The following is a 144,179-nucleotide window of genomic DNA, read 5'->3' on the forward strand; positions in this document are numbered from 1 at the left end:
CTTCCGGAGCAACAATTGTAACTCCCAGCCGAATAACATCAGGGTCACCAGATTTGTTGTACCTTCTGAACCACAGTGTGTCTCCAACCCGTATACAATGGACAAATGACCACAGAAGTTGCATGCAATAATACTAGTCCAATATACATACAAATTTAATATTAGTCAATCACACACCCATACAGGTTGGACTCTAAACTAACACACATGAAAGACCAGCTTAACTTCCAGGTGACTGGCATGTGCAGAGCAGATATGCCCTCGTCTGGAATCCATCGTCTGGCAGTGCTGGATGTCTGTTGCTGGTCGTCACTATCCCCGGTTCTGGCCCCTCTGTGGATGGTGTGGATGGTCCCCTCCTTGGCTGGTGCAGGTATCACCATTGTTGTCCTCGGTGGTTGAGTGAGCGGGAGGTGGGCTGTGCAGCACATTTTATCCCTTGCAGGTTTTGCGCAGTTTTGGGCAGTCCCAGAATGATGTCCAATAGATTGATCAGGCTCGATCACCCTGATCGATCCCAAGCAATTGGTGATGGACACCTCGAATGCGGGGTGGGTCCCAGTCGGCCAGGGCCGTTAGTGTCCGAGGCACGTAGGCCTTCCCAAATAAGGAAATCGACGCCACCACGTCTGTCACATGTTCTTACTCTTTACCTGGAGCCCATTGTCCCTGGTTATCCTTTCAACGGCCTTTGCCCTGTGTTGGTTTCTGCAAGGTCTGGACTGCAGCCCTTATATATTTGCAATCTGCAGCCTGTCTGTGTCTCTGTGTTGACCAATTTCCCATCGATCTGTGCCGGCAACCATTTTGGATGCCCACACCCCTCATCCTCACCCCTACCCCCCTCACCCCCAGACTGTTATCCGCCGGTGCCCCCGGTCCTGGCACCCCTCCCTGCTGCCAGGATCACAGTTGGGTGGCATTGCCGTCACTGGGGGTTACCGTGGGTGTGCCCTGGGTGGTCCCCCAGTGCGTGGCTGCTGGTTAGGCAGGGTGTTCAGTGCGCGGGGGGGGGGGGGGGGGGGGGGGGGGGGTAGGGGGGTAGGCGCACTCATATGGCTGGTGCCACTGTGTAGAACTAGGGGCCAGGGTGGCTGGTCAGTCAGTGGGTGTTCAGCAAGATGGCCGTCGGTCCCAGTCCCGTGGGGGGGGGGGGCTGCTCGGCCTGTCCCCCCCAGCAGCCCGCAGTCACTCCGCGCCATTTGCTTCCACCGCTCTCTCGCTCAGCAGCCAGGATGACAGATTCATGATTTGTAAGAGCATAAGTGAACCACACCGTCAGGAAATCAGCCCTTCAGTGACACTGAATCGCGGAGGCCCCGGAGCATCGGGCGTCAGGCCCGCCAATGATATGGCCACCGTACTTTCAGCCTGCGCAGCGAGTGCCACATTTATGTCATTTTGGGGGTATCAGGGCATCCCGATAATCCCGCGGGGAGGAAACACCCTCTCATGACTTACCTGTCCAGGCTCCTCAAAGAATTTGTTTCAATAAAATCACCTCTCTTTCTTCAAAACTCCAATTTCATCCTTTTTTGTTCTTTATTCTTTTATGGGATGTGGGCATTGTTGGCAAGGATAGCTTTTGTTCCCCATCATTAATTGCCCTTGAACTGAGCGACTTGCCGGACCATTTCAGAGGGCAATGAAGTGTAAACCTCGTTGACGTACTAGGCCAGGCCAGGTAAAGATGGCAGATTTCCTTGCCGAAATGACATTTAATGCACCAGATAGGTTCAATCAAACAACCGACAGTGGTTTCATGGTCACCATTAGTCGAGGCTAGCTTTTGATTCCAGATTTATTAAATAAATTTTAATTCCACCAGCTCTGGTGAGATTTGAACCCATGCCCCCAGAGCACTGGCTTGGATTTCTGGACTGTTAACCTAGTGAAATTACCGCAATGCCACTGTTTTGTACTCACCCAGTCACCAGCATCATACAACAAGCCCCACCCCAAAGCCCAGCCATTGTATTTCTCTCCCTTGTTTGCAGTGTGACCATCTTAAATAACAGGGCTGGGATTTTACAGGATGGCAGTTACCCCGACTGTCATAATATGCATTCATGCACATAATGAGGTAAAGACAGGCAGTGACAAACACCCAGGTTAGCCAATCAACACACAGGACAGAACACAACCAATCACCAGACAGAACACTAGAGGGGGCTTCCTACTATAAAACACATGAGGCATCAGCACTCCGCCTCTTTCCACTGGCTACAATTGTAGTGACAATCAGGGTGTATATATCATTTAGCACCTTCTACACGTGGCTCAGAGCCAGTCTGGTCTAGTTAGTTAGAGTTAGCACACTTAGAGTAGTAGAGTGTCAACCCACAGCAAGCTGTGTGTGTTGTTACAGAAGTTCAATAAATCGTATTGAACCAACGTCTAAGTTTGGCGCCTGCTTTCCAGGACAACTGCATCCAGTTGCAGGCCGTGTTACCCAGGGTGAAGAACACGACATGATACCAGGAGTCTACTTCACCTAAGTAATTTACCTTGAATAATTCAGTGACGACCAGCAAGTGCCTTCCAGCGGCATGGAGAAGATCCAGGCCCCTCCACAGCTACGGATCTCCGGCAATCTCGGCGCCAACTGGCGGGTCTTCAACAGACGTTCAGTCTCTACATTGAGGCCTCAGGCCTCGAGGATGCGTCCGATGCCAGAAATATCGCGCTGCTCCTATCGACTGCAGGGGACCGAGCCATCCAAATCTTCAATTCGCTCACTTTTGCTGACGGTGAGCACAAGACCAAATTCAAGACCATTTTAGCCAAATTCGACAGTCACTGTGAAGTCGAAACGAACGAGAGCTTTGAGCGCTATGTCTTCCAGCAACACCTTCAGGGTAAGGATGAACCTTTCCAATCCTTTCTAACTCATCTCCGTATATTAGCGCAGTCCTGCAACTATGGTGACACCACAGATTCCCTCATCAGGGATCAGATCGTGTTTGGGGTCCACTCTTGTTATGGGAGCGGCGTTTTCAGAACCCCAAAATGTATCATGGAGTTCAACCAACCTCTCCCTTTAATGTATTGTTGCTTTTGAAGCGCACGGCTTGATCTCCAGGTGTGGCATTACAATTATGGACACGTGGGTTTTTAAACATAAAACAATGTTTATTCCATGAATTCAACTTAACCTTCTTAAATAAACACTGGATCCCTTAACACCCCTTACTTCAAAGATAACTCCAAAAATAATACAACTCTAAATAATCCCTCAAAATGTTCCTTCAAACCTCCAAAAGACTTAACACCTTGAAACAGAAACACATCAGGTTAAAGACATTACTATTTTGAGTTTAAATCACCCAAATGATTCAGAGATAGTCTTTCCTGGCAGAGATCACCGCAGATCCAGCTCACTGCAAACACCGACACACCCAAGCTCTTTTCCTCAAAACTGGCTTTTCCTTTCAAACAGCTCTCAGAAAACCAGCCAGGCACTTTTCAGCTACTCTCTCTCAAACTGAAACCAAACACTGCAAAATGGCTGAACTAAAAACCCAGCTCCACCCGCATTCTGACATCACTTCAGTAATATGAGCTGCTCTATTTCTTATAGGTACATTGCTTAAACATCCATTTCTTAAACGTACTCTCACATGACACTCTGAAGTCCTGCTGGAGCAGCTCTTAAAAATAAAAAACATGACCGTGCCAGTCGCAATTGAGATGTGTAAAGCGCATGAACAGGCAAAAAGTCGCTACTCCTGTCTTAAATCGGCAGAACAGGACCAACTTGCCTCACACAACGCAGAGAGGCCATCGCCCGGATGCGGCTCCTTAGTATCGATGAAGGCGGCCATTTCACGTGCTTTTCCCGGGGCCCCACACATGCGCACCACGGACGGGAGAACGAAGCGGCCGAAGACCACACTGCGCAGATGCGAACGGCGTCTGACCGCATGACATGCCCGAACTGTGGCACTGTCCACTTAAAGTGGCAATGCACTGCAAGAGGTAGGTGATGTTTAAATTGTGGGAAGCTTGGACATTATGCAACCTTATGCAGGTCTGCACCACCAGTCGTGGGCCAGCGATCCCAGTTCCAACGCAAACACATTCGAAGTGTGCAGCAAGGGCTGCTGGATTCTGATCCTGGTAGCACCACGGATCCAGAGGACGACTGCCTGGAGTCCCAATATCATGTGGGCATCATTACTACGTGTGACAAGTCCTCCTCAAATTCAGCAACACGCCTACCTATCCTCAACGTGGATTCTGCGGACGGGTGGCGTGCTGTTGTACACGTTAACCAATGCAGCGTCCGGTTCAAGCTGGACACTGGTGCTTCAGCCAATCTCATATCTCAAGCAAATCAAAAAGCAACCAAAAATCATTCCGCCGGCCTGCCAGCTTCTTGATTATAATGGCAATGCCATTACGGTGTGAGGGTCTTGTCACCTGCATGTCTCCAACAAGACCATTAATGCCACACTGCGATTTGAAATTGTCAAGCTTGACAAGGCTTCCCTGCTTGGTGGCCATGCAGCAAGTTACTCAATCTCGTGCAGTGCGTACATGCCATGTCCTCTGCCAATTTTCAGGCTGACATTGACAAAATCCTGTCACAATACCCGGATGTATTCAGTGGAATGGGTACGCGGCCGTACTGCTACAAAATCTTACTCAGGCCTGACGCCACGCCTGTGTTCCATGCTCCACGCCGGATGCCGGCCCCTCTGAAGGACCGTTTAAAGGTGCAGCTGCAGGAGCTCCAAGACCAGGGTATAATCTCTAAAGTGACGGAACCAATTGACTGGGTCAGCTTGATGGTCTATGTGAAGAAGCCATCAGGAGAGTTGCGCATATGTATAGATCCCAAGGATATTATCCGGAACATAATGCGGGAACACTACCCGATCCTGAAGCAGAAGGAACTAACCAGTGAGATGGCACACGCCAAATTCTTCAAGAAGCTAGATGCATCGCGTGGTTTCTGGCAGATACAACTGGATGAATCCAGCAGGAAGCTCTGCACGTTTAATACACCTTTCGGAAGGTACTGTTACAACCGCATGCCGTTCGGTATTGTTTCAGCCTCTGAAATCTTTCACAGGATCATGGAACAGATGCTGGAGGGCATGGAGGGTGTGCGGGTCTATGTTGATGACGTAATCATATGGTCCACATCCCCAGAGGAACACATATCTCGTCTCAAACAAGTCTTTCGACGCATCCATGCAAACGGCTTCAAGCTGAACAAGGCAAAGTGCTCCTTTGGCATGTCATCAATCAAGTTTTTGGGCGATCAACTATCCCAGCAGGGTTTGCAACCAGACTCGGACAAAGTCAAGGCCATCAACACCATGAAGACCCCGGAAGACAAAAAGGCGGTACTACGTTTCCTCGGTATGAGGAAGTTCATTCCCAACCTCGCATCACACGCCACGGCTCTCAGGCATCTGGTGAAGAAGTCAACTGCCTTCCAGTGGCTACCCAGACATCTAGCAGAGTGGCTCGAGTTAAAGGCAAAGCTCACCACTGCTCCGGTACTAGCGTTCTTTGACCCGGAGCGGGAGACAAAAATATCCACTGACGCCAGCCAGGACGGCATTGGTGCGGTGCTCCTCCAGAACGATGACTCCTCATCCTGGGCTCCAATGGCCTATGTGTCAAGGGCCATGACTCCCACTGCGTAACGGTATGCTCAAATAGAAAGAGTGCCTGGGCCTCCTAACCGACATTGTAAAGTTCCATGACTACGTCTACGGTCCACCAACCTTCACAGTAGAGACCGACCACAGACCTTTAGTCCATGTCATTCAAAAGACTTGAATGACATGACGCCCAGGCTTCAGCGCATTCTCCTTCAACTTTTGAGTTGGTCTACACACCGGATAAGGAGCTAATCATTGCGGATGCCCTGTCGCGCGCCATCACCTCGCCCTGTGAACAGGTCGACTTCATCCGCCAAATTGAGGCACAGGTGCACCTGTGTGCCAGCAACTTCCCGGCCTCAGACGAAAGAGTGGTCAACATTCGAGAGAGACTGCCAAGGACCCTCTTCTGCAGCGAGTCATGCATCACCTTGCAAATGGTTGACAGAAAGGGCAATGCCCTCAGTTCTTTAATGTTAAGGATGACCTGACAGTCGTCGAGGGGATCCTCCTCAAGCTAGATTGTATTGTTATTTCTCACAGCCACCAGACTTCCGGTGTGGACCATGGAGTAAGTGGTCACACACAAGGCAGCTCCTGCCCAAGGTTACAGAAAAGAGCTCTTTTTAATCAATACGGGGTAGAATTTTGATAAAATGATGTAGGTGAATGTTGGAGGAGTACTTTCCCCCAGGAATGGTATGTCTCTTGGTTACCAGACCCGGCAGAAACAGTGAGGGATTTGGCTGGAGCTGCAGTAAAGACAAAAGCCTCTTCCAGCATGCAGGCGGGGGAAGGGCAAGCTTAAAGGCTTCAAACGGATTTGATGGCCTTTATTAAAGCTGAATTCCAGCAGCAGAGGGAACAACTGCGAAAAGATCTCGCCAAGGCCATTGAAGAAGCAGTGACGAGACTTCCGGTGGCGGCCATGGACGAGTAGATTGCGCATTCGGCAGCTCCCGTCTGGAATGGACTCTTTGACCTTTTTTCAGGAGTTTTCACGGACTTTTTAGGGCAGATTGCTGAAGCGAACATTATGTGGTAAACCACTGTTGCACCTATATTAGGTGATGTACGGTAGGATCTGCCTGGACCGGGGGGGGGGGGGGGGGGTAACCCCTACCCCTACCCCTGCCCCTGCCGACTAGCCATTGCCCTTTTTTGGCCAACCTAGAGCCCGTGCCATTCGCTTCCTCGACCGCCCCCACAGGGAGCTGCTGCCCCCGACCCTCAATTGGTACTCCAAAATTGATACCTCCTCTGTCAGCAAAGCAGCATCCCCCCCTCCCCTCCCCCCCCCCAACAGCCCCATGACCCAAAACCCCCCGCCAAGCACCAGCTGAGCACTTGCTCACCCCCCACTACGCTCCCGAGAGTCAGCTGACCCATCCTGACCCTGGCAGCTCCCGCCCCTGGCGCCGATCAGACTGTCGCCTCATTGTCCGGACCCTTCTCCCCACATGAATAAACCAATTAAACTACGTCTCCAGCCCCAGTGGGGTTTGAATGGGCCGGTCAAAAGAGCGCACGTGTTCACGCATCTAAAGGGGTTAAAGGCAGATGTAGCAATGCTTCAGGAGACACATTTAAAGCTTACAGATCACACGAGATTGAGAAAGGGATGGGTAGGTCAAGTGTTCCATTCAGGGCTGGATTCGAAGACCAGGGAGATAGCAATTCTGATCAGTAAGGGTGTGGCATTCAAGGCTGGGAGAATTGTGGCAGATAAGGGGGGGGGGGCAGGTATATAATGGTGAGTGGAAAGTGGGAGGGGGTCCAGGTGGTGTTTGTGAATGTCTACACTCTGAATTGGGATGATGTGGAATTTATGAGACGCATGCTAGGCAAAATCCCGGACTTAGAGTCACCCAACCTGATCATGGGCGGAGACTTTAACACAGTCATCGACCCCGAGCTGGACCGTTCGAAGTCCAGGACAGGAAAGCGACCGGCAGTGCCTAAGGAACTGAAGGGTTTTATGCAGCAGAGGGGGGGGGGGGGGGGGGGGGGGTGGATCCCTGGAGGTTCGCGCGGCTGAGAGCGAAGGAGTTCTCTTTTTTCTCCCACGCTCATAAAGTTTACTCCCGCATAGACTTCATTGTCTTGAGCAGGGCGTTAATCCCAAAGGTGGTGGGGACAGAATACTCAGCAATCACAGTCTCGGACCATGTCCCACACTGGGTGGACCTGCGGCTTAGTGAGGAGAGAGGGTAGCGCCCACTCTGGAGACTGGATGTGGGGCTGCTGGCGTACGAAGAGGTTTGCGGGCGGATTAGCAGGAACATCCAGGATTACCTGGAAACAAACGATATGGGTGAGGTAGGAGCGGCAACGGTCCGGGAGGCTCTGAAGGCAGTTGGCAGAGGGGAACTCATCTCAATTCGATCCCATAGGGAAAAGAGAGAAAGAGCGGAGAGGGAGAGACTGGGAGAGGAGATTGTCTGAGTGGACAGGAGATACGCGGAGGCCCCCGAGGCGGGGCTACTGAGGCAGCGGCGGAGTCTGCAGGCGGAGTTTGAACTGCTCACCACAGGGAAAGCGGTAGCACAGCTGAGGAAGGCAATAAGAAATTTTCAGAAATATTGAGCCCACTCCTGATGAGGACCTTCAACGAGGCGAGAGAGAAAGGAACCCTCCCCCCAACAATGTCACAGGCCTTGATCTCACTCATTCTTAAACAAGGGAAGGACCCGGAACATTGTGGGTAACATAGGCCGATTTCACTTTTAAATGTGGATGCCAAATTGCTAGCTACAATTTTGGCCACAAGAATTGAGGATTGCTTCCCATGGGTGATAGAGGAAGACCAGACCAGGTTTGTTAAAGGCAGACAACTCAATACCAATGTCCGGAGACTTTTGAATATTATTGTGATGCCCTCAGAGGGAGGGGAGGCGGAGGTGGTAACAGTGATGGACGCAGAGAAAGCCTTTGACCGGGTGGAATGGGAGTACCTGTGGTGAACGCTGGGGAGGTTCGGGTTTGGTGAGGGCTTTATTGGCTGGGTGAAATTGCTGTATCAGGTGCCTGTAGCAAGTGTATGTACAAACCGGCTGAGTCGGGTACTTTGATCTTCACCGGGGAACGAGGCAGGGGTGTCCCCTCTCCCCGTTACTATTTGCCCTAGCTATAGAACCACTAGCTATGGCGCTGAGAGCCTTGAGGAACTGGCGGGGACTGGTTCGGGGGGTGGGGGGGGAGGTGGGGGGGGGGGGGGTGGAACATTGGGTCTCGCTATACATGGATGATTTGCTCCTGTACATTTCGGATCCTGTAGAGGGGATGGTGGAGGTTCTGCGGATCCTGAGGGATTTTGGTAGTTTTTCAGGGAACAAACTGAACATGGGAAAGAGCGAGTTGTTTGTGATCCAGGCCAAGGGGCAGGAGGAGAGACTGAAAGAGCAGACTGTGAAAATGATCGTCCTCCCCAGATTTTTGTTTGTCTTTCAGTGCCTCCCCAACTTCATCCCTGAGGCCTTTTTTAAGCGGGTGAGTAGGATCATTACGGGCTTTGTGTGGGCGAATAAGACCCCGCGAGTAAGGAGATCGCTGTTGGAGCGCAGTCCGGAGGGGGGTGGGTTGGTGCTGCCGAACTTTCGCAACTACTACTGGGCGGCCAATATAGCTATGATTAGGAAGTGGGCGATGGGGGAGGGGGTGGCTTGGGAGCAGCTGGAGGCGGTGTCATGTAGAGGTACTAGTCTGGGAGCTTTGATAACGGCTCCTTTGCCGTTCTTGCCGACCCGTTACTCCACAAGTCCGTTGGTGGTGGCGACACTGCGGATCTGGGGACAGTGGAGGAGGTACAAGGGGGTGGAGGGAGCGTCGGGCTGGACCCCGATATGCAACAACCACAGGTTTTTCCCGGGTAGGATGGATGGTGGGTTCCAGAGCTGACAGAGGGCAGGCATCAGAAGGATGGGAGATCTGTTCATAGACGGAAGCTTTCCCAGTTTGAAGGTGCGAGAGGACAAATTTAATCTGCTGCCAGGAAACGCCTTTAAATATCTGCAAGTACGAGCCTTCCTGAAAAAACAGGTAGTGGCCTTTCCGCCGCTGCCGCAGCTGAGCATACAGGACAGGGTGGTCTCCGGCACCTGGGTGGGGGAGAGGAAGGTGTCGGATATCTACCAAGAACTACAGGAGGCGGAGGAAACCCCGGTGGAAGAGCTCAAGGGCAAGTGGGAGGAGGAGCTAGGTGAGGAGTTGGAAGCGGGTCTGTGGGCAGAGGTCCTGGGCAGGGTTAATTCCCCCTCATCATTGCCAGGCTCAGTCTAATTCAATTTAAGGTGGTCCACTGGGCACACATGACGGCAGCGAGAATGAGCAAGTTTTTTGCGGTAGAAGACAGTTGTATGAGGTGCAAGGGCAGCCCTGCAAACCATGTCCACATGTTTTGGGCATGCCCGGAGATTAGAGAGTTCTGGCAAGGGTTCGCGAGGGTGTGGTTGTCACCACTGATGTATATATTGTATATAGAGGATGTCGATGTAGGTGCTTTTTGGTAAGGGCCTGTACTACTGGTACGGCGGTAGTTCCCTGCCTGCTGGCTCCGCCCAGTAGGCGGAGTATAAATATGTGTGATCCCCATACAGCTGCCATTTCGCCAGCTGCTGTAGGAGGCCACACATCGTAGTGTAATAAAGCCTCGATTGCATCCAACTCTTTGTGTAATTGGTCGTGCATCAGAGGGCAATGTCCAAGGTGCTTAGCAGATGGGTGGTGTCGAGTCCAGAGATAGCGATCTTTGGAGTGCCAGAAGACCCGGGGGTTCAGGGGGCGAAATCGCCCGACGTCTTGGCTTTGCCTCCCTAGTAGCCCGGAGATGGATTTTATTAATGTGGCGGGACCCGAAGCCCCGAGTGTAGAGACTTGGGTTACCGACATGGCTGGGTTTCCCAGCCTCGAGAAAATAAAGTTTGCCTTAAGAGGGTCTACGCTAGGATTCTCTCGGAGGTGGCAGCCGTTCGTCGACTTTCTCGGGGAAAATTAAAATGTCAGCAGCAGTAGCAATCCGTAGGGGTGGGGGGTGGGGGAGGTGAGTGCTTCATTGGGATGGTGTGGGAAGACTGGGTCACATGGGGTAATGTCTATTTAATTGTTATTGTATATTCTCTTTTTACACTATGTTAATATTCACTCTAGTTTGTTTTGTTATTATTGTTACTATTGTTTTATTATGAAGAATTCTGCAAAACCTTAATTAAAAATTCCTTGTAGCCTCCAGAGTTTTAGTGCTCAAACAGATCCATGAGGGACACCTCGGTGTCGGGAAATGCAGGCACAGGGCCCGGCAGGCTGTCTATTGGCCTGGAATCAACAAAGACATATCCAACATGGTCCTCAATTGTGCAACCTGCCAGCGTTTCCAGCCTGCTCAGCCCAAAGAAACACTCCAACAACACAAGATCGTGACCTCTCCGTGGTCTAAGGTGGGACTCGATCTTTTTCACGCCGATGGGCATGACTATGAGCTCATCATCGATTACTTCTTGAGTTACCCGGAAGTGGTGAGACTGTCCGACCTCACATCCAGGACTGTCAACAAGGCCTGCAAGGAGACATTTGCCAGGCATGGTATTCCGCTCACAGTCATGAGCGACAACGGTCCCTACTTCCACAGCCAAGAGTGGTCCAACTTCGCAAAGCTGTACCAGTTCAAGCACATCACCTCTAGCCCGCATTACCCGCAATCTAACTGGAAGGTCGAAAAAGGGTCCATTTCGTGAAGCAACTGCTCTGCAAGGCTGCGGACTCGGCTTCTGATTTTAACCTTGCGCTACTGGCGTACAGGGCAACCCCTCTATCCACTGGTATAGCTCCAGCACAACTTCTTATGAATCGAGACCTGCGGATGACTGTTCCGGCCATTCATTTACCAGACCTGGATCACCTCCCAGTGCTGCAAAAAGGTGCAACTCAGAAACTGGCAAAAGCTGACATACGATGCTCATGCTACTAATTTGCCTGTGCTCTCTCCGGAAGATGCTGTTCGCATCACGTTACCTGATGGAGGCTGGTCAGCTCCAGCTGTCGTTGTTCGACAGGCTGCTTCCAGGTCGTTTGTGGTTCGCATGGCTGATGGCTCCATTATCAGACACAACAGAAGGGCACTACGCAAACTTACCTGCCCACCACTGAATCTCACTTTACCAGCTGTCGTTATGCCTTCTCCGGAAACCTCGCTCCACGAGGCCACCAATCTGGCTGCCATCCTGTCCCCACCTGACAAGGCGCCGTCGTTCCCACCTCCACGGCGATCGACAAGGATTCGCGCCAGCCCCAGAGATTGGACTTGTAGATATTTCTTTTGTACATATTATTCTGTATCTGCACGCTAGACACCTTCCATGTACATATGCATTCACTCGCCATTCGCTGTAAATAGTTATATCTGTATATATGTTGTATATGCTCTGAGCAACCGACAATTTTTTTTTAAAAAGGGGGAATGTCATAATATGCACTCATGCACATAATGAGGTAAAGACAGGCAGTGACAGACACCCAGGTTGGCCAATCAACACACAGGACATAACACAACCAATCACCAGACAGAGCACTAGAGGAGGGCTTCCCACTATGAAACACACGAGGCATCAGCACTCCGCCTCTTTCCACTGGGGACAACTGTAGTGCCAGTCAGGGTGTATATATCATTTAGCACCTTCTACATGTGGCTCAGAGCCAGTCTGGTCTAGTTAGTTAGAGTTAGCACACTTAGAGTAGTAGAGTGTCAACCCATAGCAAGCTGTGTGCATTGTTACAGAAGTTCAATAAATCGTATTGAACCAACATCTAAGTTTGGTGTCCGCTTTCCAGTACAATTGCATACAGTTGCAGTCCGTGTTACCCCAGGGTGAATAACACGACACCGACCACTGACCCGTAAGCTGGGCGCAATCTTTCATCGTGGAAGCCCGGGATGCAATTCACACTCATCAAGCCATTAATTGTCCATAGTTGGGCCTTCCATCCCTTAAGACCAACCTCCAAGTGCTGCCAGCCAATTGGAAGGCTAACAGCTCTGCAGTCCCAACAGCACCACCAGGAGCGATGGCAACTGTTGTTATTGCAGCCAACCAGGAGCAGACACAGGGAGAAGGGCCCAGAATGGAGGCACGACGGGCTTGCTGGCATCAATCAAGCTGGCTCGGGAGAGGGTTCAGACAGACTTTCAACGAGGGTGGCCCTTACTGCCAGTGATTCATTTGTGGGGCATAAGGGCCCAATCAGGATGGTACCTCTTAAGCCCACAGGTAGTCCGCCAGTTCACCTGGCAGGCTCCCCAGTGTAGCGAAGTACTCACCTGCCACTGTGAAAGTACCAGTAGCAGTGGGAAGAGACCCTTAACTGGCCATTTAAGGAACCTCAATTAGCCTAGGGGCAGAATCTTCCCCCTTACTGGGAAAATAATTCCAAAGGTGATGGATAGGCAATGGACATGCCACCCCCAACATTTCTCCAGGACTCCATAAAATCCACACCTCAGTCCAAACCTGGGACCAACATAGTGGGGATTGGCAGGATTTTTAATAATCCTTCACTCTGATGAAATTAGTGAACCAAGGCACCAGAAACAGAAGGTGAATACAAATCCACATCATGGTTATTCTTTGTTTAGCATTATTTTAATTTTTGGGTTATCAAATTGTTCCATCAACATGTTTTCATAATCTCACTTATCGGATTTACAAATGACTGTGATCTTTATTTATTCTGTTCAGCAATCCTTCACCATGGGCTCAATTGTTGTCTGTTGGGAACATCAAGCAATCTGAGACACAAAGAGCCACTGTTAGTAAATAACTCCAGTCCCCCATTTCCTGCCCGTGCAACAGAATATTCCGTTCGTTACAGTCATGTGCCCAGGTTTGTTTTCTCAGCGTTAAAAAAAAAGAGTCAGTTTCAGTGAAATGCGAGATGGATAATCTGCAACGAAATTGGGATTGCTGGAACGTGCACCTTGATTATTGTCCAGGCGAATATAGAAAACCCTACACTTGATATGATGGACTCGCATCAACTCTTTCATGATAAATCATTAACATGACTAATACAGAAACCTTAATGAAAACTTTGATTGCGTTTCTGACTGTTTGAGATATGTGCACATTAGGAAACATGGAACTAAACTGAAACGTAATGAGTAAACTAACTTTATATCACAGTTTTCAGCAAAACAAGTCTGAAAAGTATTACAAAAGAAATCACATCAGAATTTCCCATTTCAAATCAGTTACAACAAATCTGAATTGGCTTTCACAATATTTTATTTATTTTATTGCTATTTCAATCTCTTCACTCGGGCTTTTAGGTGCCCAACAGAATTGTTCGTTTTGCTTTCTTCACATTTTCACTCCTCTTCAGCATCTATATTGTTTCCTGTGGTGATATGCATCACTGTAAATACACAAGGGGTTAATGTAAATACACGTAGACTAGATAGATACTAGAGGGAGCACCAGAGACATAACACATAGACACTCAACCAATAGGCCAGTAAGGTAGGACACGACCAATGGGCAATCACAACACACACAGAGGTGACACTACCACAGGAGGGCATTACACCAACCCATATAAAAGGACACAGCACACATAATCTTCCTCTTTCCAGTGGAGACACCCAGTGTGTACACAGGGTTGATTTGAAACACTTCACACCCACCACGTGGATTGTAGCAGACTGGTTCATCAGTCTGAGTAGTTTTAGCAGGATTAACAGGAGAGTCGAATCCAAGTAGGAGAATGGTTAACAGTTTAATAAATGTGTTAAAGCTATCTCCAAGTTTGAACCTTCCTTTTTCAGAGTGCACATCAAGGAAGCAGCTTATGCTACGTCAAGAGCATAACAAAACATGGTACCCAGAAGTGACTTTTAAATCCATATAGTTACAACTCAGCAAACAGTGACAACCAGCAACAGCAGCCAGGCAAGATGATGTTCGGGATTCCGGTTCCACAGCAGCTCAGGTAACAAGGCAATCTCAGTGAAAACTGTCGTTGGTTCAGGCAGAGATTCGAGATCTACCTGATAGCGTCCGACCTACATGGTGTGGTGGTTGCAGAGAAAATAAAGCTTCTACTTACCATTGCAGGTCCAGAAGCAGCTGAAATCTTCCCAGACCTTCAAATACTCAAAGGGGCAAAACAAGAGCGACTTCCAGGCAGTCCTGGCTAAATTCCAAAAATTCTGCGAAGAACATGCAAGAAAAAACAGTAAAAGAGGCGCCAAAACTCACCACGAGGCGAAGGTAGACTTTCCATTGAAGGAATCTGTAATTTTGAATTGCAGCCATCTTGGTAAAGGTGCCACACATGCGCAGTTGCATGAGAAGCGCACAGAACGGGAAGGTTCGTTTGCGCATGCGCGAGAAGCCGCACATGCGCAATCGTTTCCTACGACCTACGTCACACGCTTCATGACATCAGAGGCCCCGGACCACGCCCACCTAAAGGGGAAATCTCCCAAAACTTGAAAAACAATTTAAAGCCGTAAAACCTGATTCTTTCACCTGGAACGACAGCACAATGCCTGAAATTTGACCAGTAGCTGAAAGTAACCTCCGCAGAACCCTGCAACAAGCAGTTAGCACCGCCCAAAATAGATGATACAGTCCTTGAAGACAATGACTCAGACCTTGAATTCTTCTTTGGACATTGCGAGCCCAATGCCTGCTCTGACACAAAATGTGATGATATGGTCTTGGAAGACAACGACTCAGACGAAGACTTGACTTTGGGAGGTGGCTACCCCAGTACCAAATCCGAACCGCAACTAGACGTGTTGTACATTGAAGACCCCAACAACGAGTTCTTCGGATTGGGGAATCTTCAGCCCAGCATATATGACATCCCGACTCGTGAGTGTAGGATTATGCTGCGGCCTGACGCCAAGAGACATAGAGCGGTACAAGCCACAGAGAGCGGCCTGCTGCCACAGAGACAGTGGTCCACGCACCGCGAAGAGTCTCTGACTCCACACAGAGAGTGGTCCACGCACCACGAAGTGTCCCAGCCTCCACACAGAAAGCGATGAAAGACTCCACAGCGAGACAACTGCACGTCTCCACACAGAAAGTGACTCCAGTGACACAAGCCTCCACAGTGAGCTCGTGGACAGACTCCATGATAGAAGCAATGCAAGACTCCAGAGCGCAGTCCTTGCATAAACAAGAAGTGACTCGAGTGACACAAGCCTCCACAGTGAGCTCGTGGACAGCCTCCACGATAGAAGCAACGCAAGACTCCAAAGTGCAGTCCTTGCTTGAACAAGACCATGAGGGTCTAGCAACCTCCTCTGAGCAACCAGCAGCAGACGATGCAAGTATGCCACGCTCAAGTGAACAACAGAAAGACTATGACAGTCTGCCATGCTCAAGTGCACAGCAAGAAGACTATGACAGTCTGCCACGCTCCAGTGAACAATAAAGCGACTATGACAGTCCACTCACATTGTTTGAGCCATCAGGAGAAGACTCTGACAGTCTACCCAGCTCAAGTGAACGACGAAAAGCTACTGAGGCTCTACCCACCGTATGTGTGACAAGTGACAAATGCATCCCACTTGCCATACAAGATGAGCAATGTGACAGACCTCAGCAAGTGTGTACAGAGGCACTCGACAATCCCAGTGAGACTACTGGTGACTCCGGTGACGCCACGTTAATTCAAACCTCAATCGCTTGAGTCTCTCCACAAGCAAATGCATTCCTGAACGTTTTGACTCCGGACGTGGAGCATCAAGAAACCTCAGAAGATGCAAGTGAACCTGAAATGTATTCAGACGGGGAGCATTGACAAGCCAAAACTGACTCAGGTGAAACAGACCAGACTCCAGACGGGGAGAATTGACAAGCCAAAGCTAATTCAGTAAGCCGGACATGACCCCAGACGGGGAGCACCACGGTCTCAGTGACGGCACGCTCAAGGAAACAGAAGATGCCACAAAGCACGCTGACACGAGTAACTGTGTGAAGGACCCGTATTATCCACAGAGTGTGGTCCTTGAGCGCAGCAAACACAACAAAAGAACCACCAACACAATAACACAACCTATGAAAACCATATCAAAGACAACGACACAAAGCGTACCAAAGGCAACAATGTCGACAACAAGCGCGACAACAACATCAACACTGGAACTATGACTGGTACGACATGGTACAACTCTGCCCATAAGGGACACTGTTACTGCTCAGCTCAGTACAATGACATACCATGGCAGGACGATGCATTTTTCCAATTCACGTTTGCTACACTACCAACAGGCAACCCAGCATTCAGCACAGATGCCATCAAGCATTGCTACCATAAGCATCGGAAAAAAAAAGAAACAGACTCCAAATCAGTCAATGAAGTGATTTGAACACTTGAACACCCCCTGCTGACCAAACACCAGGAGAATGAGGGCGTTCACAAGGGAATGACAACGTCACCATTAAATTCATGAACTATTGGACGCATGCATATGATTTGGACTTATTGTTTAATGGTCACTGTTATCATAACTTGTACATAGCATCACTTATCTACCTGTTTTTGTTCAATTTTCTTTAACACTGTACAGAAAATATGTAACACGAACAAAGGGGGATGTGGTGATATGCATCACTGTAAGTACACAAGGGGTTAATGTAAATACATGTAGACTAGATAGACACTAGAGGGAGCACCAGAGACATGACACACAGACATTCAACCAATAGGTCAGTAAGATAGTACACGACCAATGGGCATTCACAACACACACAGAGATGACACTACCACAGGGGGGCATTACACCAACCCATATATAAGGACACAGCACACATGATCTTCCTCTTTCCAGTGGAGACACTCAGTGTGTACACAGGGTTGATTGAAACACAACACACCCAGCACGTGGATTGTAGCAGACTGGTTCATCAGTCTGAGTAGCTATAGTAGGATTAACAGGAGAGTCGAATCCAAGTAGGAGAACTGTTAACAGTTTAATAAATGTGTTAAAGCTATCTGCAAGTCTGAACCTTCCTTTGTCAGAGTGCACATCAAGGAAGCAGCTTATGCTACGTCAAGAGCATAACAAAACATTTCCCAGTCCCCTGCAAACTACTTTGAGATATAATTCTGTGCATCAATGGGCCGTATGCAAGTAGCTCTATTTACAATATTCCTGCCTCAGTAATAAATGCGAAATACATCTTCGTTACATTCATTTAGAAAAGTTATTAAACTCAGGAATTTCAGCGAGTTCAATTAATTTGCAATTTTGAAGTTACAAAATGACCAAACCATCATAGGTTAATGATATCTGTGTGGGAGTCAGATCGATAGTTTTCAGTTCAATGACGGCTGGGATTCTCCCCTAACCGGCGGGGTGGGGGGGTCCCGGCATGATGGAGTGGCGTCAACCACTCGGGCGTCGGGCCACCCCAGAGGTGCGGAAGTCTCCTCATCTTTAGGGGCCAAGCCCTCACCTTGAGGGGCTAGGCCCACGCTGGAGTGGTTGTCGCTCCGCCGGCTGGCGTGGACGGCCTTTGGCACCACGCAGCCGGGGCTGAAGGGACTTCGCTGGCCGGCGTAAGTCTGCACATGCGCCGGAACATCAGTGGCTGCTGACGTCATCCCCGCGCATGTGCAGGGGAGGGGGTCACTTCCATGGTGAAGACCATGGCGAAGGCGGAAGGAAAAGAGTGCCCCCACGACACAGGCCCACCCAGTCTAGCCGAAAATCTCCGTCCTCACCTCCAGCTGGGATTCTCCCGTGCTGCCGAAATTGAATGGAGTTTTGGCTGGAAAATCAAATTCTCTGTCCTCACTTTTAGCGGGTCAGCGACGGACGAGGGGCTGGATTCTCTGGTTTACGAGCTATGTCCTGACGCCTGCGTGGGAACAGTGACATTTTACGACCGCAAAAGTGGCACAAAACGGCCACTGATCCTCCATTTGTTGGGGGGCTAGCAGGCAGGCAGCATAGAGCACCCGACTCTAGCTGCTGATACGGCCAGAGAATTACCGCGGCCGCGCCTGCACCTGCAGCGGCAGCCTGCACCTACAGCGGCCACACCGTGCAACATGGCAGCAGCAGCGCGAGGACCTGGAATGCCAAATAGTGTCCCCCCCTTTGGCCAGGCTTGCGACCCCCGGACCACCCCACAACAGTGCCCCCAGCCCCTGCCAAAGTCACCCCTGCCCGCAGATCAGCTCTTTCCTAACTGAGACTGAGTCCTCAGCTGCCGCGTCGACTTCCTGACAAATAATAGCATGAGAGATTCATGGCGTCGGGAACTCGGCCAATTGGGCGCGGGGCATCAGGGCATGGGCCTCAGGTAACATCCTGAGGCCGTCAATATGGCATGTGGCGTACCCCTATACCAGGCGGAGGGAGTGAAGCATCATGAACGCGGCATCGCCCCCGACTCCACCGCCAACGTTGTTTTTCTGGCCGACCGCCGAGCGAGATTTTGCCAACCGGAGAATCCTGCCTGAGATCAGGGGATCCTGCCCGTTTCCATACATTTCTTGGGCTAAATTCTCCCTTTCTGGCCTCCAGCAGTGAGAATTGTAATTGGGCAGAGAATAGTGAACAATGGAAAAACCGCAATTTGTGTCCGGTGCCGATTCCGTCGCTCTGGTCCCTCACTGGCGCCGTTAGCGATGTTTGCAGCTCCACGCCGGTGGGCCCCTGCAAAACTGTCATTTGCATGGATTTGAAAATCATTAGCGGGTTGGTTGCTTCATGCTCCACCCCTCCACGATGCTCCGCCCCTCTTCGGCAGACATCTCACGGGCATGAATTGATGCAAGTATTTACGCATTTGTTGATGCATTTCAGCCCTTCTAAACCATTATACGTCACATGCGATGCATCGGCAAACAGGATTGAGGCAGGCCTGTCTCATTGCATGAGCGATGGCCATGAACATTCAATCGTCTTTGCCTCATGAATGTTGGCTGCGGCTGAGAGAAAGTACGCTCAAATCAAAGAAGAGGGTCTGGCGGTTGTATTAGGTGTAACGAGGTTTCATAAGTACAACTATGGCCCCCAATTCTTTTTTGTCACAGATTGCAAGCCATTGCTGGGCCTCTTCCATGAAGACAAAGCAATCCCACCAATTGTTTCAGCAAGGATTCAGTGCTGGGCCTTGTTATTGGCTGATTATAAATACTCTTTTGAACACTGCCCAGAGACCCAGATTGTACATGCTGATGCATTGAGTCATCTTCCACTGCAGGCTAAATCCAGAACCCCCCCCCCGACGGTGAACAAAGTGGCAGCTGTCCTGAATTTCATGGACTCCTTGCCAGTCATTGCAGCATTTATTCGTAACTGAAAGCAAACAGAACCGATCCTTGCCAAGGTGCGGTACCTGGTGCTGTCTGGTGGCCATCATCGACAGCTACCAGGGGAGTAGAAGCTTTTTCCTCAAAGCTCTCGGAGCTGACCGCATAAGCTTGTATCCTCCTGTGGGGCACCAGAGTTGTCCCAGCGAAGAGTCAGGCAATTGTGTTGAAGGTCCTTCACAACGAGCACCTTGGAGTGCCCAAAATGAAGCTGCAGCGAGATGTTACATCTGGTGGCCGGATTTGGGCACAGATATCAAGACGTTGGCCCAACAGTGCTCCATGTCAAGAGCATCAGAAACTCCCGCAGCAGCACCCCTGCGCCCTTGTGTGTGGCTGGGGTGCCCTTGGGCTTGCGTACACACCGTTTCTGCTGGCCTATTCCTGGGCTCGATGTTTCTCGTCCTGGTGGACCCCCACTCCAAAGGCTGGAGGGCCACACGATGGCGACGATCACCTCCCAGGCGACCATCAAGTGATTGAGCATTTTCTTTCCACCCATGGGACCACCAAGGTGTTCGTAATGGATAATGGGGCCTCTTTTACAAGCAAAGTATTTGCCGCTTTTGTGAAAATTAATGGGGTTCGTTATGTCCACACTGCCCCATACCATCCAGCATCGAATTATTTGACAGAGAGGACTATGCAGTTAAACGGGTGCTAAAGGAACAGACTTTCAGCTGGATGGACACCAGGCTGGCATGATTTATATTCTCATACAAGACCATACCGCACGCAGTAACTGGTGCAGCCCCCGCTGAGATTATAATGGGTCGTAGGCTTCGTACCTGACTGAGTTTGATTCTCCCGGACATCGGTGTGAAGATGCACAGCAACAAAGATTTGCAAGGGCGTTGCCCAGTTCAATGTCGACCTCTCTGATATTTCATTCGTAACTTCAATGATGGTGCTCGCTAGCTCTCTGGGATTGTCGTCCATCAAACAGAACCAGTTTCTTACCAAATTCGGGTCTGGGGGCAACTGATTAGGTGGCATTTGAATCACATTCGCTCATGGCAGTTTCTCTCTCGTGCGGTCTTTCGGAAGAAACCTGTTCTGGATCCTCTGACTCCATTGGCAAACCAGCCTGCTGTGTTGCCTCCAGTATCTCTGATGTTTTATCTTCAGATTCTGAAATGGAGATGCAGACGTCAGGTCTCAGACGCCGTTTGAACAGTTCAGCCATCTCCTGCCGATCTTCCACTGTGGCGTTCCTGCTGCAGACTACGTTCACTGGCAAGGTGAACTGATCCAGCGCATTAGGTACATGATGCTTTTCTGGAACAGGAGAGCGTCTGATGACCTCCATCTACTCTTCCACATCGGTTGTTTCGGACTTTGGGGGGGGGGGGGGGGGGGGGGGTGCAGGAATGTAATATCCCGCATGGGACTTACGGGATGGGAATGATTATCTTTCCCATGGCCCTCACGGAATATGAACTCTCCCTTACTGAGGGGCGGGAGAACTCTATTAACTATTGTAAAAAGGTCGGCCAGCAAGGAACAGACAGAAGGATCTACCGGGTTGTGTACATATTGTTATTGTAAATAAACCTGGTTCTTCATTTTACTCGGTGTGGACTCCCCTTGTCCTTAATAAACTGAGGAAAGTAGAATTATCGAATAGGAAGGGGAAAGAAGAAAAGAAGCTTGTGGTGGATGAGGGCACTTCTGGCCATGCACCACCTTTGCTTGGATGAGAGAATGGAAGTGGGTGGGGGGGGGGGGGGGAGGGAGTGAATGGGCAAGTGCCAGTGGCGCAAGGAGATGGTGAGGATAATGAGCAAGAGAGATTATTCAAAGGAGAAGAAATAGGGAGGTTGTGGTAGAAGGAGGAACAGAAAATAGAAAGGTGGATGCATAAGGACCAGGATTGAAGGCAAAGTGTGAGCGAAACATAAATAAATGGGGAAAAAATTGAAAATGGAGTTGCTGAGGGCCACAATTTCCCCACAGTCCTGAATACAAGACATGCTAAATAATATTAAATATCTTAATTGTATACCTACCATTATTTCATAATAAAGATCTACATTTGAACTAACCACTACCAGACAAATAAGTTTACAGGGACATCGGTTGAAAAGGTAATTGGAATTATTAGCAAAAGTCTTACTCTACAGGTAAGATACTTTATCCCTAATAAATTACACTTTCATTTTATAAAGTTTTTTTTATGGTTCTGCATATATTTAGCGGTGCATTCCTGATCTGTGAAGTAACCAACCATATATTTCTTTCCTGAAAAAATAATGTGATATAACCTTGAACCCAGCAACATTACACCTATCATTATTGTCCCACAAAACAAATGAAACTTTTGGTTTGTGAAAAACAAATTTGGCTTTGATAGTCCATCTTATTATTGTCATGAACATAAGATGGGTCTTCAGACATAAATGGCAGTAAAGAAAAAAACTCATTCAAATTTTAGTTCAGTATTTTCGGAATGTAGGAACAGTCATAGACGTCATCGTAATTTTAAAATTATGCCCTCTTGATTTTGATTCTTCCAGCAGAGAAAATAGTTTCTTTGTCTCTACCTTTGTGAATCCCTGTATTATTTTAAACGGCTCAATCAAATTAACCTTCAATCGTCTGAACTCAAGGGAGTAGAAAGCAAAGTTATGCAACCTGCCCAAAGATTTTAACCGTTTAAGTCATGGTATCATTGATAAATCAGTGCTCCAGTTCCTCCGTGGCCAATAGATTTTTCCTGTACAAACTACCACAGATGCTGGAATTCAAAACTTAAAAAAAAAACAGAAAATGGTCATTGACATGAGATGCTGGGGTAAATCTGGACCCACCTGCCATGGGCAGGATGGACAATTTCACGGGTCATTGGAGGGTCCATTGGTCTTGCGCAGGTGTTTCAGGTCCCAAGGGGATGGGACCAAAAAATACCACCTATCGACTCTATTTCTCTCTTAATAATATGTCCAGCATTTTCTGCTTTAATAGCTTTCCTGAGGGTCAGTGCGTAACTCATGTTTAGCTCAATTTATTAAGCCTGTTTATTCGTGGCTACACTGTATTCAAAACGTTCAAAGCATAATCTGGGCTTCTTTCTCATGAGCCATTGTACCAAGTGAAATAAGATCAAGGTTGCTCACTACATGGCAAGTTTGACCTTAAGATCAAAAGCAGTCAGCTTAAGATATGTATTCAATTCACAATTATTATTTTGTCCATTAGATTTTTGGGGTTAGTTATAAGTTTTTATGTCTAATTTAATGCAATGCAATATTCAAAGAATGGCAATAAAGCATCTGTGAGAATCCGAGTTGCCTGGATTGGAATATGTGGTCATTTTCAAAGTGCGCAATGGTAATAAGGGCACTTACCTGGTGGAAGTGCACACTGGAAATTTGGGGATGTGCTGTTCATAACTTTCTATATAGGATTACAAAGTATCTTCAAACCAGAAACAGGCCACTTTCACCAGCTTGCCATCTCATAACTCAGAGTTGTTTCCATCCTTCACCATTGAACTTGATTAGCATAACCCCTCTGTTCTCTTCTCCCTCACGTGCTTATCAACTTCCCCTTAAATACATCTATACTATTTCTCTGACTATTCCCTGTGTTAGTGAATGCCCTATTCTCACCACACTCTGGATAAAGAGGTTTCTTGCAAACTCCCTGTTTGATTTCTTGGCAACTATGCTGAATTGATGGGCCCTAGTTTGTTCTTCTCCACAAGTGGAAACACTCTCTCTAATGTTAATTTAAAGGCTTCTATTAGTCAGGACTCAGCCTTCCCTTTTCAAGTGAAAAGAGACCCAACATGTTCACCCTTTCTTGATAGATATAACTTCACATTTTTGCATTATCCTTGTAAATCACATGTGCGTGCTCTTCCAGTTCTATTTTCCTTTCATAATATGAAAACAAAACTGTGCACAGCACTCCAAATAGGGTCCAATCCATGCGCAGAGCTTAGCACCTGTGCACTGATGAGCGGGCACACATGTTCAATGCAGCCGCATTTTGTTTATATGGTCGCAGCCTTTTTAAAGGCCGCTCGCAGCCGGCATTGTTAAAAGCCGGTTGCAAAACGTTCGGGGATAATGATGTCATTGGTTGCTTTCTGAACTTTGATGCTGATGAAGTGGAAGTCTCTTATTCCAAGGATGGTCAGGATCTGGGTGTCGCATTTAAGATTGGGAAAAGACAGTCTCGCTGACAGAGCCTTATTTCCACATGTTCTGCGCCACAACTGTGCTCTGGAGCTTAACTTTGGACAGATGGAGACTCCATACTTTCCGACACCGGAAGGCTTCGCCTTCATCCAACAGGTTCCATTGGAGGAGCGTGTACGAGGGCCAAAGGGACCCAAACCAAAGGAGAATGTGAGGTTTTGATGATGGTTGGCTTGCCTGGGCATGGCAAATCAGTTTGGACAAACAATATCATAGATATAATGAAAGTTGTGAGTTTCAAGCGTCAGAAGACTGACGGGGGTAAATTAACTACATTGATTCAGCAAGCTACACAATGTTTGAGCAAGTTTATTGAGATTGCGGCTCGCAAGAAGTGCAACTACATTCTCGATCAGACATGTGTGTGTAGCTGCACAGAGAAGTAAGATGTGCCTGTTCGCAGGCTTCCGGCGTGAAGTGGCTGTCATTTGCCCATCAGATGAAGAATACAAGGAGTGTTCAAAGAAGAAAGCAGGGGACGAGGGATAGGATGTCCCAGAGCATGCTGTTCTGGAAATGAAAGGTACCTTCACACTGCCTGAGTCAGGTGACTTTCTGAATGAGCTGCAAAAGGAAGATACTCAGAAATTGCTCGAGAAATGCAAGGAGGAAAGTAAAACCGCCCTACCACCAGAGAAAAGACCCAATACCAGCTCTGGGAAGAGAGCTATGAATCGGGATCGAAGTGGTCAACCGGGTGGAATGAACCAGTACAATAGAGGTGGCCAGAGGAGGAGGGCGAGGTGGATATCAGAACTGCGGCAATTACCGAGGGGGTTCAAACCGTGGACAATAGAATAGAAGAGGAAATCAACAGAGTCGTGGCTATGCTCACAATCAGCGTTTCACTCCGATGGTAGACTACAACAGGGGTGGTTTTGTCGAAAGACCCTCTTACAGTGGCAGAGGAGGTGCCTACAACCACATGGGGGCAGCAGACAACCATAGGGGTCCTGGCAGCAACCGAGGAGGCTATTGACAAAATTTCAGAGGCCGGGGAAATCGTGGCTTTAACCAAGGCGACAGAAATGAAAATTTCCTCCAAGGTCAGGGCTTCAAACAGAACTGGAGCCGTCAGCAGCAGGCGCGATTCAACAGTGCTGGAGTCAGTACAGCAATCAGTTTAACAAAGACTACTACTTCATCTGCAGTGAGTGATCCAACAATGGTTTCACCGCAGCTGTAACTTCAACCAAGAGATGTCAACTTTTTAAATCTTGATTTTTAAAAATTCCAAAACAAAGTGTCTGCAGGTCGTATTTGGAACCTTTATCAATTAATTGATTTTTAAGTGTCTTTTTTTATACATTTTTAATTGTAATGTTTAGGTGAAATGGGGGGCGAAATTCTCCGCGGACCGTCGTGACGCCGAATTCCGGCGAGCAAAAGTGGTGCAGATTACTCCGGCGTCGGGGCCTTCCTTTAGGCCGCTAATCTCTGTTCCCGGAGGGCCAGCATCGGACCGACGCGATACGCGTCATTTTAATGCGCTGCAGAAGTGGCACGTTGAGAGAGAGAGGACGGGTACCGGCGTGGGGAGAGGAGGAGGAAGGAAGGTGGGGGGGGGGGGGGGGGGGGGTTGGAGGAGGAAGGAAGGTGGGGGGGGGGGGGAGGAGGAGGAAGGAAGGTGGGGGGTGAGGAGGAGGAAGGAAGGTGGGGGTGAGGAGGAGGAAGGAAGGTGGGGGGGGAGGAGGAAGGAAGGGGGGAGGAGGAGGAAGGAAGGTGGAGGAGGAGGAGGAAGGAAGGTGGGGGGAGGAGGAAGGAAGGGGGAGGAGGAAGGGGGGGAGGAGGAAGGAAGGGGGAGGAGGAAGGAAGGGGGGAGGAGGAAGGAAGGGGGCGGAGGAGGAAGGAAGGGGGGAGGAAGGAAGGGGGGGAGGAGGAAGGAAGGGGGAGGAGGAAGAAGGGGGGGAGGAGGAAGGAAGGGGGGAGGAGGAAGGAAGGAAGGGGGTGAGGAGGAAGGAAGGGGGGAGGAGGAAGGAAGGGGGAAGAGGAAGGAAGGGGGTGAGGAGGAAGGAAGGGGGGAGGAGGAAGGAAGGGGGTGGGAGGAGGAAGGAAGGGGGGGAGGAGGAAGGAAGGGGGGAGAAGGAAGGAAGGGGGGAGAAGTAAGGGGGAGAGGAGGAAGGAAGGGGGGAGGAGGAGAGAGGGGGGTGCGTGGGTACCGGCCTTCAGAGGGAGGGTGGGTGTGTGTGGGTACCGGCCTTCAGAGGGAGGGGGGTGTGGGTACCGGCCTTCAGAGGGAGGGGGGGTGTGGGTACCGGCCTTCAGAGGGAGGGGGATGGGGGTGTGGGTACCGGCCTTCAGAGGGAGGGGGGTGTGGGTACCGGCTTTCAGAGGGAGGGGGAGGGGGGGTGTGGGTACCGGCGTTGAGAGGGGGGGGGTGTGTGTATCGGCATTGAGAGGAGAGGGGGGGGGGACCCTGCGTTGAGAGGAGAGGGAGGGGACCCTGCGCTGAGAGGAGGGGGGGGAGGGACCCGGCGTTGAGAGGAGAGGGCGGGGGACCCTGCGTTGAGAGGAGAGGGGGGGGACCCGGCATTGAGAGGAGAGGGGGGGGGACCCTGCGTTGAGAGGAGAGGGGGGGACCTGGTGTTGAGAGGAGAGGGGGGGGACCCTGCGTTGAGAGGAGAGGGGGAGGACCCGGCATTGAGAGGAGAGGGGGGGGGCCCTGCGTTGAGAGGAGAGGGGGGGGACCCGGCATTGAGAGGAGAGGGAGGGGACCCTGCGTTGAGAGGAGAGGGGTGGGGGACCCGGCGTTCAGAGGAGAGGGGGGTGGACCCGTCGTTGGGTAGGGGGACCCGTCATTGGGGGGGGGGACCCGGCGTTGAGAGGGGGGGGACCCGGTTTGAGAGGGGGGGGACCCGGCGTTGAGAGGGTGAGGGGTTGCGGCGATGACGGGGGGGTTGAGGGTGGGGTATTGCGGCAATAAGGGGGGGTTGTGGGGGGGGTTGCAGCGTTGCGAGGGGGGGTTGCGGCGTTGAGGGTGGGGGGTTGCGGTGATGAGGGGGGGTTGAGGGGGGGGTTGCGGCGTTGCGAGGGGGGGTTGTGGCGTTGAGGGTGGGGGGTTGCGGCGTTGCGAGAGATGGGGGCGGTGTTGGAGGGGGGTAGGGGTGGTGGGGAAGGGGGTAGGGGTGGTGAGGGGGGTAGGGGCGTTGGAGGGGGTAGGGGTGGTTAGGGGGGTAGGGGTGGTGATGGGGGTAGGGGTGTTGGAGGGAGGTAGGGGTGGTGGGGTAGGGGGCAGCGGCGTGCAGAGGTGGGGCGACGGTGCGTTGGCCCCGGGCATCCGTCGCCCCCCCCTCTGCACGCCGCTGCCCCTAAACCCCCCCCACCACCCCTACCCCCTCCAACTCCCCTAACCCACCACCGCACCTACCCCCTGCCCACCAACCCTACCCCCCTCCCCACCACCCCAACCCCCCTCCCCACCACCCCTACCCCCCTCCAACACCGCAACCCCCCCTCCAACGCCGCAACCCCCCCTCCAACGCCGCAACCCCCCCAATGCTGCAACCCCTCCGCCAATGCCGCAACCCCCCCCAATGCCACAACCCCCCCTCCAACGCCGCAACCTCCCCTCCAACGCCGCAACCCCCCCCAACGCCGCAACCCCCCCTCCCCTCCGCACTCGCCCTCGGACACTGAACGGCGTCAACCATCATCAATGGTTGACGCCGTTTTAAAGCTACTCTGTTTTTCGCCAATGTGACCCGTGGCCACGTCAGCGGGACTTCAGCCCATCCGGGCCGGAGATTTGATGAAAGAAAAATATAATGAAATCCCGCCGGCGCCAGCTGTTTTCAGAGGCTGCCGGCGGGATTTGCACAACGCCGGTTTTTGGCCGGTCGGAGAATAAAAAACCCGGCGGGAGCGGGATTAACGCCGCTGCCGGCCGATTCTCCAACCCTGCGTGGGGTCGGAGAATTTCGCCCGGGGTGAACCTCCAATTTCTGGAGGATAAAAACATTTTCAGTTTCTGCTTTTTTTTCCTGTAAAATTTTATCAAATAAAAACGCCCCCCTGACCTTGTAAAAAACAGAAGCCAGCTGCTGCGGCTGTTGCCCGCGAATTTGTGCAATCGGAGACGCAGAAGACTTTTTAAAAAATTCTATGTAATCTTCCTGCCTGAAGGGAGGCAGAGAGCAGGTCACGCCCCCCGAATATTGACATCACATGCTTTGGGTGCGATTGAGATTCCTCCATTTTGTCAGCATCAAACAAGTTAAGAGAAAATGTTAGGTTGCAGAGGTCAGCCGGCGTGGGCCGCGAAGGTTGGCCGGCGTGGGTCGCGAAGGTTGGCTGGCATGGGTCGCAAAGGCTGGCCGGCGTGGGTCGCGGTCGGCCGGCGTGGGTCGCGAAGGACGGCTGGGTTGGGTCCCGAAGGTTGGCCGGTTTGTAAAAATGGGTCCCTGGAAAAAAAGTGCCTCTGCCAGTTCTTTTCAAAGATGACAATGGAATCTGTCCAACTCAAGCCCAATTGGAGTTTGAATAGCTTATTTAATATTTCTCCTCTATTTTAAAGACAGCTCTGAGTGACTCTACTCCCATCCCGACATTCCCTCTTTTTACTGGTGTCTGTAGAATGTTATACTATTTTATGTTTCTTGATAATTTAATTTCATAGTTCCTCTTTACCTTCCGAATTGTTTTTTGACTTCTGTCCTAATCTCTTCATGAACTACATGGTTTATGTTTTCCCCTTCTGTCCATATGCTTCACAGAATAAATTCTAGAATCCCTAAAGTGCAGAAGCAAACTATTTTGCCCATTGAGTTTGCACCGACCCTTCAAAGAAATATCCGACCTCAGCCCACACCCCCTCCCTATCCCTGTAACATCACTTAATCTTTTGGGCATTAAGGAGCAATTTAGCCTGGCCAATCAACCTAACGTACACATCTTTGGTCTGTGGAAAGGAACCAGAGCACCCGGAGGAAATTGACACAGACACGGGAAGCAAGTACAAACTCCACACAGACAGTCATCCAAAACCAGAATTGAACCATGGAGCTAAGAGGCAGCAGTGCTAACCATTGTGCCACCGTGCCACCATGGTACATGCCTTTTCCTTTATCTTCAATCTTTCCCTTATTTCTGGTCATGATTAATTCTTGTCATCCTGACTTTGTCTTCTCTGTGGCACCTGGATCAAATCCAATTCATACCGAAGTTAAGAAAGTCTCATCATTATTGACTGCAGTTGTGTTACATGAGAAAAGACGTTTGGATACTCTCAATGTACTTTCTAGTGATTGAAAACTCATCATGCAAAACTATCAATTGCTTAGCATAAAGTAAAACTCAATTGGCAATTTCATTTAGGCAGAGGATAATAATGAAGAGTGAAACACATTTCGTTCTCAAGACACTTTGTGCATTGAAGTACATTGAATGATACTTATTTCAGATAGAGGAAGAGGACAGCAGTTGATGAAGAGTCTTCAGGCAGGAAAATTTGCCAAGTATGGAAGAATGTTTCTTTACGTCGACCACATTGCAGTTTATAGGGCTGGATTTTACAGGGTGGGTCATACTGTTCATCCCTCTGGAAGAAAAGTCAATCTGACCGGCTTTAGAAAAGGTGGCCTCACAGAGATAACAACCTGCTTTTGGTCACAAGCTGAGGGTCAGACTTCTGCTCCTCAGTGGAAAGAACTTGCCCAAGAGAACTGTCAGCAAATTTGATTGGTTGGGACCTCTATCAGCCCAAGCAGCGGCAGGACTCAGTTGGACACCAGATTCAGGTAAACCCTGGGCCTTTTGGGTGGAGAGGGATCAGGACATTAGTGCAGGGGCGAGGGGCTGGGGGTGTGGATCTTAGAGACCAGACGATGAGGGACAAAAGGGAGGGGGGGTAATAATCTTAGAGAGGTTCCCCTAATCCACACAGGGCACCCCATCCATAATCTGTACCTCTTTTCTTCCCACCTTTTCATCAACTTGGCTGAAAAACAGCCTTCCCACTCTCACCTGCTTTCCACTCTCGCCTGCCTTCCACTGCCCAACATATTGTAATAGTAGAGGCGGACTGGAGACCTTAAATGGGCAATAATTAGCCACTTAAAGCTCCAACATACCTAAAGGAGGGCAGGATAGTGGACTAGCCACCCTACATAGTTACATAACCGTCCCCCACCCACACACATACACAACTCACTGTAAAATCCAGCCTAATCTTCATTCCTGTTTGCAGCTGAAGTCATCAGATATTCTTCTGGTTTTACCAGGTATTTTTAACTGGTAAGATAATAAATATGATGCAAGAAAAATCAGTCTTAGATAAATTGCCAAGTTACTTCCATCAACACTCATAGCATTCACGACGTCAAAATGACTTTCTGCTTTGGATAAGGATTTTAATCAATCATCAAAATATTTATTTACTGTTATAAGTACTTTTAAATTACTTTCTTTGACCAATGTTTTACGCAAGTAAGAAATTTTAATAATATCGAACATTCTATCATAATAGCCTTCTGTTTTGATTAATGAGTGCAATTTTAATGAGTGGTAATGTAGGTGCTATAGTCTTTATGTTTACTCCATATTATATGGCATTCTTGAAATTGTGAGATGTCAGTTTAATTTTTATGATAGTCCTCTTAACTGCCTTCCATTTCCCAAAGGCACTGACTTTTAATGAACATGCATACATAATAATAATCTTTATTAGTGTCACAAGTAGGCTTACATTAACACTGCAATGAAGTTACTGTGAAAAGCCCCTAGTCGCCACATCCCGGCGCCTGTTCGGGTACACGGAGGGAGAATTCAGAAGGTCCAATTCACCTGACAAGCACGTCTTTCGGGACTGGTGGGAGGAAACCGGAGCATCCAGAGGAAACCCACGCAGACACGGCGTGAACATGCAGACTACGCACAGCCAGTGACCCAAACTGAGGAACTCAGTGAGTTGTCTCAGGAGACCAGACAGGCTCACCAGAATTATTCATGTGAGGCCCAAGATTTCAAGCAAACTTTAGTTCACCAATTTCTGGCCCAAAAATAAACCAAACCAAATTTATCTCCTAATCTCGCTATCGCCAATGGCGTGGGAGACAAACCTCGGTGCCCCATACCATGCACACATTATACAAGAAATCTAACACAGTGTGACAAAAAAAGATGTGTTTTAGTTAAGAATCAAATACATCAAGAAAAAGCTTGGATATTATTTTACCTTCAGCAATTATTCTGAGCTCACGGATGCATATCCATGGATTTATTTAAATCATGAATCCACCTACACTATTTAAATAATAATAATAATCTTCATTGTCACAAGTAAGCTCACATTAACACTGCAATGAAGTTACTGTGAGAAGCCCCTAGTCGCCACATTCCGGCACCTGTTCGGGTACACAGAGGGACAATTCAGAATGTCCAATTCACCGAACAAGTCCAGCTTTCTGGACCTGTACAAGTCCCAAATTTTTCAGTACTAGGGCTGCAGTGAGAAAACTGGCACAGATCCAGATAATTGGTCACCTTGACCAAACCAGGAGTTGGTGGGGGAGGCAAGAAACAAATTGTAGATAGTTTCAGTGACGGTATTGGTGGAGCAACAGCCAAGTTCAAATAAATTATGCCGTAATACATTCAGGCCAAAATCTCTTGCGATATTTATCTTACTGTGTATGTATCATTCCAAAGGTGCAAACTTCTCGGAAGCACTGTGACTCCATTTAATAAACCACATCAATGTGTCCTGCTTATACAGGCAGTCCTCAACTTTACGATGTTAGAATTACGACAAAAGACACTTATGACCGTTTCGGCTTTACAACACTGTGTCCGACTTTACGATGCCAAGCCAGTGAACAGTTGGTCTTTGCCAAGTGCCATGTTCCTTATGTTCTGCCTTTCACAACCTCAGAAAGAACAAATTGATTGTCAAATATAGAAGATCTCACAAATTTTAACATGACAAAAGCCCAGTTTAAAACTTCCTCATTATAAATTGCTTCTTTTCTTCAAAACTACATAACATCAAATAAGTGGCAATTCATTGAAAACGGAGTTTAGAATCCTGACAGTGCAGACGGGGGTCATTCAGCCCATCAAGTATGCACCGACCCTCTGAAAGAGCACCCTATTTATGTCCACTCCACTATCCTAGCCCCGCAACCCCACCTAACCTGCATATCTTTGGACAGTGGGAGCACTGAGTGGAGTTTGCACAGTCATTCAAGGCCAGAATTGAACCCAGGTCCCTAGCGCCATGAGGCAGCAGTGCCACTGTGCCACCATGCCGTGGGGAAACCAATCCTCATTTATGACAGTGTTCCTATGGGAAAATCGATTCCAAGTCATGATGTTTCGAATTAACATGGTTTCCAGTAAGTCCGAGAACTGCTTTTAAACTGATTGTGGATGGAAGGGCAATAATGTGGCATTACTTTTATTTTGGGGCCAAACTAGTGCTTTTAAAGGTAAGTTGACAGTAATAGTCCTTCTATCTAAATGATTTAGGCTCAGGCAACATTAAAACATTGATGACTCTTACTGAATCTCAGGTTCAAGAAGTCCAAGCACAGTTAAGATTTAAAAATTAAAGGTCGACATGAGCATTTACGTGCTTCCACTTACCATTGTGTGGTACTTCTGAGACACCACTCCCACACTTGCCTTTCTTTTCTTTTCCAATTGCATAAACATAGTTCACGGGTTGTACACAATACAATGGATTCCTCTGTAACACAAGCAAGTCATATTGACAGACTGGAGAAATAACTTGTCCTTTTCAATTTTCTTTCCCTTCCCCTCTCGAAGTGCTTATTCATGGTGGGTATACAAGTAATCCTTACTCACCTGCTCATTCCACATGTGTAAGCCTAAACAACAAATACAGGTTATTCAAAAATGCAGAGCAGTATTCGCAAGGTTGATCCTGTCCTTACTTTTAGGCATAAGTATTGCCAACTAAGATTACTAGATATAAAATAGGATTTATAATTAGTAAAGTTTCACTTGCCATTTCAAAACTGTAACTTATCTTCAGTGCTGTTTTTAATAACTATTATCAGACCTCTCAGGGTATCGCTCAGGATTAGTCAGAAGGTTCATTGTCTTATAATAACAGCCCTGTTTATGATTTGTAAGGGTTACATTAAGGCCAGTAATTTACAATGACTGAAATAAATTCAAAGTCAATTATTGTTAAATGGCTATTACTGGTCCATTGAAAGCTGAGTCCATTATTCAATAAAAACTGTAGGTGAATGGCTTTCATAGAATCATAGAATTTACAGTGCAGAAGGAGGCCATTCGGCCCATCGAGTTTGCAATGGCCCTTACAGAGAGCACCCTACTCAAGCCCACGTCTCTACCCTATCGCCGTAACTCAGTAACCCCATTTAACCTTTTTTGGAGACGCGGGGCTGGTTTAGCACAGGGCTAAATCGCTGGCTTTGAAAGCAGACCAACGCAGGCCAGCAGCACAGTTCAATTCCCGTACCAGCCTCCCCGAACAGGCGCCAGAATGTGGCGACTCGGGGCTTTTCACAGTAACTTCATTTGAAGCCTACTTGTGACAATAAGCGATTTTCATTCATTTCTAAGGGCAATTATTGCATGGTCAATCCACCTAACCCGCACATCTTTGGCTGTGGGAGGAAACTGGAGCACCCAGAGGAAACCCACGCAGACATGGAAAGAATGTGCAAACTCCACACAGACAGTGACCCAAGCCGAGAATCGAACCTGGGACCCTGGAGCTGTGAAGCGACTGCTCTAACCACTATGCTACCGTGCTGCCATCAGACTTTATCTCTGATAACCTCGCAATACTCAGGGATAAGATTGCCTTTGTACAGGGCAGAGGTGTGGACATCTGCCTCATCAGCCTGGACCAAGAAAGGATCTTTGACAGAATATTGCAAACCGGCATGTGGAATTGCTCTCCAGATTGTGGATTGGGGAAGGACTCCACAATTGGATCCAACTACTCAACACAAACATGAGTGCAGTTTCAATCAATGGGCAGGATTCAGAAAGCGTTCTAATTAAATCTGGAGACAGCAAGGACTGCCGTCTTTCAAGTCCTGTTCATTTGCAGCATTGAACTATTTTCTGAGGACATCAGGAAGGATTCGGGCATAAGGGGAGTGATGACCCCAGGCAGTGGAGGCACTCAGTTCAAAGTTTCCATCGACATTGACAATGCCAACGTCTTCTACTCGGACCCGCTGTTGGTGCGCAGATTGATGAACATCTGGGACCAGTTTGAACTGACCTTGGGAGCCAAGGTCAATCGTGGCAAGAGCGTGTCCATGTTTTTTGGGACCTGAACTCACTGACCCTTTGTCCCATTCACCATCAGGTCCGACTGCCTGAAGATGCTGGGGCTATGGTTCGGAGGGGCCAGGGCATGTATTAGAAGCTGGAAGGAGAGGATAGCTATTGTCAAACAAAAGCATGAGATTGACACACCACCATTTCAGACAAGAACCTGGTCATCAGGTGTGAGTCAATCTCGGTTTTGCTGTACGCCCTGTACTCTGCATTGTTCCAATCATCCAAGCCATCTTCCACTTTATCTGGAGGTCAAAATGGACCTTGAGATAGAAGGGGGCTGGGGGGGGGGGGGGGGGGGGACGTGCCCAAATCACCTCTTCCTGATGGCCACCTATGTGTGTGCGTGGACCCTTGATATGCAAACACCAAGTCTTACTACGTACTGAGGTGCTACCTATCCCTGGTGTTGCAAAGGATGGGTCTGGCTGTGCTGTGTAGAATGCTCCAGGTAGTTAGATCGTGCTGTACCATCTATCCTTCATAGAAATGTTCATGCAGGACTTCCGGTTGCGGCTATGACTAGCTAAGCCGCACATTTGGAAGCTCCTGCAACAAAGGTGTTTTTGGGCCAATTGGAGGGCCCCAACGGCGCTGAAAAAACGAATCCCGGTGGGGGAAGGTCCCCTGAGGAGAACTAGACCGATTTTATGGTCGGTACCCGGAGTGGAGCGGCAAGAAAAACGGCAGCAGCTCCCCAAAAAAAGCGGGGGAAGAAAATCAAAATGGCGGCCGGCGGTGCATCGGAGGAGTGGAAGAAATGGGCGGAGGAGCAGCAGGCCGCTCTCCTCCGTTTTTTCACGGAGATGAAAGTGGAACTTTTAGAGTCCATGAACGCGACGGCCACCAGGTTGGTGGGAGCCCAGGCGATCCAAGAGGCGTCGATTAAAGATCTGCAGCAGGAGATGACCGCGAGGGAGGAGGAGGCCACAGTCATCGGGGCAAAGGTGGAGGTGCACGAGGCACTCCACATGAAGTGGCAGAGCCGCTTCGAGGAGCTGGACACTCGGATGAGGAGGAAAAATTTGAGGATCCTGGGCCTGGAAGAAGGCCTGGAGGGGTCGGATCTCCCGGGATATGTGGCGGAGATGTTGAGCTCCCTGATGGGGGAAGGGGCCGGTCCGGCGCCCCTGGAATTGGAAGAGGCATACCGGGTCATGGCCAGGAGGCCTAGGGCAAACGAGCCCCCGAGGGCGGTGCTGGTGCGGTTCCAGCGGCTAAGTGATCGAGAGAAAGTCCTGAGGTGGGCAAAAAGGGAGAAAAGCAGCAAGTGGCAGAACTCGACGGTAAGGGTGTACCAGGACTGGAGTGCGGAGGTGGCAAAGCGGCGGGCCCGGTACAACCGGACAAAGGCGGTGCTACACGCGAAAAAGATCAAATTTGGAATGCTGCAACCGGCGCGCTTGTGGGTCACCTACAAGGACCAACATCATTATTTTGAGTCCCCAGAGGAGGCCTGGACCTTTGTACAAGAGGAAAAGTTGGACACGAACTAAAACCTGGGAGCACCGGCGGTCGTGGCCGCCTGGGGACTCTTGATTGAGCAAGTGGCCCTTTTCTTTTTCAGGCCAGGTCGGAACTGGGTAACAGTTTCGTGGATTGTTTGGGGTGTTTTTTCTCGAACGGTTGACTTTTCTGAATATTTTGAAGGTTTCGAGTTGTTGGGTGTTTCTGTATATTTGTACTGTTGAAATCTCTATTGTGGGTCGTTGGCTTCTTATGGGGTGTTTTTTCCCGTTTCCAATTTCCCTTAGTTATTTACCCCTCTTACCCTTTTTCTTTGGGTGCTTGGGGGGGTTTTTTTGTTCTTTTTTTCTTTTCGGGTTATGGTTATCTGCGGTTATTTATACTGTTTGATGGAGGGTGATGGTTGGGCACACTGTTAGTTGATAGTTAGTTAATTATTTTGTTATTTAAGTATGTAGTTAAGTATTTATGTATTTAGTTGCCATTGGGTATTTATATCGTTAAGTTGGGGAGACGGGACGGGGGGGAGCGGGTTGATTATGCGGGTCTTTCTCGGGGGTTTTAAGGGGATCTTTCACGGGCGCAGATGGGGTGAACCGGGAGGAGTCGGAATGTGGCAGGAGCAGCCGGGTCAGCGGAGACCAGCTGACTCTCGGGAGTACGATGTGGGGTACATCGCGGCTAGGAGGGGTCCTAGCCAGGGGGGGGGGGGGAAGGGGTGGGGGGGGCTGGGGGGGGACACCGGGTTGCTGCTGGAAAGACCAGGGACGAGAAGGGGAGAGCCGGGGGGGGTGGGGGGGGGCCATCGCTATGGGAAGCGGGTCAGAAAAGAAGGGATGACCTGGGGCGAGCAAGGGACAAGACATGGCTAATCGACAGGGAGTAGGGACGGGTCGCTCTGCGACCCGATTGATCACGTGGAACGTAAGGGGGCTGAATGGGCCGGTCAAAAGATCAAGGGTCTTCTCACACCTGAAGGGACTGAAGGCTGATGTAGCAATGCTGCAGGAGACTCATTTGAGGGTAGCAGATCAGGTCCGCCTGAGAAGGGGGTGGGTGGGACAGGTGTTCCACTCAGGCTTGGATATCAAGAACCGGGGGGTGGCGATTTTGGTGGGAAAGAGGGTGTCGTTTGTGGCGGCAGAGGTGGTGGCAGACAAGGAGGGCAGGTACGTGATGGTGAGGGGTAGGCTGCAGGGAGAGAATGTGGTACTGGTAAATGTGTATGCCCCGAACTGGGACGACGCGGGTTTTATGAGGCGCCTGCTGGGCCTCATCCCGGGACTGGAGGCAGGGGGCCTGATCATGGGAGGGGACTTTAATACGGTGTTAGACCCTGGGCTGGATAGATCGAGTTCCAGGACGAATAGGAGGCCGGCAGCGGCAGAGGTGTTAAGGGGGTTCATGGAGCAGATGGGAGGGGTAGACCCATGGAGATTTGGTAGGCCTAGGGCGAGGGAGTATTCTTTTTTCTCCCACGTCCACAGAGTGTACTCTAGGATCGATTTTTTCGTATTGAACAGGGGGCTGATACCGAGAGTGCAGGACACGGAGTACTCGGCCATTGCGATATCGGACCATGCACCACATTGGGTGGACGTGGACATGGGGGAGGCGCGGGACCAACGCCCGTTGTGGCGCCTGGATGTAGGGCTGTTGGCGGACGAAGAGGTGTGCAGAAGGGTGAGAACGGGCATTGAGAACTATCTGGGTACGAATGACACAGGTGAGGTGCAGGTGGGGACGGTCTGGGAGGCCTTGAAAGCAGTGATTAGAGGAGAGCTGATCTCCATAAGGGCACACAGAGAGAGGAAGGAGAGGCAGGAAAGGGAGAGGCTGGTGGGGGAGCTCCTAGAAGTAGATAGGAAATATGCGGCGGCACCAGAGGAGGGGCTATTAAGGGAGCGGCGTAGCTTGCAGGCCAGGTTCGACCTACTGACCACTAGGAAGGCGGAAATGCAGTGGAGAAGGGCGCAGGGTGCGGCGTATGAGTACGGGGAAAAGGCGAGCAGGATGCTGGCACACCAGCTTCGTAAGCGAGATGCAGCCAGAGAGATTGGGGGAGTGAGAGAGAGGGGTGGGGATGTAGTGCAGAAGGGGCAAGAGGTGAATAGGGTCTTTAGGGACTTCTATAGGGAATTGTATAGGTCTGAACCGCCGAAGAGGAGAGGGGGAATGAAGAACTTTCTCGACAAATTGGGGTTCCCAAAGGTACAGGAGGAGCTGGTGGAAGGGTTGGGGGCGCCGATAGAGCTGCAGGAGCTAATTAAAGGGATAGGCCAGATGCAGGCGGGGAAGGCGCCGGGGCCGGATGGGTTCCCGGTGGAGTTTTACAGGAAATTTGTGGACTTGGTGGGTCCAGTGCTGGTGCGAGCCTTCAATGAGGCGCGCGAGGGGGGGTTCTGCCCCCAACAATGTCGCAGGCCCTGATCTCCTTGATTTTGAAGCGGGACAAGGACCCGGTCCAGTGCGGGTCCTATAGGCCCATCTCCCTCCTGAATGTTGACGCCAAGCTGTTAGCAAAGGTCCTGGCAACCAGGATAGAGGACTGTGTGCCAGGGGTAGTCCATGAAGACCAGACGGGGTTCGTGAAGGGACGCCAACTTAACACAAATGTCCGGAGATTGTTAAATGTGATTATGATGCCAGCAGTGGAAGGGGAGGCGGAGATAGTGGTAGCGCTGGACGCGGAGAAGGCATTTGACAGGGTGGAGTGGGAATACTTGTGGGAGACGTTGGAAAGGTTTGGGTTTGGGGAGGGATTTATCAAGTGGGTAAAACTGCTCTATTCAGCTCCGATGGCAAGTGTGGTAACAAACGGGAGGAGGTCAGAATATTTTGGGCTCCATCGAGGTACTAGGCAGGGATGTCCCCTATCTCCCTTACTCTTTGCATTAGCGATTGAGCCGTTGGCGATGGCACTGAGGGGTTCAGGGGGGTGGAGAGGACTGACAAGGGGAGGGGAGGAACATCGGGTCTCGCTCTATGCGGATGATTTGTTGTTGTATGTGGCAGACCCGGAGGGGGGAATGCCGGAGGTAATGGGGATACTAGCGGAGTTCGGGGACTTTTCGGGATATAAATTAAATCTGGGGAAAAGTGAGGTCTTTGTAATACACCCGGGAGACCAAGGGGAGGGAATTGGGAGGCTCCCCTTCAAAAGAGCAGTTCAAAGTTTTAGGTATTTGGGGGTGCAGGTGGCAAAGAACTGGGGGACCCTCCACAAGTTGAACTTTTCCAGACTGGTGGAACAGATGGAGGAGGAGTTTAAGAGGTGGGACATGGTGCCGCTGTCGCTGGCAGGGAGGGTGCAGTCAGTTAAAATGACGGTCCTCCCGAGGTTCTTGTTTTTGTTCCAGTGTCTGCCCATCTTCCTCCCCAGGGCCTTTTTCAAGAAGGTAACGAGTAGTATCATGGGGTATGTGTGGGCACATGGCACCCCGAGAGTTAGAAGGGTCTTTTTGGAGCGGAGTAGGGATAGTGGAGGGCTGGCGTTACCCAACCTTTCAGGATATTACTGGGCGGCAAATACATCGATGGTACGAAAGTGGATGATGGAAGGGGAGGGGGCAGCCTGGAAGCGCATGGAGAGGGCGTCCTGCGGCAACATAAGCTTAGGGGCACTGGTAACGGCACCATGGCCGCTCCCTCCCACGAGGTATACCACGAGCCCGGTGGTGGCGGCCACCCTCAAGATCTGGGGGCAGTGGAGGCGACACAGGGGGGAAGTGGGAGGTCTGATAGGGGCACCACTAAGAGGGAACCACAGATTTGCGCCGGGAAACACAGGAGGGGGATTCCAGAGCTGGCAGAGGGCGGGTATTAGACAACTGAGGGACTTGTTTATAGAGGGGAGGTTTGCGAGCCTGGGAGAGCTGGAGGAGAAATTTGGGCTCCCCCCGGGGAACACGTTCAGGTACCTCCAAGTGAAGGCATTTGCCAGACGACAGGTAGCGGGGTTCCCCGCGCTCCCCGACAGGGGGGTGAGTGATAGGGTGCTATCAGGGGTCTGGGTCGGGGAGGGGAAGATCTCGGACATCTATAAGATTATGCAGGAGGTGGAGGAGGTACCAGTAGAGGAGCTGAAAGATAAGTGGGAGTTAGAGCTGGGGGAACAGATAGAGGACGGGACATGGGCAGACGCCCTGGAGAGGGTCAACTCGTCGTCGTCATGTGCGAGACTAAGTCTCATTCAATTTAAGGTACTGCATAGAGCCCACATGACGGGGACAAGGATGAGTCGGTTTTTCGGGGGTGAAGACAGGTGTATTAGATGTTCGGGAAGCCCTGCGAATCATGCACATATGTTTTGGGCATGCCCGGCACTGGAGGAGTTCTGGAAGGGGGTGGCAGGGACGGTGTCGAGAATGGTGGGGTCCAGGGTCAAGCCAGGATGGGGACTTGCGATCTTCGGGGTTGGGGTAGAACCGGGGGTACAGGAGGCGAGGGAGGCTGGAATATTAGCCTTTGCGTCCTTGGTGGCTCGGAGGAGGATCCTGATTCAGTGGAGGGACGAAAGGCCTCCGAGTGTTAACACCTGGTTAAACAACATGGCAAACTTCATCCAATTGGAAAGGATCAAATTCGCCCTGAGAGGGTCGGTGCAGGGGTTTTCCAGGCGATGGCAACCCTTCCTAGACCTCTTGGATCAGAGATAGAAACTGAGGCCGTGACAGCAGCAACCCGGGAGGGGAGGGGAGGGCGGGAGGGAGGGGGGAGGAGGGGGGGGGGGGAGGGGGGGGGGACAAAGACGAAGAAAGTACGGTAGCGGTGGTGGCACGGGCAAGGCCTGCCCGAGGACGCTGCTAGAAATGATAAGTTGATCTGATTGTCGGTTCGCCGGCGGGGGGGGGGGGGGGGGGGGGGGGGGGGACGCGCGGGTAGGGGGGGGGGGGGACTTTTTTTTTTTCTTTTTCTTGTTAAGTAGGGGGGTTTGACTTTGTTTTGTTATAATTTAAATGTAAATGTAGGGGGGGTTAAAATGTTTGTATTTTGAAAATTTCAATAAAAATTATTTAAAAAAAAAAAGAAATGTTCATGCAGAAAAACACCTTTAACCACAAGTCCATCAGACAGTGGTCTGCACGTAATGTCCTGGAGACCCTATGAAAAAAGGAGATAAGTTCCCTGTGCAAACTGTCAAGATGTTTAGCAGAATGCTTTATCATCACATCCTTCAAACAAGCACCAAGTGCAAGCTTGGCTGGGGTGGGAAATGTCTTCCCTGTTGGATCTTTCTGACATGCTTGGAGTCTCATCACATGTGCATGTTGCTCTCGAGGTGCAGTGGTGGGGAAGAGACTGCTGACCACCTCCTTCTGGAATGTGCCTTTGCAAAGAAGGTATTTTTCCGAGGTTCATCCCAAGCAGATCAGTGACGCAGGACACTGTGCTCTACAGGCTGTTCCCAGGGGGACACACCTAGACAAACATCAACTGCTACTGGAACGAAAGGGAAAATGCTGGAAAATCTCAGCAAGTCTGGCAGCATCTGCAGGGAGAGAAAAGAGCTAACGTTTCGAGTCCGATGACTCTTTGTCAATGCTAATAGACAGAGAAAGTTGGAAATATTTATACTGTGGAGTAGGAATGAAAGATGAGTCATAGCCACAGAAACCCAGGGAAACCGGGTGCAAATGGCCACAGATACTGAGGAGAAAGAGTGTTAATGGCAGTCCCCAGAGAGGACAAAAGATGTGAAAGGTCAAACAGCAGAGAAACTAACATCAGAGGATGAACTGTAGATGTGGGGGGGAGGAAGGGGGGAAGCAAAGAGGAGAAAGGTGAAGGAAAGGTGGATAAGATTGGGGGGGGGGGAATTAAATGTATATTAAGAAAGAAAGAAATGGTAAAAGACAGTTAAAATGAAATGAAAACAATTGGGTCGCAGCGGGGCTGATCATCTGAAGTTGTTGAATTCGATGTTGAGACCGGAAGGCTGTAGCGTGCCTAACCGAAAGATGAGATGCTGTTCCTCCAGTTTGCATTGCGCTTCACTGGAACATTACAGCAGGCCAAGAACAGACATGTGGGCTTGGGAGCAGGGTCTTTTGTCAAAATGGCAAGCAACGGGAAGGTCAGGATCCTGAATGCGCACAGACCGAAGATGCTCAGCAAAGCGATCACCCAGTCTGCGTTTGGTCTCTCCGATATAGAGGAGACCACAATGGGAGCAGCGAATGCAGTAGACCAAATTGGAAGAGATGCAAGTGAAACGCTGCTGAACCTGGAGTGGGTGTTTTGGGCCTGGGATGTTAAGCATGGAAGAGGTAAAGGGATAGGTGTTGCACCTTCTGCGATTGCATGGGAAGGTGCCATGGGTGATGGGAGAGGTGCTGGGTATGGTGGAGGAGTGGACTAGATCAGTGCATCTCAAACTATCTGATGTGGCGGACCGGCAGTTTTTTTTCCAATGTGCCAGGGACCGGTGAGCGAAACAAGCCAATCCAGGATTACTGTCTCTTTCTTTTCTGGAAACACTCCAAGTACCGGCAGACGATGGCTCGCGTACCGGCACCGGTACGCATACCACACTTTGAGAAGCACTGGACTAGATTGTCTCGGAGGGAACGGTCTCTGCGGACTGCTGACAGAGGGAGTGAAGGGAAGATGTGTTTGGTGGTGGTATCACGCTGGAGTTGGCGAAAATGGCGGAGGATTATGCTTTGCATACGGAGGCTGGTGGTATGAAATGTGTGAACGAGGGGGACTCTATCCTTGTTCTGGGAAGGAGTGGAGGGGGTAAGGGTAGTGGCGCGGGAGATGGACCACACACTGTTGAGGACCCTGTCCTCAACTGTAGGTGGGAAATGACGGTCGAGGAAGAAGGAACACATTTTCGAAGCACCATTTTGGAAAGTGGCATCGTCGGAACAAATACGACGGAGGCGAAGGAGTTGAGAGAAAGGGATGGAGTCCTTACAGGGTGTAGGGTGTGAAGAGCTGTAGTCCAGATAGCTATGGGAGTCAGTGGGCTTGTAGTGGATATTAGTGGATAGTCTATTGCCAGAAATGGAGACCGACAGATCAAGAAAGGGAAGTGTCCGAGATGGACCAGGTGAAAGTGATGGAGGGGTGGAAACTGGAAGCGAAGTTGAAGAATTTTTCCAGGTCCGGGCGAGAGCATGACGCGGCACCAAAATAGTCTTCAATGTATCGGTAAAGGAATTGTGGCGGGGGCCGGAATAGGCCTGGAGCAAGGAATGTTCCACATACCCCATAAAAAGGCAAGCATAGCTAGGACACATGCGGGTACCCATTGCTACACCTTTGATTTGGAGAAAGTGAGATGAGTTAAAGGAGAAGTTGTTGAGAGATAGAACTAGTTCAGCCAGGCGGAGGAGAGTGGTGGTGGATGGGAATTTTCCGGGTCTCTTTTCGAGAAAGAAGCGAAGAGCTCTCAGGCCATCCTGGTGTGGGATGGAGGTTATAGAGTGATTGCACATCTATGGTGAATAGAATGTGGTTAGGGCCCGCGAATTGGAAGCTGTCAATATGACGCAGTGCATCAGAGGAATCCCGGATGTAGGTGGGGAGGGAATGGACCAAAGGAGTGAGGATGGAGTCAAGATAAGAGGAAATAAGTTTGGTAGGGCAGGAGCATGCTGACACAATTGGCCTGCCGGGACAGTCTTTTTTGTGGATTTTGGGAAGTAGTTAAAAGCGGGCTGTCCGGGGTTGGGGAACTGTGAGGTTGGAAGCCGTAGGGGGAAGGCATCCGGAGGAAATTAGGTCACTAACGTTGTTGGAGATAATGGTTTGATGTTCAGTGGTCTGGTCATGGTCCAGGGGGAGGTAAGAGGAAGTATCGGAGAGTTGGGCTCAGCCTCTGCGAGGTAGAGGTCAGTGCGCCAGACTACAACAGCACCCCCTTTGTCAGTAGGTTTGATGACAAAGTCGGGGTTAGACCTGACAGAGTGAAGAGCAGAAAGTTCAGAAGGAGAGAGTTTGGAATGGGTGAGGGGAACAGAAAAATTAAGACGGCCAACGTCCCGTCGACAGTTCTCAATGAAAAGATCAAGGGCAGGTAATTGTCCCGGCGGGGGGTCCACTTGGAGGCAGAATGTTGGAGGCACATGAAAGGATCAGTGGAACGGGGTGAGGATTCTTGCCCAAAGAAGTGGGCACGGAGACGAAGGCGATGAAAGAAGAGTTCAACATCATGTCGAGCCCAGAATTCATTGAGGTGGGGACATAAGGGTACAAAGCTGAGTCCTTTGCTGAGAACAGCACACTCAGCCTCAGAGAGGGGAAGGTCAGAGAGTATGGTGAACACGCAGCAAGGGCTGTGATTGGGAGAAATGGGGTATGAGGGATTGGGACTGGTGGAGGGCCTGGGATGGGCAGCAGTGTTAATACTGGGAGAAATAGGATACGAGGGATTGGGACTGGTGGAGGATCTGGGATGGACTGTGGTGTTAATGAGTTGTTGAAGCTTGCGTTCCTTACCATCTGTAAGAAAAAGGAAAAGATTCTTGTTAAGACGTCGAAAGATGCGAAGGATGAACTGAAACTGGGGACAGGGACAGCTTTGAGAGAGAAACGCGGTACTGCTGGAGAGAGATGTCGAGTGTCTTCATGTGGCAGCGCATGGCACTGAGTGTGGCTTTCAGGATGCAGCGAGAGCGACAGTTCGAAGAATGTTGTATATCCTGGAGGTACCTGTAATCATGGAGGTTACATGCAGAGTGGAATTTAAGTTGAAAACCCCATGGGGTAAGTCGAAGACGAAGACAGTCACTGAGGAAGGAAATATGGCTGTGGAAGCGAGTCTTGGTAAATACCTTGTCCCACACTAAGAGAGAAATGGAAAGCAGTGAAATAGGATAGTGAGGGAGGGACTTACAGAAATCCTGTCGGAGAGAAGAGCAGTGCTTCTTCAGGGTAGGCATTCCTGGAAGAGAGGTGGCAGTGAGTTAAAACTCATTGTTTAACTCACTGCTACTGGAGGATCATCAACGCGGTGAAAGACGCTCTTTGGTCTGCCTGAAATGTGCTGGTCATCCAGAAAGAGTTGTCCTCAGCCATGGGTTGTGGACTGGCACAATAAAAGGTCCAGCTGAGGGATGCACTAAAGCTTTGGACAGCTGCTGCAGAGGCATAATGGGAAAGGTTGCTGTCTGAGGCCTGTCAGCCGTAGTGAACTGAGGGACCGCAAATTGTACAGAACCATTTGGGCTGTATGACTCACATTGAATGCATACAGTAAATATTACATGTATCACAATTTTATGAGTATAGTTTTGAAAACAAAAGTGTTAGGTGTGTGGTGGTGAGTGAGTGGGAAACTTGATTCTGGGAGTAAGGCAGGCACATACTCCCTCCTTCCCCTGCAGTTCCTCGCGCTTCCACGCTCACTCATTCACTCCTCCAACCCCCTCTACCCGATTGGACCTATCAACATCAACGCAGGAGAGCAACAGCCTGTGATTGGAGCTGCTCCTTACAGAATCTTCCACTCTACTTTCAGTCTGATCAGCATTTTGAAAACTAGCACTTCGGGGCCAGAATCCATCCCACAGGCCACTGGTTGAACAAGCCTGCCCTAAATGAAGGCTCCCTACATAGCTATATCTTCCACCATTTGCCTGACCATGATTTTCACAGTGGTTGTGTGGTGTTTATCAACAAATTGCACTGTGCTTGAGGCAGCACATTGGCTAGCTGTGCTGCCTAACAGTGCCAGGGACCCAGGTTGAATTCCAGCCTCGAGTAATTGTCTCTGTGGAGTTTGCACTTTCCTCCCCGTGTCTGCGTGAGTTTCCGCTGGGTGCTCTGGTTTCCTCCCACAGTCCAAAGATGTGCAGATTAGGTGGATTGGTCATGCTAAATTGCCCATTAGGGTGGGGTTGCAGGAATAGGATGGGGATTGGGTCTAGGTAGGGTGGTCTTTCAAAGGATCAGTGCAGACGCAATGGGCCAAATGGCCTCCTTCTGCACTGTAGGGATTCTATGATTCTATCCACTTACTGAGTTCAGCCTTCTGCTAATGCTCATACTGTATCTACTCTCATTCACTGGACAGGTAAAGTGTTCACACCATCAGTAAGATTGCCTATTTCTACCCCCTTAGTACCCCCAGGCTTCGGTCCCGATTCAGCTCATTTACTGCTGAAATCTTCAGTCATGCCTTTGTTACCTCTAGACCGGACTATTCCAATGCACTCCTAGCTGGTATCTCACATTGCACCCTCCTTAAACTTGCCATCTCTTCTATCTGTCTCTTAACTTGCAGTAAGTCCCATTCGCCCATCACCCCTGTGTTCACTGACCAACATTGGCTCCCAGTCAAACAACACCTTCATCTTAAAATGATAATTCTTGCTTTCAAATTTATCCATGGCATCACCCCCTTTCTATCGCTTTGATCTTCCTCAGCCCCACAGTCCTCCCAAAGTATCTGCACTCATTAAATTCTGGACTTTTGAGCATCCCTGATTTTAATTTCTCTACCATTGGTGGCCATGCCTAGGCCCTAACCTCTGGAATTTTCAAGCTAAAGAGGCGTTGATGACCGATGACATCCCAGACCATGGAAGAAGCTTGGACTAGACCTCTTCAGTTCCTTTGGAACTGATTATCTTGTCACTGTTAACTATCATGAGTTTGGCAAACTGGCTTCAATGAACACCAGAAAGACCGTAGAATGTCAGAAAGCACTCTTCATGTATTCTTGACATTATGATGTGCAAAAATGGTCTTCCGTTCACGAGTGAAGAATTCAGGCACTTAGAAAATGACTAGGAGATTCAGCACTACAGATCATCTCTACATTATTTCCAGTCAATACGAAACGCTGAGACAGCACTGAAGATTGCCAAAGGGATCATAATAAATTGAGTATATCCAGCACAGATGTGTACAAGGCAACCTTAGAGAGAAGAAACACAGCTCCTGAAGGTATGGACGTAGAAACGGCAGAATACAAAATTGCGTTTTGATAAAGCTGCCAAATCATTGCCAGAAGAAAGGCGGTTCAAATGCAGACATTCAACATCCTAAACAAAAGTCAGCACATTTGGCAACTGGAGACCTATGCAGAGAAGCGGTAAATTCGATCATATATGGTGAAAATTAATGACCAGATATATCATTGTGACCGCAGACATATAAATGGAACTGGAGAAGCTACTTTCCCATCAGATAGGCGATTTCACCACCTGCAGAAGGAACCGAACCATCAATCCCAGAAGTCAACTGTTCCCCAGCACGTGATTTTGACGTTCCAACAATATCCTCCACGTGGTTTACAATAGTATTGTAGCAGCTGCAAATTTTGAAACTGTGTCCTGTACATCAAGATTTAGGTCATTAATATATATATATCAGGAAGAGCAGGGGTCCTAACACCGATCCTCGGAAACTCCACTATAAACCTTCCTCCAGTCCGCAGAACCACCATTCACCACTATGTTTCGTGTCGCTCAGCCAATTTTGTATCCATGTCACGAGTGTCCCTTTTAGTCCACAAGCTCTAACTTTGATCTGTTGTGCTGTTGTGCGGCGCTCTATCAAATGTCTGTTGGAAGTCCATGTGCACAACACCAACGACATTGCCCTCTCAACCGTATTACCTCACTAAAAAACTCAAGCCAAATATTGTTTCTAAAAGCTTCCCACCACTGAGCTTTAACTAATGGCCTGTAGTTGCTGGACTTATCGTTACAACATTTTTTGAACAAAGGTATGAACGTTGCAATTTTCTCGGTGTCTGGCAACACCCTGAGCCTAGGGAGACTGGAAATTAAGGCCAGTGCCTTTGCAATTCCCACTCACTTCCTTCAAATTCCTTGGATGCGGGAACCAACCCGCCATTGGCCAGATCTTCTGATTCCGCCTTTGTCAATGGGATTTCCCATTAAATCCACCCCAGCCGCTGGAAATCCACGGGGGTGGGGTGCCATTAGGGGGACTGGAAGATCACGTTGGCTCAAACAGGCAGGAATTCTCACTTTTGACGCTTCATCAACTTATCACTAGCTGAGGAATGTAATTACGTTGGTTCCCGACTTTTGAACGTTGTCACTGTTAAAGACCACATCTGTGTAACACCATGGTAAATTGTATAAGTGCCTGCATTTTCTGAGAGAATAGAATAACATGGAAGAAATAGCATAACTGAAATTTATGGGAACTATATAGAATTGAATTTTTAAAAATACAAAACTAGGTCATAAGTTGGCATGTGTGCCTAAGTTTGTGGGAGATATATCGATTAATTTTCCACTTGATTTATTGAGGAAATGTCTAATTTGAAGCCTGCAACTTCAATGGAACCACTGCTTTGAGGAATACAATTGTTTTCACATTATATTTTGTTTGGGAAGGCGAAGACAGAAAAATAGAAATTCAGAGGGCAAGGAGGTGAAGATAAGGAAGAAGGAAGAGAAAAAGGATGAGAAAAGGAAGCAAGAAGGATCATGAGAACAGCAGTAGGTCATTCAGCGGCAGTACTAAATCATAGCAGAGCTGTATCGTAATTTCATTCTTTTACTTCAAATTGCTATAGGACAAGAAGAACAATGCAGACAAAAACTTCCTTTCCTTCTTTCCCAGTCGACCAATGGCTGATAGCTCAGCTGAATCAAAATTCGGCATTACAAAAGTTCCAGATTTAATTCTTCATACAGATGGGAAAACTGTACCGTGATCACCATACTGTTTTCATGTGTCCCCTGCCTGTTTGGTGACATTGGAAACTGGGGCTTGAACTGCACGAAGGCATATTAAATACCTCTAAATGACTCCAGCCATTGTAGATTAACTTTTCTTTGCCACTTAAGTGCTATCCAACTTCTGCCGATTTCAATGAATTGGACGACAGAAAAGCTCATGTAACAGCGGAGGCTCCAAATCCAAAGTATTAATCTCATTTATCTCTTCAATGATGACAGATGTGGCTCTGTTTTATAAACAGCTTATTACTCTTCTGCCATCTGGTTTTCAAAAGGGCAATTAAACTTTACCATACATTTTTTCTGCTTTGAAATTGGCCATTTGACATTGAAATGTCAAATGAATATTATTGAATAAATGGAGAAAATGCAATTAAGTCTTGCAAAGAAAATATCAGAACTGAGAGGGTACAACTATCAGGAGAGTCTGAACAGGTTGGGTATCCAAAAAGACTGCTAGACCCAATAGAGCATTACAATTTTGAAAGGATCCCATAAGATGGTCATGTAGCAGATGTTTCTAATTGTGAGAGTTCTTAAGTTAAGGGCATTTAATATTAGATAACAAAACATCCATAAGAGAGATTCTCTGGTCTCCCTGCTGCATGTTTCTCAGCAGTAGAAAGCAGCTAGCCGTTAGCCCGATCTTCTGGCTTCGCCTTTGTCAATGGGATTTCCCATTCAGTCCACCCCCGGCCGCTGGGAAACCCACGGCGGGGGTGCACCATTAGTGCACCAGCGGTGTCGGAAGATCCTGTCGCCACAAGCAGTCAGGAAATCTCACCCTGGGAACTCAGGAGAATCTTCTGTGTTCAGAGAATGGCAGGAATATGGAACTGTGCTGGAGTGGTTGAGATGACCAGCATTGACGCAATGAAGGGGAAGCTAGATAAGTACATGAGAGAAAGGAATAAGATATGATGATATGAACTGGAAGAAGCCTTGTTTGAAGCAGAAAGATTAGCATCTAAAGCTATTATGCACTTGTTAGATTAACAAACACAGAACAAAAATGTAGCCCGATGTGTCTCAGTGAGAATTCTTCAATCTCAACTGGTTGAATAGCCATGTCATTTGCTTGCCCTGTTCTCACACCACAAGTCCTCTCTAAAGTGTGTCATGCTGGAAATAATCTTGAAACACCACAAATTGCAGCCTGAAGAACAATGAGTAGAATTCCTTCATTAAATCCAGGTGAATGCATTTCTAATTAAAAGCAAGTAATGAAAATGTTCTGTGACACAAAATTAAGTGGCTCAATCTCAAAGTTTCCTTTAATCTCTCCAAATCAAATAACCGTCATTGGTAGATCAAAAATAATAAAAGCAAAGGGAACATTTTACCCCATGATACCATTACGAAAATAAAGAACATGAGACAAAATGATTCAATTTAGAGATTTGTTCATTTGTAATGAAAGACAAGTGCAGACTTCTTTAATTCAGTTTGATCAGATGTGTTTGGAATCTCTGCAGTGCAATTCCCTCTCCAGTGTTGTAACTTCGCTGGATGTGTGGTGGAAACATTATGTGCACAAATATCTTCAGTTACAATGTTGGAGCTGGAGCAAAGTTTCAAGAAAATCCTTACTCTGATACTAATGATGAATATCCAATTGGGAAAAACCCTGCTCCAATATTCTGCTCCAGTGGTGCATGCTGTGAGGAGGAAAGATCAAATAGGGAAACAATCTTCTGTTCCAAACTAGTGTTTGTTACACGAATGCTCCCTTTTTGGAACATATTTTTGTCAGAAAGTACAGTTAATGGCTTTGCACCACTGTTAAGCGACTGGCAACATAATGACTAAAATACTGGAGATGTCATACAATCCCTACAGTGCAGGAGGCCATTTGACCCATCCAGTCTGCACCTATCATCCAAAAGGAGCACCCCACCCTGGCCCACGCCCCCAACACTATCCCCACCTAACCGATGTATGCTTTGGGCACAAAAGGGCAATTTAGCTGGGCCAATTCATGGAACCTGCAGTTTGGACTGTGGGAGGAAACCAGTGCACCCGGAGGAAAACCACGCAGACACGTGGAGAACGTACGAACTCCACACAGTCAGTCGCCCAAGGTTGGAATTGAACCCAGGTCCCTGGCGCTGTGAGGCAGCAGTACTAACCACTGTGCCACCCCTATTAATTAGGGATGGGCAATAAATGCCAGCCCAGCCAGCGATGCCCACATCCATGAATTAATTTTTTAGAATTGTTTTGACAACATTATTATATCCATGTCTTAAACTAACAGCTATTGCGTACACATTTAAAAAGCCACAATGTCAATGTTCTCCAAACAGAGAAACCAGTACCAGGATGGACTTTTAGATAGATCAACACAGATAATACAGCTAAGGAAACATTTGGATATGATGGGAGAAACCGATAGATTATAGCATCGCTCTGTAAAATTGAGCTCAGATGGAATCCATAGTTTTCTTGATTTTCATTTATTCAGGGATCCCCACATCGCAGTTTCTAAATATTGCATTTAAATGTTGGCCATTCACATTTTAAATTCAAGATTTTGAACAGTCAACTTCTTCCAGCACATGTAAAAATAGTTCATTTTATTAAATAGTAGGGCGTCGTTAAGCAACGGTGAAGCACGAGCTGTCACCCAAATCAATGTTGAAATTTCAGCATTAGATATAAAAGCACATTCTGAAAGCCAATTACAGAGAAAGAGATAGAATAAGTTCATTTTGTCTATATGGTCCAGACTTTTGTTACTAAAAATTCACCAGTCCAGTCAATGTTATTTGACAAGTTTCACTTTATCTTTCAGCACTTTAAATTTGGGGTTAGAGCTTATCTTCTTGTAAAAAAGTGCCAGGAGTTCCACTTCAGATTTGTAGTTGCTGACACCATTCTCAGAGTAGTACTGGGCGAGAACCTGTAAGAAATTCAACACATGTGAAGTGAGACTGTTACAAAAAGTAATATACTAATTACATTACATCATAGGTAAAATAACTATCCAAATCAAATGTTCAAAAGAGGAACATAAAATAAACTTTGAATGCAAAAATTATTTATATTATTGCTACAGTGTTCTTTCAGAGGGTCAGTGCAGACTCAATGGGCCGAATGGCCTTCTCCTGCACTGTAGTGATTCTACATCTTAATGTAACAGCTCTGTATACACATTTTTTAAAGCCACAATAAACGTTACCTTTTTCCTTAATTTTTTAATGGAAATTTCGTGTTCCGGAGACCGCTGTAGAACAATCCTGATCGTCCTTTTCCAGTTGAATTTTCCTTAAATAAATAGTTTTTGATTTATAAGATATCAATTCAGAATTGGAAAATAAAGGCATACGAGCTAAACAGAACTCTCAATGCATCACCTTTCAATTTATTGGAACTTATTTAGTTCTAAACATACAACAGAAGTCAAGGGTGAGTTAGTAATTTGGATATGCAACCCATAATTTTTACGTATCCAAAACAAATTCACACTTTCTATAAATGCATAAATACAAATGCACCAGATATTTTGCTAATAGCAAGCAAGTACTGTTTAAAAAAAATGAGGCACATATTTGGACCTTGTTTAACCCATGTTAAACAAGCCGTTGTTTTAATGGCTAGTCTCAGCGGTAGCACTCAAGTAAATCAGATGGTTGTGGGTTCAAGTTCAAAAGAGTATATAATCCAAACTTAAATGCATTACTGAGCTGGTGCTGAATCAGACAGTAAACCAAAGCCTCACGTCCCACTCTGGTGAAAGTAAAATGTCCATTGTACTATCTGAAGAGGAGGAGAAGAGTTCCCCCTGGTGTCCCAACCAATATATGGTCCGCAGCTAACATCATTAATACAGGTTATCTGGTTATTTAACCCCTTACTGTGGATGGGACCTTGCTGTATGCAGGTTGGCTCCTGCATTTGTCCACATTACTGAAGTTAACTACACTTCAAAGGTATGCAAAATGTTATGAGAATACTCTACGCTTTCTTTTTGATGTAAAGTAAATGATTACAGGAATATTTCCAATACATAATTCTCATTGCATGTTAAGAGTGGAGTGTCATATACTAGTGATTACTTCAAAAATACTGGACAAAACAATATTAAAAATATACAACTGTCGTTAATTTAAGCATGTAATAAGCCAAGATTAAAAGTGATAAAACACAGCCCTCTTATTTTTTTCTCAATACTAGTTGATTTCCAATTATATTGCATGCAAGGAGTAAAAAAGGTCAATTTTAGTCTTCAGGTGAAGCCAGGCTAGAAAGTGGGAGATAACTGAGGCGGAAATTATTTCAGCATTCATTTTATAAGTTTTCAATGTTATCTTTATATTTGTATCATAAATTCCAATATCCACATTCACGATGCTGTAATTATACCCACATTCCATTGGTAAGCATGGGTTTGTCGTGTCAAATTTATTGTGCATGATTGCATTTTATGAATTTTCCCCACAAAGTTGTTGGTAGAGAGCAACAGTGTATCTGCAACAATGGGACACAGAGGGTATGTCCTTAACCAACAAGACCTCCAGACTGAGAGACAGAAATAGAGAAATGGTAAAGGAGGAGAGCGAATTCAAGTGGGTGACTTCAATTTCCAATTAGACACAGAAAGAGAAATAATGAGGGAAAGAAAGGTTGGATTGAGAGAGAGAGAGAGAGGAAAAATTTTGAAAGGAAAAAGAAAAAGCTAAATTAAAAATGACATTTTAAAATCTCCTAAAACCACTCAACTGGATTGACACTTATTAAGAAATGTTTTTATTAAGGTTTTTGTGTATATACATCAAACACAAAGAGAGCCAGCAAGAATTCACATAGCAAATAAATATCTAACACTCCACCGTCCACCATCTCTGCTGCTACCCTCCATCTCCCCTACCTCCTTTTTTTTTAGCCCCAACAACCCCCCCCCTCCCCCCCTTGCTGACTTCTTAACTATTCTTGAAGTAGTCGATAAACAGTGTCCATCTCTGGCAAATCCCTCCACAGTCCCTCTCAAGGCGAACTTGATCTTTTCCAACCTGAGGAATTCCACAAGATCCCTCACCCGCACCCCCGATTTCGGTGGCCCCGAGTTCCTCCATTCCAGCAAGATCAGTCTCCGTGCTATCAGGCCTCTCTCACCCCCTGGTCTCCCAGTTCTTCTGACATTCCAAACATTGCCACTTCTGGACTCGGGACCTTCTTCACCCTCAACACCTCAGACATAACGTCAGCAAACCCCCACCAGAATCAGACAGGCCTGAAACATGTGGACATGGTTCGTAGGCCCATCCGCGCACCGTCCACACTTATCCTCCACCCCCTCAAAAAACATACTCATCTTGGCCACCGTCATAAGTGCCCTGAGGATGACCTTGAATTGAATAAGGCGAAGCCTTGCACACAAAGAGGATGCGTTCACTCTCCTCAAAGCCTCCCCCCACAGTGCAGCCTCCAACTCCTTCCCCAACTCTTTCTCCCACTTGTGCTTGACTTCTCCTTCAAAACCTCCACGGGTTCACTCCTCCCATGCGCTCCTTAACTCCTTTCGATTCCCTCGCCACCGCTGATACCCTCCCCGACCGTGGATTCGACCAATCCAATTTTGGCTCAATGACTGTATTAAAATCCCCCCCCCCCCCCCCATGATCAGCCGGTACGAGTCTAGGTCCGGGATCTTCCCCAGCACCTGCCTCGTGAATTCAATATCGTCCCAATTTGAGGCTTTCCACAGTAAATTCATTTGAAGCCTACTTTTGACAATAAGCGATTTTCATTTCATTCATTTCAAACGTTCACCAGCAGCCCCTCCAATTTCCCACTCGCCATTACGAATCTCCCCCCCCCCCCCCCCCCCCCCAATCCCAAGTCAGCTACTATATTCCCCACCTCAAAAGTTACCCGCTTATTTATTAGGACCGTCACCCCACGCGTTTTCATATTGACTCCTGAGTAGAAGGCCTGACCTACCCACCCTTTCCTTAGCCTGGTCTGATCCCCAATCTTCAGGTGCATTTCCTGCAAGAATGCCACATCCGCCTTTAAGCTCCTCAAATGCGCGAACATGCAGGACCCCTTGATCGGCCCATTCAGTCCTCTCACATTCCATGTGATCAGCCTGGTCGGGGGACACTAAACCCCAGTGCAGCTTAAGCAGAAATGCGAGCAGAGGGTTAAGAGTTTATTTTTCTGATAGTTTGCCTGAGAACACACTAAAATTTGCCACTTAGCTACCAAGCAGCCAAATGGTGTAATATGATGCAGGACAAGGCCAGCAGCGCAGATTCAATTCCCGTGCCAGCTTACCCGAACAGGCGCCGGAATGTGGCGACTAGGGGCTTTTCACAGTAACTCCATACTTGTGACAATAAAATATTATTGTTATATTATAACATTCAGGGAGTTAGGAGTTAAACTAAAAAGTAGGACCTCAAAGGTAGTAATCTCAGGATTGCTACCAGTGCCACGAGCTAGTCAGAGTAGGAATGTCAGGATAGATAGGATGAATGCGTGGCTCGAGAGATGGTGCAAGAGGGAGGGATTCAAATTCCTGGGGCATTGGGACCGGTTCTGGGGGAGGTGGGACCAGTACAAACCGGACGGTCTGCACTTGGGCAGGACTGGAACCGATGTCCTAGAGGGGGTGTTTTCTAGAGCTGTTGGGGAGGGTTTAAACTAATGTGGCAGGGGGATGGGAACCAATGCTGGAAGTTGGAAGGTAGTAAAACAGGGACAGAAACAAAAGGAAGTAAGGGGAAAAGTGCAAGGCAGAGAAGACATAGTCAGAAATCCATAAGGGCGACAGTACAAGGTACAGTGACTGAGGGGAGCACAGTGAATAGGCCCAGTAATAACAAAAGGAATAAAACTGGAGATGTTAAGATTCAAAACAGAGGTAAAAAAACCAACATAAGTGTACTTTACCTGAATGCTCGTAGTATTCGGAATAAAGTAAATGAGTTGGTGGCACAAATCATCGTGAAGGACTATGATTTAGTGGCCATTACTGAAACATGGTTAAAGGATGGTCACGACTGGGAGTTAAATATCCGAGGGTATCAAACTATTCGGAAGGACAGAGTGGATGGTAAGGGAGGTGGTGTTGCTCTGTTATTTAAGGATGACATCCGGGCAATAGTAAGGGATGACATCGGTGCTATGGAGGATAAGGTTGAATCCATTTGGGTGGAAATCAGGAATAGTAAGGCGAAAAAGTCACTGATAGGAGTAGTCTATCGGCCACCAAATAGTAACGAGATGGTGGGGCAGGCAATAAACAAAGAAATAACTGATGCATGTAGAAATGGTACAGCAGTTATCATGGGGGATTTTAATCTACATGTCGATTGGTTTAACCAGGTCGGTCAAGGCAACCGTGAGGAGGAGTTTATAGAATGTATCCGCGATAGTTTCCTAGAACAGTATGTAATGGAACCTACGAGGGAACAAGCGGTCCTAGATCTTGTCCTGTGTAATGAGACAGGATTGATTCATGATCTCATAGTTAGGGATCCTCTCGGAAGGAGCGATCACAATATGGTGGAATTTAAAATACAGATGGAGGGTGAGAAAGTAAAATCAAATACTAGTGTTTTGTGTTTAAACAAAGGAGATTACAAGGGGATGAGAGAAGAACTAGCTAAGGTAGACTGGGAGCTAAGACTTTATGGTGGAATAGTTGAGGAACAGTGGAGAACCTTCCAAGCGATTTTTCACAGTGCTCAGCAAAGGTTTATACCAACAAAAAGGAAGGACGGAAGAAAGAGGGAAAATCGACCGTGGATATCTAAGGAAATAAGGGAGAGTATCAAATTGAAGGAAAAAGCATATAAAGTGGCAAAGATTGCTGGGAGATTAGAGGACTGGGAAATCTTTAGGGGGCAACAGAAAGCTACTAAAAAAGCTATAAAGAAGAGTAAGATAGAGTATGAGAGTAAACTTGCTCAGAATATAAAAACAGACAGTAAAAGTTTTTACAAATATATAAGACAAAAAAGAGTGGCTAAGGTAAATATTGGTCCTTTAGAGGATGAGAAGGGAGTTTTAATAATGGGAAATGAGGAAATGGCTGAGGAACTGAACAGGTTTTTTGGGTCGGTCTTCACAGTGGAAGACACAAATAACATGCCAGTGACTGATAGAAATGAGGCTATGACAGGTGAGGACCTTGAGACGATTGTTATCACTAAGGAGGGAGTGATGGGCAAGCTAATGGGGCTAAAGGTAGACAAGTCTCCTGGCCCTGATGGAATGCATCCCAGAGTGCTAAAAGAGATGGCTAGGGAAATTGCAGATGCACTAGTGATAATTTACCGAAATTCACTAGACTCTGGGGTGGTCCCGGTGGATTGGAAATTAGCAAACGTGACGCCACTGTTTAAAAAAGGAGGTAGGCAGAAAGCAGGAAATTATAGGCCAGTGAGTTTAACTTCGGTAATAGGGAAGATGCTGGAATCTATCATCAAGGAAGAAATTGCGAGGCATCTGGATAGAAATTGTCCCATTGGGCAGACGCAGCATGGGTTCGTAAAAGGCAGGTCGTGCCTAACTAATTTAGTGGAATTTTTTGAGGACATTACCAGTGCAGTAGATAACGGGGAGCCGATGGATGTGGTATATCTGGATTTCCAGAAAGCCTTTGACAAGGTGCCACACAAAAGGTTGCTGCATAAGATAAAGATGCATGGCATTAAGGGTAAAGTAGTAGCATGGATAGAGGATTGGTTAATTAATAGAAAGCAAAGAGTTGGGATAAATGGGTGTTTCTCTGGTTGGCAATCAGTAGCTAGTGGTGTCCCTCAGGGATCCGTGTTGGGCCCACAATTGTTCACAATTTACATTGATGATTTGGAGTTGGGGACCAAGGGCAATGTGTCCAAGTTTGCAGATGACACTAAGATGAGTGGTAAAGCGAAAAGTGCAGAGGATACTGGAAGTCTGCAGAGGGATTTGGATAGGTTAAGTGAATGGGCTCGGGTCTGGCAGATGGAATACAATGTTGACAAATGTGAGGTTATCCATTTTGGTAGGAATAACAACAAACGGGATTATTATTTAAACGATAAAATATTAAAGCATGCCGCTGTTCAGAGAGACTTGGGTGTGCTAGTGCATGAGTCACAGAAGGTTGGTTTACAAGTGCAACAGGTGATTAAGAAGGCAAATGGAATTTTGTCCTTCATTGCTAGAGGGATGGAGTTTAAGACTAGGGAGGTTATGTTGCAATTGTATAAGGTGTTAGTGTGGCCACACCTGGAGTATTGTGTTCAGTTTTGGTCTCCTTACTTGAGAAAGGACGTACTGGCGCTGGAGGGTGTGCAGAGGAGATTCACTAGGTTAATCCCAGAGCTGAAGGGGTTGGATTATGAGGAGAGGTTGAGTAGACTGGGACTGTACTCGTTGGAATTTAGAAGGATGAGGGGGGATCTTATAGAAACATTTAAAATTATGAAGGGAATAGATAGGATAGATGCGGGCAGGTTGTTTCCACTGGCGGGTGACAGCAGAACTAGGGGGCATAGCCTCAAAATAAGGGGAAGTAGATTTAGAACTGAGTTTAGGAGGAACTTCTTCACCCAAAGGGTTGTGAATCTATGGAATTCCTTGCCCAGTGAAGCAGTTGAGGCTCCTTCATTACATGTTTTTAAGGTAAAGATAGATAGTTTTTTGAAGAATAAAGGGATTAAGGGTTATGGTGTTCGGGCCGGAAAGTGGAGCTGAGTCCACAAAAGATCAGCCATGATCTCATTGAATGGCGGAGCAGGCTCGAGGGGCCAGATGGCCTACTCCTGCTCCTAGTTCTTATGTTCTTATGACACACAAGATATTTCTAAATGTTGATATCAGAAATCATGGGAAAGAAAGTTAAGAGATAGGAAGCCGAAACAGGAAGCCATGTGGCGTAGACAAAGTCCAGTAAGTTGTAAGGTTTTAATGTATTACTGATGCATAAATACCTTGCTTTGAGTCATTATTTTCTTCCACTTCCTCTGTTTCTGGAATTTCAACTTTCTTCTGTTTAGAAATGGGCTCATCTGTTGATGTGCAAGAAGATTATCAAGTCAATAAGACCAATTTGGATTAAAAAGTCAGTAGTTGGCCAGGCTTAGGATGCACTCTTACCTATGAAGCTATATAGATCAATCTTTAAAGTTAGTAAAACTGAGGAGAAGACAATCTACACCTTTTACTTATTCCCAATTTAAAATAAAAAGTTATTTCTTCTTTCCCAAAGGGGAACAAAAATGACTGAAGTCTAAATTGTCACCAAGAAAACGCAAGTATTGCAGATAGATTTCCAACCTTCAAAACAAAGGAGTACATCAATTCTACCTGCATCCTTTAGTTCATGTGCAGCAATGGTATATGATTGGAAAGAATTTGTTTGCCTGCAAGGTCCCTCTAGCACAGGACTATACACCAAGAGGATAGGTACTTGCTTATTAACATGGGATTCCCCATTGAATTCACCTCACACTGCCATGAAGCCACGGCAGGTGTGCACCGTCAGAAGATGCCATCATCATGAACAGCCGGAAGCACGCGACCATTATCTAAAATAGACACATTGACCAGAACCTTCCAGACGTACAAAATTAAACGTGTTGGTCCATTCTGGATCCTGACTCTGCTGGTGTCTGCAATTCAGGCAACATTATAGGAGGCAGACAATTAACAAGCTGCCTCTGTGCTCATTGACCAATTAAAAACAATGGGAGGGTCCCAGCGGTGAATGCTGGTAGTCAAGTAATTTTGAACCGTGCCCAGCAGCCTGAAGTGCGGCTGCAGGCAGTGTGCCTCTGTCGCGTGTGGAACGTTAAGGGAAAGGAACAGAGGGATCCCCAAGATTTAGTATCCCTGGAGATAATATTGGAGCTATCTTTCCCCCCAAGACGGGGAGAAGGAAGCCAGCCACCATAGCAAAGTACGCAAGGCTGGCGGTGGCACAGGGGGATATGGATCCAGTGCCTTAAACAAATCAATGACCTACCAAGGTCTGGGAAGGTCAGTAGCATGAAATCCAGAGGTAGTACACTTGAAGGATTGAAAAGCACAGCAACCCTCTACACTGCAATACTTCAGTGCTAACAAGTTCCACTGAGACATGTGTGCGCAAGTCCCTGTGACCAAGAGGCATTTCTACGATGGTCATTCATGGCAGATACACAAATTGCACCAGGATATTAATGGTTTGAGAAACGTACATGGCACAATGCCATGGGAGCCCGTTCATTCAGTCACAGTGGAGGTGAAGAGAGCACAGAACTCAGGGGACAAGCCACATCAGGACTGAGGTATTCCTATTCTCAGTCCTAACGCAGATAGAAGATTCAGCCGTGGAGATTAGCAATGTCTCTACAGGGCATGGGGTATGTCAGATAGGGGTGAAAGCCTAATGTTTGAAACCATGCCACAGACCTGGAGCAGCTAGTTGATTTTTATTTCTGTGTCAACATTCTTTCATTTGAGAAGTAGCTAGAAGTGTGCTGAAATAGTCACTGAAGAAATGCAAGATTCATGAACTGACATCTTCTCTAAACTACAGGGCCAATGACAGGGAAAGAGCAAGAGGCAGCAGATAAGGCATTGCTGGTTTTATAGGGCTGCACCATCACAGGAATCAAGTATACTCTCCACTAGTGCAGTCACATGTCAAACAGTTGGCACAAGGTGAAAAGTCACATGTGAGCAACAGCATGTGGGCAGTCCCTGAAGGGCACAGAAGCATACCAGAGATGCGCGGCTCGCCCGGGATGCTGAGCCTCTAGGATCATGCACAAACCAGTGTTTGTGTAGCAGCAAAGAGAGATGTGGAGCCGGAGGTTGTGTACACATCCTTGGGCAGAAAACAGAGGAGTCTGTACAGGTCATGAGTATCGCCATCTTTCAGTTGAATGCATGCATGTGTACCTCCATTGAAAGTGTGGCCAACCTTATGGAGACTCATACACCCACTCAAACAAACAGCATAATGGCATACACAGTGCACAGCAGCATTGTTCATTCCATTGCAACAATGGCACAGAGGCACCTGGAAGTGCAGCCAGGTGCTCTACCACTCATGGTTAATAGGCAGATGCAGGTGAGCCCTGAAAGGCTAGAGATGGGGCTACTGGTAATGAGGGAGAATTCTCAAAGCACCCTGATAAGCTGCTAGCAACCTCCACTGCAGACTCCTCTGACACAGGCACACACAATGAGACCCGTTCCCATAGCCAAGGCTATCCGTGCAGATGCATTTGGAGCAGTTGGTGGAAGGGGCTTACCCAGAGATGGCGATCACTAACATTTCCCTTATCGGAGCTGGGAAAAGATCAGACTGTCTCCACTTTGGCCTCAGCCACAGGGGGCGTACAACATAGATGTGCACAGAGGAGAAGCCAGAAATTTCAGTAGCATTACTATGGGACATACTTGGGTGAATTTCTTTATCGTTTCCCCCAATTCATAAGTGCCTTTGTTCAAATGAAGCTCATGCCAGCAACCTGATGCATGTGATATGCATTAAACTGCATAGCAATATTCTGGGACAAAGTCTTTGTTGGAGAGGTATTGGGAATGTAAAACGTCCACAGAGGTCAAGGATTGACAAAAGCACCCATTTCTGATCTCACGCAGGCCATACTGACATCACTACAATACAAGGCTGCCCCTGGGCAGCATGGTAGCACATTGCTGTACAGCTCCAGGGTCCCAGGTTCGATTCCCGGCTTAGGTCACTGTCTGTGCGGAGTCTGCACGCTCTCCCCATGTCTGTGAGGGTTTCCTCAGAGTGCTCCAGTTTCGTCCCACAATCCAAAGATGTGCAGGTTAGGTGGATGACCAGGAGCCGGTGCAGACTCGATGGGCCAAATGGCCTCCTTTTGCACTGTAAATTCTATGATTCTCAGGTGAATTTTTCAGTAGTGTCTCTGCCATGTAAACCTATCTTCTGACACAAACAGCTGAAGCATCTGAAACCGCCTTGGGATGTATACATTGTGGTAATTGCCAGAGAACTTTGTGCGCAGTTGGCTTAAATGACAGCGGTTGCGGGTGCAATCTGCTATCCTCTGAACTTGATGGAATCCTAACATAAAGCAAGTCCTACAGCCCCCTGGCCGCACGGTGGTAAATGTTGTGTACTCAAATGCCCTCAGATATCGGGCATCCGCGACCTGTATGATGCAATTGTGGGTAGCGGATTGTGAAATTTGACATACATCTGCAGTCAAGACATGGAAGGAGCCTACACGCGGAAATTCAGTGAGACAGTTACTTTCTCTGGCCATAGTCATCTACTGCTTCGATAGGTCAAAAAAGTTGATTCTAGGGCAGCAAGGTGGCACAGTGGTTAGCACTGGGACTACGGCACTGAGGATGCGGGTTCGAATCCCGGCCCTGGGTCACTGTCCGTGTGGAGTTCGCACATTCACTCCGTGTCTGCGTGGGTTTCACCCGCGCAAACCCAGATGTGTAGGTTAGGTGGATTGGCCACGCTAAATTACCCCTTAAATGGCACATGTACCCTCTTCCGACCTCTTGGTCCCCGCCTGCCTCTGTGGCACTCTCATGTATGTAGATGGATGTATTGCTCCACCATGGTCTACTGATGACTGAATAAGTGGACCCTATGTCCAGGGGCAACCTTCAATAGACAGGGCTTGTGCAGAACAAATGCTCTTGCAGCATATGACTGGTGAAATACCAGTCAAGGTGACAATCTGTATGTGTTACCTGCCTCAGAACGGTAATTCCACAATGCCAGCTCTCTGCTACTGCACGGGACCATTCTTGTTGCACTCTCCCTTCATATTGCTGACCTGACAGAAGGTTAGCTTCGATAAGACAATCGATTGTCGCTGTACCGCCACCTTGGCCAAGTTACCGACACAACATGGCTCTGCATGCCATTTGTAAAATGTCACTCAAGTGCAAAATACCTTAACTGGCTACCCGCCACAGCTGGAAAAAGGGGAATATGTTGAGGAACTGACCCAACACCCTGCTTTCTAAATTTCCATGCTCCCTCTGCCTACAAAACACTGGAAAAACTGGCCCTGAATTTCTTGGGGTGGGGGGGGGGGGGGTTTCCCAAATGCCCTGCCTCAATCTTGATGCAACATTTGGCAAGATGATGTAAATGGCAGTTTACAATTTCAAAAGCAATATCTCTGGGATTTTCCCCCAAAACCAATGGATTGGTCTCCACTGGCATTAGGAACAGCACCCCGGGGAGAGTCTCACTCCTGAACCACGTATATTTATGCATGGTGGAGAGCTCGGCGGATTCCATTGGGATCTCGTTATTGGGCTGGCATTTGAGCGTGCAGCCCAATCACAAAGTTCTGTGGCAGCGCCCCCGCACCCCACTCCCAAGGAGGCATCCTCCCCCCACCACAGGAACAACACATCATGCTGTCCCCGCCCCTCTCGATCAGCCCCTGCTGTCCCCTCCCCCTGGCATTGACAACAATGCACTGCCCCTGGCACCAACACCCTAGCAGTGGAACCCGTGTTGATCTTTTTAACTGGTTACTGATATGACAGTTATTAATAATGATATTGCTTTTCAGAGTCGCCTGGTATCAAATGATACCACCACAAGGTTTTACCGGATATCGATCAAAGACCAACAACCAGTTAGTTAGTTCACGTTCAATGATACACACCAGAATTACTTCAACATGCAACATAAAACACTTCAAGCTAAATTACACCTCACACTACAACAACCTGTACTTATCTTCAGGCACCCAGCTTTACGCAGAGGAACAAGGCCGTTGTTCAGATCTTGCGTGGCTGGGTCTGGAGAGGTGACTTAGTTTCTGCTGGGCTCGTCCGTCTGGTAGCGATTGTTGGTGTTGAAATTCTGGTCGTGATGCTACACTTGGTTTTAGGCGTAGGTCAGGGCCAAGAGAGACCGAGCGCCGGGGCCAAGAGAGACCGAACACATGGCTGTGTCTCTTTTTATCCCTCTGTGATTCCGCACTCTTTGGGGTGGTCCTTAGTTTTGGACCCAATAATTCGACAAGCTTCTATCACTGCCTTCGATTTTGGCCAATAAAGGGCGGGTGACTTGATGGCTGGGCGTATCTTGAGCGGTCATTGACCTTGGTTGTTTGGGCTTTCTTAGCAAAGGGAGTGGCGCCGGTTAGTCTGCATCTGTATCGGTTACCTGTGTACAGTCCTTTTGTTCTGGGGAAATGGGCCATTAGAATGCAAACGAGCTGGGGGTTTCGATCGCGTCTAGCCATCTGGGTTGCAAATACACGCATAAGCTCTGAGTGTGACTGAGTCCTGGGTTGGCCATAATTCCCATGGTCCTTTGCAGGTGGCTATCTGAGATGGCTACACCTGCACCCATGCAGTGAAGGCCATAGGTACCCCTCTGTCAAGCTGCAGAGCAGGGGGGTTCCCCAAGGATCCTGGGTGGGCTTGGCCTGCAGGTGAGGGGTTGACCCAGTTGACCCTGCAGACTAGCAACAGGGCATATCAGTGCCTTGACCTCAGGCTCTAATCTAACGTTGCACTGATGCCCATCTGGTGGATGTCTGGCTGCAAGTGTTGGAGCATCATGGGGTGATACTAAACCTGAATTTACATTTTCCTGCTGGCCCGGGTGGATGGCATGCTACAGCCAGTGGCGTTGCAATGGGTCTGGCGATTGGCGCTGATCTGGCGACCCGCCATTCTCTGCCCGATCGGGAATCCCAATACTGATGTTGGGTAATGGAGAAGCCACCTTCCCACTCCATTGATATTAATTATCATTCAAAAGATTTCCACTATGCAGGTAAAGCTGATAATAGATTAACTGGTTTTCTGCAGGTATTTCAAAGAAGAACCAAAACACTAATTACCTACCTGCACTGGATTGTTTGTGTTTACGCTTCTTGCTCTTCTTGCTGCCACGTAAATTTTCACCGTCTTGTTGCTCACAATCCTCTGTTTGATTGCTTTTTTTCACGACAGCCTGGGCCCCTTCTTTCTTTTGCTGCTTTTTATGTTTTTTCTTCTTTTTCTCTTGCTGCTCACTCACTTCGGAATCTGGTTCCTGCTTTGAAGCATTTTCACCTTCCTTTGAGTTCAAGTGTTTCTGTTCTTTTTTGGATTTTTTTTGCCGTTTCTCTTTTTTCTCCAGTTTTTTTCTTTCCTTCTTTTCATTTTCTACGACAGGTGCCGGAGACTGCTGTGCTTCGACTGATTCCAATGGCTCTATGCCATTCTGAATGTGGTTCTGCTTTGGCTGCTGGTCATTTTTATCCTTGGCAAAACAAATTTAATATATTTATTATATAGCAAGATTAATTTACATTACAGAGTTATCAAAATGGCACAGTTAAGGAAAGGTTTAACATTTTCTGTATCACATGCATTACAAAGTAGATCTCTTAATCTTCTCTACAGCCCGGAGTTAGGTGGGGTTACTGGGATAGGGTGGAGGCGTGGGCTCAAGTACGGTGCTCTTTCCAAGAGCTGATGCAGACTCGCTGGGCCGAATGGCCTCCTTCTGCACTATAAATTCTATGATGCTGAAAACAGGGGACCAGTTTTCTATTCACTGTACTGTTGAAAATGTCAAATAATCCAGCATCCACAAGAGCAAGTACCAGATTTCCACTATCTTGTGTGAACAAGTGTTTCCTGATTTCACTCACAAATGATATAGCTCTCATATTATAATTTTGTTCTCTTGTTTTAGTACTAAGATCTCCAACTTCTTTAGTCTGTCAAAAGAACATATGCATTAGAAGCAGGCCATTCTGCCCCTCAGCCCTGTTCTGCCATTCAATAAAATCCTGGCGATCTGACTGTGGCCTCAACTCCACCTTCCTTCCTATCCCCTATGGCTCCCTGATCAAATCAAGAATCTATCTAATTCAGCCTAGGAAATATTCAATGACCCAAGACGGCACAGTGGAGCAGTGGTTAGCACTGCTGCCTACGGCACGGAGGACTCGGGCTCAATCCCTACCCCTGGTCACTGTGTGTGGAGTTTGCACATTCTCCCAGTGTCTGCGTGAGTTTCATCTCCACAACCCAAAGATGTGCGGGGTAGATGGATTGGCCATGCTAAATTATTCCGGAAGTGGAAAAAAACTAATTGGGTACTTTAAATTTAAAAAAAGAAATATTCAATGACCCTACCTCCACCACTCAGAGTTCCACAGACTCATGACCCACAAGAAAAAACATTCTTTTCATCTCCGTCTTAAAAGGGAGACCTTTATTTTTTAAATGGTGTCCTCGTTCTGGTCTCTCCCACACAAACATCTTTTCAGCATCCACCCTGTCAAGTCCCCTTAGGATCTTAAATGCTTCAATAAGATCACCCCTCATTCTTGTAAACTCCAGTCCAGCCTTTCCTCATAGGATAACTCCCTCAATACTAGAATCAGTCAGGTGAACATTCTCTGAACTGCTTCTCTTCGTCAGTAAAGCCTTTCACCTTTAGTAACGTTTAATGACTGTCCTCGGCAATGTTTCAATGGCCTGAATAACCTAACACAAGGTATTCAAACTTGATTTTATTTTCCTTTCTTACGTGGCCTAACCAATGCTTTGCAAACGTTTTGCATTACTTCTTTTTTTTTTGTACTTTATTCCCAATATAGCAGATTCTAAATGCTTTTTGAAAATTGTTTGAAATGATTTTTCTATTTTGCCCGTTTATCCAAAAACTTCCTCAGCCCTTCAACTACTTTTAAAGTTTATTGTATTAGGTTTTCAATTTTTTTCCCCAAGATTTATTCTTATCTTTTCCTCTAGCAGTTAGCTACCTGGTCTATATCCTCCTGAAGATACTTTAGGTCCTCTTTTCAGTTAACTGTGCTGGTGACCTCTGCAATATTTGATATTGTGCTCCCTATACTAAATTCGTGGTTACATACATAAATTGAGAAGAACATAGAGTCTCCCCAAACTGGCTCTGCCCCACACAGGCTAAATTGGTTAGAGTCACAAAAGATATCCTGCCTGATTTTGACCACAATCTGCCATCTCTAATGTTCTTTGATCTCTCGGTCATCTTAGACATTGATGATTATTACTACCACCTCCAGCATCTGCCCTCTACAGTTCACATGAGATAATACTATCAACAGGTTCCACTCAATAAGGTGCTAAATTGCGGTCAACGTCATGATAGAATTACAGAAACTTGCAGCACTGAAAGTAGGCCATTCAGCCTGCCCGTCATGCCGGCTCTTTGCAAAAGCAATTATGCTCAGTCCCTCACCCCTCCTTTTTATCTGCAACCATGAAAGTACCTCATCCTCAATTCTCTTTGAAAATCACTCCATGGAACTAGCTTCAGCACCTCTTCAGCGCGAACATTCCAAACCCTGATAACTCAGTGAAAGAATTCTCGACCTCCTTTTCAGATCCATTGCCAAGAATTTTAAATCTACAATCCCAGCTTGTTGACCCATTTGCCAGATTGAACAGTTTTTCAAGCAAAACTTAAAAATCACCTTGATTAGGACCCTTCTTAATTGTATCTTTATCAAGGACAAGTCTTAAACTTTCCCAACCTCTTTAACTGGTCCTTGGTAACATCCTGGTAAACGTCCTCTGTCTCCTTCACATCTTTCAAGAAAATGGTGTCCAGAAGTAAAGTTCTAAAGTGATCTCTTTTCTTCTATGTCGCTACTGTATTTATAAATCCATTTAATTTTTTAACCACTGGCCTTGACACCCATAGGAATATGTTTTTATATGCGGGCACACTAGGGTCCCTCTGTTCTTCTGCATTTTTAAAATGGGGCTAGTTATGGTATACTGTCCCAGTCTCTTGTCTTCTCTTCCCCTGTTCCCTCAAGTTAACTTCAGGTCGAACCCAGAGATTCATCTGCGACTTTGCCCATTTCACTATTCATGAACATCGTGTAAAAGATTGCCAACAGTTGAGCATAGCAGGTTGCTCAAGAAAGCAGGAGTGGAAATAGCAGAAAGCTTGTCACAATCTTCTAATCTTCCTAGATGCGATGGAGGTGCCAGAATAATTCAGAGTATTTAAGAAAGGGTGGGAGGACAGTCCTAGTAACTACAAGCCAAACAGTTTAACATCAGTGGTGGGCAAGGGTTTAGAAACAAGATGTTGTAGCGGTGCTCCCAAAGGGTCGATGATTGGACTACTATCATGTAGATTTTTGGGTTTTTTTTCCAAAGTGATGATTTTGATTCAACAGCTATGATTGAGTCACTACAACAGTATCCCTTCCAACCAACTTACAACAAAGGGTGCCAAACCTGGAATTTGCCAATAGATGGGAAAATCAAATTCTATTTCTATCTAATTTCAAATACAGGTGGTCTGTTTTAGTATGAATCAGTTTTGCATGTGCTGTGACTTACACTTCTGATAGCAGCAGCAAAGATCTCCCACACTTGCCCCTGCAGAGCCTCATTATGGATGTTCAAACTGTTTTTCATCCAGTTCTGAAACACAATGAAAAAGATCTATATATCTGGCAATAAATTTCATGCAGATGAAAATAAATGCTATTTATGAAACCCTTCGTTCCTATCAAATGAAAACTAGAAAGGCTTTTATTTTTAAGACTTCGAGCAATAAACGTCCAAAGGACAACTTGAAAATCAATGATTTGATGAATTCAACTTTGGATCTTTAAAGTTGCTAAACTGTTCAAAATAAAAGCAAAATATGCTGCCAACATACACAAGAGTTAAGATCTGTAAAGAGAAAACTGATCATGTTTCAGATATGTATCTTTTATCAGAACTTCAGACTTGGAACATTAAAATCGATCTCAACCCTTTACACATGCTGACTGACTTGGTGGATATATTTAGTATTTCTTCTTTTAATTCAGTTTCAGCATTTGAAGTTTTCCTTTTCATGCTATTGATAAGATGTTTGCACATCTGTCTTGTGCAATAAGGCAAAGATTTTTTTAAATGTACACGTCAGAATTTAGCAACTGCATAAACATTTGTAGATTGTATTTGAAAAAACACGCACGCTGGTGTATGTATTAAACCTAGGACATCATTGAAAATGCCAATAAAAAGATTTTTTTTAAAACCCAGGACATCTGCTCCACCTGGAAGCCATTTTGTTACAGATGCAGAAGAAATGCTGGGTAGTGGAGAGGTAGTCTGAAACTGACCAGCCCAATTCAATCTGTAAAACTCCTCGACCAAATGTTATGTAATAATGCAAATTAATTTTAAAAATCTATAGTATTGACATAGAGAGCAATACTACGGGATATCTCAGAGCAACTAGTTACAATTTTACACATTAAGTGACTTTCATTCCTTACATACATTTGTATTCACAACTTCCAATTTAACCTTATTTCAAGTCACTTATCACAAAGTAGGAGTCATCTAAGCAATCAGAATTCATGCGTTGTTCAGCGAGTAACTATTATTCGATATCCAGTCAATATGCACGGTAAATGACCGAGCACATTCTTAACAGTTCCTGTCTAAATTATACGATTTATGGAATTGGTGCTTCACTAAACAATGAAATATTCTGGTTTAGCACAGGGGCATAGCTGGCTTTTAAAGCAGACCAAGGCAGGCCAGCAGCACGGTTCAATTCCTGTACCAGCCTCCCCGAACAGGCGCTGGAATGTAGCGACTAGGGGCTTTTCATAGTAACTTCATTTGAAGCCTACTTGTGACAATAAGAGATTTTAATTTAATTTCATTTCAATATTCCATAGAAGGCTTTTTGTCTTATAAACTATAAACATCGACACAATCCAAGAACTATACAATTGCAGTCTGATAAAAATAATGCAACTTGGCCAATTTGTAGCAATATTAAAATCAGGTTGCCATTAAACAGAATAGAATCACCATTAAAAACACACAAACCTGAAATTTGGCTTTTTTTCGTGGTACATTGTCACAAAACTCCATTTGCTTCAGAATTTCTTGCACTTTGGGACTAGCATTTGATTCATTCATAGCTTCATGAACTTTCTATATACAAGAAAAAGACTCAATTTAACATCTGCAGCTGTACCCTAATAACACATACAATCTTTATTAACTTTTACATAGTTGATTGCAATGGTAGGTTATGTAACAAATATTACAAATACAAACGGCAGAAAATAATCCATGGTAATAAAACGTAATCCTATGTTTCCTTTATACTATGTAAATCTTGATTCCTACATCTAAAGTCATGTGAACAGTCAGAGGTTTGTGCCACTTAGTACTCAGACAAGGCAGAGCGCCACTTATACACACGTAACATATGTGACTCCACTGTGGAGGTCCACAAGTTCACTTTAAATGTAAAAATTTGCAACATTATTGAAGCTGGCGGCGGATGAGCTCAAAGTCCCTGGTTGCGGATTGTCCCTTAAAAAAGTATTCTCACAGGACTTGGGAAAATTGAAAACATTTAGAATACAGTGGAAACTGTATTTTTAGCTCCTTCAATAACAAAATCCTCATGCAGATTGTGTGCCATAATGAGAGTAGGCAGCAATCTGGGATGCTGATTATATGCTTCATACCGCATATTGTGTTGCCTTTTCTGGATCATGATTCAAAACATTTTAGGGCAGCACGGTGGCGCAGTGATTAGTGCATTGCTGCCTCACAGAGGCAAGGTCCCAGGTTCGATCCCAGCTCTGGGCCACTGTCTGTGTGGAGTTTGCACATTCTCCCCATGTTTGCATGGGTTTCGCCCCCACAGTGCCAAAGATGGGCAGTGGAGGTGGATTAGCCACGTTAAATTGCCCCTTGATTGGAAAAAATGAATTGGGTACTCTAAATTTTGAAAAAAGAAATGATTCAAAAAATTTTACAGACCCCAATTTCAATGACACCGCATCAGAAAAACATCACTGACGCTGGCATATTAATCAACTGCAGCTTTAGAGGACTAACTGTTAAATACAACTGTTAATACCAAATCCTATTTTCAGATCAGTCAGAGTAATGCACAAGGCAACAGGCAGAACAATTGTTCTTTGTGGTGCATTGACTATCGTCAGTGTGAAATGATTAACTGCAAGAAAACATTTTGACCACAACTATGATCAGTTGCAACTATGAAAAGTGTAGCAGTAAAATAAAAGAAAAACTACAAATCAAGCACATCTGGAAAAAGCTAGAAACACGCAGCATGTCAGTTAGAATCTGAAAGAAGACGGACTACGAGATTTGAGCACATCGCCTTCATCAGGCAGAAAACCGAGTTAGGGAACTACAGTTGGAAAAACAGGGAACCAAGTGATATCCCTGCCACAGATCAGGAGTGCAACAAAAAAGGCAAAATTGCTGGTCACACTGAGCAAGCACTTGTAAAGAGAGGAAGAATGCCAATGTTTCAGGCACAGCTCTTCACCAGAGTGGGCATTGTGTTAAATGGCCTACAAACCAAATCAATAGAAAACAACAGATTTGAAGACCAGAGATAGACGGGAAGAGATACAGCCAAAAACAGAGACAGAGATTTTCAATGCCTCAATTGTTTTTTCCCCCTCTATGTGTGATTTGCGGATCCATCATGTTTTGTATTTTCTGTTTCAATTTAGCTCCAGCCCCTTCAAATATATTTATGTTCCTTCCTTTCTTGCTGTTGTACACAAGACATCTTGTGCCTTTCCACCTCACTCCGCCTGGCCCACAAAATTTACATATTCTTCTGCATGTTTCTGTTATTTCAGAAGTCTTGAATAGGGAATTTATTTCACACAAGAAAATCCAAATGGACTTACTTGCCAAGCATCACAGAAGTTAAATCAAAGTCTAACAACCATGCAGTGAAAAGGTACCACTAATAAAATTTAACCAGGAGACAATATAGCAATTAAGATGGAACTTCTGTTTGTATATCTCCTTTCCCAATCTCATGTCACAATTCATCGTCAATGAAGTACTTTTGAAATGCAGTTACGAACAAGGGAACATAGCAGTCAATTTGCATACAACGTCAGCAGAGAAATAAATTACTAAATAACCTGTTAAGGTGATGGGGCGGCACAGTGGTTAGCACTGCTGCCTCACGGCATTGAGAACCCAGGTTTGATCCCAGCCCCAGGTCACTGTCCATGTGGAGTTTGCACATTCCTGTCTGTGTGGGTCTCACCCCCACAATCCAAAGATGTGCAGGGTAGGTAGATTGGCCACGCTAAATTGCCCCTTAATTGGAAAAAAAATTGGTACTTTAAATTTATTATTAAAAAGTGACGTTGGTTGAGGGGTAAATGTTAGTAAGGAGAACATCACTGCTCTACTTCAAATAATTCCGTGGGGCATTTTATAAGCACCCGGAACTAGACGGTTTAAACGGTAACGTATCAGAGTCCATCTTTTATAAAATTTAAGTCCACCTGAAACAAAAACTACATCAATTGTATAAACTGAAAATATAACAACTGGCTGTTTCTGTACAATAAGCCAACTAATCTGCTCTTTCCCAACATTTACTGTTTTTACCTCTGAAGTCGTACTTGTACATTTGATCAGAATGCAACACACCAAGTTCTTAAATAAGTGCTCTTTCCTTTCACAAAATCTCACTCATTCGGACTTGTTTGGTCATGTGGTTTTGATGGACAAAATGTGATTTCAAAGTTGAAAATCACAGGGTGCGATATTTGGCTGTGCTGTGTGTTATTGTCGCCCGCCCCTCCCGGACGGGTCTCGCTGCTGTCCCACGCTCGACCCCGCTTCTGCCGCTCCTCCATCTCCAGTTTCCTCATTCCCCGCTCCTGGAGATGTCATGCACGTTTTGGCATCCCGTGCCCTCCCTCCGGCTCCCGCTTCCCTGCCCCCCCGCCCCATCCCGCCGGCCCTCCTCTCCCATACCCCCCTACTTACGTGGTGTGGGTAATGTTGCCAGATGTACAGAGCTGCCGCTGTCGAGCTGGTGCACAATACCCCACCAGTTATTCTATTTCATATTTTATTGTATTTTTTTAAATGTTGGGTTGTGCCCTTCTCCTCTAAATGTGTGTATACGTTTCTTATTCTGTGTACATAACGGTAATTATGCCTTGTTCAAAAACCCAATAAAAACATTTATAAAAAAAAAAGTTGAAGAGTGAACCACAGCTGAAAAGCTTTTAAAACATAAATGAACTTCGTTTTTTACATAAACATTTTATTGAGGTATTTATGGTTTTATAGCAATAACAGAAGAAACAGTGTACATACAAATATAAACATAGTGCAAACGCCGTCTTCCTCTCTCACAGATCCCACCTTTTCTAGCCGGCTGCCAACTCCGGGCGAACCCTAACATCGACCCTCTTCGGGCGAACTTGATTTTCTCCAGAGAAAGCTAGCCATGTCCGATAGCCAAGTCTCCAACTTCATGGGCTTCGAGTCCCTCCAAGCTAATAATATCCATCTCCGGGCTACCAGCGAAGCAAAGGCCAGAACGTCTGCCTCTTTCTCCTCCTGGAATCCCGGATCTTCCGACACCCCGAAAATCGCCACCTCTGGACTCGGCGCCACCCTTGTTTTCAATACTTTGGACATGACATCCGCAAACCCCTCCCAGAATCCCCTAAGCTTCGGGCATGTCCAGAACATATGGACATGGTTCGCTGGTCCTCCCGCACACCTTGCGCACCTGTCTTCCACCCCAAAGAACCTGCTCATCCAGGCCACTGTCATTTGAGCCCGGTGAACGACCTTAAACTGTATCAGGCTGAGCCTGGCACATGTTGTGGATGCGTTGACTCTGCTCAACGCATCCGCCCAGAGACCATCCTCTAACTCTCTACCTAACTCGTCTTCCCATTTGTGTTTCAGCTCCTCGGTCGGTGTTTCCTCTGACCCCATAAGCTCCTTATAAATGTCCGAAACCTTCCCTTCTCCCACCCACACGCTGAAAACTACCCTGTCCTGCATCCCCCTTGGTGGTAGGAGCAGGAAGGTTGAGACCTGCCTGCGTAGGAAGTACCGCGCCTGCTGGTACCTAAATTCATTCCTTCCTGTCAGTTCAAATTTCACCTCCAGTTCCCTCAGGCTGGGAAAGGTCCCCTCGATAAACATATCGCCCATCCTCTCGATCCCTGCTCTCTGCCATCTCCGGAACCCTCCATCTATCCTCCCCGGGGCAACCCGGTGATTATCGCAAATTGGGGACCAGACCCATGCTCCCTCTGCTCCCACATTGCCCCAGACTCTCAGGGCCGTGACCACCACGGGGCTGGTGGAGTACCCTGCCGGCGGCAACAGCAGAGGCGCCGTCACCAATGCCCCCAAACTAGTGCCCTTATAAGATGCCGCCTCTACTCGCTCCCACACCGGACCACCACCCCCCCACCCCCTCAATCCACATCCTAATCATGGCTATATTCGCCGCCCAGTAGTAATTCCTAAAGTTCGGACTCCCAGCCCACCCTCCCCCCGGCTGCGCTCCAACATCCCCTTTTTACCTTACCCACCCACACAAAGCCCGAGATCACCTTGTCTACCCGTTTAAAAAAGAACCGAGGAATAAGGGTTGGGAGACACTGAAACACAAACAGGAATCTCGGGAGGACCGTCATTTTCACTGTCTGTACCCTCCCAGCCAGTGACAGCGGGAGCACGTCCCACCTCCGAAAATCCTCCTTCATTTGGTCTATTAGTCGGGCCAGATTAAGCTCGTGCAGCCGTTTCCATTCCTGCACCACCTGGATGCCTAGGTACCGAAAGCTTCCCCCTATCATTCTAAGCTGCTGCTCTCCCAATCGCCTCTCCTGTGCCCTTGCCTGGATCGTGAACATCTCGCTTTTCCCCATGTTCAATTTATAACCCGAAATTCGGCCAAACCCCCCCCCCCCGAATCCTCATAGTTTCTTCCATCCCTTCCAATGGGTCTGACGCATATAAGAGCAGATCGTCCGCGTATAGCGAGACTCTGTGTTCCACCACTCCCCCCCCCCCCCCCCCCCCCCCGCCCCCAGACCAGTCCCTTCAAGCCCTTTGAGGTTCTATGGCCAGTGCAAACAACAGTGGGGAGAGGGGGCATCCTTGCCTCGTCCCCCAGTGCAGCCTAAAATAGCCCAGTGTCAGCCTGTTCGTTCGAACACTTGCCACGGGCTCCTGATACAGGAGCCTAACCCAGTCAATGAAGCCCCGCCCAAATCCAATCCGCCCCAATACCTCCCACAGGTAATCCCATTCCACCCGGTCAAATGCTTTATCTGTGTCCATTGCGACCAATACCTCTACGTCCCTACCCTCTGGGGGCATCATGATAACATTCAATAGCCTTCTTACATTGGCCGCCAACTGCCTCCCCATAACAAATCCCGTCTGGTCTTCCCCAATCACCTCCTTGAGGACAAGATCATAGCCAACAATTTGGCGTCTACAGTTAGTGGGGAGATCGATCTGTCGGACCCGCATAACTCCGGGTCCTTATCACACTTCAGGATCAATGAGATAGTGGCCTGTGACATCGTCGGGGAAGGCCCCCTCTCTCCCTTGCATCATTAAATATCCTCATCAGCAGTGGCCCCAGCATTCCAGAGAACTTTCTGTAAAACTCCACGGGGTACCCATCCGGTCCCAGGGCTTTACCCGACTGCATGGCCTTCAGCCCATCGGCTATCTCTTCCAACTCAATCGGGACCCCCAGCCCTTCTACCTTCATCAACCTTCGGGAACTTCAGCCCCCCTAAGAACTGTCTCAGCCCCTCTGGCCCAGCTGGGGGTTCCGATTCATACAGTCTGCTGTAGAATTCCTTGAACGCCTTACTGACCCCAGTTGAATCTCCGACCAGGGTCCCATCTCTCTCCCTTACTTTCCCAATTTCCCTGGCCGCCTCCCGCTTTCTAAGCTGCTGCGCAAGCATTCTACTGGCCTTCTCCCCATATTCATAGATCGCCCCCCTCGCCTCACTCAGCTGCTCTACCGCCTTCCCTGTAGTTAACACGCCAAACTCCACCTGTAGCCTCCGTCATTCCCTTAGAAGCCCTGCCTCTGGGGTCTCCGCATACCTCCTGTTGACCTGTAGTATTTGCTTTATCAGTCAGTCCGTCTCTGCTCTGTCAGCCTTCTCCCTGTGGGCCCGTATCGATATCAGCTCCCCTCTAACCACCGCCTTCATATCTCTCTCGCTCTCTCTCTTAACCAGCTTATGCGAATCCAGGTCTGGGATCTTCCCCACATCATCCCAATTTGGCGTACACATTCACAAGTGCCACCTGCAGCCCCTCCAGCTTTCCACTGACCATTATGTACCAACCCCCCACGTCCGCAACTATTCTTCCTGCTTCAAATGACACTCGCTTATTAAGCAGGATCGCGACACCTCTAGTCTTAAGAGTCCAGCCCCGAGTGGAAAACCTGTCCGACCCATCTCTTCCTTAGTCTGACCTGGTCAGTTACTCTAAGGTGCGTCTCCTGCAACATTGCCTTCAGTCCCCTCACGTGCACGAACACGTGTGCCCTCTTAACCGGCCCATTTAGCCCCCTTACATTCCATGTGATCAGCCTGGTTGGGGGGCTTCTCGCCTCGCCTTGCCCCCAAACCCTCCATCGATCAGCCATCCCCTTTCTTGGGCCAGTCTCCAGTCCGCACCCCACGCATCCGGAAATGAACTTCTGTAGCATCAAGTTCCAAGAAGCACACTTAAGAGTAACATACAGGGCAGCACGGTGGCACAGTGGTTAGCATTGTTGCCTACGGCACTTAGGACCCAGGTTCGAATCCCAGCCCTGGGTTACTGTCCGTGTGGAGTTTGCACATTCTCCCCGTGTCTGCGTGGGTTTCGCCCCCACAACCCAAAAAGATGTGCAGGATAGGTGGATTGGCCACACTAAATTGCCCCTTAATTGGAAAAAATAATTGGGTACGCTAAATTTAAAAAAAAAAGTGTAACATACAAACTAAAATGTATTTACCTGCATCCATTGTTGTTGTTTCACATCTCCCTTTTTGACCTTAGCTTCAAATCCTTTGCCACCATACTTTTCATCTTCAGTAATACATTTAATATGCGTCTTGTAATCCTCTCTCCTATAAACAATAACAGACCTCTATATAAATTCTAGCACTTCATCTAGCAAAGAACCTAGATAGGGCAGCACAGTAACACAGTGGTTAGTACAGTTGCTTCACAACTCCATGTCCCAGGTTCGATTCTTGGCTTGGGTCACTGTCTGTGCGAAGTCTGCACGTTCTCAGTGTCTGCATGGGTTTCCCCCAGATGCTCCGGTTTCTTCCCACAGTCCAAAGATGTGCAGGTTAGGTGGATTGGCCATGCTAAATTGCCCTGAGTGTCCAAAAAGGTTAGGTGAGGTTACTGGGATAGGGTGGAGGTGTGGGCTTAAGTAGGGTGCTCTTTCAAAGGGCCGGTGCAGACTCGATGGGCCAAATGGCCTCCTTCTGCACTGTAAATTCTATGATCTATGAAGCAGGAATGAGTTTCTGTTGGGCATTTCATTACGAGAAGCAATAGCCCACAGCAAAACCGTATAAAGCATTCTTCAAAACTGTAGCTGAAAAGGTTTAACAGTTCATCGCTACATGTTGTGATAGAATATTGAACTATATGATTTAATCATGTCACAAATTTCATGAGATATCAAGACTACTGCTGTAGACAATCAATTAACGTTGAGTCAAAAACATAATGGGACTACAGTAAACTCTCTCTTTTGATGAAGAACAAAGTAAAATAAACCACATACGAAATGTAAGCGTTAAGCAAAATTTCTTACATTAATTGCACATTTAAATGCTTGAAGGCCAATGCATTATATGTTTCAAAAAGTCATTTTAATTGAATTTTCAAAGCTATTAGCGACCCAGAAACGTCAGGCAAAAAAGCTATTTTAGCATACCAGGTGGTGGAAAGCTTCACGAAAACCCACTGAACTACTGCACCGACGAGAGTTCATAATGTCGGGTGTACTGTGATGGATTGCAATTAAAGAGAGGCCAGGTGTTTCCTCAGGGGGGGGGGGGGGGGGGGGGGGGGGGGGGGGCGCGCCAAACCGAGAGCTTGTTTACAACAGCACCTCATGTATTCCTTAGTGATCAACAACTTGGAAGCAGATTTTCCAATCTCTGTACTGGATGTTGTATAATGGGACAGAGAACTCCAAGAATGAAAGAAATACAACAAAAAGATAAATTCACGTACAGGCCCAAAAAACCTTTGTACACCGCTCTGCCAAATGCTTACCCAAAGTCCTTGCCACAGTCAATACATGACAAACACGGGGAGTTCCGACAGATGCTAAAATGTTTTTCCACTTGAGCTTTTTTGACAGACGCTCCACATCCATTACAGACGAAGACCACCATTTTGTTTTATTCTGGGCACCTTCTCTTACACACCATAAAAAATGCCTGTGTCAGGAAAAAATATATACGCTTCTGAGCGACAGATAAATGATCAGTTCAAATTTAAGCTTTACTTGTGCATATTTCTTATTTTTGCAGCAGGCTTTATGATGAATATTGCCATTTCTGACTTTAATGATGGAGGGAAGGTCACCGATGCAGCAGCTGTAGGTGGTTGGGCCGAGGACACTAACCTGAGGAACTCTTGCATCTATGTCCCGGTACGGAGATGACTGACGTCACAGATATTGCCTGGCCTATTGAGTATTTCCAGCACTTTTTGCTTTTTCTTTTCATATTCTGCTATTCCAAGTAATCAAAACTTGTGTCTTTTAGAATATATTGGGGGATACTTATAAACATTTGACCAAAAATATCTTGATTGAGTCACTTCGGAGAATGAACCAAACATCTGAAGTGGGAAAGCAGCAAAATATGTCACCCCCAACAATAAAAACTTATTTTCAGAACAGTCGAGTTCCTAAGGAGTAAGGAGAGAGGGGATTCCAGAGCTTAGGTCCTAGGGAGCGGAAAGTATGACTGCCAATAGGGGAGTGAACTAAATTTGGGATACAAAGAGGTGACTGGCAGGACACAAAGATTACAAATAGTTGCATGGCTGGATCAGGAGAGAAATAGGAAGAGATGAAGCTATGTACAGATTTCAACATCGAGCATCAAGGCTGGACCAGGAGCTAAAGTAAATCAGAGAGCACAGGAGCGATGGGTGAAGTCGACTTGGTGCAAGTTAGGATCTGGATAGCTGAGTTTTGGAGGAATTCAACTTTACTGCGAGCAGATGGGAAATGAGCCAGGATTGCACTGGAATAGACAAATCTAGAGGTAACAAAGTAATGGAAGATGGTTTCAGCAGCAGGTAAGCCAAGGCAAGAGCAGATATGGGCAACGTTACAACGGTGAAAGTAGGTGGTATCAGTAACAGGGAGAATGAGGTCCAAAACTCAGTTTATGTTCAAAGAACATGCCAAAGTTCAGCCTCAGGCAGCAGTCAGAGAGGGGGATGGAGTCTGTGCCAAGAACCAATGGTGATGGCTTTGATCTTCCCAATATTTAATTGTTAAGGAGTTTGGCAGTGAACATCAGGTAATGACACGACACAGGTGTGTGGAAGTTAAAAAGTTATTGACAACAAATGAGGGTTTTTGTAAAGGGACAGAGGATGCGAGTGAATTGTTTGAAACTAACTTGAAGTGCATTTAAGTTAAACGTTGTGAGTTGAGAGACAAGATGAGCGGCTGTTTCAAAAAGGCAGGAACACAGCCTAAAATCGGGATTTAAAATGAAATGAATGAAAATGAAATGAAAATCGCTTGTCACAAGTAGACTTTAAACGAAGTTACTGTGAAAAGCCCCTAGTCGCCACATTCCGGCGCCTGTTCGGGGACGCTGTTACGGGAATTGAATCGTGCTGCTGGCCTGCCTTGGTCTGCTTTCAAAGCCAGTGATTTAGCCCTGTGCTGAACAGCTAAAATGCTGCTGCTTCCGGATGAGGTTGTGGGTTAAAGTCCCTGTTCAGAGACCCATGTTCCCAGTTCAGTATAGTCCAGCTAAATATTTTTGCAGATTTGCAGAAGTGCCATTTTTCAGATGAAATGTCAAACTACAAGTCATGTCTTAAGGATACCAAGGCAGGCGGTCTTTTTTCAAGAAGGTCAATAAAATGATGGGATTTGTGTGGGCAGGAAAGTCCCCGCAGGTGAGGAGATTGATGCTCGAGAGGGACCGAGGGGAAGGAGGACTGGCGCTGCCAAACTTTAGTAATTACTACTGGGCGGCCAACATAGCTATGATAAGAAAGTGGATGGTGGGTGCGGGGTCGATTTGGGGGCGGATGGAGGCCGCTTCGTGCAGGGGCTCCTGTTTGGCAGCCCTGGTTACAGCGCCCTTGCCAGCATGGTACTCCACCAGCCCTATAGTGGTGGTGACCTTGCTGATCTGGGGCCAATGGAGAAGGCATGTGGGGGAAGGGAGAGCATCCGTTTGGTCCCCAATTTGCGACAATCACCGGTATGCCCTGGGGAATATAGACGGTGGGTTCCGAGCATGGCGGAGGGCTGGGATTGAGAGGATGGGGGCTCTGTTCTTGGACGGTAGCTTCCCGGGCATGAGGGCGCTAGAGGAGAAATTTGGGCTGGCGACAGGGAATGATTTCAGGTACTTGCAGGTGCGAGGCTTTCTACGCAGACAGATTCCATCCTTCCCTCATCTGCCACTTAAGGGGATCCAGGACAGGGTAGTGTTCAGTGGATGGGTGGGAGGGTCTCAGATATATACAAAGAACTTATGGGGCAGAGGAATCGCAGACCGAGGAGATGAAGCTTAAGTGAGAAGAGGAGCTCAGAGGTGAGATAGAAGAGGGCTTATGGGCGGAGGCGTTGAGTAGGGTAAACACGACCGCAACATGCGCTAGGCTCAGCCGGATTCAATTTTAAGGTCATCCACTGGAGGACAGGTGTGCCAGATGTTCGGGAGGACCAGTGAACCATGTCCACATGTTCTGGACATATCCAAAACTCAGGGCGTACTGGCAAGGATTCGCAGACGTTATGTCCCGGGTACTGAGAACAAGGGTGGTGATGAGTACAAAGGTGGCAATTTTTGGGGTTTCGGAGGACGCGGGAGTCCAGGGGGAGAGAGCTGCTGATGTTTTGGCCTTTGCTTCCCTGGTAGCCCGGCGACAATTTCTGTTGGCATGGAGGGACACAAAGCCCCCGAAGTCGGAGACCTGGCTATCGGATATGGCGAGCTTTCTCGGTCTGGAGAAAATTAAGTTAGCTTGGAGGGTCACTGTGAGGGTTCGCCGGAGGTGGCACCCATTTATCGACTTCTTCGCGGAAAATTAATCGTCAGCGGGGGCGGGGGGCAACGTAGATTAGGGGAGTAGTTAGACAGGTCCTTGTAGGAAGAGGGCTCGTTTTTGCACTCTGTTGGTTGTTCTTTGCACACTGTTTTGTATTGTTGCATTTTACTATGCCAAAATGCCTCAATAAAATTGTTTAGAAAAAAAAGGATCCCAAGGCAGTATTTTGAAGAGGAGGGTTGTCACTGGGAAAGGTTAATAATGTTCTGCCCGTTACCAGCTGCCACACGTGTTACATTACATCAGTGAGGACGCTTCAAAAAAGTTCATGGGCTGCAAAAGGTACTTTGGGGGCGTCCCAAAGTTGCGAAAGATGCTCCAGCTGGGCAACTGCGGGATCTTGCATTAGGAATTACAGCTAAAAATAAAATGATTGATTTAGAGAGACTGAAACTCCCAAGTCAAGTCAGAATAAAAAAATGACCTAAAAAAGATCAGATATGGGCAACTTTGTCTCAGTGAAAGCGACAGGAAGCAGACAACTCCGATAATCCAGAGCACAGAAGTACAGGCGACATTCTCAAACCCAATGAGTTACGAGTTATCGTCCAACTCTCTTCAGAGCTCCAAGGACATTCACAAGCACTTACAGCAGCCACAGAAACTTCCTCACAGGCGCCAGCCACCGTTTCGCTTCCGCAAAGTCCCCCTCTCCACCCGGGCAACCCACACGTGCGGTACCGGAACAAGGTGCAACGCTCTATTCCTTCCCATTTCTCCTCCTGCCCCGGCGCTCAGGTTCCGGGGTGCCCGGCCCTCTTTTTTTGTGTGGATCTCACTGTCACAAGGGAGCAGAGATGCCGGAGAGCGAAGGATCGGTAAACAATTAGGTAATGGAACCTTGCCCCGGGAATGGAACGCGGGCCCGGTCCGGGGATCATTCCAATTCTTCGCAGGCGGTGTGCTGCGGGCTCTTGCCGCCCAGCGCTGAACTGCAACACGGCCGAGGAGGCAGCTGTGACCTAGCGACCAGGAGAAAAGCGCTCGGAGGCATCCGTTGAGTTGCATTTGTTGTCTCCCCGCCCGTCCACCCAACTCGCCGGGTTTGCATCTTCCTCCATTCAGCCGCTTTGTGGTCTTTCCCCGCGGCTGCACGTAGGCCCCGAGTCCCTGGTAGTCACTGTTGTCCTGGAAACCGAATGGGGAAACCTCTCCTCGGGCTGGGCAATCATTGTACAAAGGATGAGTGCGATTGAGGGTGAGACTCTTCTGTTGCAGAGTGAATATCAATTCAGAAGGAAAGCGAGATGCAAAATTGAGCACAAGTTTTATTGAAAACTTAATATTGAAGGTGCAATGGTTCAATTTTCGCAACCTTCATTCATTTTGTGGAATTCATCCCAATTTTGGAAGTGTTTATTTTTTATTTATAATCTTTATTGTCACAAGTAGGTTTACATTAACACTACAATGAAGTTACTGTGAAAATCCCCTGGTTGCCACATTCTGGCGCCTGTTCGGGTACACTGAGGGAGAATTCAGAATGTCCAAATTACCTAACAGCACGTCTTTCGGGACTTGTGGGAGGAAACCGGAGCACCCGGAGGAAACCCATGCAGACACGGGGAGAATGTGCAGATTCCGCACAGACAGTGACCCAAGCCGGGAATCGAATCTGGGACCCTGGAGCTGCGAAGCAACAGTGCTACCCACTGTGCTACCGCACTGCCTTATTGAGCATTGAGTCAGACTTTGTGGATTTTGCTGTTGGATTTAAATACGAGTTTTATGACTTAAGGGATTGGTAAGAATTGCAATATACCAAACAGGCTGCCAGGCCAGACACAAGTGACTGACATGGTTCAGTGATCCTATGCCTATCTGCATCAGCTCTTTCTACCGAATTACTTTACATGTCATTTCTTACCAACAATCCTGGATCTATTCAATCTATCAACACCAATGATAAACGTGATTAAAGATTATTCTAATCCATTTAGCAGAAGTTTTAGCTAGTCAGCAAGGTAAGGAGTGTCCTAAAACAAAAAGTGCTGGAAATACTCACCAGGTCAGGCAGCATCTATAAAGAGAGAGAAACAGAGTTAATGTTTCACATCAATGCCCTTTCGTTAAAAATGTTTAAAGTTTTAAACAAGTGAAAGAGTTAGTGAAAGAACAGAAAGGAAGGGTTGTGAAAAGCTGGAAGTCAGGAGGGGTTAAATTACAAAAGGGATGAATGATACTGAAATGTTGAACAGTGAGATAAGTAATGTAAAGTTTAGAGGAGTTGTGAATGGCCTACCACAGGTTGTGGAAGACCTCAAAATAACTAACAGACCATGCATGCTTCTTCTCCAGCGCCACAGTGGTTGAAGCTGTGAGGTAAGGACACGATGCCAGAACTAACCACCTCCAACAGTATGGCATTTCCATTTCCCACACCAGCATTCTTAGTAAACTCCTGAAAATAATTTGTGTTTTGTTGTAGTTTTTTATTTTGGAGTCTTCAAGATTGTGGCATTCCTTGCAGAATTTCATTAATGTCGTCAGTCGGCAGCATTACCGCTTTTCCTCTTCGTTCTCGAGCAATTGTAATTTTGAAATGTGAAAAAATACTAATACCATTATATTTAGTTTAGTTTCAATATTACTTTGTAAAATACATCCTACTTAGCACCTTAAAAGTAGAGAGAAAGCATTAACCTTGCCTATCATAGGCAAGCACAGTGGTTAGCACTGTTGCTTCACAACGCAAGGGTCCAGCATTCGATTCCCGCTTGGGTCACTATCTGTGCAGAGTCTGCACGTTCTCCGTGTCTGCGTGGGTTTTGTCCCACAAGTCCTGAAAGACGTGATGTTCGGTGAATTTGACATTCTGAATTCTCCCTCTGTGTTCCCAAACAGGCGCCAGAGTGTGGCGACTAGGAAAATTTCACAGTAACTTCATTGCAGTGTTAATATGAGCTTACTTATGACAATAATAAAGATTATTATTGTAGAATCACTGCAGTGCAGAGGGAGGCCATTCAGCCCATCAAGTCTGTACCGACCCTCTGAAAGAGCATCCTATCCCTGTAACCCAACCTAACTTTTGGACACTAAGGGGCAATTTAGCATGGCCAATCCACCTAACCTGCATATCGTTGGACTGTGGAAGGAAACCGGAGCACCTGGAGTAAACCCACGCAGACACGAGGAGAACGTGCAAACTTCACAGTCATCCCAGGTCGGAATTGAACCTGGGTCCCTGGTGCTGTGAGGCAGTAGTGCTAACCATTGTGATACCATGTCACCCCCAAGATGGATTTCAAGATCTGATCTCCGCATGCTTATTATTTTGAAAATAATTTGTGTTTTGTTGTAATTTTTTATTTTGGAGTCTTCAAGGTTGTGGCATTCCTTGCAGAATTTCATTAATGTCGTCAGTCGGCAGCATTACTGCTTTTCCTCTTCGTTCTCGAGATTCAAAACCTCGTATTCAATGCATAAGCATGACTGCCTACCTTCACCTCAAATATCACTCATCATCACCCTTACTTTTATATGAGTTGCCAATGAAAACAAAATATTCACATCTTTACAATCTTGGCTTTCGCAACACTTTTTCAGCAGCTTCCTGAGCTTAATCCTTCATAAACTACAACTTGTCCTGAAAGCTACTGGCTACCTACTATTCTTCATAAAGTCCCACATGTCAATTACGCAAGTACTTCTCAAACTTTATTGACTCCCTGTTCACCTGACTTCAAAATCGTTCTCGAGAAAATCCTTCCTGCATCCCTGCTCATTTCATTTGCTGTTCCAGCTCTGGTCTGCTTTGCATTTCATCCCTTTGTTCTACCATTGATGACAGACTTTCAACATGCCCCTGCTTTGCGACAGGTATTCACACCTTCCAAAGTCTCCAGCTTCTCCAGTTATGCCTTGAAATATCTTTGAAATATTTCCAGTGGCACACCTCCAAATCCTATCCAGGGTGCTGCATTCCACATGCAACAATTTTGCACCTTTTCCTTCGCGTGACATCTCGCCTCAATCATCTTGTTTTGCATACAGCCAAAAGTCTGGGTTTCCTTCCAAAACTGCAGGAGATCGTAGAAATGTTTGCTATTTTCAATGAAAACTATAAAATGGGGAACAGTTCTTTGTTGAATTTTCAATAAAATTGGACAGCTGAGGAAAGAACAAACTATACAATTAGTCATAGTGCTGTTATTCACAAACTTTCCACACCACCATTATGCTCTGGACTAGTTGCAGACTTTAACCTAAAAACATTAGAAATAAGTGCAAGAGTAGAAAATACTGCCTCTCGAGCTTGCTCATTCAGTATGATCATGGTTAAACTTTGACCTCAAGTCCACTTTCCCACCTGGTAACCAAATGCCTCGACTCCCTGAGAGATCAAAAATATGTCCGTGTAAGAACACAAAAAAAGCATCTTTGGAGTTTTAAGTCCCATTGTGCTTGTTGTGTGGTGCCTGCTCTCTTGACTGACCAGCAACCTCTGATTTTATCATCAATGTCTATGCAGTTGTTCTCTGCAATGAACTACAGAGATTGTGAATTGCTGATTGGGAAAATGTAAAATTAGCAAAAAAAAAAGTAGGGCTACCAACTGGGAACATAAGAACTCTGATCAGGAGTTGGCAATTCAGCCACTCCAGCCCGCTCTGCCATTCAATAAAATCATGGCTGATTTCCTCTGGCTTCAACTCCACTTTCTTGCCCATTCTCCATAACCCTTCAACCCATTGCTCATTAAAAATCTGACTATCTGCTCCTTAAATTTACTCAATGTCCCGCCATCCACTGAACTGTGGGATCGTGAATTCCACAGATTCATGACCCTTTGAGAGTAGTAATTTCTCCTCATCTCGGTTTTAAATCTGCTACCTCTTATTCTAAAACTATGACCTCTCATTCCAGATTGCCCCACAAGAGGAATTATCTGCTCTACGTCTACTTTGTCAATACCATTTATCATCTTATATATCTCAATTAAATCTCCTCTCATTCTTCTAAACTCGAGAGAGTATAGGCCTAAACTGCTCAATCTCTCTTCATATAACAAACCCGTCATCTCTGGATTCAATCTATTGAACCTCCTCTGAACTGCCTCTAATGCAACTATATCCCTCCTCAAATAAGGGGACCAAAACTGTATGCAGTATTCCATGTGCAGTCTCACCAATGCCTTGTACATTTGCAGCAACACTTCCCTATTTTTATGCTCTATTCCTTTAGCTATTAAGGTCCAAATTCCATTTGCCTTCCTTATTATCTGCTGTACCTGCATACTATTTTTCTGTGATTCATGAACAAGGACACCCAGATCCCTCTATACCAGTTTCTCTCCATTTAGATAATAAATTGCCTTTCCATTTTTCCAACCAAAATGGATAACCTCACAATTATCCACATTAAACTCTATCTGCCAACTTTTGGCCCACTCACCTAACCCATCTATATCTATTTATAAATTTCTGATTTCCTCATTGCAACTTACTATCCACCTATTTTAGTGTAATCTGCAAATCTGGCTAATACCTTCTATTCTTGCATCCACGTCACTAATATATTATAAATAGTTGGGGCCCAAGGACTGAACCTTGTGGCACTCCACTGGTTACATCTTGCCAACCAGAAAAATACCCATTTATTCCGACTCTCTGCCTTTCATTGGTTAGCCAATTTTCTAACCAAGCTAATAGATTACCCCTAAACTCGTGTGATCTTACCTTGTGTATTAACCTTTTGTGCAGCACCTTATCAAATGCCTTCTTGAAGTCCAAACATACTACATCTACAGGATCCCCATTATCAACTTGGCTTGTTACATCTTAGAAGAACTCTAGCAAATTAGTCAAACACAATTTACCATTCATAAAATCATGCTAACCCTGATGGATTGCTTTTTGATTTTCTAAATGTCCTGTTATTACTTCCTTAATAATGAATTCTAACAATTTCCTCACAATCGATGTTAAACTAACCGGTCTACAGTTTCCTACTTTTTGTTTTTAAATTTCAAGTGCCCAATTCATTTTTTCCAATTAAGGGGCAATTTAACATGGCCAATCAACCTAGCCTGCACATCTTTGGGCTGTGGGGGCGAAACCCGCGCAAACACAGGGAGAATGTGCAAAGTCCACGAGGATAGTGACCCAGAGCTGGGATCAAACCTGGGACCTCGGTGCCATGAAACAGCAGTGCTAACCACTGCGCCACTGTGCTGCCCTTGTCTTTGTTATCTTTAATTTCCTTGCTGATCCATGCATGTTTTTCCCCTTCTTGTAATCTTGTCTGGACTGTATAGAATCATAGTATTTACAGTGCAGAAGGAGCCCATTCGGCCCATCGAGTCTGCATCGGCCCTTGGAAAGAGCACAATACTTAAGTCCACATTTCCACTCTATCCCCATAACCCAGTAACCCCACCCAACCTTTTGGGACACTAAGGGGCAATTTGTCATGGCCAATCCACCTAACCTGCACATCTTTTGACTGTGGGAGGAAACCGGAGCACCCGGAGGAAACCCACGCAAACACGGGGAGAAAGTGCAAACTTCACACAGACCATCACCCGAGGCTGGAATTGAACCCAGGTCCCTGGAGCTGCAAGGCAGCAGTGCTAACCACCGTGCCACCCATGCAGAATAATACTTTTCACTGTAAATCTAAATCTAATCTTAATCTTCCTCTCTGGATTAAATTTTATTTGGGCGGAATTGAATATCTCCTTAAACAACTGCCGATGCTCATCGACTGTCCTACCTTTTAGTCTTCAATTTTCCTTTCCCGGCTATGTGAAGCTGCTCAATTGTTTTGTTCTTACGCAGTTTATATATTTGGCATCCAAATTGCGCATGCAAATCAGCGAGTTACTCTGCATAAACTTGGATGGTCAAAAAGATTTTCCAGCTGGTAATCCTCAAATCACATGCAACTATTCATTTTTCAGGAATGTGAAGGATGCCCTGCAATAGAGGGAAAAGATATTTATCCACGCCCATTGTGCATTGGAGCCCAGGGCAGCAGCGTGGTTAGCACAATTGCGTCACAGCTCCAGGGTCTCAGGTTCGATTCCCGGCTTGGGTCACTGTTTGTCTGTTGGGAGTCTGCACGTTCTCCCCATGTGTGCGTGGGTTTCCTCCGGGTGCTCCGGTTTCCTCCCATACTCCAAAAATGTGCAGGTCAGGTGGATCGGCCATGCTAATTTGCCCTTAGTGTCCAAAATTGCCCTTAGTGTTGGGTGAGGTTACTGGGTTATGGGGATAGGGTGGAGGTGTGGGGTTGGGTAGGGTGCTCTTTCCAAGAGACGGTGCAGACTCGATGGGCCGAATCGCCTCCTTCTGCACTGTAAATTCTATGACATCTATGGCTAGTTTTATTGTACAGTTCTGGAACACGTTTTGAGAAAAATGATAATTATGGATGAATCTTTACATAGTTGGAGAGATATTGAATATAGAGAATGATTGTCAAAGAGGTAATTGTTTGAAATAATGTTAAAGCTTGGAACAAAAACGTTTAGAAAAATAGGCAACAAATCATTGACCAAAAGTGATTTATCTCTATTTAAATAGGTCTGTAGTTAGTTGCATTTTAACCTAAGCCGACTAAGATAGAAGTAGGATGGCATTTATTATTCCAAATTACAACCATTGACTTAAAGCTCAAAAACCACCAGGTTTCATTGTAGTAAAATATATTTTCTATAAAAAAAATGACTAACTTGTATCAGCACATTCTGGACTAGATTTTGATTCAGAAATATTGGAGGCGAGAAGACTGTCTTCAAGTTTGCCTTTCCATCGTCTGCAGCCCCATTTAGTAACAGTGCATGATGACAGTCTCAATGGTTTTTTTTTTAAAGCTAAAATTGTTCAATTGCGAGGGAGGAAATGATGTATTTGAACTTACTGCAACAACTTCCATTTGCAAAGTGTATTTAATGCATTAAAGTGTCCCCACCACAAGGATGAAAGCACAGCATAAACAACTGCTGCAAATGGACATGTTTGAACCATGCACACACAATTGCATTTTAACTGATGCAATTTGTATAAATAATATTGGCTGGTCATTTTTCTTTTACCCTTGTCAAAAAGTTGCAAAATCCCGTGCTATTTGTGAGTGTCTTTCTGCGCGAGCTGTGTTTGATTCATCCTGTTATATGAATAAAACCACATCCCCCTCCTGTGCCATTTTAATAAATATCTTGTTAAGTAGAAGTTTTTTTTTCCTGTCCTAGGGAAACTAAAGAATGGCAGCTGAAGCCCTAGGAAACCACAGCTGCCATCTTTTACAGCAGCTTCATGAACAACGAATCCAAGGCTTCCTATGCGACTGCATGCTGGTGGTGAAAGGTGTTTGCTTTAAGGCCCATAAGAATGTGTTGGCTGCATTCAGCCAGTATTTTAGGTGGGTACAAACTATTTATAATACTTATTTTAAAACGCGCCCTCAGAGTCATCTGTTTTCAGCCAGCCTTTGCTTAATTCACTCAATTGTCAAATAGCATTGCTCATGTGCATATAATATATTCAAAGTTTTACATGTAGCAAATGCTTCCTCCAAGTGTCACACTAGTATCCTATGAAGACATCCCCATTGTACAGTTCCCGTAGAATCCCTATTCGGCCCACCAGGGCCCATTCATCCCGAAAGACGTGCTTGTTAGGTGAATTGGACACTCTGAATTTTCCCTCTTTGTACCCGAACACGTGCCAGAGTGTGGCAATTAGGGGATTTCACAGTAACTTCATTGCAGTGTTAATGTAAGCCTACTTGTGATAATAATAAAGATTATTATTATTAAGTCTCACCGATCTGCTGAAAGAGCACCCTACCGAGGCCCACTCCCCCACCCTATCCCCATAACCCAACCTAACCTGCAGAGCTTTGGACCAATAACAGCTGACCATGAGATATAAATAGACTGTGCACAAAGTCTTATTGAATTTGAATGTGCCTGACAAGTTTCAATGTTTTATTTGTTTTCATTATAATTCACATTGCAATGGCCGGAATTCTCCGGTCGTCGGGATTCACTTTTCCCGCTGACAGCGCACCCCCTGCCAGTGGGCTTCGCAGCGGCGTGGGGTGGTTTCAATGAGAAATCCCATTGACGGGGTGGGGGGGGATAGAATTCCGCCACCAGCGAACGGCACGCCGCCGAGAAACACGGGGCTGGGAAATCGGAGAATCCTGCCCAGTATGTCAGACTCCACCAAACTTTGATGGCATTTAGGAGCCTTTCTGTTTGTCTTTTTGTTCCAAATTAACGTTTAGCATAACATACATTTTTCACATTGACTCTTTTTGACAACGTTGTCAGTATTTTAAAAAAATTACAAAATTGTTTGTTTTATTTTGCATGTACCTTTTTAATCTCCTTATCTTCAAAATAAATTATAGATCTCGGATGCTAGTGATCCATCACTCAGTAGCGCCAGTCAAACCATTGCCCACATTCTGAACTTCTTCTTTTGTAAATACTTTTATTGAACATTTTTAAATTTATATACAAATACAAAAAACACACAAAAACAAGATTAGCCCCCCTAAACCAACTCTGAACAATTGACAGTGTCCAGTTCTTTAAAATACAGAACAAACGGTTGCCATCTTATATAGAACCTCCAAAACGACCCCCTCACCGTGTATTTAACTTTCTCAAAATGCAAAAATGCCAGGTGGTCCCCCAACTACACTGAGACACAGGGTGGAGTAGCTGACCTCCACTCCAGCAGAATCCGCCTACGAGCAATCAGTGAGGCAAAGGTCTAAAACATCTGTCCCCGCTCCCTCCGGCAGCTCTGACACTCTAGGGTACCCAGCCTCGGCTCCCTGCCTAAAATCACCAACATGGTGCTGAAGAAAGAGCCTCAAAAATCGCTAGCAGACGACATTTTGTTAAAATTTAGATTACTCGATTCTTTATTTTTAAAATTAAGGGTAAGTTAGCATGGCCAATCTACTTGCCCTGGACATCTTTGTGTTGTGGGGGTGAGACCCAAGCAAACACGGGGAGCATGTGCAAACTCCACACGGACAGTGACCTGGGACCAGGATCGAACCCGGGTCCTTTGCGCCGTGAGGCAGCAATGCTAATCACTGTGCCACTGTATCTTAAGACATGCCCAGAACATATACACGTGATTCATTGGGCCCCTCCCACACTGCCCACACTTATCTTCTACCTCCTCAAATACTGAGTCATTCATGCCTTCATTAAATGTGCCGGATGCACCACCTTCAGTTGTATGAACTAAAGCGGTGTTCTTCAAACTTTTTTTCCGGGGACCCATTTTTACCAACAGGCCAAAGTTCGGGACCCAACCCGGCCGACCTTCGCGACCCACGCCAGCCGACCTGCGCGACCCAACATTTTCTCTTACCTTGTTTGCTGCTGACAAAAATGGAGGAAATGGTTTTGGGTCCCTTTGGCCCTTGTACATGCTCCTCCAATGGAATCTATTGGATGAAGATGAAGCATTCCGGTGTCGGAAAGTATGGAGTCTCCTCCACCTGTCCAAAGTTCTGCATTTTTTCCTGTAAAATTTTATCAAATAAAACCCCCACAAACTTGTAAAAAAAATAAAATGAGTAAAATAAATGAAAAAATAAAGATTAAATGAATAAAATAAATGAATAAAATGAATAACCCCCCCCAAACTTGTAAAACAAAAAGCTGCGACTGTTTTTTAAAAAACGGCCACACTGCGCAGTGTGTCCGATCATCGGCACGCATGCGCATAGTTTTGCGCATGCGCGTCGATGATCTGGCATGCATGCGCAATGCGGCTGCATTTTGTTTTACATGTTCGCAGCCATTTGAAGGATGCTTGCAGCCGGCGTTATTAACAGTCGGCTGCTGCAGCGCGCAGATTTGCGCAATCGGGAGCGCTGCGACGGTCTGTTCCGTGACCCTCCTAGCTCCTACATACTGAACTTCTATCTGGAGAGGTCCATTCCTGGTGATATCAGAGCCATTCACACACATTTAAACTGCCTTGCAGCAATACCATTTATGGAGTGAACTAAAAACATCAAATTTCATAAATTCACTTTTTCAGCAAATGCCGTGGCAACTTAGAATCTCATTCTTCACCTTTTAAAAAAAAATAAAAGTTTTGAAGTAGTAAAGTGGTGCCGCTTTGACTTTTCAGCTTGAAGTAATTTTGTGTTATATCTGTAATCTTTCAGGACCTTATTTCAGAATTCTTCAGGTCAGAGCCGTGACGTCTTCCATTTGGATATTAAAAATGTTGGTGGCATTGGCCAGATTCTGGATTTTATGTATACATCACACCTTGATCTTAGCCATGAGAATGTCCAGGCTGTGTTGGACATTGCTCAATGTTTGCAAATACCCAATGTACTCAGTCTGTGTTATACTTTCCTAAAGGCGTCAGCAAGTGTCATAAGTGATACCAGCAACTTGTCAGCTACCAGCGCCATTTCACTGCATGGGGCCCTGACAACTGATACAGAGGACATGCTGGAAAATAATGATGGCACTGAGATAAACCACGACTGCTCGTTTGGGATGCAGAGTCATATCCATAAAGCACAAGAACTGGGCCTGTTATTTAGGCCGCTGCCAGATATTTCCCAAGCTGAAATATCAGCCACCTTGCAGAGCCAAACACCTGGACATCCAGACAGGAATTCTTCAGATTTTCCAATGAGACAAAATACTCAACCGCCTTCTAAATTGTACAACTGTTATGGTAAAGAAATGTTCAAACAAAACCTTTCTCCTTTTTTCAGTAATAATCAAGGGGAGCAAAGAAGAGCAGACCTCGATGATGGTTTAAGTGCAGCAGCGACCACGAAGGATGTATCTTCCCTTGAGTGTTCTGAATGCAACAATGCTGGTCAGGAGCCCTCCTCGACAGGCATGCCTCTGCATACCGAAGAAAGGTGGACCTTTGGTCAGACTGCAGGGAACATGGAATCTCAACCAATTAGACAGTTGCCGCATGTGAAAAAGAAAACCCCCCTGAAGAAGTATGATTACTTGTGGCCTAAGAAATTGCTCGAGTCACCTTCCATGCCACCGAAAGTGGTCGAAACTACCAAAACGGAGAAAATAAACGAACTCGGTTCAAGCAAGCCCAAAGAGAGTGTGAGACAAAGCAACTGTGCTGGGGATAGAGAGCAGGAACAAACAAAACTACCTGACTCACCTTTGAGAGGCAGTGATCCAGTTCCGGTTGACCATGGGGCTGCTGGAGACTCCGAAGAAATTCTTGACCAGTCTTTAACTAACTCAAACGCTCAGTCCCAATTTTGTCAGTCACAGAAGCAATATTGCTGTGAACTATGTGGGAAAACCTTCAAGCACCCAAGCAACCTAGAGCTACACCGACGTTCTCATACAGGTATAGTAGATTAGGTACACACACAATTTTTGGATTTTATCTAAGATTTGAAACTGTGAATTGTAGATAAGGGGAAAAAATGGTTCCCCACCTCTGGCCAAGTCTTTGTGATTTGCCTTTAGTTGAATAAATGCTCTGTGCCTTGTGAGGAGTGTCAGTAGCATGGTAGCAGGTTTGAAGTAAACCATAGGGACCAGATACTGACCTATTTATCTTGCATTGTTTTACTCTAACAATTTTCAATCTACATTAATCTGTTTCTGTCTGATTCGATAATGGTGGGTTGCTGCCTCCCTGGCTGATCAGCAAACCATTTCCCACCAACAGAATCTTCCGACCCCACCAAAGTTTATGGGTTCTTGCATGGCTTGCACCCCTGCTGCCGGGGGAAGGTCAACTTCGACAGGGCTGGAAGATCTTGCCCTGGGGATTGTGCTTTCTGAAAGTCAATGTAGGATCACCCATAAGCTGTCATATGGTCCAGGATGATGGTGGGCAGGCTGATCATCATTTCCTGCTAACCAAAGTGAACCAATCAAGTTTGTGACTCAATGGGAAATTTAAAGTTAATCTAATTAAAAGGCCAAGAAATAGAAACCAGACCTATATCCTCCGTACGTTATCACAAAATACATTACATTCAAATAAAGATGTGGAAGTGGGGTACATTTAAGTTGGCTCATTGCTCAACAGCGAGCTCGTTGCTCTAGAGCTATGATACTCACTTAAGAAGTAAGTCACACCAAGCCCTATATTTCAGTATCACTCTCAACTTCTGGTTCAGCAATTAGAGAGTTCAAACTTAAACCAGAATACGCGCTCATAATTTAGGATGTCAGTCAATACAGTGAGGATACTGCAGATTTGTCATTTAAAAAGTAGACATAGGGGCGGCACATGGCACAGTGGTTAGCACTGCTGCCTATGACGCTGAGGAACCCAGGTACGAATCCCGGCCCTGGGTCACTGTCCGTGTGGAGTTTGCACATTCTCCCCGTGTCTGCGTGGGTTTCACCCCCGCAACCCAAAAATGTGCAGGTTAGGTGGATTGGCCACGCTAAATTGCCCCTTAATTGGAAAAAAAATAATTGGGTACTCTAAAAAATTTTTAAATAAAAAAAAAGTAGACATAGGAGTGGTATTCCTAGAAAGGTGCGAACAAATGGTCTAATCGGGGAGGCAGTGGCTTAGTGGTATTGTCACTGGACTAATAATCCAGAGACCCAGGATAATGTTCTGGGGATCTGGGTTCGAATCTCACTCGGGCAGATAGTGAAATTTGAATTTGATAAGAACCTGGAATTAAAAAACATCTAAAGATCACCGTGAAACGATTGTTGTAAAAACCCATCTGGCTCACTAATGTCCTTTAGGGATGGAAATCTGCCATCTTTACCTGGCCTGGCCTACATGTGACTCTAGACCCACAGCAAGGGGCTGGTTTAGCTCACTGAGCTAAATCGCTGGCTTTGAAAGCAGACCAAGCATGCCAGCAGTACGGTTCGATTCCCGTACGGGCCTCCCCGAACAGGCGCCGGAATGTGGCGACTAGGGGCTTTTCACAGTAACTTCATTGAAGCCTACTCGTGACAATAAGCAATTTTCATTTCATGTGGTTGACTCTTAAATGCCCTCTGGGATGGGCAATAAATGCTGCTCCAGCCAGTGACACCCACTTTCCAGGAAGACATTTTTAAAAATGACCTTGTTGACCTAAGATGTTGACCTATCTTTCATAAGCACAACTGTGATTAAACACAAACAATGTATTTTTGGTTGACGTTTACAGCAATTGAACATTAACATTAAAAATCACGAGTAAATTATTAGAAGTACGTTCTCCCATTTCGCTGAGGTTTTATAGGCCCTCAAAGCTGCTCACATAAGTTGAGTGGCATCTTTTTGTTTGAAGGTTTTCTGATAACCCAGAGTAGAATGATAATGTTTAGTTCTAGTGTTTGTGCACAGCGGAATGTGTGCTTGCGAATCATCAGACTATAATCTAATCAAAGGAGCCTCTCTGAAACGACAAGAGAAACTCAGGTGTTTAGAACTTGCTGTCTGAAATCAAACCTGGGGGTTATTGCTGCAATTCTACTCCAAGATGTCCTGTTTGTATAAATATACTGGCCCAATTGGTCTGAGATCGGATGTACCCTGGAAGATGCACTATGGGACCACTCCGAAATCCCAACACAAGGGCTCCGTGGGAATTGCCTGGGATGTTTCAACATTCTGACGGGCAACTCGCCTGTGTCTGGAACCCTCTTTTTAAAAATCTCGCTTATTCTGAGTTACTGTTGGAAACTTCAGAGGGTTCCAATTTAGCTACCTGGATAGTTACCCAGGAAATAAAGTCGCCATAGTCCCAGATGACCATAAGCTTCTCTGTCCTTTGAGGGGGAGAGCTGATTGAGAGGTGATTTAACCTGAGCATCACCACAGCTCAGGCGAGGGGCAAGGTTGAGAAGGCAGCACCCTCATGAATAACCAGTAAAATACTATGTCTAACACCTGGGTAACAACACAAATTACTTTCCTTGACTCTTTCCACTACCCGACAACTTCATCTTGAACCCCACCTCACTACCCAAACAACCGTACAACTCTTTCCCCCCCTCCCGATCCTGCCACCCTACCCTGGCACTTTACCCACCCTGCCACTCTATCCACTCACCTCACTCATTCAGTCGCCCATTGAAAAACTACTCAAATTTCACGAAGTCTTTGGTGTGTTAGTGAATGGAGTTGGTGGTGTAAAATGGGGGCATGGCTTGGCTTCCTCTGACGATCTGGCACTACAAAAGAGGACGCTGAGAACAGGTATTCTGAAAAGGCCTGAGGCAGAAATCTGGGTCAGAAACACAGAGCTCCATATTGGTGTACAAAATAAAATAGGAGCGGAGTGACCATCCGACAGTGATAGCCAATCCGTGGAAGGTTTGACCCAATGTGTGGAATGCCTCTGTTCCATTTTGGGGCCTTTTTATGGTGGCAGTCACTGCCTGTTGGTTCCATCCTTTATCTGTTATTGATGTCAAGTGGGAGCCACATTGACAGCTTACCTGTTGCAAGATTGTTGCTAAAATTTACAAAGAAATAATTTGCATTAATAACTTCTGCAAAACATGTGTTTATTATATTTCATGTATTTGTTTGGTGCTACAAATCTGTCAACACAAATGTCTCTTTCTTATTGGTTATTTTCTACTTTAATTTCTCATTAACCACGTTGAACAAACTCATTCAAATTCGCCCCCACTTGATCTGATGTGATAGTTTCTATATTTGTTCTATTATCCTAAACCTAAAATATGTAATATGGAAGAAAGAAGTTCTATTCGTTTCGCACCTTGCACAAGCTTGTGTCTCTCTGTCTTACTCACTCTCACTCTCATCATGGATTTCTGTACTGGTCCATGGTTATGCTTGGCAAAGTACTGTAGTCGTTTGCCATTGTCTGCCACTGACGGCTGATCAAGAGTCTCTCCCACTCCTACCGGCTGCCATTGATATATGTTGGAAGGATTTACAAGTTATGTACACCCCTTCCTTGGCCATCAAGTCCTGCTATGGGTCTTGCTTCTCAGGGGCAGGAGTATTACCCACTGCACCACAAGATCACCTTCCTCCACAAGCACAGATATCCCAAAGCCCTTGACAACCCTAGGTTATTTTTGGAATGTAATCATTACATTTACAACGTGATTAAATACAAATGAAACGATTTAGAAAATTTGCTCAGTGGGCTACAAATAAACTGGCGTCGCTAAGTCAACTCTGTTGGTTTTCCCCAGCTGCAGAAAGCACTATGGCCATTAAATGCCTGCAATAAGACCATAAGATGTAGGAGCGCAAGCATGCCATTCGGCCCATCAAGTCTGCTCCGCTATTCACTGAGATTGAGATAGATCTGATATGAGAAGCCTCAACTGCACTTTCCCTACCATATCCCCGTAACCCTTCTTCAATGATATCAGTGGAAAACCCACACAGTCTGTGCAGCTTGTGCCCGGCAGCATTGGCTGCCCTGGGGAATCTGTAGTTTATGTAGCACCATTTTGAACCAGTGCTACCTGAACCAGTTTTTAACTCATTACATATATTCATCCCGTCTCCAACAACTCTTCTCCCTATCCTGAGGATGCAACCTGCCAGATTTCCTGATTTCAGAGTGCGCCCTCATCCTAATACTTCACTGCTCAACTGAAGTCTAATATTCCCGCATGCACCAGAGCGTCAGCGGCTGCTGACGTCATCCCCGCACGTACGCAGGGGAGGGGGTCACTTCCGCCTCCGCCATCGTGAAGACCATGGCGAAGGCGGAAGGAAAAGAGTGCCCCCACGGCACAGGCCCGCCCGCCGATCGGTGGGCACCGATCGCGGGCCAGGCCACCGTGGGGGCACCCCCCTCGGGGCCAGATCGCCCCAGGACCCCGGAGCCCGCTCGCGCCACCTGGTCCCTCCGGTGAGGTAGGTGGTTTGATCCACGTCGGCTGGACCAGCACGACAGCGGCGGGACTTCGGCCCATTGCGGGCCGGAGAATCGGCGGGTACCCCACCGGGCGCCGAATCTCCGGTGCCGGAGACTTCGGGACATGGCAAGGGCGGGATTCACACCGGCCCCCGGCAATTCTCCGACCCGGCGGGGAGGTCGGAGAATCCCGCCCATGATTCCCGTTAATTATACACTCAGTTACTTCACTGTACACAGGAAGCCACTCTTTACTTGTAGGGAGGCCAGATGACAGCAATTGTAGTTAAATAAGCAACCCACAATTTGGTACTTTATGTAACTTTTATCAGTGATTCCTGATCGGAGACCTATTTATACATCCTACCTTTGCTAAATGTCGGTAATAAGTACACGTGTATAAAGGAAGGTTGACCGATATCCATTGTGAATTGTCTAAATTCCTAATATATGTTATTTCATTGTGTTTAACAGGAGAGAAACCATTCGAGTGCAACATCTGTGGGAAGCATTTTTCACAGGTAAAATAGTTATTTACAAGTATTGTCAAAAGTATTCCAAATGTATATTTGTTACTGTCATTTTCTTAGTCAAAGTTAAACATCAAAGTTTTAGCACCTTGCCCGTGTGCTGCTGGTTTGTTACAAATTTGGTTCTGGCAGAGATATCTTCTTGGATTCTGTGTTATCATCTGTTCCCTACAGTGGTCTGCGCACCTTACTTTTATGACCATGATCTCACTTGTACATTAGAATATCCCAGTGACTTATGTTGTGCCTTCTTGTGATCCAGTCTATGGCTGGGATTCTCCGACCGCCAACGCCAGAATTGCATTCGGCGATTGGCCGGATAATCAGTTTTTAGGCCGAAATCGGGGGCGGCGCAGTTTTTCCGATAACCCATCCCCTCAAAAATGGCGTCATCGCTAACTAGGCCGCACGCCGTTGGGATCGCCACCCGGATGTCACCTGAGGCCCTTACCCGATGCTCCACCCCCCCGGGTGGGGGGTGGCGAGGGGGTTACAGGGGGGCAGCAGGACAGGTCCGTGCATGGCCGGCGCCATGTTGTACGGACTCGGCCATTCTCCATCCGTATCTGCAGGTAAAGCCGGGGGCTTTACGTGGTGCAGCTGCTAGCCCCCCACCGGGCGGAGCAAAGGTGTGGGGGCTGCACCAACTTTTTGGTCGTAAGACCAGACGCTTTCTACGGACAGAGCTCCAAAATCGAAAAATCCAGTCCGATGTCTTTTGCACATTAGACATTCAATCTCTGTAAGTATAGCAAGTCAAGAGTAGATGAGGAAAGGCTTGAACCGAATTGTTAAATTTCTTTGTTATATTGTAAAATAAACATACGGAACCATAGTTATGATCAAATTCACCTAAACTGATGCAGTTTATCCCTGATTCATGACATTAATATGGCAACCATAGAACACTATTTCACTTCATAACTTTTTCGACATGTGCAGAGGAGTTGCTCTGTTTAATGTATGAGCCCTCCTTTCCTGACATCTTTCCGTCTCAGTAGCTCCCAGTGAGACTATCATTTTAAATGTCAGTGTTGTTGCTTTATTCCTTACTGTTTACAGTCAACAATTTCTTCAAAAAATTAACACAATGTGCTGAATTGTCCTGGAATTCTGCAAAGGCCAGCAGGTGGGAAAAGTGTCATTGAAGCTGCTGACAGCAATGGCAACTTTCTCCGCCGTATAGTGCTGGACACAGGGAAAAGAACTCTCAAGCGGCGAGTCCCAAAACATAACACCGAGGGTGTGGGGGGGGGGGCCTCTGATTCGCCCGCCCTGCCAGCAACTTATTCCTTTGAAGATCGGGATGCCCTAAAGGTTGCCCTACATCCAAGAAAATCACTTGGAACATCCCCCTCAACCCATCTCTCCGGTACTTCCCTACCTGGGCAGTGCCCAGGCAAGACCCTGAACTGTAACAAGGGTTTGCTCTTATATCGGAATGATTCCTCAATGTGACTACTGTCAGGTAGCTTATGCGATGCGCCACAGATAATAACAAATTTCATAAGTGCTTTCTTCATCAATGGTCGACTGAATAAGAAAGGTATTTCTCTGGATACGACATCCATGCTACTAAAATGATTCCTTCTGGCCATTTTACAAGGAGTCACTGCTCTTTTCAGTGATTTAAGTGTATTATCATTCCCAAATCTGAAACCCTTGGAACTTCCAAATTCCTTATCCTTGTTCCAATCTTTGTCACTTAAAGAGTCCAGCTAACAACGCCTCCACCTCGTGTGCGAGGTTGGGGCTGATACAGCTGAAGGTGGTGTATAAAGCGCACCTTACAAGGGCGAGGATGACACAGCTCTTTGAGGGGTAGAAGATGTGTGTGAACGTTGCCCGGGGGGGGGGGCAAACCACCTTCATTTGTTTTGGTCCTCCTTTACATCATTTGTAAATAATGGCCCCAAGTTTATCTAAATCGCTCTTCTAGATTAGAATTCAGAATACAGCCTTTCATCTGAAAAAAAATCTTAATTTGCAATCCATTTTACTTACCAGCAGGAACCATCCACTGCCACCATTGTAAAGCTCCAATGGTTTCTACATAATAAGAACTAGAAAGCAAGTTTTAACTACTTCAACTCCAATTGTACTGTGTTCTACAATCACTTCTCCAACTCCCCAATGCCACCTGTATCTGCTTTATACATATATTGGTAGTCTACCAAACAATAAGTGCAGTCTATTAGCCAATTAAAGCTCCAATTCCAACTTAAGCACAGGGGACATTAATTCTTTCCTAATAGTACTGAGTCATCACAAGTTCAGAATGGGAAAGGGCCCACCCACGGAAAATGCTTCGTTCTTTGTTTGACAATTTAATGCTGAGGCCTATTCTACCAAACAATCTGACCTTCAGTGGCGGGTATGTTTTGTCAAATTCCATTGTGGTTGGTGGCAAATCCCATTCTTCATAACTGACTTCCTGGTGCATGGTGCAATTTTTAGCGTATTTTAAATACCAAGGGTTACCCATCACTTGGAACATATTTGCAAAGTACCTCAAGCAATTATGTCCTTTTTCTAAGATGAAACACATGTTGGAACAGTTTCTTGTTCTAGTTGAACTTACTTTAAATACACATGCAGTTGTAACAATGTAGAAGTAGGTCTTTGTTGGGACTCCGTACCTCACAGGCCAGTATTTATGCGCAAGTACATTGTACTTCACAGTTCTATACATAAGAATATAATAAATAGGAGTGGCAGGAAAATCTGGAACTCAGCCTTGATTACATTCAATACCCAATCTCTGCTGCTCGCTGGGAAAATGAATTCCAAACACAAAGACCCCCTGAAAGAAGAAATTCCCCCTCCACTTCGTCTTAAATGGGAGACCCCTTCTTTAAACCGTGCCCCCTAGTTCTAAATTCCCTCACGAGAAAGAAAGCAGTGAAGCTGGGTAAGATGACCAGAAATATTTAGCAGAACTCTGAAGACACCACCATTTTGGCAGTTTAATTATTTATTTGGGCAAAATGTATTTATTTTTTCATATACTCTTAACCCATAAGAGATAGAAGAATTCTGTTCTGGGGTTTAGAGTCACACTTCCATCTCACAGCTCAAAGTGACAAAGGTGCACGTGTGTCAGCTGTTCCTCCATTACCTGAAGGTTTTTGGGCACAACAAACTTTCATCTCCTGATTCCGAAAGGACAGCCTGAAAGAATTTTGCAACATACAAACATCTGGTGCCTTTTTGGGATCAAAGATGGGTTCCTGGAAGCTTTATGTGCATTCTTGCTAGAGCCATTCAGTTCCTGTGATTTCCGGCGTAGAACATAGTCTTAATGACATGGGAGTAAGGAACCTATTAACTGATGGTATCAGTCCATTAAAAAAAAAAGGCCAGGGTTTTCATTCCGGGGTTGCAGACCTGAAGTTGGGCTAGCCCAGTCATTGCCACCTGGAAATTTAAAGGGCCAGGCCAATGAATGGCCTGGAAAATGTGCAATTGGCCATTTAGGCAAGAAGAATATAAAAGAAGCATATTAACTAAACAGTGAGAGATCGCAGAGCTCTAGGATGCAGAGGGATCTGGGTGTTCAAGTGCATGAATCGCAAAAGGTTAGCATCCAGCCCCTCAAGTCAGAATCTTATTGATGGGTGGAGATATTATTTAGAAACTATCCACCTGTCCAATTACCCTTCTGCTGGATATCTTGGAGAGATCAGTCATGTGGCGATTTGTTGCTGACGTTCAGTTATTACATTACAAACTGCTTATAACAGAGTTATCTCTTAGATGACACCAGCCCTTGGAGCATGTCTGAAAAGCAACTCTGTCTGAATGCCCCTGCCGTGCCTGCTGATTGTAGAGAGTCTGTGCAGTCTGAAATGTTACGTCAAATCAAGGAGATCCGGAGATTCTAGACAGGTCTGGGGGCATGAGGATGGGAGGCCAGCAGGGCGGAGAATGAGATATTCTTAAAGAGGTCTGAAGAGTCAGGTGGTGGTGCTAGATTGAAGACACTTGGAGAGGTATGAAGTCAACTTGGGAACATAACAAAATAACAGGCACAAGTTGCAGTTTGTCTGATCATCCATTCTAAATGAAGCAATGAAAAGTACATATAATAACACATGGTATGAACAGACAGCTGACTTGCCTCTTTACAATGGAGCTATATTCAATTGTCTTGTATGCTGTCACCAACGCCTTTGTTGGGAAGAGAAGCAAATACCTGGAATAAATCATCATTTGAATCAGGTGGAGGAAGAGCAAGTCATGAAATTGCCATGAGAGACATCAAAAACATTTTTAAAGCTGCATTGCTTTACTCTTGATGATGTGTAGGGGATATGTCTGATGATGATTGTGTATGGTGGGGGAAGTGGTCGTTTGTGATTGTATTCCCCTTTGTGTTGTGAGTTTTAATGTATTGAACTTTAGTTTTAATTTTTGTCAGGCGGGAAATCTGCAAACTCATTTACGCCGCCACTCTGGTGAGAAGCCATACATCTGTGAGATCTGTGGCAAAAGGTAATGGCAGCAAACCTTTTATGTAAACCTATTGATAGTTATTTACTGTCTCCTGAACTGTTAATAGCAGCATGAGACGTGACAGGGGACCTGATATGATCAGATACTCTGGTCATGGGACATTAATGGGCATATTTGATTAAATTTTCTTCTGGTGTTGGGAATGCACAACAGGACCATATATGGGTCCTAACCCCTTGAGGCCAGAGACACACGTCCCATTTTGTGGAAGACATTCACTGTTCAGTTTGTGCTGGTGGGCAGGTTTTAGACATGGAAGTGCAGGGTATTATGGCCCACTGAAATGGAGTTCAGACGCTCCCACTCCTAGTGCATTCACTGCTGACAACTAGACTGATGGATCGACAGGGAGGAGCTGCAGCCCCCATCAGTGTCAGTAGAGCAAATGAAAAGTAAAATGAATTTTATTGGAGGCATCCATCTCCACAGTTTCAATCTGCATTGGCATGGCTGCGATATGGGCAGGCAGCAACCTTGATGTTTGTGCTGGCAAGCTCTTCAACAGCCTCAGAAGTAACAAAGCTGCCACCTCTCACTGTGGAGCAGCCTCCTCTCGTCTATCGGGGAGGCCCATGCGCTGCTTGCAGAATTTCAAGTGTGCCCAAAAATAGAGAGAAATAGTCTTTTTTAAGTGCTTTAATTGGCTACCCGCTCTAGCATACATTCAGTTCACTGTGTAACTACAGTCTGTGGTAGGACAGTAGATTGCCAAAACGTGGGGGGAAACCTGAAGGCTTAGACAGCCAAGTTGGATTGACAATGACTGGAGAAGCAGAATCCTGAATTTGGTAGAGTCAAGGAGACATGGATGGATATCTTTCATCGTTTGATAAGCAATGGGACTAGGTTTTATTATAATGTGGAGCATATCATTATTTTGAAAAGTGATTGTCGCGTCATGCAGAGTGTATGGAGCAGAAAACCAACCATAACATTTTTAGTTCTATATCTGAGATTTAAAAAAAATAATATTTTCTGTGCTATGGGCGGAAGTTTAATGATGAGATTATCATTCAAAAGAATGCACAGCTGCTACGAATGTCCAGTAATTTTACAGTCAGGTGTTGGCTATTTGCAAGGTGCTTTTGGGGGAGTGGGTAGAAGAGAGTCTCTAGCATAGGAGAGTGAATATTATTTTGAAAGTTGCAACGGTTATTTAAAAAAAAAAAAAAATTTGTTCCTTACGTCTAAAGTCTTGTCCTTCATTTCAGGTTTGCTGCCTCTGGCGATGTACAACGTCATATTGTTATCCACACAGGCCAGAAACCTCATCTGTGTGACATTTGTGGGCGAGGTCTGTGTTTGAGATATTTCATTCCTGTCCATCTGTAAACTGGTGCTGTATAAATACTAACCTTTTATATTAAGACCTGTCATGGAAGGCAGGGATGGGATAAATCTGAGTTCATTATGCCAACCTAAGTGCTTCCGTAATGCTGATAAAATTGCACCACGAATGTGGTGCATCTTCATCAATACCATTTAACATATTGCAACTTGCAATATGTTATATATCTTAAAATTATTTTCCAACATACAATACATAATAATCATCCCTCGTTGTCCAACGAAATTCAAAAATCCATCTCGACAACATTCCCTGAATTCCACGTCCAGTTTATAATGTAAAATATTCCATCTTGCGGTGTTTCAAAATGTCTTCTTACAATAATTATAATCCAACGTTCTGTCTGCAGAAGGAATTTTTTCATTGCCATTCACATGAAGCTGCAAGCTCATTTTTTAAAAGTGGAATACATCGGTATTTCTGCTTCAATCACACTCTTGCTCAACTGGATCACAAATAGGCAAAGACTGTTCACTATCAGCAACCATTCCGGGACTGTGGCATACCATCCCATATTGTGGCAAAACCAGACTGCCTGCTTATCAGTCCTCAATATAAAATCCACATGGTTAATAGGTAATTGAGAACTGATGCCAACAATAACAGATTTCTTTACCAGAGAATTTAAATTCACTCCACACAATGAGATAGGCACATACTTACAACCTATACCAATACTTTTTTATTCAGCAAACCTTCTGAAGGAATCTTCTGCTGACAAACTGAACCCCTATCCCTTAGGATAACAGTCTTTCTAGGTTCTTCTTTGGACAAAAACAGAGTGACTTCCCTAAGCATAAATCCTTCATAATCTGTCACATCTCTATTTACATCCATGGTAAAAACATTAGAAACAATCGGTTGCACAGGAGCTTCATTCTTTGCAGCTTTCTCTGGACAAACTCCAGTCACTTCTACCACTGCTACTGGTTTACTTTTTAATTTCCAACAATTTGCCTTTAAGTGTCCAATTTTATGACAGTGAGAACTTATCAGTCTCTTCAACTCACCCCTTTCTTCTAAGCTATCCTTTTGACCATCTTAGTGGAATCTTCTATTTTGTTTTTAAACAAGTGTCCAACATTCAGTTCTTAACTAGATATTCAGATAATATATAACATAATATATTTTATTATGTGTATAAGATTTTAATGTGCCGACCGCCGGCCACACTTCTCACACCCACCGGTCACCCTCTGGAGGAACCCATTCGTCCTCACCTGGGTCATGTGTACCCTGTGCATCATCCTGAACTGAATCAAGCTCATCCTCATGCAGGAGGATGTTGAGTTAACCCGCCTCACTCCAGAGACCCCATCCTGTTTCCCTCCCCAACTCCTCTTCCTACTTATGCTTTATCCTCACCACCTTTGCCTTGCCTGGCTCCCCCAATCCTACCCTCTCCCCAAATTGCCAGGGAGCAGCAGTTGCTCCAACTTTGTCTATCTGGTAACTGGGGGAATGTCTGCCACTCCTTTTGCGCAAAGCCTCGCACCTGCATGTACCTAAACTCACTGCCTCTCGGCATCTCATCCAGCTCAACAAACCTCCCCTCCGAGATCATATCCCTAACTTGCTCCAGCAACCACCTCCTTCTACTTCCCATCCACACCCCACCCCCACCCCCCGCCCCCACAAGGCTTAAACCTGTGGTTCCCACACAGTGGCGTCAGCACCAACATGTTATCTAACTTAAAATGCCTCCGCAACTGGTTCCATATCCTGATAGTCGACTGCACCACTGGACTCCCTGTATATTTCCCTGGGGCTAAAGGCAACAGGGCCGTCACCAAGGCTCTCAGACTAGACTCCCTGCAGGACTCCTCCTCCAACCTAATTCCCTCTGCCCCCACTCCCACCAACGCCTCACCTTCTCCACATTCGCCCATCTTTTCCACTCGGTTTGCCAATTTGATGTCCTGCTACTAATAGACTATTAGGTTCAGAAATCACTTGTCCCTGGAAACCAGGCTGGGGCTCTTATAATGCACCTGACCTTGCGTCCTACAGATCTACAAGATTTTTAAAATTGTTCATTGGAACTGGGTTATAACTCCAGTCACAGAAGTGAAAGGACGAGGGCCTTCACCTGCCCAGATTCCAGTTGCCACTTACTTTCGATAAACTACCAAACATGTTATTTAGAACGCTGGTGCCTGGAATCAGGTTGATGAATTTAGTCAGTTTTTGTGCCTCTCTTTTTCTGCTCACCTTTTCTTGTGGCTCCACACACAGTGAGGCGACCATTTTACAACTCAGTACAAACAGGAGCTTGGACGCGTCGGCCAACAATTGCGTGAAGCACAAAAGTGGCCTGAATGCCGATGCCGATTTTACCGCTGTTCAAGTGCCTGACCGCTCCCCTCCTGCCATTCTGACTACTGCAAACAGAAACCGCTTTCGTGGAAGATCACGGGTGGAGTTCTGCACTCCCCCAGCGCAGCATACTGATCCACCATGCAGCCAACCTCATACCCTCACTCTGTGGAGAAAAAGAAGTACATTGCTTCATGCTTGGGAGCGTTTTCAATCGGACTCCAGAAAAGCAAAATTACTTGAACTGTGAAAAAAGTAAATGCTGCAATTTTCATCTTGTCTTGTATCAGAAAAACTGGTAATGATGGGATAATTGAGGTGATGAACTAAGAGTGGCCCTCGAGCAGCATTTCACTTACTTACAATCTTCGCTATTCTATAATGTTGCTGTGTTGACATGTCAGTGACAGCACTGCTTGTTACTAATAAACTAATCAAAGTGTGAGTACATAGGTTGCTGTATACCACAGTGTGATTTTTTTAAAAATAACTTGTTAAAATTTTGCTTAGGTTTCAGCAACTTCAGTAATTTAAAGGAACACAAAAAGACACACAGTGCAGATAAACTGTTTACTTGTGACCAGTGCGGAAAGTCCTTTAACATGCAGAGGAAGCTCGTCAAACACAGAATCCGTCATACAGGAGAGCGACCATATAATTGTTTAACATGCGGTAGGTTAATTGTTAAAACATCAGAAAGGTTTGTGCTCTTAATGTTTTCCTTTGTTTAAAATATTTACTGGTTTACTGATGGCTTAGCAAGCTTGATCAGGCAGTATCTGAACCACAAAAATCAGGGTTGAACTCAGTGGTGCTGAGTAATGTGCCTGTTGTCACAAAACATATTAATCAGTATAAATGAGAGCCCCATGTGTATACTGTGAGTGGATAGAGATGAAGTTGTGTTAAGGTACTGCATAGTTACATTGTAATGTGAAACTCAGAGGAGATTCCAAAAATTCAAATAGTGATTTTCTGTCCTGATGAATTTATGGATTGTTTTTATAATATATATTTTGAAAGTCTGGGGCGGGATTCTCTGACCCCCCCACTCCCCGCCGGGTGGGAGAATCGCCGGGGGTCGGCGTGAATCCCGCCCCCGCCGTCCTCCTAATTCTCCCGCCCCTCAAAAACAGGCCCGGTGTGAGTCGCGCCGCCTGCCTCGGAGAATGGCGGGGACCGGCGCGACTCAATGGGCGCCGGGGCTGCACGAAATCTCCGGCCCTTGATGGGCTGAAGTCCCGCCCATCTGTTGCCAGTCCCACCGGCGTAAATTAGAGTAGGTCCCTTACCGGCGGGACCTAGCGGCGCAGACGAGCTCTGTGATTCCTGGGGGGGGCGCGGGGAGATCTGGCCCTAGGAGGTGCCCCCACGGTGGCCTGGCCCGCAATCGGGCTGTGCCGTGGGGGCACTCTATTGTTCCACACCGGAGGCCGTGGTACTCCGCCATTCCCGGTGCGGTAGCGAATCCCTCTGCGCATGCGCCGGGATGACACCAGCACACACTGGCGCTCCCGCGCATGCGCGGGCCGGCGGAGGCCCGTTGGCGTGGTGCCAAGCCCCTCTCCTGCCGGCCGGCAGGGCGCTAACCACTCCGGGGCGGGCCTAGCCCCTGAAGGTGCGGAGGATTCCGCACCTTTGGGGCGGACCGACGCCGGAGTGGTTCACGCCACTCCGTCCCACCACGACCCCCCGCCCCGCCGGGTCGGGGTGAATCCCGCCCATGGAGTTTTTAGTTCAGAAATATAAACATAGGCTCTTGACGCCAAAATCATGAACATGATTACAAACATTAATGCACGATCTACCGACCAGTAGATGTCAGGCGAAGCCTCTTGCAGGTTTCCAGGTTGACCTGCCCATTCTGGTCGTGGCTAAGTTGCGCTCGGAATCAACTGGCCTTCCCAGGGACGGAAGTAGGGGCCTCTGGACTTTGTTCCCATTTAATTAAATCGCGCCTTAAATATCTTTAGATAGCTGTGGGGAACTTGTTGACAGAGCAAGCTGGAAACTCCCAGCAAAATCCGCCACAAATGTCACTTGGAAACATTTCCGTTAGATCGCGCCCCAAGTCTCTTTTTAGTTCAAATGTTTTGGTTTTCCTTAACATTATATTAACTTTTTATATTGTGAAATCTTTGATACCTTTCTAAAGGATGATTTGGGCTCTAACACTTGGAGAAGTTGCTTTGTCTGAAATCTTATCTGTGTATAATTGTTTGAACCCAAGGATGCCAGGCCAGTATTTCATAATGTAAATGAGGAATGTCAAATTCTGCAACAAATTAAAAGGAATAAAGAATAATTCAGTTGAGGGGCTACAATAACAAAGCATTTTTTCTTTATAATCCCTTTCTTTTAAAGACATTGGCTTGTGCTGAGATGTAGTTCTGTAGGTGTTAAACACCTTTTGGCACTTAATCCAAGTAACTGTTCGTTCTTGTATGATCCGCAGCAGTGAGTATCAGCAAGTTCCCACTGAATCATGGATCTTTAAAACATCCACACCCCATGGGCAAACACGCCCATTCAGAAAGAGTCAATTGGCATCAATGGCAAGAGCCATATTGCAGTGTTAATGCATGCCTACCTGTGACACTAATAAAGATTATTATTAGCTATTTTTTGAACCCTCCATCTTAGACCAGGAGTCCTCAAACTCATTTGGAGCGCCTTAATGCTACCTCAAACAGGATGAGAAATTAAGTCTTGGACCATCTTAAACTGTGTGAGCAAGCACTATACTTGGTGATACACTTATCCATTAAGCTCGTGGACTCTAATATTTCACTGCTAATATGAGCAGCAAAATCACCTATAAACATATCAATAGTGCCCTTGGCTTTTCTTTCAAATAACATCACAGATTTTTATAAATCAGCAAAAATCCACTTTCTTTCACACAAAAGCTCTGCACCAGTAGAGGGGGGGAAATCAACATTAAGGGGAGGCACAGTCTCAGTCGCTGTTAACTAATTAGAATAAATCGTCAATGTGAAATCCTATTTACAGCTGGTTGTTAATAAATAGGCTTCATTAACATTGTATGATCTACTAATATTGATGGAATATAATCAGGAATAGAAACGCTCAAAGCGTTTAACGGAGTCAGTGGCATGAGCAAAAGTTTTTTCAAAGGTTTATCATCTTTGCACAAATGGATCATAGAATCATAGACTTTACAGTGCAGAAGGAGGCCATTTGGCCCATCGAGTCTGCACCAGCCCCTGGAAAGAGCACCCTACTTAAGCCCACGAATCCACTCTATTTAGCATGGCCAATCCACCTAACCTGCACATCTTTGTGACAGTGGGGGGGGAAACCGGAGCACCCGGAGGAAACTCACGCAGACACGGGGGGAAAGTGCAAACTCCACGCAGACAATTTCCCGAGGCCGGAATTGAATCCGGGTCCCTGGAGCTGTGAGGCAGTTGTGCTAACCACTGTGCCACCATGCCGCCCCAATATTTCAGTTAGATCACCAATTAAGGATATTTAGTGGATGTCATTTTCATTTTATTTATGTTTTCACGGTAGGTCCAATCGGGATTGCATTTATGTCATGTTAATTTGAAATTCATTGAGCACCAGAGTAACCAGTGGCAGTTTTTCGTAGCCATTTTCCTTGGTGTTAAGTCACACAAAACAACATGTACTTGGATTTGGGTTGATTGTCACGTGTATCGAGGTACAGTGAAAAGTATTGTTCTGCATGTAGTCCAAACAGATCGTTCCATGCATGAAAAAACATAGGACATATGATAAATACACAATGTAAATACATAGACACAGACATTGGGTAAAGCATACGGAGTGTAGTGCTACACAGTAGAGAAGATGCATGGAGGGATAGTTCAGTCCATAAGAGGGTCTTTTGTGGAGTCTGGTAACAGCGGAGAAGGAAGTGTTTTTGAATCTGTTAGTGCACGTTCTCAGACTGTTGTTGACCTTTTATTTGAACTTGCAGGGAAACGATTTGCAGGTTCTGGTGACTTGCGTCGCCACGTCCGAACGCATACTGGTGAAAGGCCTTACAACTGTGAGACATGTGGCAAGTGTTTCACGCGTTCTGCTGTTCTACACAGACACAAACGAATGCACTGCAGGTACAATGGAGATCATGAAATAAGAAATGAGGAGATTGACAGTTCTGAGGAAAGTTACCAACAGCCTGGAGAACAAAGATCAGCAGACTGTGAGCCGCTCAACCAGGCGATACAAGGTGCACTGTTGCCTGTCTCTCCATTGGACAAGCTTCAGGGTGATCCAGAACAGCCTTCTGTTCGGGTGACTGAGACATCAGCAACGATGCACGAAGATTCTCATTCTGAATATAGTCCTTTGGTTCAACAAAAAGTGGATGGTCATCAAAACAAGATGGTGTTGAGTTCTTCAAAAATCCACAAGCCTCAAGCTTCCCATCATCCCCATGCCCCCACTGTTGACAACAGTCCACGGTCTGAAGAGTCCCTCCCATCCCAGAATCCCTCAACTGTGCGATCATCAGTGACGAGTCTGGACATTCACATTAATGTGCCCTTTGGAAATCACACACCTAGTGTTTCATATAGAACTAATGAAGGACCATTCCTCTCCAGCTTGACACTGTGGGGACTAGCTATGAAAACGCTTCAGAACGACAATGAATTAGATCAATGACATTATTTTGATTAAACTAATATAATTGACAATTAGAATGCACTTCAATTTTATTTTTGGCACAATTGCTGAAAAGAGGGAGAAAATAGTCTTGTGAAATGTATTTTTATAAGTTTTAATAAATGAAACCTTAGATATTTACGAGAATCTGATCAGTGGGACTTGTACAATATGCGGTGGTGCATGTTATTTTTTTGATAAGTAAAAGGAGCAATGTGCGCGACTCGGCAGACTTCAAACTAAGTCCACTGTCGGGCGTGTTTAGCGTAGCCACTGAGAAACACCGAGAAACACAGTGGGATCGCTGAATCGTGCCCTATGTCTTGGAACCAAAATGTCTCAGCACTTTGTTTCACTGCAAAAAGCTAATTTTACCAATCACTTACTCTCCAGCCCTGTTTGATTTTTTGATTCCTTACACTCCCCAAACTGAGAGTTCAAAATAAGCTATGCAGCTGGAAAAGTCAAGTATTGTGAATATTACAATAAAAAAAATCATCAGGTAGTTTTCCCTGGTTGTATCAATAAACCAGCTCCATTAGGATCAGCTGAAATGTATAAAATAAATATTGCACAAAAACTGGTCATATTTGTAAAGGTTTTTCACAGCTACCTTCTTAATGTTAAGTAATTATTTACTTCTCAGCAATACACAACGTGAAAATTTTTTTCCATTTGCAGGTTCAAGTACATGATTCTGTGTGCATATTCTGCACACACACAAATGTTGTGTCCCACTCTATATGTGTGGGTGGCAAATTCCATAAAATAGCATCCTTCATCATCTCAAAATAGTTAATGCTATCTTAAGAAAAAATTCTCCTCAAGATCAGACTGAATAAGAATGATAAGTACTTTAAGCAGCAGACTCTGTGTTCCTCCAGAGATGTAGGTGATACAGCCTGAACAATTCCGTACAATCAACAGAAATTCTACTAAAGATTTGTGGCAAACCGGTCAGAGCACCTCTGGAAAACAGTGTTGTATATTGTCCATCACAGCTCAAAAAAAGATTGACTTGTATTAAAAAGATTACAAAAATAACAACAGAACTAACCCCCCAGAGGAGATCAATATGAGGAAATATAGAGAAACTTGAGCTTTACAATCCAGAATGAAGATTATTCAAACAACCTCCTTGCAATTAGTAACATATTAAATGGTATTCGATTCCTCAAGGTTTGCCTCACTTCCTTTATCTACATCTATCACACCCTAACTCGTCTCTCCCTCATGCTTTTATTCTAATTTTCAATCTTCCTGTTAGCCTGGTTTTCCAGTTACCTCCTCCGACTTCTCTGTTTTGTGTTATGTCTATATTCATTTTGTGTATTTCCGTCACAAAATTTACCTGAAAGAACAGGCAAATAGGGGCACATAGAGGAGAACAAATGGGGGGGGGGGGGGAAGAGTGACACAGTGACACAGCGATGGATGTTATGCTTCAGGCTTCTATACCAGGCAGATGACCGAAATATCAGTGCTGAGGTGGATCTGAAGCAGCACGCTGGGAGTCACTGACAGATCCAGAAAGCATTGCAACATATTCAGATGAAAAAAGAAAGTGGGCTTCTGTGGCACCTTCTGGGGTCTGAGGAGGGAAATCGAATGCGGGCCAAGGCTGGGAGGAATGTGGATGATGAGGATCTAGAACTTTGAAAACTAGAATGGAGATGAAGCAGAGCTGGATCTGAGGTCCAACAGAGTAAGAAAGGTAATGAGAAAATCACGAGGTTTTTCCCACTGTACCCGAGTAGATTGACAGAAACCTCATTTACTCGTGTAATAGCCTGATATGTTTACAATTATGATTGTGCAGTCCCAAACATTTGAACTTTGCAGATACTTTGGCAGCATAGCATGGCACCGAAAAGGTTTTGTGGGATTAGTTTGTTCTTAATGTCTAAACAATCAGCTAGAATCATAAAGTAATTCTTTAAATACAAACATTTTGAGTAGAGCATCAGGCAGTTCATCTCAGGTTAATCACTCCAGTCAAAGAGCTGGTTATGAGCTCATTCCAGCTACTATTATCCCTTTGGTCAATTAGAGACTTTTTTTGTGATGGTTGCATTTTTCACATAATTCAGAATGTGCTTATTCCATCAAGTGCCAATTGACTTTGATTCATTGCTTTTCGTTATAGTTTTTGGATGAAAGTGCAAGAATTAGCTATGAAGTGATACTGCTACAAATAATAGAAAATATATAGTTGGCTAAATGCAGTAGTGTGCTCCCCTCCCCAAAACAAGTGATGAAATCATGATGAGACGTTAAGCTATGCCCAGGCTGCATGTTAACCTTGTGATGCATGCTCATTGACACAGTAGCAGAATGCAGCCAGTGCAGTGGAGGAGGTACTGGTATTGTCACTGGGTTGGTAATCCAGAGACAGAGGGCAAGATCCGGGGACCTGGGTTCAAATCCCACCATGGCAGTCCAATGATGACCATGAAGCCATTCTGGTAAAAACCAATCTGGTTCACTAGTGTCCTTTAGGGAAGGAAATCAGCCATCCTTACCTGGTCTTGCTTAGATGTGACTTCAGAGCCTCTCAAATGCCCTTTGAAATGGGGGCTAGTTGGGTATTGGCAATAAATACTGGCTCAGCCAGTGACACCCACATCCTGTAAATTAATTTTTTTAAATCATGATGTTAAATGACTACACGTCTCTACGTACCCCAATTTTGGGCAAGGGTCGCATCACTTTAGGCTAACCTTAGCAGTTAAAGCCAGCCGCAATGCACCTCTCAAAGGGGAGGTACATTGTGGCTGGAGCTGGTGGTGAAATTCATTTGACAACTTATTCTGAGCTGAGAAAGAGACAGGAATGGTGCAACATTGTAGATAGCTGGCTCCAAGGTTTTGCAACATTGCCAGAGGCAATGGGCAAGGTGGTACAGAGGAGGAAGGGAGCAGTGGGCTTGGCAGCATAGGTGGCCCTCCAGCCTAATTTCCAGCAGACAGTGGGACCAGACCTGAGCCCTGAGGACCTGAACACAGTGTTACAAGTTCAAAGTTCAAAGATCTCAGACGTGATCAAGGTCAGTGTAGGTCTATAAATATCATATATCACACACCAACTGCACCACAGTCTCATCACTCACTATCAATCTCTATCAGTCGGCACTCATACTTAACACTCATAACTTTATCTCACCCTCATATCTGGCCCAGATGCAATTCTCACATCAATATTTCACAGCTTGCACACACGAAGCTATGCTACCATGACAGCCGCATCACCTAATCATATTGTACATTTCCTTCTGTCTTGAAGGACAATACGGTGCATAACTGGCTGAATCAAATACTAATCAAGGGGAGAGCCAGCAAGTTGTAAACCTTCAGGAAGAGATGGTGCTGGCCATTAAGGGAGGAGTTATTGCTGAGGCTATGACGAGCAGCAAGCTGAAACGATTGGAGATGTCAGTATTGTAGCCTAATCGCTTTCTCACATCTCATCAATTTCCTCTGATACACACTACGATATATGCATGAATTTCTTCACCCAGCCTCAACCCCCACCCCTACCCCATTAGAACTCAACCCTTGTCCTTTTATTCTTTCAGATACCCAGGGACTGCAACCTAGCCAGGCTGTGGTGGAAGACCAAGAGAAAAACCATGATGTGGAAACACGGTCACTCGATCACACACTCGCAGGCACTAGCCCAGATACTGATAATGCCCATACTTCAGGGGATAGCTTAAAGGCAAGAAAGATGTGTGATGAGACACCGAGCACAAGTGGCATGTAACCAGGACAAGGAGCAAAGGTAGAGCAGTTGCCAGCTCCTTGGGTGATACATGAGTTATGCTGCGGAGAGAGATTTCAATAGGGGCAGACTACATTAGAAAACTGAGGGCCGTGCACAATTATATGCTTGATGTGTTTGTCAGCTTACCAGAAAGCAACGTCAAAGCATGAATGAGTCCGGCAACAGCTTCGCACATGGCTTTTTGCCGAGCTTGGAATTCATCCGTTCCAGCATTGAAGACATGACCAACTCCTTTCACACATTTGTGGACCCGGCCCTCACACAGCATCTGATGGTTGATGTCTCAGTTTCCATTACAGCACAAGGAGAAACCACCCAATGTCTGAAAGCTGCAGAGGAATCTCAGACTAATGTCATTCAAGGTCAGCTTGCTGCCATACAAGCTTAGGCTGCCATTATCCTGGCTGCAGATGGCAGTGCTGAAAGGAACTTGCAGGGTCTCACAGCAGTCCAGCAACCTGACCTCCAACACTTTAGTAGGAATGCTGAGGCACTGCCTCAGGAGAGTGGCAGTAGCTCAGCAGAGCTTGAACCTGCTGTCTTTCAGGATAGTAAGAAGTTTTACAATACCAGGTTAAAGTCTAACAGGTTTGTTTCGAATCACTAGCTTTTGGAGCACTGCTCCTTCCTCAGGTGAATGAAGAGGTGGGTTCCAGAAACCCACCTCTTCATTCACATGACGAAGGAGCAGTGCTCCGAAAGCTAGTAATTTGAAACAAACCTGTTAGACTTTAACCTGGTGTTGTAAGACTACTTACTGTGCTCCCCCCAGTCCAATGCCGGCATCTCCACATCATTCTATCAGGATGACAGCATTTGTGCAACATACCTCCAGCCACGCCGCAGCCATTGTATGTCACAAAATAACTAAGATTACAAAGTTTACACATAACACTGAATTCAGAAATGTGGTGAACAATGCGGAGTTCGAAACAGCCTTCAGGAGGACATCAACAGACTAATGAAATTGGCAGGCCTGTGATCGATGAGGTTTAATTCACAGAAGTGTGAAGTAACGTATTTTGTAAGGAAGGATGTGGAAAGGCAATGTAAACTAAATGATAGGGTTTTGAAGGAGGAGCAGGAACAGAGAAAGTCGGGAGTGTATATTAACAAATTTTTGAAGGTGGCTTGATAACTTGTTAAAACGCATGCAGAACACTTGTCTTTATTAATAGAGGCAGAGAGTACAAATGCAAGGAGATCATGCTAAATCTTAATAAAACACTAGTTAGGCTTCAGCTGGAGTAATATGCACAGTCCGGGCAGCAAACTTTCGGAAGGATGTCAAGGCCTCAGAGAGTGGAGTTGGAATGATACCTGAGATGCGGGAGTTCAGTTACATGGAGAGACTGAAGAAGCACACGTTTTTTTCTCCTCAGAGCATGGTTAGTTAAGAGAAGATTTGTCCAAATGGTGAAGGGTTTTGACAAAATAAAAGAGGAGGAATTGACAGGTGGGTAGGTAATAACCAGCAAGTACATTTAAACAAAATAAATTTAGATTACCCAATTCCTTTTTTCCAATTGAAGGGCAATTTAGTATGGCCAATCCATCTACCCTGCACATCTTTGGGTTGTGGGGGTGAAACCCACATAGACATGCGGAGAATGTGCAAAATCCACATAGACAGTGACCCAGGGGCCAGGATCGAACCCAGGTCCTCGGCGCCGTGAGGCAGCCGTGCGAACCACTGTGCCCCCGTGCTGCCCCCAGAATGTACATATTTAAGATGATTGGCAAAAGAACCAGAGCTGACATCAGGAAGCATGTTTTTTGCTGTGAGGTGTGGTCTGGAATACATTGAAAGGGTGGTGGCTGTTGGATTCAATTGTAACTTTCAAAGGGAATTGGATAAATATTTGAAGGGAGAACATGAACAGGGCAATGGAGAAGAGCAAGGCAGTGGCACTAATTGAGTAGCTCCATTATCATAGAATTTACAGTGCAGAAGAGCTGGCACAGGCAGAATGGGCCAAATGGCCTCCTTTTGTGACGTACCATTCTATGTTTCCACAACACTATGATTATTGGTTTGAAAGTGGTAGTTAGGTACACTTGCAGAAAGTGGTGGAGATTCATGGTTCCACACAGGAACACCTATATGTGTTTTTGTGTATTTTTTTTGTCATCCAGCTTAGAAAATGTTCCATATTTTGGATTTTCAACACATCACAAAAGTACTTGACCACATTTATTTTGAACATTAAACATAATTGATGAGCCATCAATTGCACGTGAGACGAGTTGCTGTACAAAATTTAGGCTTTAATAAGCTAGAACTTAGCCCTGCGGTCGACTACAATAAATGGGCGACCGCTGGGCGTTCTGACTATTTATACCTCGGTACGGAGGCGTGGTTAACTCAGCCTCTCGACCAGTCGGAGAGCCGTCACATGACTGGTCTCAACCAATCGGTCGAGAGGCACATGACCGACCAGGGCCAATGGTAAGCCAGTGTTCTGCACCAATGGCAGACAGCTATGCAAATCATACCACCACAATAATTAAAACAGTTTACAAAGGCTTGTTTTTATGAACGCATTAACGAGCAACAGAGGAAGATAAGCGTGAACCTTCATAGCAGTGATTGTTGAGTACTGCAAAGCTGAATGTATACCACAAGGTGGCAGTGGTTTTCATTGATTATCATGCAGCGTGTCCTGGAACTGAGGTACCCAACTGTGCCGTCAAAGCTCCAGAATAAGATTCAAAATGATTAAACAAGCCATAATACTGTCTTTCACTCAAAAGTCATTGAACTGATCTCTCTGCAATGGGCTACTGGTGTGGAATGGTGATGGGGAGCACTCTCAAACCTCGGAATGCACCTCCCTCAGGAATTGCCCCTTAGATTCCAACAGATTAGGTGGGGTTACTAGGTTAGGGGGATGGCGTGGTGGCGTGGGTCTAGGCCGGGTGCTCTATCAGTGGGCCAGTGCAAACAGGATGGGCTGAATGACCTCCTGCACGGTAGGGATTATATGATTCTAGACGCTAAATATAATTTGCAAAGTCCAGGTCATTTAGCACACCACAGTCAAACTCAACGGTATGTATCATCTGGGTTCCATTTAGATGAGCAATGAAGCTCGCATCTAATTGTTGGTCTCTTCCTTTAAAGGCAAAAGCAATTGCAGAATGAACTTGAAGGTAGGTTGATCCCCTGTAGCAAGTTTCACGTTTTAAGGAATGTTCTCAATGTTAGCAGAGTGAAATTAAATGGGAATTGACATTAAAAGAACCGAAAACTCCCAGATTATCTTCCCATTTCACCATCACCGGCCATCCCTCAGATCTTTCAGTTCCAGAGTTCTGAAACCAGGAGCGTTAGAGTCATAGAGGTCTCCAGCACAGAAAATGCCCTTCAGCCCATCATGTCTGCACCGACCATAAACGACCATCTAAGTATTCTAATCCCATTTTCAAGCATTTGGTCCACAGCCTTGTATGCCTTGGCATCACCAGTGCACATCTAAATTCTTCTTAAAGGTAAGCGTCTCTGCCTCCACCACCCTTTTAGGCAGCGAGGTTCAGACTCCCACCACTCTCTGGGTGAAAAAGTTTTCCCTCACATCCCCTCTAAACCTCCTGTCCCTTACCTTAAATCTATGGCCCCTAGTTATTGATCCCTCCACCAAGGGAAATAGTTTATTCCTGTCTATCTATACCCCTCATAGTTTTATACATCTCCATCATGTCCCACCTCAGTCTCCTCTGCTCCAAGGAAAACAACCCCAGCCTATCCAATCTCTCTCCATAGCCAAAACTCTCCAGGCCAGGCAAATCCTGGTACATCTCCTTTGCATCCTTTCCAGTGTTATCACGTCCCTCCTATAATGTGGATTCCAGAACTGCACACAATTCTCTTGTTCTGGCCTAACTAACGTTTTATAACTTCCCATCCCTTGCTCGAAACTCCCGAGTGTGGAGACCTGGGTTAGTGACATGGCTGGGTTTCTCAGTTGCGAGAAAATAAAGTTTGCCTTGAGAGGGTCCATGACGGGGTTCTCTCGAAGGTGGCAGCCGTTCCTCGACTTTCTAGGAGAGCAGTAAAGTCAGCAGCAGCAGCAATCCGGGACGGGGGGTGGGGGGGGGGGGGGGGGGGGGGGGGGAGTGGGGAAATGCTGCATATTCTTGCTCTTTTTTCTTTATATAATGTTAACGTTTACCTTGTTTTGTTAAATGTCGTTAATGGTTATGCAAAAAATTATGTTTTTATAAAAATCTGAATAAAAATAATCTAAAAAAAAACTTGCCTCCCCTTAAACTATGTCTAAGCTAATAACAGTAAGTATACTATATACCTTCTTAACTACTTTATCCACCTGCCCTGCTATCTTAAGGGATCAGTGTACATGCACACCAAGGTCCCTCTGATCCCAGGGCAGCACGGTGGCCTAGTGGTTAGCACAACCGCCTCACGGCGCTGAGGTCCCAGGTTCGATCCCGGCTCTGGGTCACTGTCCGTGTGGAGTTTGCACATTCTCCCCGTGTCTGCGTGGGTTTCGCCCCCACAACCCAAAAATGTGCAGAGTAGGTGGATTGGCCACGCTAAATTGCCCCTTAATAGAAAAAAAAATAATTGGGTAATCTAAATTTATAAAAAAAAAGGTCCCTCTGATCCTTGGTGCTTCCCAGGTCCAGCAGTTTATCATGTATTCCCTGGCCTTGTTTGTCCTGCCCAAGTGCATCACCTCACACTTATCCTGATTGAATTCCATTTGCCACTGATCAGCCCATCTGACCAGCGCATCTATATCCCCCTGTAATCAAAAGATATCCTCCTCACTACTTGCCACCACACCAATTTTCGTATAATCCGCGAACTTACTGATGAAACCCTCCTACATTCATGTCTAAATTATTTATATAAACCACAAACAGCAAAGGCCCAACACTGATCCCCGTGGGACCCCACTGGACACAGGCTTCCAGTCAGCAAAATACCCCTTGAACATCATCAGTTCTTGGATGGTTGCAGGCTCTTCTGCAGTAATGATGATTTGTCATCAGATAAAAGAGCCTTTCTTGCAGAGACAAATGCAAGGATTGTTACTGATAATAGCATTGAGAAACTGTTTAATAATAACTGACATCACTCCCCACACGTTAAGGAGTGCCAGGGGATCGTCTCGGTTCCAGGACATCACTGCAAGAATTCCTTGGTCCTAGATCCAACCATCTTCAGCAGCTTCTTCAATGACCATCATGAGGCCATTCACTGGTGATTCAACAATGTTCAGGACCATTCACAACTTCTCAGATACTGAAGCAGTTCCTGCAGCAAGGCCTGGACAATATTCAGTGGTATGCAATTGGATTATTCCTGTTTATTGTTTATCAGCATAGGTAGACCATTTTGTGAGAGTTACTCCCAAATGGGTATAAGAATACAAAACTGAGTTATCTAATTGGACTCCATTTTGGGTACAAAACATCAGGGGTTCAGAAACAGCTTTCTCGGTGAGATATTTCATATTTAATTTCCCCCTCCTGTGGGAGCATTGCCTGAGTTCACAGCCTCAGTCCTCTCTTGTCTTATTCAGTATGCTAAAACCTTGAGTACCTTCCATGCACGCTGGTGGTTGATTTTCTCATTAAAGCAGAATGCCTGTGTATTTGTAGAGCATTTTAAGTTGAACATTAGTTACTTCTCTTTGGCATTTTTTTATTTTCACCTCGGGCACAAACCTGCTCCAGGACTTTTTGGTATCCTTTGTTCTCTCTTTCACACAGAACTGAACAGCTGCAACCTCCTTTTCATGCTGCCTCGGCCTTTTAAAGCCTGTAACCATTTTCCAATTTCATTGTCCTCAACTCTGCAATAAACCGCACGACTGTTCCCCGTATTAAAATTAAACCTGACTAGAAATCAGGGCACTAATCTCGGAACTCTGGGATAGGGGAAGACATTTCCAGGGCGCTACCTTTGTCTTCCATTCGCCAACACTGGCCCAAGAAAAACGAGTCAATATTAGTTTAGATTGTCTACAACATGATGGTCAGCTGAGTAGGTCATTGGTAACCTTTGCAGGTTGAGGGCCGCAGCATCAAATTTTCAATCAGAAGGAGCAAAGGTCAGAGAATTGAGGATGGAAGTCAGCATGTCTGGTTTGCTGTGTTCCCAATTATCAAGTCATTAAACATATTACACAATCTAACCGAATCAGAACCGAGTTCCGTTGCAAGCGCGTTTAGCCAGGTGTTTCCCAGTGGTCACAGCGCCGAGAATTATCACACTGTCTGTCGGGACTCTGTTTCAACTTGGGGCCTCAGCAGGGGACACCCCGCCGAGTCGAGCACTTAGTCCAGTTTCCTGCACTGAGGCGCTCCGCTCACAATGTCGTAGTCAATATTTTCCCCGCTTCTGGGCTGTGATAGAAAGATTCAAACAACGTTCATTAGGTAAGCAAAACTAAACTTTGTTTACGAATTACAACTGCTAGCAGTATGGCTGAGACTTGAAGTCGGAAGGCAGTCAAGTACAAACTGCTGGTTCCCTTCCAAGTCTGCACTATCACAAAAGAATAAGATGATTTTTATACATTATAGGATCAAGATAACATGAATACAGCTTGGTCAGGAATTTGATCAAAAGTAAAACATAAGTAATAATCATTACAATGGCGTCACCTTGCTGACCTTTAGAGGACTCGGGGTCTCATATCATTATCTTGTCTTTTGGTGCATGTTTTAAGAAATGGAGCAAACTTGTTTATAGTACCGACAGAGACAAGTTTTTAGCTTATCGTATGTATTTAGACTGCTCTGCTCTTATGATGAACGCGCCTTATCCGAGTTTAGAGTCAGCCAGTTCTCGGGTCAAGTTGACCTTGGCTGCTTGTATTTGTGCCTTAGGTTGTGCGAAGTCAGTTTAAATTTAATTGTCCCAAGGAACTTGACTAGCTTTCCCATCATGCCATTATTTGCTTCTCACAATACCACAACCAGAACTCCTCGGTGCAGGAAGAGAGTGGGCATTAGATCTCACGAGGCATGGCGGGCCGGGTGCCTTACAGGCGCAAGTAGATCGTGCCCATAATTAGTGAAATGTCAGGATCATTAAGCACCGTGTATCTTAAAATCTACCCATGCATGTTCATGTATAGTGTATCGTCTGACTACAAGTGTTTTTGCCTTGTAAGCAATATCTGTAATTTAATTAAATCATCTGTACCCATGGCCAGTCACCAGACTGCAAGCTAAAGGGGAGCTCCAAAACAAGCAATGCTAAATGTTCAATTTTGTTACTTTCACTTTGATGTGAGATTAAGAATGCCAAATAATTGTCAGGCTTGTGCTGTACATGCCAATTAGGAACTGCATTACCACTGTCAGAATTGATACCCGTCCATGAACTTAATTTGCAATCAAGCGTTCATGATTGATGTGAGCTTAATTTAGAGGAAGCTGCTTACGCAGAAGCCTTAATCTGCACAATAAATGTTTCTTTTTATGGACAGCGCAATACCATGTGGTGATATGCATCACTGTAAATACACAAGGGATTAATGTAGGTACACTGCAACTAGGTAAACACTAGAGGGAGCACCAGAGACATCATGACACAGACATTCAACCAATAGGTCAGCAAGATAGGACATAACCAACAGGCAGTAAAGACACACCTAGAGGCGACACTACTACAAAGGGGCTACCGATATAAAAAGGACAGGACACATATGCTCTTTCTCTTTCCATAGGCGACACTCAGAGAGACAGGGGCAGATCAGGAAGCATCACACCCACCGCATGGATTAGAGCAGACTGGTTAGTTAGATTGAGTTACTATAGTAAGATTAGCAGGAGAGTCAATCTCAAGTAGGAGAATTGTTAACTGTTCAATAAATGTGTTAAACCTATCTCCAAGTCTGAACCTTTCTTTGTCAGAGTCTACATCAAGGAAGCAGCTTATGCTACATGAAGAAGCATAACACAACATGGTACCAGTTAGTGACCTGTTGAATCCCTATAGTTCAACTCAACAAATCTGTGACTACCAGCAACAGCACACAGGCACGATGTTCAAGATTCCGGTTCCACAGCAGCTCAGGTACCACAGCAATCTCTGTGCAAACTGGCGTGCGTTCAGGTAGAGATTCGAGATCTACCTGGTCACGTCCAACCTACATGGCGTGGCGGATGCAGGGAAAATAAAGCTTCTACTCACCATTGCGGGTGCAACAGCAGCAGAAATCGTCAAGACCTTCAAGTACTCCAAAGTGTACCGGCAAAACAGTGTTTTGCGCATGCGCGGAAAGCGCAACATAAAGGAAAAGCGATCCGCGCATGCGCAATCCATTCCTACGCTCTACGTCACAAGCGTCATGACATCAGAGGATCCGGACCGCGTCCACTTAAAGGGGAAATGCCCGAAAATAAGAAAAACATTTTTTAAAGCCATTAAAAAAACACAATTCTTCCACCTGGAACGACAGCACAATGCCTGAACTTCGACTAGTAGCTGAAAGTAACCTCTGCAGAACCCTACAACAAGCAGTTAGCACCGCCCAAAGAAATGATTTGGTGCTTGAAGACTACGACTCAGACGTTGATTACTTCTTTGGACATCACGAGCATAATGGCAGCTCCAACACAAAAAGTGATGATATGGTCCTTGAAGACTACGACTCAGATGAAGATTTCATCTTTGGAGATGGCAACCCCAGTACCAAATCTGAACCGCAACACGATGTGTTGTACAGTGAAGAATCCGACACAGATATGGACGAGTTCTTCTGATTTGAGATGACATCCCGACTCGTGAGTGCAGGATTCTGCTGCGTCCTGATGCCAAGAGACAGAGAGCGGTACAGGCCCACAGAGTGCGGCCTGCTGCCACACAGAGAGTGGTCCACGCACCACAAAGAGTCACCAACTCCACACAGAGAGTGGTCCACACACCACGAAGGGTCCCAGCCTCCACACAGAAAGTGATGACAGTCTCCACAGCGACACCAATGCATGATTCCACACAGGGGACGCTGCAAGATTCCACAGAGAGAATGACACAAGCCTCCACAGCGAGCTCATGGACAGACTCCATGATGGAAGCAACGCAAGACTCCAGAGCGCAGTCCTTGCATGAACAAGAAGTGATGACAGTCTCCACAGCGAGACCAATGCACGATTCCACGCAAGACTTCACAGAGAGAGTGACACAAGCCTCCACAGCGAGCTCGTGGACATACTCCACGATGGAAGCAACGCAAGACTCCAGAGCGCAGTCCTTGCATGAACAAGACCATGAAGGTCTAGCAACCTCAAGTCAACAGCAAGATGACTATGACAGTCTCCCACGCTCACATGAACAACAAAAAGACTATGACAGTCTACCCAGATTATTTGAGCCACCAGAAGAAGACTCTGATAATCTACCCAGCTCATCTGAACAAGAAGACACTGAGGCTCTACCCACTGTATATGAGACAAGTGACGAATGCATCCCACTTCCCATAACAGATGTGCAATGTGACAGACCTCAGCCAGTGTGTACAGAGGCACTCGACAATCAGAGTGAAACTACTGGCGACTCCGGTGACACCACGTTAATTCAAACCTCATCCGCTCGAGCCTCTCCACAAGCAAATGCATTCCTGAATGTTTTGACTCCGGACGGGGAGCATCACAAAACCTCAGAAGATTCAAGTGAACCTGAAATGTTTCCGGATGGGGAGCATCAAGAAACCTGAGCTGACACAGGTGAACCAGAAAGGGCGCCAGACGGGGAGCATCGACAAGCCAAAGCTAATTCAGTAAGCCGGACATGTCTCCAGACGGACTCAGTGACGGCACGCTCAAGGAAACAGCAGATTCCACAAAGTACACTGACACGAGTAACTGTGTGAAAGGCTCGTTTTATCCACAGAGGGTGATCGTTGAGCGCAACAAACACAACATCAAAACTTACAAATCCAACAACGAAGACAACATCAAGAAGCGTACCAAAGGCAACAACGTCGACAACAAGCACAACAAAAACAACAACAATGGAACTACGCCTGGTGCGACTCTGCAAATGCGGGACACTGTTACTGCTCAGCTCAGTACAATGACATGCCATGCAGGATGATGCATCTTTCAAATTCACGTTTGCTACACTACCAATCAGCGAACCGGCTTTCAGGAAAGATGCCATCACAAATTGCTACTACAAGCATCGAAAGAAAGAGTCCAGCTTAGACGACAAAGTGATTTGAACACCTCCTGATGACTTCTTGGTTATGCAAACACCAGGACATCAAGATGGTGTTCACAAGGGAATAACAACATCAACATCAACACTTCCATAACAGCACACGAATGCCATTCAACCGTGTAAACCCATGGGACGGAATTCTGGGCTCCCGGGGAAAATCAGGAGGGCCGTCGTGAACTCGGCCGAGTTTCACGACGGCCTCGGAAGCTGCTCCTCTCCCCCCTATTCTCCCCTCCCGGTGGGGCTAGGAGCGGCGCTTCGTAACTCCCGGCCGCGGGGGCGTCGCGCTAAAGAATGCCGCGGCCGGCGCGCCTAATGACGTCAGCCGCGCATGTGCAGGTTAGCCAGCTCCAACCCGCGCATGCGCGGTGGCCGTCTTTCCCCTCAGCCGCCCCGCAAGACATGGCGGCTTGATCTTGCGGGGCTGCGGAGGGGAAATAGTGCGTCCGATTTGGACGCCGGCCCGATGATCGGTGGGCACCAATCGCGGGCTTGTCCCCTCCCGAGCACAGTCATGGTGCTCTTTCCCCACCAGGCCCCCTACAAGCCCCAAACGGGCTTCTCACTCCCGTTTCACGACGGCAGCGACCAGGTGTGTTTGCCGCCATCGTGAAACGGCCGCGAACGGCAGGCCGCCCGGCCCATCCGGGTCGGAGAATCAGCGTTCGCCATAAATAACGGCGAGCGCCGATTCTTCCGAGCGGGGAGGGGGGGGGGGGGGGAGAATCGCGTGCGGGTGCCAGGGCGGCGTGGCGTGATCCGCCCACCCGCCGTGGGGTCGGAGAATCGTGCCCCATATACATCGCCATAACCAAGATCACTTGGTTGCATGGTGTACCGTAAACAACCTCTCTCAAAATGTCAACGACTTCAGGAAGCGTAGCTTTAGTTCCTGGGGGTCACCATCATCAACAGTCTGTCCTGGTCCACATTATCAGAGACCTCTCCCACCCAGGCTTTGCCTTCTTCCAGGGCCTTCCATCAGGCTTAAGGTACAGAAATCTGAAGACCCACACATCCAGACATAGAAACAGCTTATCCCCACAGCTACTAGGCTCCTCAATGACTCTCCCTCAGACTGATCTGTTCCCTGTAAGAACGCTATTCACGATGCCCTATGCTGCTCTTGCTTTGTTTGGCCTCTTGTTCTGTACTGTAACCAATCACTGTTTGTCGATGTACCATTTGTCAATGTACTCTATCGATTATTCATTTTGTGGCTACTATGTACGTACTGTGCACGTTCCCTTGGCCGCAGAAAAATACTTTTCACTATACTTCAGTATATGTGTCAATAAATCAAATCGAATCAAATCCATTATTTCAGTCGCACATTCTCAAAAACACCTAATCAGTTTCATCAGGTCTCATCTATCCTTTACAATCCAGGGTAGGTCTCTCTCATCTACTGAAAAGTTTCAAGGTGTTTAGCCACCCCATTCTGAATTATAGAATTCAATTTTCCAACCACAAATGTTAGACAAACTGACCTAACAGGTTTCCCTCCCTGAACTTCCATAACTAGCAGAATGGCATGCACAATTTTCCAATCTATAGGAACAGTTCCCAAATCCACACAAATTTGGAAGATTATAGTGAGGACAGTAGCACTGTGTAATGATATATGTATAGGTACGCCAGTGAAGGGTTAATTATTACATCTCAGTGTAATTCAAACACTAGAGGGCACCACCAGTTCCCAGTATAAATATCAAACCTCAGGGAATGCTGGGTAGTTAGCAAAGGAGGGAGACTGAGAACAGCACGAGGTGTAATTTAGATTGGAGAGAGTTAACACGAGGATATCATTAGTGACTGCTAGATTATTGATTATTGCTGGACTGATTTAATATTACTTTATTATTAATTATAGCTCAGTCATGTGTGCAAACGTCATTTAATTAATCGTTACCCAATAAATTAGTTTTGATTCAATCTAATGATTGGTGGTTTCTTTGGCATCAACTCAACAGTCCTTTCTGGATCAAAAGGCAAAGAACAACGACATATTACCACCAAAGGTAATGTAACACACTGGTCTCATTTACTTCTTTCAAAACTCTAGGATGGAGACAATCTGGCCTTCGGGATTTGACACTCTCTAGTGCTGTTATTTTCATTATTGTTATTTCACTTAGAGGTTTTGCACAGTAACTTCATTGCAGTGTTAATGTAAGCCTACTTGTGATAATAAAGATTATTATTATTATGCTAATTTTGGTGAGACCCCCCATCCTTAATTTGATAATATTTTCCTCGGGATGTCTAGCATGCTGATCTCTTCCTCCAATGTAAAAAAGACAAAAAGTAGCGAGAAATGAGCACGATTCACCCAAAACATTACTCAGTGTCATTTTGGGCGGGTTTGGTAGGGTATTTCCTGCCGGCCTTTTGGATGACATCAAGTCGTTTTTTTGAGCCTTGGGGAGTTTCGCCCTGTTTTCTGAGGGCCCCTCCCATTCAGGCACCCCCAGACCCCTTATAGACCTCCCCCCTTTCAGGACTCCCCAACCTTTATGAAGCCCCTCCCTTGATAGACCCCATTCACCCCATGTCCCACTCTATATGTGTGGGTGGCAAATTCCATAAAATAGCATCCTTCATCATCTCAAAATAGTTAATGCTATCTTAAGAAAAAATTCTCCTCAAGATCAGACTGAATAAGAATGATAAGTACTTTAAGCAGCAGACTCTGTGTTCCTCCAGAGATGTAGGTGATACAGCCTGAACAATTCCGTACAATCAACAGAAATTCTACTAAAGATTTGTGGCAAACCGGTCAGAGCACCTCTGGAAAACAGTGTTGTATATTGTCCATCACAGCTCAAAAAAAGATTGACTTGTATTAAAAAGATTACAAAAATAACAACAGAACTAACCCCCCAGAGGAGATCAATATGAGGAAATATAGAGAAACTTGAGCTTTACAATCCAGAATGAAGATTATTCAAACAACCTCCTTGCAATTAGTAACATATTAAATGATATTCGATTCCTCAAGGTTTGCCTCACTTCCTTTATCTACATCTATCACACCCTAACTCGTCTCTCACGAATGCTTTTATTCTAATTTTCAATCTTCCTGTTAGCCTGTTTTTCCAGTTACCTCCTCCGACTTCTCTGTTTCGTGTTATGTCTATATTCATTTTGTGTATTTCCGTCACAAAATTTACCTGAAAGAACAGGCAAATAGGGGCACATAGAGGAGAACAAATGGGGGGAGAGTGACACAGTGACACAGCGATGGATGTTATGCTTCAGGCTTCTATACCAGGCAGATGACCGAAATATCAGTGCTGAGGTGGATCTGAAGCAGCACGCTGGGAGTCACTGACAGATCCAGAAAGCATTGCAACATATACAGATGAAAAAAGAAAGTGGGCTTCTGTGGCACCTTCTGGGGTCTGAGGAGGGAAATCGAATGCGGGCCAAGGCTGGGAGGAATGTGGATGATGAGGATCTAGAACTTTGAAAACTAGAATGGAGATGAAGCAGAGCTGGATCTGAGGTCCAACAGAGTAAGAAAGGTAATGAGAAAATCACGAGGTTTTTCCCACTGTACCCGAGTAGATTGACAGAAACCTCATTTACTCGTGTAATAGCCTGATATGTTTACAATTATGATTGTGCAGTCCCAAACATTTGAACTTTGCAGATACTTTGGCAGCATAGCATGGCACCGAAAAGGTTTTGTGGGATTAGTTTGTTCTTAATGTCTAAACAATCAGCTAGAATCATAAAGTAATTCTTTAAATACAAACATTTTGAGTAGAGCATCAGGCAGTTCATCTCAGGTTAATCACTCCAGTCAAAGAGCTGGTTATGAGCTCATTCCAGCTACTATTATCCCTTTGGTCAATTAGAGACTTTTTTTGTGATGGCTGCAGTTTTCACATAATTCAGAATGTGCTTATTCCATCAAGTGCCAATTGACTTTGATTCATCGCTTTTCGTTATAGTTTTTGGATGAAAGTGCAAGAATTAGCTATGAAGTGATACTGCTACAAATAATAGAAAATATATAGTTGGCTAAATGCAGTAGTGTGCTCCCCTCCCCAAAACAAGTGATGGAACCATGATGAGAGGTTAAGCTATGCCCAGGCTGCATGTTAACCTTGTGATGCATGCTCATTGACACAGTAGCAGAATGCAGCCAGTGCAGTGGAGGAGGTACTGGTATTGTCACTGGGTTGGTAATCCAGAGACAGAGGGCAAGATCCGGGGACCTGGGTTCAAATCCCACCATGGCAGTCCAATGATGACCATGAAGCCATTCTGGTAAAAACCAATCTGGTTCACTAGTGTCCTTTAGGGAAGGAAATCAGCCATCCTTACCTGGTCTTGCCTAGATGTGACTTCAGAGCCTCTCAAATGCCCTTTGAAATGGGGGCTAGTTGGGTATTGGCAATAAATACTGGCTCAGCCAGTGACGCCCACATCCTGTAAATTAATTTTTTAAAATCATGATGTTAAATGACTACACGTCTCTACGTACCCCAATTTTGGGCAAGGGTCGCATCACTTTAGGCTAACCTTAGCAGTTAAAGCCAGCCGCAATGCACCTCTCAAAGGGGAGGTACATTGTGGCTGGAGCTGGTGGTGAAATTCATTTGACAACTTATTCTGAGCTGAGAAAGAGACAGAAATGGTGCAGCATTGTAGATAGCTGGCTCCAAGGTTTTGCAACATTGCCGGAGGCAATGGGCAAGGTGGTACAGAGGAGGAAGGGAGCAGTGGGCTTGGCAGCATAGGTGGCCCTCCAGCCTAATTTCCAGCAGACAGTGGGACCAGACCTGAGCCCTGAGGACCTGGACACAGTGTTACAAGTTCAAAGATCTCAGACGTGATCAAGGTCAGTGTATGTCTATAAATATCATATATCACACACCAACTGCACCACAGTCTCATCACTCACTATCAATCTCTATCAGTCGGCACTCATACTTAACACTCATAACTTTATATCACCCTCATATCTGGCCCAGATGCAATTCTCACATCAATATTTCACAGCTTGCACACACGAAGCTATGCTACCATGACAGCCGCATCACCTAATCATATTGTACATTTCCTTCTGTCTTGAAGGACAATACGGTGCATAACTGGCTGAATCAAATACTAATCAAGGGGAGAGCCAGCAAGTTGTAAACCTTCAGGAAGAGATGGTGCTGGCCATTAAGGGAGGAGTTATTGCTGAGGCTATGACGAGCAGCAAGCTGAAACGATTGAAGATGTCAGTATTGTAGCCTAATCGCTTTCTCACATCTCATCAATTTCCTCTGATACACACTACATATGATATATGCATGAATTTGTTCACCCAGCCCCAACCCCCACCCCTACCCCTACCCCATTAGAACTCAACCCTTGTCCTTTTATTCTTTCAGATACCCAGGGACTGCAACCTAGCCAGGCTGTGGTGGAAGACCAAGAGAAAAACCATGATGTGGAAACATGGTCACTCGATCACACACTCGCAGGCACTAGCCCAGATACTGATAATGCCCATACTTCAGGGGATAGCTTAAAGGCAAGAAAGATGTGTGATGAGACACCGAGCACAAGTGGCATGTAACCAGGACAAGGAGCAAAGGTAGAGCAGTTGCCAGCTCCTTGGGTGACATAATGAGTTATGCTGCGGAGAGAGATTTCAATAGGGGCAGACTACATTAGAAAACTGAGGGCCGTGCACAATTATATGCTCGATGTGTTTGTCAGCTTACCAGAAAGCAACGTCAAAGCATGAATGAGTCCGGCAACAGCTTCGTACATGGCTTTTTGCCGAGCTTGGAATTCATCCGTTCCAGCATTGAAGACATGACCAACTCCTTTCACACATTTATGGACCCGGCCCTCACACAGCATCTGATGGTTGATGTCTCAGTTTCCATTACAGCACAAGGAGAAACCACCCAATGTCTGAAAGCTGCAGAGGAATCTCAGACTAATGTCATTCAAGGTCAGCTTGCTGCCATACAAGCTTACGCTGCCATTATCCTGGCTGCAGATGGCAGTGCTGAAAGGAACTTGCAGGGTCTCACAGCAGTCCAGCAACCTGACCTCCAACACTTTAGTAGGAATGCTGAGGCACTGCCTCAGGAGAGTGGCAGTAGCTCAGCGGAGCTTGAACCTGCTGTCTTTCAGGATAGTAAGTTTTACAATACCAGGTTAAAGTCTAACAGGTTTGTTTCGAATCACTAGCTTTTGGAGCACTGCTCCTTCCTCAGGTGAATGAAGAGGTGGGTTCCAGAAACCCACCTCTTCATTCACATGAGGAAGGAACAGTGCTCCGAAAGCTAGTAATTTGAAACAAACCTGTTGGCCTTTAACCTGGTGTTGTAAGACTACTTACTGTGCTCCCCCCAGTCCAATGCCGACATCTCCACATCATTCTATCAGGATGACAGCATTTGTGCAACATACCTCCAGCCACGCCGCAGCCATTGTATGTCACAAAATAACTAAGATTACAAAGTTTACACATAACACTGAATTCAGAAATGTGGTGAACAATGCGGAGTTCGAAACAGCCTTCAGGAGGACATCAACAGACTGATGAAATTGGCAGGCCTGTGATCGATGAGGTTTAATTCACAGAAGTGTGAAGTAACGTATTTTGTAAGGAAGGATGTGGAAAGGCAATGTAAACTAAATGATAGGGTTTTGAAGGAGGAGCAGGAACAGAGAAAGTCGGGAGTGTATATTAACAAATTTTTGAAGGTGGCTTGATAACTTGTTAAAACGCATGCAGAACACTTGTCTTTATTGATAGAGGCAGAGAGTACAAATGCAAGAAGATCATGCTAAATCTTAATAAAACACTAGTTAGGCTTCAGCTGGAGCAATATGCACAGTCCGGGCAGCAAACTTTCGGAAGGATGTCAAGGCCTCAGAGAGTGGAGTTGGAATGATACCTGAGATACGGGAGTTCAGTTACATGGAGAGACTGAAGAAGCACACGTTTTTTTCTCCTCAGAGCATGGTTAGTTAAGAGAAGATTTGTCCAAATGGTGAAGGGTTTTGACAAAATAAAAGAGGAGGAATTGACAGGTGGGTAGGTAATAACCAGCAAGTACATTTAAACAAAATAAATTTAGATTACCCAATTCCTTTTTTCCAATTGAAGGGCAATTTAGTATGGCCAATCCATCTACCCTGCACATCTTTGGGTTGTGGGGGTGAAACCCACATAGACATGCGGAGAATGTGCAAAATCCACATAGACAGTGACCCAGGGGCCAGGATCGAACCCAGGTCCTCGGCGCCGTGAGGCAGCCGTGCGAACCACTGTGCCCCCGTGCTGCCCCCAGAATGTACATATTTAAGATGATTGGCAAAAGAACCAGAGCTGACATCAGGAAGCATGTTTTTTGCTGTGAGGTGTGGTCTGGAATACATTGAAAGGGTGGTGGCTGTTGGATTCAATTGTAACTTTCAAAGGGAATTGGATAAATATTTGAAGGGAGAACATGAACAGGGCAATGGAGAAGAGCAAGGCAGTGGCACTAATTGAGTAGCTCCATTATCATAGAATTTACAGTGCAGAAGAGCTGGCACAGGCAGAATGGGCCAAATGGCCTCCTTTTGTGACGTACCATTCTATGTTTCCACAACACTATGATTATTGGTTTGAAAGTGGTAGTTAGGTACACTTGCAGAAAGTGGTGGAGATTCATGGTTCCACACAGGAACACCTATATGTGTTTTTGTGTATTTTTTTTGTCATCCAGCTTAGAAAATGTTCCATATTTTGGATTTTCAACACATCACAAAAGTACTTGACCACATTTATTTTGAACATTAAACATAATTGATGAGCCATCAATTGCACGTGAGACGAGTTGCTGTACAAAATTTAGGCTTTAATAAGCTAGAACTTAGCCCTGCGGTCGACTACAATAAATGGACGACCGCTGGGCGTTCTGACTATTTATACCTCGGTACGGAGGCGTGGTTAACTCAGCCTCTCGACCAGTCGGAGAGCCGTCACATGACTGGTCTCAACCAATCGGTCGAGAGGCACATGACCGACCAGGACCAATGGTAAGCCGGTGTTCTGCACCAATGGCAGACAGCTATGCAAATCATACCACCACAATAATTAAAACAGTTTACAAAGGCTTGTTTTTATGAACGCATTAACGAGCAACAGAGGAAGTTAAGTGTGAACCTTCATAGCAGTGATTGTTGAGTACTGCAAAGCTGAATGTATACCACAAGGTGGCAGTGGTTTTCATTGATTATCATGCAGCGTGTCCTGGAACTGAGGTACCCAACTGTGCCGTCAAAGCTCCAGAATAAGATTCAAAATGATTAAACAAGCCATAATACTGTCTTTCACTCAAAAGTCATTGAACTGATCTCTCTGCAATGGGCTACTGGTGGGGAATGGTGATGGGGAGCACTCTCAAACCTCGGAATGCACCTCCCTCAGGAATTGCCCCTTAGATTCCAACAGATTAGGTGGGGTTACTAGGTTAGGGGGATGGCGTGGTGTCGTGGGTCTAGGCCGGGCGCTCTATCAGTGGGCCAGTGCAAACAGGATGGGCTGAATGACCTCCGGCACGGTAGGGATTATATGATTCTAGATGCTAAATATCATTTGCAAAGTCCAGGTCATTTGGCACACCACAGTCAAACTCAACGGTATGTATCATCTGGGTTCCATTTAGATGAGCAATGAAGCTCGCATCTAATTGTTGGTCTCTTCCTTTAAAGGCAAAGCAATTGCAGAATGAACTTGAAGGTAGGTTGATCCCCTGTAGCAAGTTTCACGTTTTAAGGAATGTTCTCAATGTTAGCAGAGTGAAATTAAATGGGAATTGACATTAAAAGAACCGAAAACTCCCAGATTATCTTCCCATTTCACCATCACCGGCCATCCCTCAGATCTTTCAGTTCCAGAGTTCTGAAACCAGGAGCGTTAGAGTCATAGAGGTCTCCAGCACAGAAAATGCCCTTCGGCCCATCATGTCTGCACCGACCATAAACGACCATCTAAGTATTCTAATCCCATTTTCAAGCATTTGGTCCACAGCCTTGTATGCCTTGGCATCACCAGTGCACATCTAAATTCTTCTTAAAGGTAAGCGTCTCTGCCTCCACCACCCTTTTAGGCAGCGAGGTTCAGACTCCCACCACTCTCTGGGTGAAAAAGTTTTCCCTCACATCCCCTCTAAACCTTCTGTCCCTTACCTTAAATCTATGGCCCCTAGTTATTGATCCCTCCACCAAGAGAAATAGTTTATTCCTGTCTATCTATACCCCTCATAGTTTTATACATCTCCATCATGTCCCACCTCAGTCTCCTCTGCTCCAAGGAAAACAACCCCAGCCTATCCAATCTCTCTCCATAGCCAAAACTCTCCAGGCCAGGCAAATCCTGGTACATCTCCTTTGCATCCTTTCCAGTGTTATCACGTCCCTCCTATAATGTGGATTCCAGAACTGCACACAATTCTCTTGTTCTGGCCTAACTAACGTTTCATAACTTCCCTTCCCTTGCTCGAAACTCCCGAGTGTGGAGACCTGGGTTAGTGACATGGCTGGGTTTCTCAGTTGCGAGAAAATAAAGTTTGCCTTGAGAGGGTCCATGACGGGGTTCTCTCGAAGGTGGCAGCCGTTCCTCGACTTTCTAGGAGAGCAGTAAAGTCAGCAGCAGCAGCAATCCGGGACGGGGGGTTGGGGGGGGGGGGGGGGGGGGGGTGTGGTTTGGGGGAGTGGGGAAATGTTGCATATTCTTGCGCTTTTTTCTTTATATAATGTTAACGTTTACCTTGTTTTGTTAAATGTCGTTAATGGTTATGCAAAAAATTATGTTTTTATAAAAATCTGAATAAAAATAATCTAAAAAAAAAACTTGCCTGCCCTTAAACTATGTCTAAGCTAATAACAGCAAGTATACTATATACCTTCTTAACTACTTTATCCACCTGCCCTGCTATCTTAAGGGATCAGTGTACATGCACACCAAGGTCCCTCTGATCCTTGGTGCTTCCCAGGGTCCAGCAGTTTGTCATGTATTCCCTGGCCTTGTTTGTCCTGCCCAAGTGCATCACCTCACACTTATCCTGATTGAATTCCATTTGCCACTGATCAGCCCATCTGACCAGCGCATCTATATCCCCCTGTAATCAAAAGCTATCCTCCTCACTACTTGCCACCACACCAATTTTCGTATAACCCGCAAACTGACTGATGAAACCCTCCTACATTCATGTCTAAATTATTTATATAAACCACAAACAGCAAAGGCCCAACACTGATCCCCGTGGGACCCCACTGGACACAGGCTTCCAGTCAGCAAAATACCCCTTGACCATCATCAGTTCTTGGATGGTTGCAGGCTCTTCTGCAGTAATGATGGTTTGTCATCAGATAAAAGAGCCTTTCTTGCAGAGACAAATGCAAGGATTGTTACTGATAATAGCATTGAGAAACTGTTTAATAATAACTGACATCACTCCCCACACGTTAAGGAGTGCCAGGGGATCGTCTCGGTTCCAGGACATCACTGCAAGAATTCCTTGGTCCTAGATCCAACCATCTTCAGCCGCTTCTTCAATGACCATCATGAGGCCATTCACTGGTGATTCAACAATGTTCAGGACCGTTCACAACTTCTCAGATACTGAAGCAGTTCCTGCAGCAAGGCCTGGACAATATTCAGTGGCATGCAATTGGATTATTCCTGTTTATTGTTTATCAGCATAGGTAGACCATTTTGTGAGAGTTACTCCCAAATGGGTATAAGAATACAAAACTGTGTTATCTAATTGGACTCCATTTTGGGTACAAAACATCAGGGGTTCAGAAACAGCTTTCTCGGTGTGATATTTCATATTTACTTTCCCCCTCCTGTGGGAGCATTGCCTGAGTTCACAGCCTCAGTCATCTCTTGTCTTATTCAGTATGCTAAAACCTTGAGTACCTTCCATGCACGCTGGTGGTTGATTTTCTCATTAAAGCAGAATGCCTGTGTATTTGTAGAGCATTTTAAGTTGAACATTAGTTACTTCTCTTTGGCATTTTTTTATTTTCACCTCGGGCACAAACCTGCTCCAGGACTTTTTGGTATCCTTTGTTCTCTCTTTCACACAGAACTGAACAGCTGCAACCTCCTTTTCATGCTGCCTAGGACTTTTAAAGCCTGTAACCATTTTCCAATTTCATTGTCCTCAACTCTGCAATAAACCGCACGGCTGTTCCCCGTATTAAAATTAAACCTGACTAGAAATCAGGGCACTAATCTCGGAACTCTGGGATAGGGGAAGACATTTCCAGGGCGCTACCTTTGTCTTCCATTCGCCAACAATGGCCCAAGAAAAACGAGTCAATATTAGTTTAGATTGTCTACAACATGATGGTCAGCTGAGTAGGTCATTGGTAACTTTTGCAGGTTGAGGGCCGCAGCATCAAATTTTCAATCAGAAGGAGCAAAGGTCAGAGAATTGAGGATGGAAGTCAGCATGTCTGATTTGCTGTGTTCCCAATTATCAAGTCATTAAACATATTACACAATCTAACCGAATCAGAACCGAGTTCCGTTACAAGCGCGTTTAGCCAGGTGTTTCCCAGTGGCCACAGCGCCGAGAATTATCACACTGTCTGTCGGGACTCTGTTTCAACTCGGGGCCTCAGCGGGGGACACCCCGCCGAGTCGAGCACTTAGTCCAGTTTCCTGCACTGAGGCGCTCCGCTCACAATGTCGTAGTCAATATTTTCCCCGCTTCTGGACTGTGATAGAAAGATTCAAACAACGTTCATTAGGTAAGCAAAACTAAACTTTATTTACGAATTACAACTGCTAGCAGTATGGCTGAGACTTGAAGTCGGAAGGCAGTCGAGTACAAACTGCTGGTTCCCTTCCAAGTCTGCAATATCACAAAAGAATAAGATGATTTTTATACATTATAGGATCAAGATAACATGAATACAGCTTGGTCAGGAATTTGATCAAAAGTAAAACATAAGTAATAATCATTACAATGGCGTCACCTTGCTGACCTTTAGAGGACTCGGGGTCTCATATCATTATCTTGTCTTTTGGTGCATGTTTTAAGAAATGGAGCAAACTTGTTTATGGTACCGACAGAGACAAGTTTTTAGCTTATCGTATGTATTTAGACTGCTCTGGTCTTATGGTGAACGCGCCTTATCCGAGTTTAGAGTCAGCCAGTTCTCGGGTCAAGTTGACCTTGGCTGCTTGTATTTGTGCCTTAGGTTGTGCGAAGTCAGTTTAAATTTAATTGTCCCAAAGAACTTGACTAGTTTTCCCATCATGCCATTATTTGCTTCTCATAATACCACAACCAGAACTCCTCGGTGCAGGAAGAGAGTGGGCATTAGATCTCACGAGGCATGGCGGGCCGGGTGCCTTACAGGCGCAAGTAGATCGTGCCCATAATTAGTGAAATGTCAGGATCATTAAGCACCATGTATCTTAAAATCTACCCATGCATGTTCATGTATAGTGTATCGTCTGACTACAAGTGTTTTTGCCTTGTAAGCAATATCTGTAATTTAATTAAATCATCTGTACTCATGGCCAGTCACCAGACTGCAAGCTAAAGGGGAGCTCCAAAACAAGCAATGCTAAATGTTCAATTTTGTTACTTTCACTTTGATGTGAGATTAAGAATGCCAAATAATTGTCAGGCTTGTGCTGTACATGCCAATTAGGAACTGCATTACCACTGTCAGAATTGATACCCGTCCATGAACTTAATTTGCAATCAAGCGTTCATGATTGATGTGAGCTTAATTTGGAGGAAGCTGCTTACGCAGAAGCCTTAATCTGCACAATAAATGTTTCTTTTTATGGGCAGCGCAATACCATGTGGTGATATGCATCACTGTAAATACACAAGGGATTAATGTAGGTACACTGCAACTAGGTAAACACTAGAGGGAGCACCAGAGACATCATGACACAGACATTCAACCAATAGGTCAGCAAGATAGGACATAACCAACAGGCAGTAAAGACACACCTAGAGGTGACACTACTACAAAGGGGCTACCGATATAAAAAGGACAGGACACATATGCTCTTTCTCTTTCCATAGGCGACACTCAGAGAGACAGGGGCAGATCAGGAAGCATCACACCCACCGCATGGATTAGAGCAGACTGGTTAGTTAGATTGAGTTACTATAGTAAGATTAGCAGGAGAGTCGATCTCAAGTAGGAGAATTGTTAACTGTTCAATAAATGTGTTAAACCTATCTCCAAGTCTGAACCTTCCTTTGTCAGAGTCTACATCAAGGAAGCAGCTTATACTACATGAACATAGAACATAGAACAGTACAGCACAGAACAGGCCCTTCGGCCCTCAATGTTGTGCCGAGCCATGATCACCCTACTCAAACCCACGTATCCACCCTATACCTGTAACCCAACAACCCCCCCCCCCAACCTTACTTTTATTAGGATACTACGGGCAATTTAGCATGGCCAATCCACCTAACCCGCACATCTTTGGACTGTGGGAGGAAACCGGAGCACCCGGAGGAAACCCACGCACACAGGGGGAGGACGTGCAGACTCCACACAGACAGTGACCCAGCCAGGAATCGAACCTGGGACCCTGGAGCTGTGAAGCATTTATGCTAACCACCATGCTACCGTGGTTCCATTTTTATTTCTCTAATTTGTCACGGACAGAATGTGTGTGCTCTCTTACTGCCCGCAGCAGAAATCGTCAAGACCTTCAAGTACTCCAAAGGGCAAGACAAGAGAGACTTCCAGACAGTCCTGGAAAAGTTTCAAACATACTGCGAGGAAAACAGAAGAGAGTACGGTAAAAGAGGTGCCAATACTCACCACGAGGTGAAGGTAGGCCTGCAAATGCAGAGAACGGCAATTTTGATTGGCAGCCATCTTGAGAAAGGAGCCGCACATGCGCAGTTCCCCAAAAGAAGTGTACCGGCAAAACAGTGTTTTGCGCATGCGCGGAAAGCGCAACATAAAGGAAAAGCGATCCGCGCATGCGCAATCCATTCCTACGCTCTACGTCACAAGCGTCATGACATCAGAGGATCCGGACCGCGTCCACTTAAAGGGGAAATGCCCGAAAATAAGAAAAACATTTTTTAAAGCCATTAAAAAAACACAATTCTTCCACCTGGAACGACAGCACAATGCCTGAACTTCGACCAGTAGCTGAAAGTAACCTCTGCAGAACCCTACAACAAGCAGTTAGCACCGCCCAAAGAAATGATTTGGTGCTTGAAGACTACGACTCAGACGTTGATTACTTCTTTGGACATCGCGAGCATAATGGCAGCTCCAACACAAAAAGTGATGATATGGTCCTTGAAGACTACGACTCAGATGAAGATTTCATCTTTGGAGATGGCAACCCCAGTACCAAATCTGAACCGCAACACGATGTGTTGTACAGTGAAGAATCCGACACAGATATGGACGAGTTCTTCTGATTTGAGATGACATCCCGACTCGTGAGTGCATGATTCTGCTGCGTCCTGACGCCAAGAGACAGAGAGCGGTACAAGCCCACAGAGTGCGGCCTGTTGCCACACAGAGAGTGGTCCACGCACCACAAAGAGTCACCAACTCCACACAGAGAGGTGTCCACACACCACGAAGGGTCCCAGCCTCCACACAGAAAGTGATGACAGTCTCCACAGCGAGACCAATGCATGATTCCACACAGGGAACGCTGCAAGATTCCACAGACAGAATGACACAAGCCTCCACAGCGAGCTCATGGACAGACTCCATGATGGAAGCATCGCAAGACTCCAGAGCGCAGTCCTTGCATGAACAAGAAGTGATGACAGTCTCCACAGCGAGACCAATGCACGATTCCACGCAAGACTTCACAGAGAGAGTGACACAAGCCTCCACAGCGAGCTCGTGGACATACTCCACGATGGAAGCAACGCAAGACTCCAGAGCGCAGTCCTTGCATGAACAAGACCATGAAGGTCTAGCAACCTCAAGTCAACAGCAAGATGACTATGACAGTCTCCCACGCTCACATGAACAACAAAAAGACTATGACAGTCTACCCAGATTATTTGAGCCACCAGAAGAAGACTCTGATAATCTACCCAGCTCATCTGAACAAGAAGCTACTGAGGCTCTACCCACTATATGTGAGACAAGTGACGAATGCATCCCACTTCCCATAACAGATGTGCAATGTGACAGACCTCAGCCAGTGTGTACAGAGGCACTCGACAATCAGAGTGAAACTACTGGCGACTCCGGTGACACCACGTTAATTCAAACCTCATCCGCTCGAGCCTCTCCACAAGCAAATGCATTCCTGAACGTTTTGACTCCGGACGGGGAGCATCACAAAACCTCAGAAGATTCAAGTGAACCTGAAATGTTTCCGGATGGGGAGCATCAAGAAACCTGAGCTGACACAGGTGAACCAGAAAGGGCTCCAGACGGGGAGCATCGACAAGCCAAAGCTAATTCAGTAAGCCGGACATGTCTCCAGACGGACTCAGTGACGGCACGCTCAAGGAAACAGCAGATTCCACAAAGTACGCTGACACGAGTAACTGTGTGAAAGGCCCGTTTTATCCACAGAGGGTGATCGTTGAGCGCAACAAACACAACATCAAAACTTACAAATCCAACAACGAAGACAACATCAAGAAGCGTACCAAAGGCAACAACGTCGACAACAAGCACGACAAAAACAACAACAATGGACCGACCCTGGTGCGACTCTGCAAATGCGGGACACTGTTACTGCTCAGCTCAGTACAATGACATGCCATGCAGGATGATGCATCTTTCAAATTCACGTTTGCTACACTACCAATCAGCGAACCGGCTTTCAGGAAAGATGCCATCACGAATTGCTACTACAAGCATCGAAAGAAAGAGTCCAGCTTAGACGACAAAGTGATTTGAACACCTCCTGATGACTTCTTGGTTATGCAAACACCAGGACATCAAGATGGTGTTCACAAGGGAATAACAACATCAACATCAACACTTCCATAACAGCACACGAATGCCATTCAACCGTGTCAACCCATGGGACGGAATTCTGGGCTCCCGGGGAAAATCAGGAGGGCCGTCGTGAACTCGGCCAAGTTTCACGACGGCCTCGGAGGCTGCTCCTCGCCCCCCTATTCTCCCCTCCCGGTGGGGCTAGGAGCGGTGCTTCGTAACTCCCGGCCACGGGGGCGTCGCGCTAAAGAATGCCGCGGCCGGCACGCCTAATGACGTCAGCCGCGCATGTGCAGGTTAGCCAGCTCCAACCCGTGCATGCGCGGTGGCCGTCTTTCCCCTCAGCCGCCCCGTAAGACATGGCGGCTTGATCTTGCGGGGCGGCGGAGGGGAAATAGTGCGTCCGATTTGGACGCCGGCCCGATGATCGGTGGGCACCAATCGCGGGCTTGTCCCCTCCCGAGCACAGTCATGGTGCTCTTTCCCCACCAGGCCCCCTACAAGCCCCAAACGGGCTTCTCACTCCCGTTTCACGACGGCAGCGACCAGGTGTGTTTGCCGCCATCGTGAAACGGCCGCGAACGGCAGGCCGCCCGGCCCATCCGGGTCGGAGAATCGGCGTTCGCCATAAATAACGGCGAGCGCCGATTCTTCCGAGCGGGGAGGGGGGGGGGGGAGAATCGCGTGCGGGTGCCAGGGCGGCGTGGCGTGATCCGCCCACCCGCCGTGGGGTCGGAGAATCGTGCCCCATATACATCGCCATAACCAAGATCACTTGGTTGCATGGTGTACCGTAAACAACCTCTCTCAAAATGTCAACGACTTCAGGAAGCGTAGCTTTAGTTCCTGGGGGTCACCATCATCAACAGTCTGTCCTGGTCCACATTATCAGAGACCTCTCCCACCCAGGCTTTGCCTTCTTCCAGGGCCTTCCATCAGGCTTAAGGTACAGAAATCTGAAGACCCACACATCCAGACATAGAAACAGCTTATCCCCACAGCTACTAGGCTCCTCAATGACTCTCCCTCAGACTGATCTGTTCCCTGTAAGAACGCTATTCACGATGCCCTATGCTGCTCTTGCTTTGTTTGGCCTCTTGTTCCGTACTGTAACCAATCACTGTTTGTTGATGTACCATTTGTCAATGCACTCTATCGATTATTCATTTTGTGGCTACTATGTACGTACTGTGCACGTTCCCTTGGCCGCAGAAAAATACTTTTCACTATACTTCAGTATATGTGTCAATAAATCAAATCGAATCAAATCCATCCATTATTTCAGTCGCACATTCTCAAAAACACCCAATCAGTTTCATCAGGTCTCATCTATCCTTTACAATCCAGGGTAGGTCTCTCTCATCTACTGAAAAGTTTCAAGGTGTTTAGCCACCCCATTCTTAATTATAGAATTCAATTTTCCAACCACAAATGTTAGACAAACTGACCTAACAGGTTTCCCTCCCTGAACTTCCATAACTAGCAGAATGGCATGCACAATTTTCCAATCTATAGGAACAGTTCCCAAATCCACACAAATTTGGAAGATTATAGTGAGGACAGAAGCACTGTGTAATGATATGTATATAGGCTCGCTAGTGAAGGGTTAATTATTACATCTCAGTGTAATTCAAACACTAGAGGGCACCACCGGTTCCCAGTATAAATATCAGACCTCAGGGAATGCTGGGTAGTTAGCAAAGGAGGGAGACTGAGAACAGCACGAGGTGTAATTTAGATTGGAGAGAGTTAACACGAGGATATCATTAGTGACTGCTAGATTATTGATTATTGCTGGACTGATTCAATATTACTTTATTATTAATTATAGCTCAGTCATGTGTGCAAACGTCATTTAATTAATCGTTACCCAATAAATTAGTTTTGATTCAATCTAATGATTGGTGGTTTCTTTGGCATCAACTCAACAGTCCTTTCTGGATCAAAAGGCAAAGAACAACGACATATTACCACCAAAGGTAATGTAACACACTGTTCTCATTTACTTCTTTCAAAACTCTAGGATGGAGACAATCTGGCCTTCGGGATTTGACACTCTCTAGTGCTGTTATTTTCATTATTGTTATTTCACTTAGAGGTTTTGCACAGTAACTTCATTGCAGTGTTAATGTAAGCCTACTTGTGATAATAAAGATTATTATTATTATGCTAATTTTGGTGAGACCCCCCATCCTTAATTTGATAATATTTTCCTCGGGATGTCTAGCATGCTGATCTCTTCCTCCAATGTAAAAAAGACAAAAAGTAGCAAGTCAACGAGCACGATTCACCCAAAACATTACTCAGTGTCATTTTGGGCGAGTTTGGTGGGGTATTTCCTGCCGGCCTTTTGGATGACATCAAGTCGTTTTTTTGAGCCTTGGGGAGTTTCTTCCTGTTTTCTGAGGGCCCCTCCCATTCAGGCACCCCCAGCCCCCTTATAGACCTCCCCCCTTTCAGGACTCCCCAACCTTTATGAAGCCCCTCCCTTGATAGACCCCATTCACCCTCCTCTTTCATGGGCATGGCCCCCCTTAGGCCTTGACCCTTTGCGGTGCCAACCTGCCACCTGGACACCCTGGCACTGTCATCCTGGCACCCGGTCAGTGCCCTTGGCAGCCTGGCAGTGCCAACCGGAAACCAATCAGGGTGACTGGGGGAGAGCCAGGTTTCTGTCCTGCCCTGTCTCCCACCATCTGGGGGGCTCCAGTGACCTCTGGGACCCCCAGAGTGGCCATCTCACCTTAGGCCATCTCGATTAGACCAGCACTAATTGGCGCCTGGTTGAGGCCTCGCCGGTGCAGTTGAAGACTCCCAGGTGCAAGGAGAATGCGATCTCAAATAGGACGTACATATTTAAATGAACCTTATGGATAATTTAAATATGATTACCTGGATCATGCCCAGTGGGGACATGATCCAGGTTGTGCTGCGTGCCGCGGGTCGGTGAACTCGCAGGTGGTTTTACACCCGGCACAAAGCCTGATTTGAACCTCTCCCGCGATGCACCTGGTGCCCCCAGATTGGCGCCGGGTACAACCATGGGAAAATGGTGCCCAACATGTCCCTCATTTTCACTGGCATTGTGCTGAACAGTTTAAGGAGTCCAAGCTGCTCCTGACCACCCTTTCTTTTTCTAATAATTGTTGTTGTTGAATTTGAAATCCCTTGCAAGTTTATTTTCATATACTTTTTGTGTCACTCTTACCACCTGTTTTGCCACTCGTTTCTGTTCTTAATTTTCCCATTTGCCTCGATGTGTGCTATTTTTCGCATTTCTTTGAATGCCTTTTCTCTTAGTTTTATGCTTAGTCATCCACGTTTTTTGAGCTCTTGTACTATATTCAATATGTTGCAAATTCTTGCGCTA

At 46.2% G+C, this 144,179-nt stretch overlaps 2 protein-coding genes and 1 pseudogene across 6 annotated transcripts; 2 read left to right on the forward strand and 1 right to left on the reverse strand.

The window, feature by feature from the left end:
* Positions 1-21,686: 21,686 nt before the first annotated feature.
* Positions 21,687-34,431, forward strand: LOC119963663 (annotated as a pseudogene).
* A 15,392-nt stretch (positions 34,432-49,823) lies between these two features.
* lyar (Ly1 antibody reactive homolog (mouse)) lies at positions 49,824-81,446 on the reverse strand. The gene is made up of 9 exons (XM_038792077.1): positions 81,297-81,446; positions 77,665-77,831; positions 76,379-76,493; positions 69,385-69,492; positions 67,888-67,971; positions 64,396-64,795; positions 58,506-58,583; positions 51,758-51,843; positions 49,824-51,478 (listed from the first exon to the last, which is right to left on the reverse strand). Exons 2-9 carry the CDS (start codon positions 77,784-77,786, stop codon positions 51,341-51,343), a joined length of 1,131 nt encoding a protein of 376 aa, XP_038648005.1. The 5' UTR covers positions 77,787-77,831; positions 81,297-81,446; the 3' UTR covers positions 49,824-51,340.
* On the forward strand, positions 81,409-111,050 carry zbtb49 (zinc finger and BTB domain containing 49). 5 transcript variants are annotated; one of them, XM_038792072.1, is made up of 8 exons: positions 81,409-81,536; positions 88,904-89,073; positions 91,861-93,041; positions 97,990-98,036; positions 102,466-102,539; positions 103,772-103,854; positions 106,735-106,896; positions 110,192-111,050. In XM_038792072.1, exons 2-8 carry the CDS (start codon positions 88,916-88,918, stop codon positions 110,881-110,883), a joined length of 2,397 nt encoding a protein of 798 aa, XP_038648000.1. In that variant the 5' UTR covers positions 81,409-81,536; positions 88,904-88,915; the 3' UTR covers positions 110,884-111,050. The 5 variants fall into 5 exon arrangements, with proteins under 5 accessions (XP_038648000.1, XP_038648001.1, XP_038648002.1 ...); XM_038792073.1 differs by lacking the exon at positions 81,409-81,536 and adding an exon at positions 81,565-81,904; XM_038792074.1 differs by lacking the exon at positions 81,409-81,536 and adding an exon at positions 81,640-81,702.
* The last annotated feature ends 33,129 nt before the right edge of the window (positions 111,051-144,179 follow it).

This window comes from Scyliorhinus canicula, chromosome 3 (genome assembly GCF_902713615.1).
Source record: "Scyliorhinus canicula chromosome 3, sScyCan1.1, whole genome shotgun sequence".
Lineage (NCBI taxonomy): Eukaryota > Metazoa > Chordata > Chondrichthyes > Carcharhiniformes > Scyliorhinidae > Scyliorhinus > Scyliorhinus canicula.

What these genes read in the sequence shown, in the direction of transcription:
- lyar (XM_038792077.1), bottom strand. Translation starts at nt 77,786, where the DNA reads ATGGTGGTCTTCGTCTGTAATGGATGTGGAGCGTCTGTCAAAAAAGCT. An exon ending in AACAACAACAATGGATGCAG is followed by an intron (nt 69,493 to 76,378) that starts GTAAATACATTT and finishes TCTTGTATATAG; the next exon opens with AAAGTTCATGAAGCTATGAA. An exon ending in ACACAAACAATCCAGTGCAG is followed by an intron (nt 58,584 to 64,395) that starts GTAGGTAATTAG and finishes GCACATCAACAG; the next exon opens with ATGAGCCCATTTCTAAACAG.
- zbtb49 (XM_038792072.1), top strand. Translation starts at nt 88,916, where the DNA reads ATGGCAGCTGAAGCCCTAGGAAACCACAGCTGCCATCTTTTACAGCAG. An exon ending in GCATTCAGCCAGTATTTTAG is followed by an intron (nt 89,074 to 91,860) that starts GTGGGTACAAAC and finishes GTAATCTTTCAG; the next exon opens with GACCTTATTTCAGAATTCTT. An exon ending in ATATAATTGTTTAACATGCG is followed by an intron (nt 106,897 to 110,191) that starts GTAGGTTAATTG and finishes TTGAACTTGCAG; the next exon opens with GGAAACGATTTGCAGGTTCT.